This window comes from Narcine bancroftii, chromosome 1 (assembly GCF_036971445.1).
Source record: "Narcine bancroftii isolate sNarBan1 chromosome 1, sNarBan1.hap1, whole genome shotgun sequence".
NCBI lineage: Eukaryota > Metazoa > Chordata > Chondrichthyes > Torpediniformes > Narcinidae > Narcine > Narcine bancroftii.
In genome coordinates this window covers 5,919,755-6,050,738 of record NC_091469.1, presented here as the reverse complement: position 1 = coordinate 6,050,738, position 130,984 = coordinate 5,919,755, and the positions used below count along the sequence as shown (strand labels likewise).

The 130,984-nt window shown below is 43.6% G+C and overlaps 2 protein-coding genes across 2 annotated transcripts; one reads left to right on the top strand and one right to left on the bottom strand.

Moving 5' to 3' along the window:
* The first annotated feature begins 29,224 nt into the window (after window positions 1–29,224).
* Window positions 29,225–98,396, top strand: LOC138752029 (protein phosphatase Slingshot homolog 3-like). Its single transcript, XM_069915185.1, has 17 exons — window positions 29,225–29,525; window positions 30,610–30,795; window positions 32,361–32,390; window positions 53,087–53,160; window positions 59,778–59,812; window positions 60,306–60,468; window positions 61,494–61,615; window positions 62,256–62,327; window positions 77,571–77,636; window positions 77,924–78,112; window positions 78,639–78,732; window positions 79,199–79,327; window positions 79,721–79,767; window positions 80,964–81,110; window positions 90,964–91,164; window positions 91,819–92,716; window positions 98,078–98,396. The coding sequence occupies exons 1-17, from the start codon at window positions 29,225–29,227 to the stop codon at window positions 98,279–98,281; spliced, it is 2,958 nt and encodes a 985-aa protein (XP_069771286.1). The 3' UTR covers window positions 98,282–98,396.
* Window positions 98,397–109,159: 10,763 nt separating this feature from the next.
* On the bottom strand, window positions 109,160–130,601 carry LOC138754941 (TBC1 domain family member 10A-like). The gene is made up of 7 exons (XM_069919981.1): window positions 130,498–130,601; window positions 129,326–129,432; window positions 128,897–129,011; window positions 127,093–127,158; window positions 123,550–123,739; window positions 112,243–112,397; window positions 109,160–110,294 (listed from the first exon to the last, which is right to left on the bottom strand). Exons 1-7 carry the CDS (start codon window positions 130,567–130,569, stop codon window positions 109,893–109,895), a joined length of 1,107 nt encoding a protein of 368 aa, XP_069776082.1. The 5' UTR covers window positions 130,570–130,601; the 3' UTR covers window positions 109,160–109,892.
* Window positions 130,602–130,984: the final 383 nt, after the last annotated feature.

Sequence of the window (130,984 nt, the reverse complement as noted above, 5' to 3'; positions counted from 1 at the left end):
CCTCCCCCCCCCAGAACAGATTGGAGGGACGGTCTCCTCCCCCCCCCAGAACAGATTGGAGGGACGGTCTCCTCCCCCCCCCCAGAACAGATTGGAGGGACGGTCTCCTCTCCCCCCCAGAACAGATTGGAGGGACGGTCTCCTCTCCCCCCCAGAACAGATTGGAGGGACGGTCTCCTCCCCCCCCCAGAACAGATTGGAGGGACGGTCTCCTCCCCCCCCCAGAACAGATTGGACGGACGGTCTCCTCCCCCCCCAGAACAGATTGGAGGGACGGTCTCCTCCCCCCCCAGAACAGATTGGAGGGACGGTCTCCTCCCCCCCCCCAGAACAGATTGGAGGGACGGTCTCCTCCCCCCCCCAGAACAGATTGGAGGGACGGTCTCCTCCCCCCCCCAGAACAGATTGGACGGACGGTCTCCTCCCCCCCCAGAACAGATTGGAGGGACGGTCTCCTCCCCCCCCCAGAACAGATTGGAGGGACGGTCTCCTCCCCCCCCCAGAACAGATTGGAGGGACGGTCTCCTCCCCCCCCCCAGAACAGATTGGAGGGACGGTCTCCTCTCCCTCTCCCCCCACCCCCCACCCTTGTTGTGGCCGATCAAATTACAAATGCTCCACGATATTCTCGTCAGACCGATTTCTCCACCAGCTACGGCGAGCGGTGGCGATAAGATGTGTCCTTGGTTTCCGGCTCTCAAAGCAGCCGTCAGCGAGCGGGTGAACGAGCGCAGTGCCGCTTCGACCCCGTCAGAGACGTGACGTCGCGCCGCCTCCGCCATTTGCCCACCGCTTGCCTGCGCATGCGCCACTCCCGAACCAACGGCCACTCATTCAAAACATGGCCGTTCCCTTCGCGTGCACCCGCCCGGCGTTCGCGCGACTCTTCCCGCCGTGACGCAATGATCCAATCTTCGGGTGGACCAGGGGCGTCGTCAGGTGTGCAGGAGGAGTCGCGCAGTTCAAAAACGGGTGGTATTGAATCCCTGGGCTTCACCTGAGCTCTCGACGCCTGTCCAAGCACGTGCGTGCAGTCGGCCGAGGGGAGGGTTCAGTCTCGGGTGTTGTTGGACTCTGGCTTTAATTTATTTACTCTTAATTTAGTCTATGTGTGAGGTGAGTCCAGCGCGTTCGTTGAATGAAGTGATAGGACAAGGTATTCGGTTCGACAGTCAGTTTATTACACAGCACAAGAATAAAACTTAACAGAGCTCTGGGTCAGTCTGTTAGTTCATAGGTCACCTGCCAGTGAGCTACTCCCCGAGACTGACCCCTATTGTCCAGTTGGCTCAGTTTATATAGGTCAATCTTATCACACAGAACAAAAGTTGTTTTCCCTGCTAGATCTTTTTGCATAAGGGTTATCACAAGTCATCTCCTGTTTTGCAGATATCTGGGGTGTAGCCTTCCCATGTTAATCCTCCAGGCCAGACTATCCTGTTGTTTAGATCTGAAATTAATTCATCCCCAGATATTTCTAATCACCATTCGGTCCCTGTCTGGCCAATTTCTGCTGTTCTCTTTAACACCTCCTCGTGCCTTAATCTTCCTCCTAGACTGGTTTTCCATTCCCTTTGATTCTTGCGGGCCATTCTTTGTTCTGATCTGGCCTGTGTCTCCTGTGCTACTTCCCACCTCCTTCAGTTGAGCATTCCTCCTAAATCGTTTTATGCATATCCTCTCCCTGTATCTTGGGAGCGGCCAATTTCTGTTCAGCCAACTTTGCTCCATGCTGTGACAGCCACTTAGCCACCTTCCTCTTTCCCTGACTCATGCAGTACAAATAAACTTATTGATTAATCATTTATTTCATAATGTTTTAACCCCTAGATTCCAACAGTGTTGGGAGCTCCGGTTTTTTACTGGGTAGTGTGTTCCTGCACCTTTCACAGAGCAGCCGAGCCTACCTGTTAAATCGCCAACCCACCAATTTAAAGGGGATCTTGCCCCTGTGCGACACGTCACGCAGCCACAGGGAATTCTCTGTTCAAACTGGGTGAGTCATTTTTCCTTTCAAGGAGGTGGAGGAGGGCACCTGGGTAAGTTTTACTGGGTTCACTAACCACCTCCAAGGTAGGACTGGGACCTGGGTAGATTTTAATCAGGCTTGCCTGGTTTTGCCCTTTCAAATAGCCCTGTACCTGGGTCTTCAACCTAGTAAGTTGCCCAGTTAACTCCATTTTACAAGGCAATTTGAGAAGACAACAAACCAGCGGCTACGTAGCAGAGAAAATGATCATTTTGGGATGGTCCATTGCAACTTTTATGTAATCAATAATTGAATGTGGTCTTGGGTTGTTTTTTTCCATTTGAATTTTTTTTTAATTAGAATTAATAGTACATTTCATAAAAGTCCATTCTTGGGTGAGGTGGATTTGATTCTGTTTGTAAGCCGATTTATTAACTGTCTACACAGTGATAAAAGGCAAAGGATGAAAAACCCAACACCCAACCCCAACCAACCAATTTTCCCCTGCAGCCGCTGCAACCGTGTCGGCCTGTCCCGCATCGGACTTGTCAGCCACAAACGAGCCTGCAGCTGACGTGGACTTTTACCCCCTCCATAAATCTTCGTCCGCGAAGCCAAGCCAAAGAAAGAAAACACAGTGCTGGATTTAATACCCTTTTGAACATTAAGACCTAAGAGTTTCTCAGTTGTTTTGTTGGAAAAGTGTCCTTCCCTGTGGTCCATCACTAAACTGCATGATATTTCCTGAGAGATTATGATGCCTTTTTTACATTTTTATGATGAAAAATGCAAACCTATATTTTGTTTTTGAATTAATATTGTTGTTTCATTCTGTCAATGTGGCCAGGCCTTCGGGGGTATTACAGGCTGCAGCGAATTTTCCAAATAAATAAATAAATAGATAAATAAATAGAATGTACAAAGGGAATTCCATGCAAAGCCTGTTTCATTTTATTATTTCGACTTCACTTCGAGAAGCTGACAGAGCTGAGACAGAGTATGTGAATGTTTGGAATTCTCTAACCAGGGAAGTGGTTGAGGCTGCCTCATTAAACATATTTAAAATTCGGTTCGATAAATTTTTACATGATAGAGGAATTAGGGGATATGGGGAGAAGGCAGGTAGGTGGAGTTAGGTCATAAATTAGATCAGCCATGATCGTATTGAATGGCGGAGCAGGCTCGATGCGCCATTTTTGGCCTACTCCTGTTCCTACTTCCTATGTTTGTTCCTATGAGACGTGTGCCTTCATGTTGTCAGGTTATTTCCATCCCCTCCTTCTTCCCTTCCCAGCCACTACTTAGAATTTTGCATTGTAGGAGATTCTCCATCTGCAGTTAGTTGTATTCTTGCAATCTACTCTTCACCTGTTATTGGTGACTTCACTGGGAAATTCCTGTTTTTATTTTAAATTACATGGTTTTTTTTCTGTTTAAGATGGGATGGAAGGGAAGTCTCAAACGGCCGCTGTTCTTCTATCTGAGGAAGTACTCCCTGACGTCTCTCCTGAAAACTCGGTCTTTAAATGTTGGATTATGTCTGCTAATCTCTCCACTTGGACCAGGACTTTTAGATCTTCAGTATCACAAAACCTTTCATCGGAAGTTAGAAGAAATAGTTTTATTTTAAATAGTAGTGTTTCTAAACTGGACCAATTAATGCTGAAGCTAGAAAATTTGTATAGAACTGCTTTTGAGTTAGCAGCAGTGAAACTGCATTACTATTTATTTACCTTTTGATTTGGATGCAGCTTTTCTCCTTGTTTAATGCCTAATCATGGAGCCAACTTGTCAACAGAATAAACAGTATGCATTATCTCATGTAATTTGGATTCTCACTGAGCGTGACTGCGTACGTACGCGCGCTGGTTGCAGAATGTGACTCAGCTGTGGTTGTGGCACCTTTTTATGTGCTCTCACTCCCCCTAATGCTAAAACCTGACTACACCCCCGCTTTGGACTCTGTTTCCCGGTTTTCAGGAACTGCCAAAAAGGGCACATACTCTGTGTCCCTATTTTCCAAGACTGGTGTTAAACCCAACCACCAGCTAGTTCATACTGTAGGTTACCCATGGACCCAGTCCGGAATATGTATTATGAAAGGTTAAAAATGGCTGGAGTCCATGACATGAGCCCTCATTTTTAAACAGTGAATTCTAGTTCAAGGTTATTGCATAAGATGGAAAAGTCTACATTTACCCTGTCAACTCAAGATGTCTCTCTGAGCATAAAAGGCTAACCAGCTCAGGCTTTTCACATATTCTGTGTAGTTCAGGTTTCAGTCTAATGAACTATATTTGAATTACTTTTAACATGCATAAAGTCCATATGCTGCCTCATGAATGATCCACATAACTAAATCATACTTTTGTATTCAAGATTGTTCAAATTTATTGTCAGAATACAAAAGTAACATCACATGCAACCCTGAAATTCTTTTTTACCACTGCTTATTGGTAGTGTAAACTGTATTCAGAAAAAGATAAATGTACAAAGAGAAAAATGTAAACAAATAAATGCTAACAAACTGCAAATCAGAAAAAAATAAATGCATAAGAAATAGGAGCAGGAATAGGCCATCCAGCCCATTGAGCCTGTCCCACCAACTGCCATTGAATGTGATCATGGCTGATCTGATGAAGGACTCATCTCCACCTACCTGTCTTTTCCCCATGTCCCTTAATTCCCTTACTATATAAAAATCTATCCAACCTTGTCTTAAATATATTTACTGAGGTAGCTTCCACTGCTTCAATGAGCAGTCATTTCCACAGATACACCACGCTCTGGTAAAAGCAATTCCTCCTCATCTCCATCCTAAATCTAGCACCCTGAATTTTGAGGTTGTGTTCCTTCCTTCTAGTCTCCACTTACCTACCTCTATCTTATCTATCATAATTTAATATTTTCTATAAGATCCCCTTTCATTCTTCTAAATTCCAGCGAGTACAATCCTGGATGACTCAAACTCTCCTCAGGTTAACCCCTTCATCGCTGGAATCAACCTGGTGAACCTCCTCTGCACTGCCTCCAAAGCCAGTAATCCTTCCTCAAGTAAGGAGACCAGAACTGTACGCAGTTCTCGAGATGCGGCTTCAGTAGCACCTTGTCCAATTGCAGCATAACTTCCCTGATCTTAAATTCCATCCTTCTAGCAATGAAGGCCAACATTCCTTTTGCCTTCTTGATAGCCTGCTACGCCTGCAAACCAACCTTTTTTAAAAATTCTTGCAGAAGCACTCCCAAGTCCTTTTGCACAGCAGCATGTTGCAATCGCTCACCATTTAAATAGTATTCTAATCTTCCATTTTTCCTTCCAAAGTAGATAATCTTGCATTTTCCAACATTGTATTCTATCTGCCAGACCTTTGTCCATTCACTTAATCTATCTATATCTCTGCAGATTCTCTATATCCTCTGTACAATTTGCTTTTTCATTCAATTTGGTATTATCAGCAAACTTAGATACACTGCACTCTTCCCTCTTCCAGATCATTTATGTTTATCATAAACAGCTGCAAGCCCAGCACCAACTCCTGTGGCACACTAATTGCCATCCAGAAAAATACCCCTGCTCCCCAACTCTCTGTTTTCTATTAGTTAACCAATCCTTTATCCATGCTAATACATCACCCCCAACTGTGGACCCTTCCTACCCTGTACTCCTCACCCATGGCTCCTGTGGATTTCTTTTGCTTTGTATCGTCAACCTTGCCAAAGAGCGGTTCCAGCTGCATGAGGGATAATGGGTCACAAAGATGGTCATTGATCCCGCTGTGATGCGAGACTGCAGGTCACAATTTGGGGGGGGGGGGGGGCAATGGCTGCGAGCAGGAGACAGGGTCACAATACCTTGTTTGGTGTGGGGGGCAATGCCTGCGAATGCCCCCCACCTTTTCGATGACCCTGCAAGGACATTTTAAATTTTTCTCCCATAGCCCCTACATTAGTCTCCCTCAAGGTCGAAGGGAATATCTTGTCAGGCCCTGGGAATTTATCCACCCTTATTTGCTTTCTGGCAGCAACCACTTCCTCCTCTTTAATCTGTATAGCTTAGTGTGCAAATTGCAAAGGTTAGCATCAACCAATCTCTAATCTTGTTGGAAAGTACTGTAGTCAATAATCACTTTAACCATATCTGGTACAAGGGACTTTCTGTTGCCAAATGTGTGTTGAACTCTGTGAGATCAAGGATATCATTGTTATTGTATTGACTTCCAATTAATTATAATTGGCTTCAATTCACCATTCACATTGATTATGCTTTCCTTTGAGGTATTTTTGAGATATTTGCTACAGACAAGTTAAATCCTTATTATTATGGCAGTTAGCATAAATTGTGCCAAAATATGTCCAAATATTTGTGACACACAGAAATGTTGTGATAAGAATTGATTTTAAGTGTGTCAGAACACCTACTTTCTATTCCACTTCCAGTTTGCTATTTGTTTGAGGAAGTTGTTACAATTAACCCTATCACTGTTCGTTATTTTCAAAAATGTGGAAATTCAAGCACAAAGATGGAGAGGGTGGTAATTACAGTTCATATTTATCAGATTTCTTCTTTGAAATAATGAAACTGCTCTGGATTGTTTCCCAACATATGTTGAGATTACATACGGCCTAGCAACTGAAAATGGAGGATAAGGTTTCTTCTGGCATGAAAGTCCTATCATTTACTTCTCGTTATTATCCTGACTTGTTCATCATAATCAACATTGAGCATTACATTATCACACTTCAGTAAACTACAGAACTGAGCATCATTTGTCATACAGTGATCAAAATTACAGTGAGCCTCTGTGGTTGGCATGTATGTACCAAATTAAAGCAACAAGTCCTGTTGATTCATGTCATTAACCTTGAGCTTCAAGAAACAAATGACAGGGTTTTACTTAAATACACGCAAGCTTATTAATGAACAGGGGCTGTTACACAGGACAACATAAATGTACACTAGTTTCCTACTTCAAATTGTAGGAATTCTGCTGCTGAACCTGTCCCTGATTAATATGACTCAATAAATGAGGGTCGTGAAAATAAATGACAGAAATGGCTGTTGGGAAAGATTAACAATGATCATATGGTTTAATTCAGGTATTTTGCAATTCTATAATTTTTTTTGTATATTTTTCATTTTTCAAAAATATACTTAGTAACATTGTAAATATCCAATATATTAAACTTTTTCATACAAACACAAGCAAAACTCCCTCCTTTCCTCTTCTCCTCCCCCCCCCCAACATATATATACAGATCAGTTCACTGTCAGATCTTATATATATTTTAAATGTATAGAATACATTTGGGGAAACTATGCTTTTGTTTGCATAATAGTTACTTTTATAACCTTTTTGTTTCTTTTTTATTACTGTATCCGGGCTCCTATGTGGACCAGGCATGGCTACCAGACCTCGATAAAAGTGTCATATTTGTTCTTTAAGTTATATGTGATTTTTTTCCCCCCGCCCCACCCCACAGCTGTTCATTTCTGCAGTCCATCGTGAGAGGGGAATCAGACTTCCAAGTAATCCCAATACCTTTTTTTGCTACCAACAGTGCTATTTTTATAAATGAAATTTGATATTTGGTCAATTTGTTGTTTATTTCCATAAAATTACCAAGTAGATATAGCTCTGGGTCACCCACTCCTGTTATCCTGGTTAATTTTTCTGTGATTTCTTGCCAAAATGGCCTCACCTTCACGCACAACCACGTGGCATGTAGAAAAGTTCCCGTCTCGATCCCACATCTGAAACACATCTCTGAGATTTCTGCTTTTGATCTGTGTAACTTTTGTGGGGTAAGATATAATTGGTGTAAAAAAAATTATACTGAACCAGTCCATTTCTTGCATTTATAATTAATGCCATGCTGTCCTTGCACCAATCTGACCAGCTTCTTACTGAAATCACCACAGCCAACTCCAACTCCTATCTTTCCCTTGACCTCTACAACCCTAGTTTTGCACTTTTACTCTGGAGAGCATAGTACATTTTTGTTATAAATTTGGGTGTATTCCCCATCCAGACCATTTGTTCAGTTTCACTAATTTCAGGTGGGGTCAGTGTTGGTCTCCATCTTTCTCTTAAGCTGGTGAAAACAAAAGAAGGTCCCATGGCCACTCTCTATTTGTATTTCAATTGTTCTAAGGTCATGAGTTCCTTCCCTTTAACAGTCCTTGTATATCTTATACCTTTGTCATATCACAAATTTAATATTCTATTGCCTATGTTCATAAGCAATAACACATTTTTAAACAATTGATAACTCCTGTGCAGCTAGGTAATATTTTTTGAAATGTGGGAGTCTTAAGACCTCCCAGCCCATTGTCCCATGTCAGTTTTTCCAATGCAATTCTTGGTACCTTATTAATCCATGGGAACTGTATAATATGGTTGTTTAGTAACTTTAAAAAGTTTTTAGGTAATGGAATAAGCAACGATTGATAAAGGAATTGCAGTCTTGGCATCACTTTCATTTTGACACAGTTAACCCTTCCCACCAAAGTCATTGATAAGTCTCTCCATTTCTGTAGGTCTCTTTCTATCTTCCCAAGAAGAGGAACATAATTTAGTTTGCACAGATTTTGCAAGTTATTGACAGTTGCTATTCCAAGATATTTTATTCCATCCATCTTCCATTTAAATTTACTTCCTTTTTGGATCTTTCATATTCAAGATTTGTTGATGGCATAATATCACTTTTATCTATATTTATTTTGCAGCCTGGTTTTTCTATATTTTTCTAGTGTTCCTTGTAATTTTCCAAAGATTTAGCCGGGTTTTATAGATACAATTGCACATCATCATCGAATAGACTGCTTTTGTGTTCTTGCCCAACTTTGAAGACCTTTATATCTGGATCCCTTCTTATTATCTCTGCCAGTAGTTCAATCGCTAAAATGAAAAGCACTGGGAATAGGGTCATCCCTGTCTGATCAATCTACTCAAGGGGAATACCTCCGACATTTGTTTATTTCTTATTATTTTAGCTTGCAGTTTATGGAATAAAGTTTTTATCCAATTTATAAATGTTCTCCCTATACCAAATTTTTCCAGTGTTTTAAATAAAAAGGGCCATTCCAAACAGTTGAATGCTTTTTCCACATCTAAGGATTTTGTTCAGATTTTGCCATGTGTATTGTATTAAATAATCTTCCTTGACTATTTGAGGAATACCTTTAACAAATCCTGCTTGATCTGTATCAGTTTTGGCGAGCATTGTCCTAACCTATTAGCCAATACTTTTGCTAGTATCTTATAATCAGCATTTAACAGGAATATTGGTCTGTATGATTAAGTTTTTAGTGGATCCCTATTTTTTTGGTAACACTATAATAATCACAGTTGAGAATGATTCTGGGAGAGTCTGAGTTTCCACTGCTTGGTCCAGGCCATCTATTTAACAGGGACATTAATAATTCTTTGAATTGTTTATAAATTTCAGATGGAAATCCATCCACCCCTGGTGATTTATTAGCTTGTAGAGTGCCCAGGGCCTTTTCAATTTCTTCCCTTGTGAAGGGAGTATCTAATTCTATCCTTTCTCTCTTCTAGTTTTGGAAGTTCGACAGTCAACAAAAATTCTTCCATTTCATTCTCATCGAGTAATTCTGATTTGTATAATTTCATGTAATGTTGTCTAAAAATGTCATTAATTTCTTTTTGCTTATATTCTAGGATATCTGTCTTTGTTTTTATAGCATTTATCACTCTTGATGATTCTTCTGTTTTAATCTGCCAAGCTAAAACTTTTCATCTGTTCACCTAACTCATAGTATTATTGTTAAATTTTTAATATAGCATTTTCTGTCATATTATTTGTATTGTATCTTATCTTTTCATTCTCCAGTAATCTGTATTCTTCTTGTAGTCCTGTTCTTTGATTGTTTTTTCTAATTCTTTAATATCCTTCTCCAAACTTCTGCCATATATTCCCTCTTAAGACTCTTTGTATAGGATATAATTTGTCCCCTTAAATATGCTTTGAGTATGTCCCATATCAGAAAACTATTATTAGCAAACAGCAGATTTGTTTCACAAAATATTTCAACCTGTCTCTATAAATTTGCAGAAGTCTGTTCTTCTAAACAATGTAGTATTGAGACACCATCTACATACATTTTCTTGCTTTCCACTATTGCGATAGTTAATTTTAATGGAGAGTGTTATGATGGAAGTCTCGCTAGATATACTGTTTTTATCTCTCTACTTTTTAACTAGGTAGACATTAAAAATAAGTCAATCCTTGTATGAATCAGAATTTATTGTCATGGACAAATCACGAAATTTAGTGTTTTGCGGCGACATCACAATTGTACATTCATTTTATGCCATCTTACTACATCACTATAAGGTTAAAAAAAAAATAGTGTAAGACAGTGTCTTTTGGTTCATAAAATTATTGATTATTCAGGAATATGATGGCAGAGGGAAAGAAGCTATCATTGTGCTGTTGATTGCTTGCTTTTAGGCTCCTGTACCTTTTTCCCAATGGTAGAAAATTGAAAATGGCATGGCCTGGGTGGTGGGGTCTTTGAGGATAGAGGTTGCTTTCGATGGAGTGAAGTTTGATGCTTGTGATGTCGCAGGCCGAGTTAACAACCCTCTGGAATTTATTATTTTCCTGAGAGTTGGCGCCTCCATACCAAGCTGTGATGCAACTTGTCTGAATACTCTCCATGGTACACCTGTAGAAGTTTACAAGAGTCTCCAATGACATGCCAAATCTGCTCAGATGCCTAACAAAATATAGCCGCTGGTGAGCTGCCTTTGTGATTGCATCAACGTGATGTCACCACGACAGATCCTGACACCCAGAAATTTGAAGCTCTTGATCCTCTCAACTACTGAGCCCTTAATGAGGACTGGGTCATGTTCACCTGGCTTCCTCCTGAAGTCAAGTGAGTATGTGAGTCATGCACCCTTGAGTAAAAAGAGTAGTCTCTCTATGGGATTTAATTGCCTCCATGCTCTGATAAAATTTAGATCTTTCGTATATGAAATTGTGGTTATTGCTTCTTTCACGTTAATTATTGTTCTTGCCAATTGGGTCCAAGCAAAAATTAAAATCTTCTCCAACCAATATATTTTGTCTTCCCTCTGCTCTTTTTAAGAGTCTTTTCATAAAGACTTGATTGTCATAATTTGGAGCATAAATATTCATAAATGTCCAAGCTTCTCCATAGATTTTACAATGTGCCATTGCATACCTGCTGGGATGATCAAAGTATATTTTATTAACACTAGTGTATTTTAACTAATTAGGATCGCCACCCCTCTTGTCTTTGAACCAAAGGAAGATGATATTATTTGCCCCACCCATCCTCTTTTTAACTTGTGTTCCAATTTGTTAAGAGGTGTTTCCTGCAAAAAGATTATATTGTAGCCACTGAAAATGCAGTGGTGGTTGATGAACGCGAAATAACGATACACACAGAACTCGTTTACTCGAGTCAAGTGTGTATTCTTTTAAAACACTGAACCATGCGCGCCATTCATGACATTATGACATCCCGTGCTGGTTCACTAGACTTCTGGGAATTTCACTAAACTTTTTGGAGTTGTAGTCTATCTATAGTACCACTAGACACTCCCACCCCCCTCCCCCACCCCCAGAACTGGCACCATCACCTGGTAGTTTTATTGGGAGGTGACCCCTGGTTCGGACTGCTGGTCATTGAATAGGGGAAGTTTTGTCGACATGGGCAAATTTGAACCTGTCAATTGTGAATGACAGAGGCTGCCTGGCAATGTCAAAGATGCAGATTGATCTCATTGATTTTATAACCCTGTAAGGTCCCATTAATTCCCTGTGGCACAGTCACCCAACTCCTTCATGTATAAAAGTCTGGTGGTCCTTTCTCTGCAGGACATGCTGTAAATTCGCAGCAGGAGGGCTTTTAGAGTGTCATATTTGCACTCTCCAGGCTTTGGTGGATCATGCAGGATGTCACCGATTCGCTTGGCAGTGGCTTGGTCCAAGGCTCTGGTGAGGTGATAATAGCAAGTCGCATCCACCTCTCTCTTCCTGAGGTGAAATTGTGCCTCAGCCTGTCGAAACCACCGCTCTGGTTCTGCTGTCCAGAAGGGCAGTAGCGGAGGGTCACGTGATGGAGTAGTGGTCAGTAGGAAAATACCAGCCCTCCCCAGAAAAGAAAAAAAAGAAGAAAAAGCAAAGCCCCAGATACACAAATCACAACAAATGAAAAATAAAGGTGTAGAGAAAATGGTACCTAAGAAAGAAAAACCAAAAACAACGGGAAGGAAAGACGCTAGAAGAGAAAGTTGAAGGCCTTATTTGCACGAAAAAGCAGGGATTCACTGTGGAAAGAGGAACCCGCTCCCTGAGGTTAGTGGAGACCCCGCAGGGTCGCGACCCACCGACCGCAAGACTTCAAAAATGGCTTACTGAGCCGAACAGAGATGCGCAACTGCGCACGACAATGAGGACACCGACGAGAGGGTAACCAGCTGTGGAGTGAAACTCCACAGCACAAACAGTAAGAGATGCCCGACAGCAGGGCTCCCAGTTGGAAGATAAAGAAAGCAATGGGAAAAGGAGGGGTGAGAAAGAAAAAAGGAAGCAAGAGACACAACAGATAACCAGCCCAGAAGAAGAGGAACAACATCAAGAAATCCTGGAGAAAAAAACCCAACAAACTGAGACAAGCAGAAAGTCAAGAAAGTCAAAAGAAACACAGATACAAGGAAAAGAAATAGAAGACACAAACCCAAGAGCAGACACAGAAGAAGAAGAACACCAAGCTCTGCACAGAGGAATAGGAGGTAAAATGAATGGACAGTGCATAAAGTTTTTTTCAAGAACAAATAAAAGCATTAAAAGAATGGTTGACACTAGAATTTAGTGAAATGAAAAGTACAGAAGAAAAAGTGAGTAGAATAGAGCTGGTCATAACAGATATAAGGAAAGGATTAGAAAATGTGGAAGAACGTGTAATGGCAGTAGAAATGGAAGTGAACGACTTACAAAGAAAATTGGAAAAAAGTGACAAAAAAGTTAAAGAAACACAGGAGTTGTTATAATGGAAAACTATAGTAGGCGAAACAATATAAAGATAGTGGGCCTTAAGGAAGATTGCCTTCTTCATCTTCCTTATGATATGAAAGAATTTATAAAAGAATGGATCCCAAAAGTCGCGGGAATACCAGAAATGCCAAAAGTCCCGGGAATGCCATAAATGCAGGAAGAAATGGAAATAGAAAGGGCACACAAAATATTAACCCAGAAACCACAGTCACAACAAAAACCAAGATCTGTTTTAGTAAAATTTCTGAGATACATGACAAGAGATGATATGTTGGAGAAGACAATGAATAAAATTAGAGAAGACATGAAACCACTGGAATACAAAGGTCAAAAAAAATTCTACCCAGGCATAAGTTTTGAGCTCATAAATAAGAGGAAGGAGTTTAACGCAGCAAAATCGATCCTCAGGAAAAAAGGGTATAAATTTATGTTAAGATATCCAGTAGTGCTTCAAATAGTTATCCCAGGGTAGCAAAACAGACTGTTCTCGGATCCGGAGAAAGCACGAGAATTTGCAGAACGCCTGCAAGACAGAAAGAGAGAAGAAGAGATGTAACAAGAACAAAGAACGACGACAAACTACATATAAAAATGTAAAAATAATGTACAAGTAAGAACTGAAAGAGGGAAGAAAAGGGAAGTAAGGGAGAAGGGGGAAAAAAGAAAGAGGGGTTAAAAAATAATAAAAAGAAAAAGAGAAGAAAAGATGGGAAATTTGTAAAGTGAAGATAAAAATCTTTTCTGGAGGGGGTTGGGTGGGAGAGAATAACAGTCACTGTGAAATCAATTGACACTTGCGAACGAGTTCACAGTCCAAATGGAGAGGGGAGTTGTGGTTGCCCGTCAAGGGAAGAGGGGTGACTCAGAGAGTGGGGGGGACACTTGGGGTTAAGGGAATTTTAGATGTGGGAATGGTTGAAATATTTTGTTTTAGAAGTGTTGTCATTCAGTGCATTCAAAAAAAAAGAAAAATGAGAAATGGGGAAAAGGGGAAAGGTGGTGGTGAGGAAGCAGAAATGAGATGTAAACAGAGTATGAGAATCCAAAACGGAATCCATAACCAAATAAAAAGGAAGAGGCTATTAAATGTGCTGAAAAAAGAAAAAATAGATAAATCATTCATGCAGGAAACGCATCTAACTGAAGTAGAACACAATAAATTAAGGACAGACTGGTTAGGGCATGTAACGGCAGCATCATATAACTCAAAAGCCAGAGGTACAGCTATATTGATCAATAAAAATGTACCAATCAAAATAGAGGAGGAAATGATAGATCCAGCAGGGAGATATGTAATGATAAAATGTCAGATGTATTCAGAGCTCTGGAATTTGGTCAATATATATGCACCTAATTAAGAGGATCAAAAATTTATGCAAGATATTATTTTGAAGATTGTAGACACACAGGGGAATATATTTATAGGAGGGGACTTTAACCTTAATTTGGATTCAAAGATGGATAAAACTGGACAAAAGACTAGCAGAAAGAACAAAGTAGCCAAATTTATGGTTAAATCAACGAAGGAAATGCAACTTCTAGATATATGGAGGAGACAACACCCAAAGTAGAAGGAATACTCATATTATTCGAGTAGACATAAAACATACTCAAGGATTGATCTGTTCCTGTTGTCAGCCCACATCCAAAGGAGAGTTAGGAATATGGAATATAAAGCTAGATTGTTATCTGATTACACACCCCTGTTATTAGCAATAGAACTGGAGGACATCCCACCAAGAACATATAGATGGAGATTAAACTCCATGCTCTTAAAAGACAGGATTTTAGAGAATTTATTGATTGCCAAATTATAATGTATTTTGAAATAAATACAGAATCAGTGAAAGACAAATTTATATTGTGGGATGCAATGAAAGCCTTCATCAGAGTGCAGATAACAAGTTATGTAACTAAGATGAAAAAGGACTACAATCGGGAAATAGAACAGCTGGAAAGGGAAATATTAAGTACAGAAAAAAAATTAGCAACAATGGAAGATGCAACAAAAAGAAGAGAATTGGCGGACAAAAAAATAAAGTACTAAACATTACAAACGTATAAAGTGGAGAAATTACGAGCTAGGAGGAAAAAATACATAAAATACTAGCCTGGCAAAACAGAACAAGCTAAAAGAACTGTATTGGCATCAAGGAAAAAGGACAAACAAATTAGATATAACCCAACAGAGATCAATGAAAACTTTAAGGAATTCTACGAGCAATTATACCGAACTGAGAACGAAGGGAAAGAAGACAAAATAGATGAGTTTCTAGCTAAAATTGAACTACCGAAATTGCAAGAAGAGGAGCAAAACAAATTGATAAAACCATTTGAAATAGAGGAGATACAGGATATATTAAAAAAGCTACCGAACAATAAAACGCCTGAGGAGGATGGACTCCCAATAGAATTCTATAAAAGAAGGAGGTTTCCGGGGTGGAGTGGTTACAGACAGAGAGCGGAGCGTGAGGCCCCCCAAAGTGCAGGGAAATGGTTTGAAACTGGCACTGAAAATCCAGTCCCAGCAGAGCAGGGGCGCACAATTGGGTAAGGACTAATAGTTTGAAGTCTGTGAACTTGATGCCCTGGACTTTCAGCGTCGCAATGCAGTACCCCTTTACCCCAGTCAAGAGCGATCTCGTCGCCAATGAAATTCTCTGTGCAGTGGGGAGAATAGCCATTCCGCAATGGTGGGCCAGGTCTGGGCAGATAAAACTGTCAGTTGACCCCGAGTCCAATAAGCAATTGGTATAGTGTCCATGCACTTTAATCAGTCCTATTGCTTTTGTGAGGGGTTGGGTGAAGTCCTGGTCGAGGGTTATTGATGCAGAGACTTGTAATGTAGACAATGGAGTCCTGCGTGATGACATCACGCAATGTGTGCATGATGATGTAACGCAAACAGTTGGGCCTGATAAAACAGTGTCGGGGGGTTGGTGTTGCTGCCTGGAGCCAAAGCTAAGTGTTGGGAGTCGTTGCTTGCCGTCGGCGGTGGAGCGGTCGGCGGTGGGGCAGTTGTCAGTGGGGCAGTCCTGGGTCAGCAGTGGCGGGTCCCTGGGCGACAGCGGCAGGTCCCTGGGCAGCGGCGGCGGGCGTTGAGGTCGGGGGTGGGGCCTGGTCGGACATTGCTTTGTGAGGTATGGTGAACATCATTGGAGCGAGGGTGGGTTGAACCTTCCGCGCTCGGTGTCTGCCCCGTGACATCAGGTGCTGCCGCGTGGTGTAGTCCTCGCTCTCATTGGACGAGAGCTCTGAGGAAGAAGTGTTTGAAATGGAGAATGGCGATTTGGCTTCACACGAGGCACTGTATTTGATGGTGGCCATTTTGGAGTGCCAGACTACAGCAATGTGGCTGTTTGTAAGGCATTTCTGGCATCTGGCTTTTCTCGCCGGGCACTGGGACCTGTTGTTCTTGTTCTTCCCACAGAAATAACACTTTGGGGTTGCATCGGGCAGTGTAGCGGCAGTAGTAGGGTAGAGGGAGGGCATCCTACTCACATCAGAGTGTGGGGTCCAGCCCCGAGAGTACATGTCCATACTTAAGACTTCAGCCTCCATCGTCTCTGCGATCCGGGTCACGTCCTCTAGGTTTTCCACCCCATGCTCTAGCAGGCGCTGCCTCAACTCAATCGATCAAACCTCGGCCACATAGGCATCCCGAATGAATCTGTGGTCTCTGCAGCAGTTCTGTCTGTGCAGGTGCAGTCTCTGCCCATTGTCCTTAGTGCCTGAATATAAGCTTTACAGGACTCACCGGGCTGTTTCCTCCTGGTAACAACTTTGTACCGAGCATATATCTTGTTCATTGGTCACTCGTAGAGCTCTTTTAGCACCTTCATGGGTGCAGCGTACGTGGTCATGTCCTGGACACTCTGGTAGACTCTTGGGGACACCATAGTCATCAGTATTAGTAGTCGATGGTTGTCCACAATCATGGCATGATCAGAGAGCTGTAAATATGTTTCGAAGCATCTCACCCAGTGCGTAAAGTCATTGAGGCTGTAGCTGACTGTGGGTCGATGTTGAGGCATTCCAGCCATAGCATATGCTCCATCCCTTCTAAAGTTTTTAGTTAATAAAATTGTAGTGCGCGTCGAAAGAACCAAAGACTTGTTGATCCAAACCAAGGCTTCAATTAACTGAATCACAAGTAGGTCGACCAGTCCAGAATGACCTGGTCTGTCTAGGAGCAATCCTTTAAGTGGTGCCAGTAGGTGTAGCTACACTCTCAGCCAATTACAGTCATCCTACACTACCATCACCACTTTATGTACATATACACATTGGTGATAGAATCTGTAATATCACACGGGGAAAGATCCACTAACACCAGCATCGTATAGACCAATATCTCTACTTAACTCAGATTATAAGATAATAGCAAAACTATTAGCAAACAGATTGGCCAACTGTGAACCAAAAATAGTAAAACAAGATCAAACTGGATTTATTAAGGAAAGATGAACAACGGACAATGTTTATAAGTTAATTAACTTAATCCATGCAGTACAAGGAAATAAGATGCCAACAGTGGCTGTTGCTTTAGATGCCGAGAAAGCATTTGAAAGGGTAGAATGGAATTATTTATTCAAAGTATTTCGGAAGTTCAACCTACCAGAGAAATATATTAATTGGATTAAACCATTATATAATGGTCCAATGCCGAAGGTGACAGTAAATAGATACATATCAAACCAATTTAAATTAAGAAGATTAACTAGGCAGGAATGTCCACTATCTCCCTCACTGTTTGCTTTAGCATTAGAACCACTGGCAGAGCTGATAAGAACAGAAAATAAAATAAAAGGGATAAAAATAAAAGAGGGAATATAAAATCAGTCTATATGCAGATGATATCATAGTATACTTAACAGAACCAGAAATATCAATAAAAGAATTACATAAGAAATTAAAGGAAAATAGAGAAATATCGGGGTACAAGATCAATGCAAATAAAAGTGAAGCGATGCCAATGAATAATCCGGATTTCACAAAGTTTTAAAAAGAATCACCATTTAAATGGAAAACACAAGCAATCCGATACCTAGGTATTAGACTACATAATAATCTAGGTCATCTATACAAATTAAATTATCAGCCATTAATGAAGAAAATACAAGATGACTTAGAACATTGGAAAGATTTACCACTAACACTGATAGGAAGGGTAAATTGCATTAAAATGAATATGTTCCCAAGGATACAATACCTATTTTAATCATTACCAATTCCCTTAACAGAGAAATTCTTCAAGGAGCTAAAGAAAATAATAAGGAAATTCTTATGGAAAGGGGGGAAACCAAGGATGGCACTAGATAAATTAACAGAATGGTACAAACAAGGTGGTTGCAGCTACCAAATGTTAAGAATTACTATATAGCAGCACAATTAAGATATCTATCAGATTTTTATCAAACAAGGGAAAAACCAGATTGGACCAGGATAGAGCTAGAGAAAATAGGGGAGAAGGTACCAGAACATATACTTTATAAGTGGGATTAAAAACTGGTGCAATATAGAAGTTCACCAGTATTGCACCATCTGTTCAACATTTGGAAGATTCACGTAGAAAGGAAAAAAACAAATTACCAACTACCAAAATTACTATTGACGCAAAATCAACTAATCCCTTTCACAATAGATAACCTTTCCTTTAGAGAATGGGAGAGAAAAGGGATTAAAAGAATAGAAAATTGTTTTTTGGGAAATAATTAATTATCAGTTGAACAAATGAAGTACAAATATGGAATAACTCACAGTACAATGTTTGCATACCACCAACTGAAAACCTGCTTAAAGGACAAATTGAGAAGCAGACTGAGGTTACCAGAAAGAAGCAGCTTGGAATATGTGATTACAGACACAATGATAATTAAAAGATTTATAACAAACATGTACATCAAGCTGCAAGAGAAAGAAAATGATGAAATAAGCTGTAAACTAACACAAAAGTGGGAAGAAGATCTAAACATAAAGATAAAAATGAAATATGGGAAAAAACTATGCTCTGGAACTATGGTTACGCATGATACAATATAATTGGTTACACAGGCTATATATCTCGCCCCAAAAGTTAAATAAATGGGACCCAACAGTATCAGATAGATGTTTTCACTGTAAGAAGGAAATGGGAACAACAGTACATGCAATTTGGGCATGTGAGAAAGTGGAAAAGTTTTGGGAAGGTCTAAATCAGGTATTAAATAAAATCACAAAAAGCAACATACCAAGAAATCCAGAGATCTTCCTTCAAAGTAATATAAGAAGTAAAGAATTAGGCCTCAGACTGGATGAAGCGCAAAAAAGATTTATTATGATAGCCTTAGATGTAGCAAAAAAAAGTATAATGTCAACTTGGAAATCAGAAGAGAGCCTGGGAGTACAGCAATGGTATATAGAAATGAATAAATGTATTCATTTGGAAAAAATAACATATAATTTAAAAAATAAAGTCACATTATTTGAATAAATTTGGGAACCGTGCATGGAACACAACAGAGAGGGCCTACCGCGAACCTCCACCCCCTAAAATGATAGAATGAGAAGAAGACGAAATGAACTGGCCCAGTGTGTAAAAGTAGATGACACAATTTTCTTGTTTATTTTCATTGTGTGATGACATTGTTTAATGGGTTTATTGTATTGTATATGTTGAACATTTAATGGGTTTGGAGGGGGTGGGAAGGAAGGAGGGAAGGGAGGGGGGGAAAGGGGAGAAAATGACATTTTATTCAAGAAGGGAATGTTTGTGTGTATTTTGATTAATATGGTTCATAGTGTGAAAAATTTTAAAAATTTATATACAGAAGGGCAGTAGCTTAACAGCAACAGCTGCAACATCTATATGTCAGATCTCCAATCATAGCCACTGAAAATGCAGGAGTGGCTGATGAAAACAAAATAGCAACACGCACAGTTGCAGGTAAATCAGAACTCATTTGTTTGAGTCATGCATTGTATTTTTTTCAAACATTGAACCATACATTCCATGTCATGACTTTATGACATCCCGTGCCAGTTCGCAGGAGATCTGTTCCGAGGAATGGTTGTTCCACTGTGGCCAGTGTGAACTCCCACGAGAAGTGACTGCCCCCGAAATGTAGCTCGGCCCTAACCGCAGATGCAGATATAGATCGCTAAAGGACAACAAACCAGCGGGGGTAGAATCTGGGGCTGCATCAGACCAACAGCCCTAGTAGTCATGTGACAGAGTAGTGGCTGGTAAGGGAATACCAGCCCTCTCCAGAGAAGAATAAATAAAATGAAGAAAATACAAAGTTCAAGAAACACAAAACATAACAAATAAAAGATAAAGTTGTAAAGAAAAGAAAGAAAATGGCACCCAAGAAGGAAAAAGTAAAAAGAACGGGAATAAAAGAAGAAAAGATGTCGGAAGAGAAAGGAGAAGGCCTTACCTGCATGAAGAAACAGGGAGCTGTCGAGGAGAAGAGAGCCCGTTCTCCAAGGTTGATGATGACCCCATAGAGTCGCGACCCTCTGACCGCTAGCTACAAAAATGGCTCTCTAATCCAAACAAAAGTGCGCTGTGCACTTACTAAGGAGAAGGAGAACACCGACGAGATGGGGAGCTCAGCCGAGGAGCAGGCAAACACAATGCAACAGGCTGAGGTGTGCCCAACACCAGGGCTCTCAGCTGGAAGAAGAGGAAAGGGACAGGAAAGGGAGTGATAGGAAAGAAAGCAGCACCAGGAGGCCCAACAGATGAGTAGCCCAGAAAAAGAGGAAAAACAGCAAGAAGCCAAGCAAGAAGAAGCCCAGTAAAGTGAGGCAAGCAACTCATCAGGAAAGTCAGAAGAGACACAGATACAAGGAAGAGAAGAAGAAGACACAAACACAGGTACAGACACAGAAGAAGAGGAAGAAAAAGACCAAGATCTGCACAGAGAAATAGGTAAAACATATTGACAGAATATAGATAAAGTTTTTTTTTCAAGAACAAGTGAGAGCATTAAAAGAATGGTTGACATTAGAATTTAGTGAAATTAAAAGAAAAATGAAAAGTACAGAAGAAAAAGTGAATAGATTAGAGCTGGTCATGACAGAAATAGGGCAAAGATTAGAAAATGTGGAAGAACGAGAAACGGCTGTAGAAATGGAAGTGAATGTCTTAAGAAAATTGGAAGAAAGTGATTTTAAAAAGTTAAAGAGTCACAAGAGTTGTTAGCTCAGAAAATTGATATGATGGAAAATTATAGTAGGCGGAACAACATAAAGATAGTGGGCCTAAAGGAAGAAGAAGAAGAAGGCACAGATATGAAAAAATTTATAAAAGAATGGATCCCAAAGGTCCTGGGAATCACAGAAATACAGGAAGGAATGGAAATAGAAAGGGCACACAGAACACTAACTCCGAAACCACAGACACAGCAAAAACCAAGATCCGTTTTAGTAAAATTTTTGAGATATACGACAAGAGAAAATATACTGGAGCAGACAAGGAATAAAATTAGAGTAGACAAAAAAAACCATTGGAACACAAGGGTCAAAAAAATTTTTTTTACCCAGACATAAGTTTTGAACTCTTAAAGAAGTGGAAGGAGTTTAATACAGCAAAATTGATCCTATGGAAAAAAGGTTATAAATTTATGTTAAGACATCCAGCTGTGCTTAAAATATTTATCCCTGGGGATCAAAACAGACTGTTCTCAGATCCAGAGGAAGCACGTGAATTTGCAGAATGCCTGCAAGTCAGAGAGAGATGAAGAGATGTAACAAGAACAAAGAATGACGACAAACTACATATAAAGATATAAAAATAATGTATATGTAAGAACTAAGGAAAGAACAGGGAAGAAAGGAAGTAAGGAGAAAAAAGGGTGTTCTTTGTTATATGTGAAGAAAAAAGTATTTTCTGGAGGGGGTTGGGTGGGAGAGAATAACCATCTCTGCGAAATCAGTTGACACTTGCTACTAGGTTCTCAATGGAGAGGGGAGTTGTGGTTGCCCGGCAAGGGATAAGGGGCATCTCAGAGAGGGGGGACATTTAGGGTTAAGGGAATATTGGATGTGGGAGTTGTTGAAGTATTTTATGTTTTAAATGTGTTGTCATACATTGAGTTCAAAAAGGGAAAATTGAGAGATGAAAATGGGGAAAAGGGGGATGGTGGTGGTGAGGAAGCGGAAATGAGGTGAAAACAGAATATGAGATGGCCGTGTTGAACTATATGACTATAAATATTAATAGAATACATAACCAAATTAAACGAAAAAGGCTGTTAAATTGCGTGAAAAAAGAATAAAATAGACATGGCATTTGTGCAGGAAACACATCTAACTGAAGTGGGACATAATAAATTAAAGAGAGATTGGGTAGGGCACGTAGCGGCAGCATCATATAATTCAAAAGCTAGGGCTGTGGCTATATTAATTAATAAAAATGTACCAATCAAAATAGAGGAGGAAATAATAGATCCAGCAGGGAGGTATGTAATGATAAAGTGTCAGATATATTCAGAATTTTGGAATTTGATCAATATATTTGCACCTAATAAAGAAGATCAAAAGTTGATGCAAGATATTTTTTTGAAGATTGTAGATACGCAAGGGAATATATTGATAGGAGGGGATTTTATCCTTAATTTGGATCCAATGTTGGATAAAACTGGACAAAACACTAGCAAAAAGAATAAAGTGGCCATATTTATGGTTAAATCAATGCAGGAAATGAAACTTATGGATATATGGAGGAGGCAGCACCCAAGAGAGAAGGAATACTCATATTATTCGAGTAGGCATAAAACATACTCAAGGATTGATATGTTTTTGTTGTTGGCCCATGTTCAAGGGAGAGTTAGGAAAACGGAATATAAAGCTAGATTGCTATCTGATCATTCACCCCTGTTATTAGCAATAGATCTGGAGGTCATCCCACCAAGAACATATAGATGGAGGTTAAACTCCATGCTACTTAAAAGGCAAGAATTTAGAGAATTTATTGAACACCAAATTAAAATGTATTTTGAAATAAATACGGAATCAGTGAAAGACAAATTTATAATATGAGATTCAATGAAAGCTTTCATTAGAGGGCAGATAATAAGTTATGTAACTAAGATGTAAAAGGACTACAATTGGGAAATAGAACAGCTGGAAAAGGAAATAGTAAGTACAAGAAAAAGAACTAGCAACAAGGGAAAATATAAGAAAAAGAAGAGAATTGGTGGATAAAAATATAAAATATGAAACATTACAAACGTACAAGGTGGAGAAGAACATAATGAAAATAAAGCAAAATTGTTACGAACTAGGAGAAAAAACACACAAAATATTAGCCTGGCAACTTAAAGCAGAACAAGCTAAAAGAACTGTATTGGCATCCAGGAAAAAGGACAAACAAATTACATATAATCCAATGGAGATTAATGAAAACTTTAAGGAATTTTATGAACAATTATACCAAACTGAGAACAAGGGGAAAGATGATAAAATAAAAGAGTTTTTAGCTAAAATTGAACTGCTGGAATTGGAAGAAGAGGAGCAAAACAAACTGATAAAACCATTTGAAATAGAGGAAGTACAGGATATATTTAAAAAACTGCCGAACGCCTGGAGAGGTTGGATTCCCAATAGAATTCTATAAAACATTTAAAGAGTTATTAATTCCTCCTCTCCTGGAGTAATGAACCAGATAGAAGAAACACAAAACTTGCCAGATTCAGGTAAGACAGCAACAATTACAGTAATACCAAAGACGGGGAAGGATCCACTAACACCAGCATCATGTAGACCAATATCTCTACTTAATTCAGATTATAAGATAATAGAAAATTTATTAGCAAACAGATTGGCCAACTGTGTACCAAAAATAGTAAAACAAGATCAAACTGGATTTATTAAGAAAAGACAAACAGCGGATAATGTTTGTAAATTTATTAATCTAATTCATGCAGTTCAAGGAAATAAGAAGCCAACAGTGGCTGTAGCATTCGATGCAGAAAAAGCCTTTGACAGGGTAGAATGGAATTATTTATTCAAAGTATTACAGAGGTTCAATCTACCAGAAAAATATATTAATTGGATTAAAGCTTTATATAATGGACCATTGGCAAAGGTGACAGTAAATGGATATGTATCGAACCAATTTAAATTAAGTAGGTCAACTAGGCAGGGATGTCCACTATTTCCCTCACTGTTTGCTTTAGCAATAGAACCATTGGCAGAACATATAAGAAAAGAAAATAAAAGGGATAAAAATAAAGGAGAAGCAGTATAAAATCAGTTTATTTGCAGATGACATCATAGTATACTTAACAGAACCAGAAATATCAATGAAAGAACTACATAAGAAATTGAAGGAATATGGAGAAATATTGGGGTACAAGATCAACACAAATAAAAATGAAGTGATGCCAATGAGTAATGCGGATTACACAGAATTTAAAAAAGAATCACCATTTAAATGGCAAACACAAGCAATCCAGTACCTAGATATTAGATTAGATAATAATTTAAGCCACTTGTACAAATTAAATTATCAGCCACTAATAAAGAAATTGCAGGAAGACTTAGAACATTGGAAAGAATTACCGCTAACGTTGATAGGGAGGGTAAATTGCATTAAAATGAATGTCTTCCTAAGGATACAATACCTATTTTAATCATTACCAACTCCCTTTACAGAGAAATTCTTTAATGAACTAAAGAGAATAATAAGGAAATTTTTATGGAAAGCCGGGAAACTGAGAGGTACAACCAAGGTAGTTTGCAGTTACCAAACTTAAAAATTATTATAGAGCAGCACAATTAAGGTATTTATCAGATTTTTTCAGACAAGAGAAAAACCAGATTGGACTAAGAGAAAAACCAGATTGGACTAAGATAGAGCTAGATAAAATAAGGGAGAAGGTACCGGAACATATACTTTATAAGTGGGATGAAAAGCTGATACGATATAAAAGCTCACCAGAATTGCATCATTTACTCAATATATGGAAGAAGATTCTCTTAGAAAGGAAAAAAAACAAATTACCAACTACCAAAATTATTATTGACGCAAAATCAGCTAATCCCTTTTACAATAGATAACCTTTCCTTTAGAGCACACATGTCAAACTCAGGCCCGCGGGCCAAATTTGGCCCGTGATATAATTATATTTGGCCCGCAAGATCACATCAAATATGTATTAGAGCTGGCCCGCTGGCCGCCGCACCAGTACAGCGCATGCACAGCTAATACTACAAATCCCAGAATGCTTTGCAACTGCATTGGTGCCGGCTCATCAGCCCGCTAATTGCCCCCACCTCCTCTGTTTACTTTCATTAGCATCTGCGACCTGTCGCCCAACTCACATGTAATAAACCCCTTACGAAAAATGGCCAAACGAAAGACAGAAAACAGGACCTTTCTAGACAGGTGGGAGGCAAACTATATGTTCATCATTTTAAAAGACAAACCTGTTTGCCATTGAAGCAAGGTGTTATTTTTTTGACTTGTTGGCTTGTGAAAAAAAATACATTTAAAAGGAGCTTAAAGGCTATAGAGAAATATTATTTATTGAATATTTTATTTCCCATTAATACTTCTTCTGGAAAGATTTTAACCAAAACTATTACTAAACATTTATTTTAATAAGAAAAAGTTTAACATAACATATGTTGAAAGAAGAGAAAACATGCAGATGTTGTTGAAAATTTTCAATAAATATTTAGTTTGGCCCACGACTTAGTCCAAGTTTTTAATTTTGGCCCTCTGTGAATTTGAGTTTGACATCCCTGCTTTAGAGAATGGGAGAGAAAAGGAATTAAAAGAATAGAAAATTGTTTTTTTGGGAAATAATTTATTAACATTTGAACAATTGAAGTACAAATATGGAATAACTCATGGTACATATCATCAACTGCAATCTTATTTAAAGGATAAATTGGGAAACAGACTGAGATTACCAGAAGGAAGCAGCTTTGAATATGTGATTACAGACACAATGATAATTAAAAGATTTATAACAAACATGTACATCAAGCTGCAAGAGAAGGAAAATTATGATATAAACCCAAACAAAAGTGGGAAAAAGATTTAAACATAAAGATAAAAAATGAAACATGGGAAAAGTTATGCTCTGGAACTTTGAAGAATATAATAAACACAAGGTTACGCATGATACAGTATAATTGGTTACACAGGTTATATAGCATGCCCCAAAAGTTAAAAAGATAGGATCCAACATTATCAGCTAGATATTTTCGCTGTAAGAAAGAAATGGGAACAACAGTACATGCAATTTGGGCATGTGAGAAAGTGGGAAAGTTTTGGGAAGATCTAAATCAGGTATTAAATAAAATCACAAAAAACAACATATCAAAAAATCCAGAGATCTTTCTTCTAAGTAATATAAGAAGTAAAGAATTAGGCCTCAAACTGGATGAAGCACAAAAAAGATTTATTATGATAGCCTTAGCTGTAGCAAAAAAATGTATAATGTCAACTTGGAAATCAGAAGAGGGCCTGAGAATACAGCAATGGTACATAGAAATGAATAAATGTATTCCATTGGAAAAAATAACATATAATTTAAAAAATAAAGTCACATTATTTGAACAAATTTGGGAGCCGTACATGGAACATTACAGAGAGGGCTTGCCTCGGACCTCCACCCCCCCTAAAATGATGATAAGACAAAATGACTTGATCCAGTGTGTAAAAGTAGATGACACAATTTTCTTGTATATTTTCATTGTGTGATGACATTGTTTAATTGTTTTATTGTATTGTATATGTTGAATGTTTAATGGGTTTGGAGGGGGGTGGGAAGGGGGAGGGAAGGTAGGGGGGGAGAAAGGGGAGAAAATGCCACTGTGTATAGAGGGAAATGTTTGTATGTATTTTGATTGATATGGTTCACAGTGTGAAAATTTTTAAAAAGACCAACAGCCCTAAAATGGCATTGGTTAAGCTGCCCAGCTAACTCAGCAGAAACAGGCTGGGGAAGAAGGCCATTCATATGCATGGATGTTCCCGCCTGCTATTGTTATTCATATGGGTGACTCAGTCAATCAGCAAAAGCGGCGGGAACTTGAACAGTATAAAAGCAGCCTTTCCAGCCCTAATAAAGGAATGAGCTTAAGCTGCCACACTGTGTGTGTGCTTCTTTGTAGCAGTCGGCTACAACCTCATCAAATTCTTTTCTTTGTTTGACCAAGGCAGCGCTGAAGTCCTTGAAAAACATTACTTTTCATTGTCCACCACTATTTGCCATTTTTTAAAAATATTCATATGCTGCTCTCAAGATCACATCTCTCTCCTGGAAACTTAAAAGTCTTACCAGGACTGGTTGTGGTCGCTGTTCCCCAGTTCTTCTGGGTCCCAGGTGAACCCTTTCAGTTTGTAGCTTTGCATTTAACTTGTTTTGTCCCAACATTTGTGGGATCCATGTTTCAAAGAAACTCACCGTGTCTTTTCCCTCTATTCCTTCTCCCAATCCAATGATTCTTACATTGTTACGTCTGCTGAAATTTTCCATATGATCAATTCAGTTGTGTACCATGTTTTTGCTTTTTCTTCCAGTTTTGAACCTTTTATTTTGTCCAACTCAGCCTCCGAACGAGTCAATCATTCCATTAAGTCTTCCAAGACTTTTTTGATTTCCATTATCTTTTCCAATATGTCTTACATTGCTGAATCCACATTCATTGAGTGCATAAAATTTCCATTTTGTTCAGAATGTTGGTTATATCTTGGGCCAACCGCCCCCCCCCCCCCCCAGATCTGCAGGATTCAGCTGGTCCCAAGGCCTCTCCTGAGTCACTCCTCGTCAGATTTCCACTTGATGTTCCTGGCTGAGCTGTTGTTTCTTCAGTTTTTGCGATTGGTTGCCTTGGTCATTTGGCACTAGTTTTATCCATTTTTGACAAGAATTAGAGGGATGGAGAGCTATGGCACAGAGAAGAAGGCTGATGGGCTTGTTTTCTGTGCTGCAATGTTCAAAGATTTGTCAATGGCACAAACTGGTAAAAAACTTCACTTGCTTCACTTCCAATTCAGCAACCATTTGAATGAGAGAGCCCTGCACTGCTACATGCCTTAAAAATGTGCTGGAAGGTATCTCCAATCGTGACATTGCACCCAGGACCAGACTGGAAGGGCTCATGTAAACGCTGATCTTTAGCCAGTGGAAGAAATACCTACTTCATTTTTAAATACCTGACTGCTGCCTCCTGGTTTGCAAATTTTTGCTTATTTCTTAGTAATTTTTTTATATGCACCTTGTATCAAAGACATAGATTCTCAAGGTGGAGCATATGCTCCAACTCTGGGGAGTGGGAATATTTTCATGGGACGTGGGAATATTTTCATGGGACGTGGGAATATTTTCATGGGGCGTGGGAATATTTTCATGGGGCGTGGGAATATTTTCATGGGGCGTGAGGCTTAAAATATTTTAGTGGGGCATAGGAATTATTTGGGAAATAATTAAAAAGTTGGTTTGAAAAAATAAACTCATAGTGTTGGTGTGAAAGATGTGACTTGGCAACACCATCAGTACATCACAACTGTGGTAACTTCCAAGTAAAATCACTTTGTTTTTATTTTCATAACATATGTTTTTGCTCTTCTGATATTTCTGTTTCTCTTATTTTAACCACTGTTATCCTTGGTTAACATTATAATATTGTTTCTGACCGGTCTTATTATCATCCATTCCAAATGATCTCATTGGCAACGAGGATTCCAAATTATCTCAACAATCATGTCTTCATCCATACCCCTTTACTTTCTCAGTTCAGTAGTAAGTGAGACCTGTATCTGTATGTATCTTTGTGCACTAATGTATTGATGGGGGGGTCCGCCCAAGGTACCTGCCTGATGGGGACACCAAAATTGGGGAAAAAAATAGGAACTCCAGAAAGTAAAGCATGAGGCTAATGCAGTTTGATGCTCTCTCTGCGAGAAAGAATATGTCAGAACCACGCTGGTGTTTTTTTTTAAATTTTATTTAGGATCAGTATTCTTCCTTTTGAATCGATTATTACTTTTATTGTATTTTTCAATCCTAAGGCATAATAAAATATTGATTAATCTGTTTCAGGGAGCTCACGCCGTCATATATTCAAAATGAGTAGACCAAGGAAGCAAAAGGTTCATCAATATTCAGTGGAGTTCTTGAAGTTTGGGTTTTACCCGCTGTACACGATGAATGTGCACCTTTTTGTCTATAATGCCAACAGACTTTGACAAATGAATCAATGAAAGCAGGCTGTCTTGAAGCTCATAAAACACCTAATCATGTCAATTCGCAATTGGAATATTTTAAATCACTGAAAGAGAAGTTTGGAAATAGATCAAAAATCACTTCATTATTTGCTGCGCAAACTACAGCCCTGAATCTTACCCTTGAAGCTAGCTATGAAATTTCTCTGCTGATAGCAAAACATGGGAAAAATCATATGATTGGGGAGGAAATTATTAAACCTGCAATATCATTGTTTCACAAAACAGTTCTGCAAAAGGATGACAAAGATGTCCGAACAATGCCATTGAATAATAGTACTGTCTGCAACAGAATAGATAATATGGATCAAGATGTTGTGTTACAGGTTATATTATATTTTATATTATATAAATCTGTCTTTAAAAGAGATTGTGGGGGTTCAGTGCAGATCACTTCACAGAGTAGCAAAACATATTTAAAATGCAAGAGCTTTGCTGAAGCTAGACATTCAGGCACCAGTTATTTTTGCAAAGATAATGGAACTGCTTTGAAACTAATTTCAAAAACAGGTGCAAATACAAAAGTCCCTGGGCTCAAGTTCTGATAAAGATCTTTCAAGGATTGAGTTTGGAGCCTTGGGAGGGATTCTGGTTTTTACAAGCAGAGCGAGAAAGAGAAGTGGGTTCTGCAGTAGCTTTTGAGGCTGCAACATGGCAAGCTGGCAGGCTTGTTGAAAACCCCATTTTGAAGACTGGTTGCGAGTTCTGAGTTCAGCCTGTTGAAAAATCATTGTAGTCCTTACAAGAAGAAATGGCTGGCTAGAGTGTTTCTCCAGAGTGTTTCTCCTGAAATAAGGGAAACAAGAGAACTCTGTGGTGACCTGGAAGAAGAGGTCATTATTTGGAAAACCCATGATGGGACAAGTTTCTTCGGCAAGACACTGCATGACTGATCCAATGAGTAACAAATATCTCTCTCAAACCAACAAAAACCTTCCTGAATGGTAACCATTTAACTTTAAGCACCAGAGCCTGGTGAAAATTCATAAATGTTAAATTCTGTGCACAGTATAAGAATTGCCTGATACCAGTGAACTTGGAGAAGTGAGAAGTGAATGATTGGATTATTAAAGCAAAGAACTTTCCTGAACATATAAACACTACATACACGTGCACTTAGAATTAGAAGGGGATTAAATTAGGTTAAGTTAATAGTAATAAGTTAAAGTTTGATCCTGTTTTTATGTTTAAAAAAAAATTAAAAGCAACTTTTGTTTTGTCTTGATGAATTTCTATTGCTGCTGGGTTTTGGGGTCCTCTGGGCTTGTAACAAAGTGGGGGATCATCCATATTGGATTTAAATATTTGGAGTTTTGGGATCTTAAGCTTTTGGAGTTTTTGTGATTTATTATTTAATTAGTTTTTCCAAGCTGTGGAAAAACAGTAGCAATGGATGTTAGTATATTTTTGTCACAACCATCACCTGTGGAGCTGCAGAGAAAAAGAAAAGAGGAACTTATAGTCATTGCTAAGGAATTAAAGATGGCTGAAGTTAAGCACTGGATGAAGAAAATACAAATACAGAGGATTATAGTGAAATATATAGGTGAGGGAAAATTTGTTGAGAAAGAATTAGACAATTTTCCAGAAGATACATCTTGTGATAGTACAGATTCTATCACCAATGTGTATATGTACAGATTGTAGTGTAGGATGACTGTGATTGACTGGACCATATCACATGTAGGTCGACCAGTCCAGAATGACCTGGTCTGGCTAGGAGCAATCCTTTAAGACCTGCCAGTAGGTGTGGCTACACTCTCAGCCAATCACAGTCATCCTACACGACCATCTGTACATATACACATTGGTGATAGAATCTGTACTATCACTCATCTTTTGAATTGGAATTGGAGAAATGGAGGGTGGTAGAAGCGGGAGTTTGAATTGCAGAAACAAATACGAGGCAGAGGAAGCTGAAAAACAGGGAGGATGATGATCAACAGGATACATGAGACAGAGTAAGCTGAAAATCTGATGGAATATGAGTTAGAGATAGCTGAAAAATTGAGGGTGGATGATGAAAGACAAAATTTTTTTGACTGAACAAATTGAAAGAGACAGACAGTTTCAATTAGAGAAGTTAAAAATTGAGATAGAGGGAGAATTGAGGCTGTAACTCCTGGGAGAGGTTTTTGGCTAGTAGAGTGGTAAATCTAGTTCCTCCTTTTGATGAGGGAGATATAAATACATATTTTCAGCTTTTTGAAAAGGTTACTGAGAGCTCAAGCTGGCCAAAAGAAAAATGGCCTCTTATGCTCTAAAGTGCACTTGGAGAAGTGAGAAGTGAATGATTGGACTATTAAGGCAAAGAACTTTCCTGAACATATGCACACTACATGCACATGCTCTTAGAATTAGAAGGGGATTAAGTTAGGTAAATTAAGTTAATAGTAATAAATTAAAGTTTGATCCTCTTTTTATGTTTAAAGAAAATTAAAAGTAACTTTTGTTTAAGTAACCATTTGTCTTGGTGAATTTCTATTGCTGCTGGGATCCTCTGGGCTTGTAACAGTTGAAAAACTGCTTATTGAGAAGTTGAAATCACACACATTATCAATACAACTGAATGAATCTACCCTATGGGACAGTGAGGCTCTATTATTGGCATACTTGAGATATATTGATCAGAAAGAGTTTCAAGAACAGATATTGTTTTGTGAATCATTATAAACAACCACTACTACCATTGATGTCTACAGCAAGCTCAAAAATGATTTGGATGAAAATGAAATACCAAAAGGAAACATTGTATCTTGTGCTGCTGTTGGTGCACCTGGTATGATGGGTGAAAAAAACCAGGATGTTTAAAATTAATGAAAGATGAAAATCCAAACATGTTGGTTGTGCATTGTGTTATCCACTGAGAAAATTTAGTTGCCAAGAAAGTTTCCCCTGTTCTACACAAGATACTGCATTCTGTGATCGTGTATCATTGCCATCAAAGCTAATGCCAAATGTGAATGTCTGTTTAAGCAGTTTTTTTGTCAATAAAAATGTAGAACATGTAAGATTATTGGTTCACATTGAAGTAAGGGAAACTGCTTCAAAATGTTTATGGAACTGTTTGATCTCCTCAGTGAATTTTTGAAGGACAAACCTGAAATGAAGCTCTTGCTAATGACAGGTGGCAAAGCTTATGTAAGTAATGCACAATTTTAAACCACTCTCTCCCTCTCTTCCCTTTTGGCTTTGATTTTAGAATCAGAATTTATTGTTATGAATATGTTGTTTTATGGCAGCATTACAGGTGCAAAATTGCTATAAATTACATTAATAATAACCAAATTAGAGAAAGAGTAGTGTCTGGTTCATTGTCCATTCAGGAATCTGATAGCGGAGGGAAATTAGCTGTTTTTGTACCACTATATGTTTGTCTTCATGCTCCTGTACCTCTTTGCTGAAGATATTAGTGGGAAGATAGCATCGCATGGTTGGTGAAAGTCCTTGTGGATAGAAGCTGCATTCTTAAAGATCAACAAATCTCAGTATTTGCAACCATGGAACTTCTAAACTGATATTAAATTTCATCAAAATGCATGAGTCTGGCATGCATGTGACTCTAGACCAGGGGTCTCAAAATCAATTTACCCGGGGGCCGCTGGAAGTAGAGTCTGGGTGAGGCTGGGCCGCATCAGATTTTCCACAAGAAAAGCTCTTACAAAAACATTCCAATGTTATCAAATTTCTTTATTTTTATTTTTTAACACAAAATAAGATGAAAAAATAAATAAATTAACAATTCATAAGAAAAAAATAAAATCAATCAGTAATAAATAAATAAAATGAAAATAATAATAATACAGCAGATATTCTTTGGCTTGGCTTCGCGGACGAAGATTTATGGAGGGGGTAAAAAGTCCACGTCAGCTGCAGGCTCGTTTGTGGCTGACCAGTCCGATGCGGGACAGGCAGACACGATTGCAGCGGTTGCAAGGGAAAATTGGTTGGTTGGGGTTGGGTGTTGGGTTTTTCCTCCTTTGCCTTTTGTCAGTGAGGTGGGCTCTGCGGTCTTCTTCAAAGGAGGCTGCTGCCCGCCAAACTGTGAGGCGCCAAGATGCACGGTTTGAGGCGTTATCAGCCCACTGGCGGTGGTCAATGTGGCAGGCACCAAGAGATTTCTTTAGGCAGTCCTTGTACCTTTTCTTTGGTGCACCTCTGTCACGGTGGCCAGTGGAGAGCTCGCCATATAATACGATCTTGGGAAGGCGATGGTCCTCCATTCTGGAGACGTGACCCATCCAGCGCAGCTGGATCTTCAGCAGCGTGGACTCGATGCTGTCGACCTCTGCCATCTCGAGTACCTCGACGTTAGGGGCGTGAGCGCTCCAATGGATGTTGAGGATGGAGCGGAGACAACGCTGGTGGAAGCGTTCTAGGAGCCGTAGGTGGTGCCGGTAGAGGACCCATGATTCGGAGCCGAACAGGAGTGTGGGTATGACAACGTATAAGCGTATACATAGATACTTAGATAAGCGTATACAGAGCCGTTGTCATACCCACAGCAGATATAAAGACTGAAGAAAACACATATAGTTGCTGACTGGAGAAATGTAATTATTATTATTCAGATTCAAATGTCTGTATTAACAGTTCTTTAATCTTTAACTTTCTGAACATGAATGGAACATTGAACATAAACTGTTATGAACATGTTTTCTTCTGCCTACTTCTTACTGCTAGAGATCTGGCAGCGCTTCCTCTCGCATAGCCAAGCCACAACTTCCGGGTTCAGACTAGACGCCGAAGCGCGTGAAGCGGAGCGGCTGCAGAAATTGCGCATGTGCTGCGTGAATATAATGACAAATAGAAAATGCACACAAATATTCATATATTCACAATAAGCCCAGCTGATGTCCCGCCCCCGAGAGCAATATACCCCACTGTGATTGGTAGGTTCGTTCAGCTCCGCACACAACACTGAAAAGTGCCAATCATATCAAACTCGCGGGCCGCACTAACATTAAACTTTCATATTAAGGCGGGGCCACAAACTATCGTCCCGAGGGCCGCAGTTGGCCCGCGGGCCGCAAGCTTGAGACCCCTGCTCTAGACCCATGATAATATGGATTGTAATATTCCATTATACCTGTGTTCCTTCTCCAGTAACATTTGCTTACATTGTGACCTTTTTAAAAGTAAGGTTTGCCTGCTTCTCCACATAGTTGCAATTTCTCACAGTCTTCTGTATTATTTAAAGAGTAAATGTGAACAATTTTAAAGGATGCTGATATATAAATAAACTACCTCCTTGGAGGTTTTGTGGTTAAAACCACTCATGAAGACATTACACGGATGACTATGTTGAAATTGTCCAACAAGCCATGCAAGTGTGTCAAAATGGTTTGTTTGGTTTGTTGAAACATGACAGTACAATCACCCAAAGGACCGCAATGGTTCAGGAATGGAGCTCACCAGTACCTTCTCAAGGGCAATAGGGAAGAGTAATGAATGTTGGTGCAAGCCAAGACCTATACATCTATAAACTATATTTATTTTTTTTTAAACTGGAATGTTGAAGTAACTTGATAACAAAGGTGCTGTTATTTTGCTTGACAGGGTTGCAAGTTCTCGATGCCAGTTCTTGATTTCATGTGCAAAATAGCATATAATACCCTATCTCCAAAATTCTGTTCAACTGGCTCAGTATTTCTGAGGAGAAACTAATCCCATGATTGATTGACAATTCAGTCAATGTAGGAATAAAATATCCTTCTTAATAAACTAAATGTCTGGGAGCAATATTTTCTTGCATCCAAATGAATTAATTTGAACTGAAGTAGCATTCCCCTCTAGAAATGGTTAAATCATGACTGGCAGAATTCCTGTGATTACTCTTTCAGTCTCACAAGTATCTCTTTGTGATATCACATTAAAGACTTTCTTAAGCAAGCTTTAATATGTTGGATTTAATAGATCTACAGCAGTAACTACACTGACAAAATTGGCAACTGTCATTAATTGCTTGTGACTTAATGTATTACTTTATAGTCTCAACTATTTACAGCCTGATCAATCTTTGGGAATTGACATCATGACCGAAAGCAGAATTTTAGAATACTTTGAAGGGAACAGGTTCCATCTTTGTATTTGTAACTAAATTAGGCTGAACATATTTGTAACATTTATCAATCACCAATATTATGGTCACCAAGGCTCTGAAACTTTATTTCATTTGATCACAAGGAGAGCAGCACATCCCAGTCACCAAACCTGCTCTTCCAAATTCCACACAGATAGTTAAAACAAAAACACAATTCTGGAGCAACTAAGCAGGTAAACAGTGTCATTTAAATAGCAAAGATAAAGAAATATAACCAATGTTTCAGGTTTGAGCCCTTCATCAAAGTATGAACAAAAGGATGGTAGGCGCCTGATTGAAAAGGTGAGGTGGGGGCACCATGGCAGCAAAGGCAGGAGGTAATAGGTGGAGAAGGTGGGGGGGCGGCACAGCAGCAATTGGGGAGGAGGGATGGCTAAGTGAATAGAAAGGGAAAAGGGTGCAGAGCTGAAGGAAAGAAGACAGAGGGAAGGGAGAGGGAAATAAAAGCAGGTTAACAGAATTCAGAGATGTCGATATTAATGCCATCCAGCTGCAGAGTGCCCAGATGGAAAATCAGGTGTTGTTCCTCCAAATTATAGATAGACTTGGTCTGTACATGAAGCCATGGACAGACATGTGAGTATGGGATGTGAGTCAGAACTGAACTGGTTGGCCACTGGGAGTCCCTGTCACTGGTGCTTATAAAGGGAAGCAATCACCCAATCTGCACCCAGTCTCTCTGATGTAGAGAATGCCATAAAGGGAGCACCGGATATAGTAAATCAATTCTGCTGATACACAAGTGAAGTGTTGCTTCACATGAAAGGCCTGTTTGGGGCCTCAGACTGTAGTGAGGGAGGAAGTGTATGCAAGTATGGCAATTCCTGGGGCCACAGTGGAAGGTGCCCGGGGGGGTGGAAGTTGGTAGGGAGGAATGAGTGCACAAGAGAGTCACAGAGGGAGCGATCCTTATGGAAGGCAGAGAGGAGAGGGGCAAAATGTGTCTGGTAGTGAGATCCCGTTGTAAGTGTCGGAAAGTGCTGGATGCAGAGGCTGGTGGTGTTTGTTGCTTGTTGGGGCAGAGGGGGCCAGAGCAGATGAGTGGGAAATGGAGGAGATGTAGGTGAGGGCTGAACTGATGGTGGTGTAGGGGAAGTCACATTTGAGGAAGAAGATAGACATTTCCGATTATCTGGACTGAAAGACCCCATCTTAGGAACAGATGTGGCAGAGATGGAGAATTTGTGAGAAGGGAATAGAATCCTTGCAGGGACAGAGTGTGAGGAAGTATAATCGAGGTATTTGTGGGAATTGGTGGGTTTGTAATATATGTTGATGGAAACCTTGTCTCTCGAGATGGAGACGGAGATCCAGAAAGGGAGAGTATTGTTGGTGGTGAGTTTGAAATCAGGGTGGAAGATGGCAGCAAAGGGGAGGAGTCATATGATGGAGTAGTGGCTGGTAGGGGAATACCAGCCCTTTCCAGAAAAGAAGAAATAAAGTGAAGAAAATACAAAGTTCAAGAAATACAGAACATAACAAATAAAAGATAAAGTTGTAGAGAAAAGAAAGAAAATGGCACCTAAGAAGGAAAAAGTAAAAACAATGGGGAAAAAAGAAGAAAAGACGCCAGAAAAAAAAGGCCTTAGCTGCATGAAGAAACAGGGAGCCGTCGTGGAGAAGAGAACCCGTTCTCCGAGATTGGTGACAACCCCGCAGAGTCGTAACCCCCTGACCTCTGGACTACAAAAATGGTTCTCTAACCCAAACAAAAGTGCGCAACGCGCTTTACTAAGGAGAAAGAGAACACCGACGGGAGGGGGCTCAGCCGAGAAGTGGGCAAACACAACGCGACCAGCTGAGGGATGCCCAACACCAGGGCTCTCAGCTGGAAGAAGAGGAAAGCGACAGGAAAGGGAGTGAAAGGAAAGAAGAGCAGCAGCAGGAGGCCAAACAGATGAGTAGCCCAGAAGAAGAGGACCAACAGCAAGAAGAAGCCCAGCAAAGTGAGACAAGCAACCCATCAGGAAAGTCAGAAGAGACACAGATACAAGGAAGAGAAGAAGAAGAAACAAACACAGGTACAAACACAGAAGAGGAAGAAAAAGACCAAGATCTGCATAGAGAAATAGAAGGTAAAACAGATGGACAGAATATAGATAAAGTTTTTTTTCCAAGAACAAATGAGGGCATTAAAAGAATGGTTGACATTAGAATTTAGTGAAATTAAAATAAAAATGAAAAGTACAGAAGAAAAAGTGAGTAGAATAGAGCTGGTCATGACAGAAATAGGGAAAAGATTAGAAAATGTGGAAGAACGAGAAACGGCTGTAGAAATGGAAGTGAATGACCTAAGAAGAAAATTGGAAGAAAGTGACAAAAAAGTTAGAGTCACAAGAGTTGTTCGCTCAGAAAATTGATATGATGGAAAATTATAGTAGGCGAAACAACATAAAAATAGCAGGAAACTCATCTCACTGAAGTGGAACATAAAAAATTAAAGAAAGACTGGGTAGGGCACGTAGCAGCAGCATCATATAATTCAAAAGCTAGGGCTGTGGCTATATTAATTAATAAAAATGTACCAATCAAAATAGAGGAGGAAATAATAGATCCAGCAGGGAGGTATGTAATGATAAAGAGTCAAATATATTCAGAATTTTGGAATTTGCTCAATATATTTGCACCTAATGAAGAGGATCAAAAGTTTATTCAAGATATTTTTTTGAAGATTGTAGATACACAAGGGAATATATTGATAGGAGAGGATTTTATCCTTAATTTGGATCCAATGTTGGATAAAACTGGACAAAAGACCAGCAGAAAGAATAAAGTGGCCAAATTATTTGAGTAGGCATAAAACATACTCAAGGATTGATATGTTTTTGTTGTCGGCCCATATTCAAGGGAGAGTTAGGAAAACTGAATATAAAGCTAGATTGCTATCTGATCATTCACCCCTGTTATTAGCAATAGAACTGGAGGACATCCCACCAAGAACATATGATGTAGGTTAAATGCCATACTACTTAAAAGGCAAGAATTTAGAGAATTTATTGAACGCCAAATTAAAACGTACTTTGAAATAAATACGGAATCAGTGAAAGACAAATTTATATTATGGGATGCAATGAAAGCTTTCATTAGAGGGCAGATAATAAGTTATGTAACTAAGATGAAAAAGAACTACAATCGAGAAATAGAACAGTTGGAAAGGGAGATAGTAAGTACAGAAAAGGAACTAGCAACAAGGGATGATATAACAAAAAGAAGAGAATTGCCGGACAAAAAAATAAAATGCGAAACATTACAAACATATAAGGTGGAGAAGAACATAATGAAAATAAAGCAAAAGTATTCTGAACTAGGAGAAAAAACACAAAATATTAGCCTGGCAACTTAGAACAAGCTAAAATAACTCTATTGGCATCAAGGAAAAAGGACAAACAAATTACATATAATCCAATGGAGATTAATGAGAACTTTAAGGAATTTTATGAACAATTATACCAAACTGAGAACAAGGGAAAAGATGATAAAATTTAAGTTTTTAGCTCAAATTTAACTGCCAAAATAGCAAGAAGAGGAGCAAAACAAACTGATAAAACCATTTGAAATAGAGGAAGTGCAGGATATATTAAAAAGCTGCTGAACAATAAAATACCTGGAGAGGATGGATTCCCAATAGAATTCTATAAAACATTTTCTTTGGCTTGGCTTCGCGGACGAAGATTTATGGAGGGGGTAAAGAGTTATTAATTCCTCCTCGCCTGGAAGTAATGAACCAGATAAAAGAAACACAAAACTTGCCAGATTCATGTAAGACAGCAATAATTACAGTAATACCAAAGACGGGGAAGGATCCACTAACACCAACATCATAGAGAACAATAGCTCTACTTAATTCAGATTATAAGATAATCGCAAAATTATTAGCAAACAGATAGGCTAACTGTGTACCTAAAACAAGATCAATCTGGATTTATTAAGAAAAGACAAATAGAGGATAATGTCTGTAAATGTATTAATTTAATTCATGCAGTTCAAGGAAATAAGATGCCAACAGTGGCTGTTGCTTTAGACACAGAAAAAGCTTTTGACAGGGTAGAATGGAATTATTTATTCAAAGTATTAGAGGTTCAATCTACCAGAAAAATATAATAATTGGAATAAAGCAATGGACCATTAGCGAAGGTAACGGTAAATGGATATGTATCAAACCTATTTAAATTAAGTAGGTCAACTAGACAGGGATGGCCATTATCTCCCTCATTGTTCACTTTAGCAATAGAACCACTGGCAGAAGTTGAGCTAATTGATGGTGTATAAGGCAGCTCCGATGTAGTCATCAATAAAACGGTAGAAGAGTTGCGGGGTCTTGCTTGTGTTGGCATGCAGTATGGATTGATCCACAAAGCCCACAAACAGGCAGGTGTAACTAAGACCCATGTACTTCTTCTTCAGAGAAGTACAACATCTGTATTGGCTCTTGAGAATCTCTGGTGCATTATCACTCAATGTGGAGAAGGACTATTTGAGATGGCATTAAGAATCTCAAGACCATTCATTGGGAGAACACTGCATAAGCAGCAGAAGGTGAGGATGAGCTTACAAACTATCCATCTGCCTTTCCCACCAAGTGTCTCTTTTCTCAATGTGGAAGAGTCTTTGGTTCCCAGATTCAGCTCATTTACTCTGTCTGCCTACAAAAAAAAGCAGTGAAAACAAGTTATCCTGGATCTTGAGGGAATGACTAACAAAATAAAAATGCTTTTTTACAGGTGTAAATGTGCTCCATTGAACAATATTGTTGAGTTTTATTTTTTCTATCTCATTTAAATTATTTATATAATACAAATTTAAAAATACAATGAAAATCCATAATGAAGTGTCTATTCAATCATCGGATACATCAGAACAAGTATATAAATTGAAAAACACATCCATGAATCATAGGCTGGATAGTATATTATATTCAAACAAAAGAAGAAAAAAAAGAGTGAAAAAGAGAAAAAGATAAGAAAAATAAAAAATCAATACTGAAATGGAAAGTAAGCGATAATCTGCATAGAGAGAAACTTTATGTTCAATACCCCCTCCTCCATATCCCAAGACATCCATACTCTCTCTGAGTGCAATTGTTAATGGTTCAATGGCCAAATAAAAAAGTAATCAACTTAAAGGCCAACATGAGGATGCCATGTTCCAGAATGAAAGGCTGTGATTGTTGTGAATTAGTAAGAATTTTAGCAGTTGGACATGAGTACAGTAATTTAATCCATGTAATAAAATCAGCAAAATCATAAATAAATATGACCATTCTACTCATTCAAATGCTGTTCCTGCATCCAATGAGAGAACACATTCAAGATCCTTGTCAGAAGGCAAATAAATAATACTTAATAAACAATGTATGTTAAAATAGGAATATCTTTTTAATAAACCCTGTCTGGCCTTCAGAAATAATTAGTTGTAAAATAATTTCCATCCTATTGAGCAAAACTTTTGCTAAAATTTTAACATCAAAATTCAATAGAGAAATTGGTCTATAGAAGGAACATTCAGTTATATCTTTACCCTTCTTCGCTATTAAACATATACAAGTTTCGTTGAATGATTCTGGAAGTTTACCCTGTTTGAACAAATCAGCTAACACCAAAACTAATTAAGGTGACAACTTAGAGAATGATTTTAAAAATTCTACTAGAAACCCATCAGAAACTGTCATAATGAAATAGGAGCCATTATTTCCTTCTGTGAGATAGGTTAATCTAGACTAGTTGGACTATCTGAAGATATCATGGGAATATTTAACCGTTCTGAAAAATATTACTGTCATTTATACACCCAAAAGATTAAAGTTGAGAGTAAAATTTCCTAAATGTATCATTTATTTCAGAATGAACTGATGTCATGTTACCATTATCTTTACGAATCTTTGTAATATGTTGTTTAGCTCCAAATCCTGTAAATTGGTTAGCCAAGAACTTACCAGATTTATCTTCTTGATTTTAAATGTGTAATTAAGCTTCAATAATTGAGATGTGCATTCAAAGCCAAACAACTTCAGGTAAATTGTATCAAACATAAGAAATTAGATTCCCTTGTCTGGGAAAGGGATAGGAAACATTTCATTCAGATCTTGAAATTCTGACCTATAGGCAGAGGAGAGCATTAGAAAAAAACAGCAGTAATGCATACCACCCTCTAATTCCACTCTTCCTTTGCTTGGCTGATCTTCTAGCTCAAATCCACTTTCCTGCTCAACCCTTAATCAGCAAACAAATACCCATTGATTCCAGTCTTGAATATACAAGATATACAAGTATCCAAGGACAGATCCAAAAGGTTTACAACACTCTGAGGAATAAATTTCTCCTTGTCTCCATTAATATGACCAACCTTAATCCTGAGATTACATCCCCAGCTCTTAATTCTCCAACTTGAAGGAACAACCTCTTAACACTTCTCAGGACATTGCATATTTAAGTGTGATCTTTACCTCATTCTTCTAAATTCCAAGCCGTACTGACTGATGCTGCTAGTTTCTTTTCATAGGACATTTAACAAGATAATGTTTTTTTTTAAAAAGTCACCAAACAAAAAATACTCCACTGTGGTCTTATACAACTTTACCATTACATCCCAACTCCTTGAAGGCCAATATGCTAAAAGCTCTCTTTACAACCTTATCCACCTGTGAGACCACTTTCAGGGAATTATGTATCTGCTTTTCTAGATCCCTCTGTTCTACTGCACTCCTCAGTGCCCTACCATTTATTGTGAATGTCCTTTCTTGGTTTGTCCTTTCAAAATGCAACACCTCACACTTGTCTGCATTAAATTCCACCTCCCATTTTTCACTCCATTTTTACAGCTGATCCAGATTCCTCTGCAAGCTTTATAAACCTTCTTCATTGTCCACAACATGTCCAATCTTCGTGTGATCTGCAAGTTCAAGTTATTTTTATTTATATAGCACATTTTTTCAACTTGCATTAACCAAAGTGCTGTAAAAACCAAGGCAATCAATTGAAACGAGTACAACTATTTACAGAACGGATTCTTCTTTCTTTGGCTTGGCTTCGCGGACGAAGATTTATGGAGGGGTAAATGTCCACGTCAGCTGCAGGCTCATTTGTGGCTGACAAGTCTGATGCGGGACAGGCAGACACGGTTGCAGCGGTTGAAGGGGAAAATTGGTTGGTTGGGTGTTGGGTTTTTCCTCCTTTGTCTTTTGTCAGTGAGGTGGGCTCTACGGTCTTCTTCAGAGGAGGTTGCTGCCCGCCAAACTGTGAGGCGCCAAGATGCACGGTTTGAGGTGATATCAGCCCACTGGCGGTGGTCAATGTGGCAGGCATCAAGAGATTTCTTTAGGCAGTCCTTGTACCTCTTCTTTGGTGCACCTCTGTCACGGTGGCCAGTGGAGAGCTCGCCATATAACACGATTTTGGGAAGGCGATGGTCCTCCATTCTGGAGACATGACCTACCCAGCGCAGTTGGATCTTCAGCAGCGTGGATTCGATGCTGTCAGCCTCTGCCATCTCGAGTACTTCGATGTTAGGGATGAAGTCGCTCCAATTAATGTTGAGGATGGAGCGGAGACAACGCTGGTGGAAGCGTTCTAGGAGCCATAGGTGATGCCGGTAGAGGACCCATGATTCAGAGCCGAACAGGAGTGTGGGTATGACAACGGCTTTGTATACGCTAATCTTTGTGAGGTTTTTCAGTTGGTTGTTTTTCCAGACTCTTTTGTATAGTCTTCCAAAGGTGCTATTTGCCTTGGCGAGTCTGTTGTCTATCTCGTTGGCGATCCTTGCATCCGATGAAATGGTGCAGCCAAGATAGGTAAACTGGTTGACCGTTTTGAGGTTTGTGTGACCGATGGAGATGTGGGGGTGCTGGTAGTCATGGTGGGGAGCTGGCTGATGGAGGACCTCAGTTTTCTTCAGGCTGACTTCCAGGCCAAACATTTTGGCAGTTTCCGCAAAACAGGACGTCAAGCGCTGAAGAGCTGGCTCTGAATGGGCAACTAAAGCGGCATCATCTGCAAAGAGTAGTTCATGGACAAGTTGCTCTTGTGTCTTGGTGTGAGCTTGCAGGCACCTCAGATTGAAGAGACTGCCATCCGTGCAGTACCGGAACGGATTAAGGTGTTATAAATGGACCACAATTGCAATGAATAGTGCAATGCTGTCAGAGGTTAGAAATGTACAAAGGGTTTCAGACGTTAAATGCTAATGTCAGAAGATACATTTTTAACCTGAATTTAAAGCAGTTGAGGGAGGGGTCTAGTTTCTTTGGCTTGGCTTCGCGGACGAAGATTTATGGAGGGGGTAAAAAGTCCACGTCAGCTGCAGGCTCGTTTGTGGCTGACAAGTCCGATGCGGGACAGGCAGACACGATTGCAGCGGTTGCAGGGGAAAACTGGTTGGTTGGGGTTGGGTGTTGGGTTTTTCCTCCTTTGCCTTTTGTCAGTGAGGTAGGCTCTGCGGTCTTCTTCAAAGGAGGTTGCTGCCCGCCAAACTGTGAGGCGCCAAGATGCACGGTTTGAGGCGATATCAGCCCACTGGCGGTGGTCAATGTGGCAGGCACCAAGAGATTTCTTTAGGCAGTCCTTGTACCTTTTCTTTGGTGCACCTCTGTCACGGTGGCCAGTGGAGAGCTCGCCATATAACACGATCTTGGGAAGGCGATGGTCCTCCATTCTGGAGACGTGACCCATCCAGCGCAGCTGGATCTTCAGCAGCATGGACTCGATGCTGTCGACCTCTCCCATCTCGAGTACTTCGACGTTAGGGATGTAAGCGCTCCAATGGATGTTGAGGATGGAGCGGAGACAACGCTGGTGGAAGCGTTCTAGGAGCCGTAGGTGGTGCCGGTAGAGGACCCATGATTCGGAGCCGAACAGGAGTGTGGGTATGACAACGGCTCTGTATACGCTTATCTTTGTGAGGTTTTTCAGTTGGTTGTTTTTCCAGACTCTTTTGTGTAGTCTTCCAAAGGCGCTATTTGCCTTGGCGAGTCTGTTGTCTATCTCATTGTCGATCCTTGCATCTGATGAAATGGTGCAGCCGAGATAGGTAAACTGGTTGACCGTTTTGAGTTTTGTGTGCCCGATGGAGATGTGGGGGGGCTGGTAATCATGGTGGGGAGCTGGCTGATGGAGGACCTCAGTTTTCTTCAGGCTGACTTCCAGGCCAAACATTTTGGCAGTTTCCGCAAAGCAGGACGTCAAGCGCTGAAGAGCTGGCTCTGAATGGGCAACTAAAGCGGCATCGTCTGCAAAGAGTAGTTCACGGACAAGTTTCTCTTGTGTCTTGGTGTGAGCTTGCAGGCGCCTCAGATTGAAGAGACTGCCATCCGTGCGGTACCGGATGTAAACAGCGTCTTCATTGTTGGGGTCTTTCATGGCTTGGTTCAGCATCATGCTGAAGAAGATTGAAAAGAGGGTTGGTGCCAGAACACAGCCTTGCTTCACGCCATTGTTAATGGAGAAGGGTTCAGAGAGCTCATTGCTGTATCTGACCCGACCTTGTTGGTTTTCGTGCAGTTGGATAATCATGTTGAGGAACTTTGGGGGACATCCGATGCGCTCTAGTATTTGCCAAAGCCCTTTCCTGCTCACGGTGTCGAAGGCTTTGGTGAGGTCAACAAAGGTGATGTAGAGTCCTTTGTTTTGTTCTCTGCATTTTTCTTGGAGCTGTCTGAGGGCAAAGACCATGTCAGTAGTTCCTCTGTTTGCGCGAAAGCCGCACTGTGATTCTGGGAGAATATTCTCGGCGACACTAGGTATTATTCTATTTAGTAGAATCCTAGCGAAGATTTTGCCTGCAATGGAGAGCAACGTGATTCCCCTGTAGTTTGAGCAGTCTGATTTCTCGCCTTTGTTTTTGTACAGGGTGATGATGGTGGCATCACGAAGATCCTGAGGCAGTTTACCTTGGTCCCAACAAAGCTTGAAAAACTCATGCAGTTTGGCATGCAGAGTTTTGCCGCCAGCCTTCCAGACTTCTGGGGGGATTCCATCCATACCTGCTGCTTTGCCACTTTTCAGTTGTTCGATTGCCTTATATGTCTCATCCAGGGTGGGAACCTCATCTAACTCTAGCCTTAGGGGCTGTTGAGGGAGCTGGAGCAGGGCGGAATCTTGGACTGAGCGGTTGGCACTGAAAAGAGATTGGAAGTGTTCTGACCATCGGTTGAGGATGGAGATCTTGTCGCTGAGGAGGACTTTGCCGTCTGAGCTGCGCAGCGGGCTTTGGACTTGGGGTGAGGGGCCGTACACAGCCTTTAGAGCCTCGTAGAAACCCCTGAAGTTGCCAATGTCCGCGCTGAGCTGGGTTCGTTTGGCGAGGCTAGTCCACCACTCATTTTGGATCTCCCGGAGTTTGCGCTGAAGATGGCTGCATGCGCGACGGAAGGCTTGTTTCTTCTCTGGACAGGACGGCTTTGTAAGGTGAGCCTGGTGGGCAGCTCACTTCTTTGCCAGCAGCTCCTGGATTTCCTGGCTGTTTTCGTCAAATCAGTCCTTGTTTTTCCTGGAGGAGAAGCCCAGTACCTCTTCAGTGGATTGCAGTATGGTAGTCTTCAACTGATCCCAGAGGGTTTCAGGGGACAGGTCCGTGAGGCGGGTTGCATCGTCGAGCTTTGCTTTGAGGTTTGCCTGGAAGTTTCCTCTCGCTTCGTCTGACTGCAGGTTTCCAACATTGAACCTCTTTCTGGGGGCTTTATTGTTCCTGGGCTTTGGTTTGAAGTGAAGGTTGAGCTTGCAGCGAACCAGCCGGTGGTCAGTGTGGCATTCCGCGCTAGGCATGACCCTGGTGTGGAGCACATCTCGTTTGTCACTTTCTCGCACCAGGATGTAGTCCAGGAGGTGCCAGTGTTTGGATCGGGGATGCATCCAGGTGGTCTTAAGGCTGTCCCTCTGCTGAAAAAGGGTGTTTGTAATGACAAGCCGCTGTTCTGCGCAGAGCTCCAACAGGAGGCGCCCATTGTCGTTGCACTTGCCGACGCCATGCTTGCCCAGGATTCCTGGCCAGGTTTCTGAGTCTTTGCCGACACGAGCGTTGAAGTCGCCCAGGATGACAACCTTGTCGGCTGTAGGGGTGCGTTGGATGAGGTTGCGCAGGTCGGTGTAGAACTTGTCCTTTTCTGCTGGTTCCGCCTGGAGGGTTGGAGCATAGACACTGATGAGGGTGATGTGACGCTTGTTCTGAAGGGGGAGTCGCATGGACATGATTCGGTCCGAGAGGCTTGTCGGAAGGTTTTCGAGTTTGGAGGCAATGAAGCTCTTGACCATGAAGCCTACACCAGATAGGCGTCGTTCATCCGAAGGCTTGCCAGACCAGTAGAGTGTGTAGCCCGCGCCACGTTCTTGGAGGCTGCCTACATCTGCCAGGCGGACTTCACTGAGAGCGGCTATGTCGATGTCAAGTCTGAGGAGTTCATGTGCAATGAGGGCAGACCGACGTTCAGGTCGGTGGCTGTCAGCCTTGTCTAGCATGGTTCTGATGTTCCAGCATGCTAGCTTGAGTTTGTGAGCATCTTTTGAGGGGGAAGGCGTGGAGGGAGAGGACGTGGAGGGGAAGGACGTGGAGGGGGAGGACGTGGAGGGGGAGGACGTGGAGGGGGAGGACGTGGAGGGGGAGGACGTGGAGGGGGAGGACGTGGAGGGGGAGGACGTGGAGGGGGAGGACGTGGAGGGGGAGGACGTTTAATGGTCAGGGAAATGCTGTTCCACAGTTTGGGGGCCTCAACTGCGAAGATCCGGTCTCCCCTTTGTATGCACAGTGCACGGAACAGCCTGGCGTCCTGTAGTAGCTGACCTGAACTGCTTAGGAGCGGAGTAGAGCATAAGCAGATCGGAGATGTAGTAGGGGGAAAGGTCATTAAGGGCCTTGTATGTTAATAGCACCAGCTTGAAGTCTATTGTGAGCCGCACTGGCAGCCACTGGAGGGAGATCAGAATTGGGATGATATGGTTCCTCTTCTTGGCATCTGTCAGGACCCTAGCAACAGCATTCTGAACCAGTTGGAGTTGGGTTAGGGAGGACTGGCTAATCCCAGTGTGTAGAGAGCTAGCATAGTCCAGACATGAGAAGGCTGTGAATAACCCTTTCGAGGTCTTTGAGTGAGAAGTACAGTTTTAGTTTAACAATGGTGTGGAGCTGTAAAAAGCTGGCTTTCCCCACAGCATTGACATGTTTGTCAAATTTGAAGGCAGGGTTGAATAGCACCCTAAGAGATTTAACGTGGGGTTTAATAGGAGTGGATAGATTACCTAGGGAGTTGTGTCACTTTTTGGTGAAATTAGGGGGTCAAATAAGATGATCTCAGATTTTGTCTCATTTAGTTGGAGGAAGTTGGAGCCTATCCAGCATTTTATGTCTTCCAGACAGTTGATGAGGTTGGTGATTTTTGACTGGTCATCCAGTTTTAGGGGTTAGGGTTAGGGTGTCTTCGGCATAACAGTGGAAGGAGATGCCATGTTTCTGCATGATATGGTTGAGGGGGAGCATGTGCAACAAGAAAAGAATGGGGCCAAGGATGGATCCTTGCGGAAACCTGCAGAATAGGATGGCTGAAACCAATATACAATTGCCCACATTGAAGATGAAAGCCCTGGCAGAGAGGTAAGATTTGAACCAGTTCAGGGTCACTGCATTGAGGCCGACCTCCTTCTGGAGATGGTCTATCAGAATAGCACAATTAACGGTGCACTGAAGTCTAGGGGCATTAGAACAGCAGTGCTGCCCAAGAGTTAATACATCAGAAGTAGCGAGGGGGGGGAGCAGGGTGGAAATGTCAAAGGTGACAGCAGTGTGGTCCGATACACTTGTGTCAATTAATGTTGGGTTACTGATGAATAGGTCAACTCACAGGACTAGATCGAGTTGTGGGTGGGTCCAGTAGGCAGCAGATTTAAGTTGAAGGATTCCAGTAGATGCATAAACTCACCTACCAGAGGTTTAGATGGACAACAAACATGAATATTGAAGTCTCCAAGAATCAGAACTTGGCCAAAGTTTTGCATGGTGTTAGAGAGGAAGTCAGCAAATTGGGCAATGAAGTCTTTGTGTATTTTTGGTGGGCAGTATAGAAGGGGTTGACCAGGCCCATTTTGATTAGTTGGACCTCAAAGGTAGAGAATTCTCCAGATATAAAATAAACTAGGACAAGAGTGAGATTTTACCTTTAAGCAAAGGAGACTATACCCAATATTAATATGGCAGTCAGTTTAATTTGTCCAAATATGATATGAAGTATTTGGGGATTAAATTTAATAGTAATTTGAATTATCCATATAAGCTTAATTAGTTCCCCTTGCTGTGGAAAATTGAGGAGGACCTACATAGGTGGGTAAATCTGCCCATCACATTATTGGGCAGAGAACTTTTTTAAATTTGTAGCTATTTAAAATTCTTAATGGACATATTCTTTCATTCCTTTGGTCAGGTAAAGTTTCTAGAAATTCCATGGATAAATTGACCTAGGATTATAAATTGGGAGGGTTGCAATTACCGGATTCTTAAAAATTATTATTTTGCTGCAGAAATTTGTTTGTTGCTGACTGATTTGTAATGAGGCAATTCCTTCCTGGTCTATAATTGGCTTGCACATGGTGGGAGAGGAGATGGCAGAAGAATTTATTTTTAAATGGAATTTTAAATTAATTAAAAGGAAAACAAATAAACCCATTATTGAAACATTTCATTTATATTTGGAATAAAATTAAATAATTTGTGGGATTAAAAGAGGGATTATCCTCAAAGACGCCTCTATCTCAAAACAGTTTAATACCCATGACTTTTGGTAATAGAATCTTGGCAAACTTGAACCAATATCACAGTGAGTTTGGAGGTCTAGAAGATGTATTGTCCTGGGCCTCATGGCAGATGGCGCCGGAGCTATTTGGAGCTCCATGAACTATGACTGTGAGGTTGTCTGTTTCCCTTAACGCTGGTGGACTTTTAACATCTTGACCTGGAGAGGATGTTAACCTGACCTATCATGGCTGCACAACTAGCAGCTCACAGCGGCACCTCAGAATCGGGGAGCATTCTTCTCCGCTTGAACTTGCGGACATTTTTACATCTAGTTTGTAAACAGTCATTCCTTGTGCCATTGTCTAATCTCTGATTGATTAATTGTATGTAGTACTGTTTTGGTTAAGCAGCTCTTGTAAAATCACTGTGGTCTCAGGAATGTTGTATCATTTTAATTCTGTGGCACTAAAGGCTAACTGACTGACTAACTGAGATAGTATGACTACCTTAATTCATTCTAGATATAATTATAATGATTCAATATAATTTTCTGCACCAATTATATCTCACACCTCAAAAAATACATGAAAAATAAACCAGAATTTTCTGATAGATGTTTTAGGTGTGGTATAGATGTTGGTACCTTTTTACATTCCACCTGGTTATGCATGAAATTAAGACCCTTTTGAATAGAATAGGGGGAAGTGTTGACAAAAATTGTGGGGTGAACTTCCCTCAAGATCTGGAATTATTTATTCTGGGGAATTTTGCAGTTATAAAAGTTAACTTCTCCAGAAGTAAATGTATTAAAATTACATTGTCAGTAGCCAGGAAATGTATAGCGGTAACATGGAACTTCCCTACTTCACATTAATTGTTTGAACATGGAAGTGCAAAGTTGTATTCCCTTGAGAAGATTATTTATAGTCTTAGGAATAGTATGTTTGTCAAAATTTGGCAACCTTATTTAGATTACTTAAATGTCCAGATAGTATAATTTATTTTAATATTTGTCAATCAGTATACTCCCTATTAGAAATTTAATACTTTTTAAATGATGTGACTCTGAGATGGCGAACCTTGCTCCTCTTGCTTTTTCTCTTCTATTTTCTTTCTTTTTATCTCCCTCTATTCCCTGTTGTCCATTCCCTTTTTTTCGAATCTGGGGAGGGGGCACTAAGAGAAGAAGGACTCTACATTTTTTTCTGGACCTTGTGAATGTTTTTCTACGATTTTATATTCAATGTATTATTCTTATTACAATTCCTTTTACAATTTCTAAGATTAGTAGACATACCTTTAATCCAATTTTAAACATACATTATGGATTTGGTTTCAATTTCGCAAAATTTTTTATTTAAAAAGTTGTTACTTAATCTAGTACTATTTATCTCAACTATTTTTTTCCACATCGTCTGTAATGGATCAAGCCTTTTCTTTTTGGAAAAGCAATGGAATTGTCAATTTTTTGGATCAGTTTATAGATGGATGTTTAATGTCTTTTGATATAATATGTAACAAATATAATATACTCAAGTCATTTTTTTAGATATTTCCAAGTTTTTTTTAATATTACCAAACTTTCCTATATCATATCAATCTAATTGGTTGATATTATTTTTCATTTGAATCCTTCCCATAATTTATTAAAATTGCAATCAATCTCTAATGATAAAATTAGAGGAGATTGGGAATTAGAACTTCATCACTTCTTCCAGAGGAACTTTGGGAAAAAATTTTTGGAATGGTTAATACTTTTTCATTATGTGCCCGACACACATTGATTCAGTTTAAAATGGTACATCAGGTTCATATGCCGAACGATAAATATCCCGCATCTTTCCTAATGGTAATCCTATGTGTGATAGATGTAAATCACAAGTGACCACACTAATGCATATATTTTGGTCTTGCTCTGTATTGGACAAATATTTTCAAGACTATCAATTATACTGGGTATTAGATTACAGCTTAATCCATTGACTGCTATTTTCAGAATTATAGTTGGGGGGGTCAAGTTCTCACTTCTGCACATCGGGTTGTAGCATCCGGACCCAGAGCTTTACCAGAATTCATCAATAAAATTGCTTTCTTCATTTCTTCCTCCATGATGGGTGCATCTAATGCAGTGCATTCATTAAAGGGTAATTTTGGAATATTGAATTTCCTTAAAAATTTGTGCATTATAATGGAATCATCAGGAAATTCTGTTTGATATAAAGAGGTGTAAAAATTCTTGAAAAACTTTATTAATTTCACAACCATCAAGCTACCATCTCATGTACTAACTTTAATAATCTGATGTTTAGCCGAAGCAGTTTTCAATTGGTTAGCCAAAGGTTTTCCAGATTTATCAGCATGTATGTAAAACTGACTTAGTTTTAAGTAATTGACTTTCATTTGGGTATGTAAGTAATGATGCGCAATCAATAACCACAAGCGAACGATTATCGGCTTTAATAACCTGAAACGACAGGCACGTTTTCACATACTGCTGACCCAGTTTTGCTGGTATGAAGTGGGGAGACTAGGGCAACTCAGCCTTTATTGGGAAATTTTACAGGGAGGAGTTACAGGGTTGGAGGCAGGCCAGCCTGTGCAGCATGGTGATGTCATGCATGCAATGCCATGTTCTACCACATTCAGCCCTTCGTTTTAGATAAAGTCCAGTGGGGTGAAGTGCAACAAAGTCCATCGTTACAGTTCATGTAGTCTTCTACAGTTCACAGATCCAACCGGTCCAGAGGTTTTGGCTGCTGCTGTGATTGCCACAGCATCGGTTGCATAGTTGATGGCTCCTGAGGGACAATGACCTTTATAGCAGGCTGAATGTCTGGGGTATGAACTGTGTTAGTCCGAAAGGGTTTGGGGGGTGTGGGAGTGTTGGGGTTCAGTGAGTGGTTGTCAGTGTGGTAAAGGAGGAGGCTTTGGGATGGTGGGTCCAATACTCATTCACCGGCAAGATACAAGGGACCGGCTGATCAATGGTGGGGGCTCCCTAAATGCACCTCCATTGACAGGGCTCCTGCGTGAGCCAGGTCCCAGACAGATACCGTTTCTCTTCGTCCATACTGGTACTGCATCTGGGCATATTTGGAGTTCGCATTCAAGAGATGCACCTCCTCAACCAGTGGATCTGACTTGTGATTCCTAACATGCCTGCGGAGTAGTACCAGCCCTGGGGTCATCAGCCAGACTGGCAGCTTGGTTCCCGACACAAACCACCTGGGGAAGGAGAACAGTTTTTCATGTGGGGTGACATTCCTAGCTGTACACAGCAGGGATCTGGTGGTGTGCAGCACTTCCAGAAGGACAGTTTGCATTTAATGCCAAGAATTCACAGGACAATATTTTTGATTTTGCTGAATTGGTTGTTACAATACTTCACAATATTTTGCACTGAGGACCAGAGAATGCCATTTCATCGGGTTGTACTTGTACAATCAGATGACAATAAACTTGACTTGACAAATGAAAACAGTCTACTGCCTGCATGCAGCAAAACAGATAATATTTGGGGATGGGTAAATAAGTTACATCAATAACTGATTGAAAGTTTCCCTTTGGGGGAAAAGTAATATCTGGGACTTGAGTATTCTTAAATTTCCATCCATCAAGATAAAAAGAGAAATGATGGGAATGGTGGCCCCTTACTTTGGAAAAGGGAAAGCCAGTACTTTTATCTGATATAGTTTCAACAGCTGCCACTTGAACATTGACTTAATACTGTTTTATAATACAGAAATTTGTCACAAATTATTCTGATAGGCTTATTGTTCATGTTGCTAATTCAGTTAAACTGGCATAAACCATTGTAAATTATAAGAAGATTGAAATTTAGCTGTCAGGTATGTACTGTTGTGGTGTAATGGCTTCATTTAAAAAAAAAGAAACTTTACCTGTAAGGCTGTCCTTCAGGTTCTATTCACTTAATTAATATTTGCAGTTAAGTAAGAATGTATGGGCAAAGATTTTGAAAGTTCTCTTATTGTTACGAAACAACATTTTGTAAATATGTCTGCAGTTTACGAATGGCAGTTGTCTCCGACTGAGAATGAAGATAATGAAAATGGAAGGAATGATGAGTGCAAAATTGAGGTGAGATAGCATTCATCATCTTTCAATTCAAACAAATTTGTTTTATTAAAATGAAATATTTAAAAAAAAATGTCTATATACTGTACATAGTGTATTTTTTAAAATAATACATTTTGTGATCTGGGCTTTACCAGCAAGGCTAGTAATTTTTTTTGCTAATTGTCCTCAAAAAGGTGAAATTAAGCCATCACCTGAACTGCATCCTTTCTGTCAAAGGTGTTTCCATGATGCTTCTTAGCAGGATGTTTCAGAATTTAGTCCAGCTGATGAAATATTTCCAAGTCAAACTGGTGCATGATTTGGAAATGAACCATCAGATGTTCTTGTTTACCCACTGCTCTTGTCCTTAATGGTAGAGGTCATGGTTTTGGCATCTGGTGTCACAGTGGCCTATCTAAGTAACTTCAATGTATTTTATGGATGGTACACATTGATGAAGGAAATTAATATTTAGGGAGATTGCAGACCCTCACAAGGGCAACAGGGCTTCGGGTGGCTCATGGAGCTTCACAGGGCGATACATGATCTCATAATTATAGGTGTGCAGTTCAATTCTCCACCCAATGATCTTGTCATTTTTGATCTTTCCCCCACTGTTTATTATTAAACATAAATGTGATGGCTTTCTGGTCTATCAGCAGGGTGAATGGTCTGCCAGCCAGATAGTGCCTCCAGTGCCACACAGCTTTACTATGTCCTGGGCCACCTCCTCAATAGCAGAGTGTCTGAGTTCAGGGCCCTGGAAGGTCTGGAAAAAGTATGCCCCGGGCCTGCCTGCTTGGTTCAGCAGGGCAAAGTCAGAGCATCACTCCCCACCTGGAAAGCGTGCATCGCCGCCTTGGCAATCTACCTTTAATGCTCTTGAAGGCTTTTCTGGCCTCTGTCGACAGGGGAAACTTAGTGGTCTTCACTAGGGGGTGGGCCTTGTCTGCATAATTGGGGACCCATTGAGCATAGTACAAAAAGAACCCCGGGCACCTTTTCAAGGCCTTGAGATTTTGGGGCAGTGGGAGTTCCAGGAGGGGGCGCATATGGTCGGGATTGTGGGCAATGATGCCATGGTCCACCACATATCCCAGTATTGTCAGACATGTAGTATGGAACATGCACTTCATCTGGTTATATGTCAGGTTCAGGGCTTTGGTCATGGCAAGGAATTTCCACAGATTTGTGTCGTGTTCCTTCTGGTTATGGCCACAGATAGTGACATTGTCCAAATATGGAAATGTTGCTTTCAGTTTATGGTCATCCAGCATGTGGTCCATCTCCCTCTGGAACACAGGCATTCCATTCATGAAGCTAAATGAAAACCGAAGGAAATGGTAGAGACAGCCATCAGCTTCAAATACCAAGTGCGGGCTGTCCCCTGGGCGGGTCTGGGTTTGGTGATACGCTGACTTGAGGTCAATGATGGAGAAGACCCGGTACTGGGAGATCTCGTTCACCATGTCAACTATGTGGGGGAGGGGGTAGGCGTCCAATAAAGTGAACCGGTTGATGGTCTGGCTTTAATCAATGACCATCTGGTGCTTCTCCCCACACTTAACCACTACCACTTTTGACCTATAGCGACTTTTGCTGGGTTCTATAATGCCTTCAGCTAACAGTCGCTTTACTTCTGCTTTTAAAAATTCTTTGTCCCTGGGGCTGCATCACCTACTTTTTATGGCAACCGATTCGTAGTTATGGGTGAGATTCTCAAACAGGGTGGTGGCCAGACCGCAGGTTGTGTGTCCTGGGTGGCATACTGGTGTCTAATTGGAGCCTACGGCCATATTAGCCTGAAAACGCCCGATCTCGTCTGGTGTCTAATTGGCCGTGTTCAGAAAGATGGGCGGGCTATCCAGGAATTGGTTGTTTTCGACCATGAGGGGAGGATGGCACCCATCAAACTCCATCAGTATGCTCTTTAACTGTCCTTGGAATTCAAGCCCCAGAATGACTGGTGCATGGAGATGGGGCATGAGGTTTTGAGGTTTTCTACTTCATGCCCCTCATGGTTAGGGTCACTGTGCTACACCCGTGGATTTCAGTGGAGTGCAAGTTTGACACCAGCGACACTTTACACTTTGCAGGGGTCATTGTGAGGGAATAGCATTGTACAGTGCCCAGATGCATGAAAAATTCAGTGCTTCCCTGTGTTGAATAGGCAGCCTATGGTGCGACCATTTACCTCTATGTCCATCATAGATCGCACTAGCTGGTGTGGCCAGAGTTGGTTCATTCTCTGAATTGCTGCCGCTGTAATGTGGCAGCAGTAACTGCCAAGATGGCCGCCCCATAGATCGCACACAGGGGGGTTCCGGAAGAGATGCCAGAAGTGACATTGACCCATGTCATCTGACTCCTTTTCCCAAGGAAAAGTGAGATTTGGAGGCCAAGAAGACCTTATATTGTGCCAGGTTACCGGGAGGGAGTAGCGTTGTACAGTACCCGGGTGGATCAATCTCTCAGTGGTTCCTGTGTTGAATAAGCAGTTTGTGGTGTGGCCATTTACCTTGATAGTCATCATGGCCTTGGCCAGTTCAATGTGGGCTGTCTTGATCGAAGATGATGGAGGCCAGCATCCAATCGCTGTCTGAGTCGCTGCTGTATTGATTCGGGGGCACCTGTCAAGATGGCGCACCTCCATGTCGCGCATGCGTGACTGTGCTTCGCTGTCGGAAGTGGTGCCACCCTGGTTTAGCATCCCCAGGGACCTGTCAAGTCATTTCCCATGATTGGGAAGTGACGCCGAAGGTGGAGCTGGAAGTGGTGTGGTCAAAGACAGCGGGGGCTGGCGGCCACACGCAGTGCTGCTGGCAGAAGGTTGGACCTACATACCTTCACAAAGTGTCCCTTCTTCCCACAGGTGGAGCACATTGCGTTTCAGGTCAGGCAGCTCTTCCGGGGATGTTTCCCATGTCCATAGAATAAGCACTTCGGATGCTTGACGGAAATGGCGGTGACTTGGGACCCTGCGTTCCAAGATGGTGGCCGCATTGCCCGAGGAGAACATTTTGGCATTCTGTTGCACTGTCTTGAGCCATTTTGCCAATTCCATGACCCCAGTCTCACCCTCTCCCTAGTCTCTCCTCTCTATACACCCTCCCTCCTTTCTCTCCCTCCCCTCTCTACTTCTTTCCATCCCTTTCTCCTGTATCCCACCCTCCCTTCCCTTCTATATCTCTCCCGTCTCTCTCTATCCCTCCCTTCCCTCCCTACATCCCTCCTTCCCTCCACTCTCCCTCCTTCCCTCCCTACATCCCTCCACTCTCCCTCCTTCCCTCTCTACATCCCTCCTTCCCAACCCCTCTCCCTCCTTTAATCCCTCCCCTTTCTCCTTCCCTCCCTCCCTTCTTATATCCCTCATTCCCTACCCCTTCTTTCACCCACTCTCCTTCCTCCCCTTCCCTCTCCCTCCCTCCTCTTTCCATCCTTCCCATCCCCTCCCTCCATCCTTCCCTCTTCTCGCCTACCCCTCTTTTCGTCTACCCTTCTCCTCCCTCCTCCTCAATGTCCCTTCCCCCCCTCTACCTTCCTCCCTCCCTCCCCTAGATCTTTCCCTTGCCGCTGAGAACCTCCCCGGGATGGGGCGGGACGGGACGAAGGGAAGGGGCGGACTCCGCGGCCCGAACTTTCTTCGGGAGACATAGAAGTTTTGCGACGGCCGGATCGTGGAGAGATGTCGTTGATCTCGGTGCCGCGATCTCCAGGCGGAAGGCGACGGGTGAGGAAGCGTCGCGGGGAGAGGGAGCGCAGGAGCGGGGCGAGAGGGAGCGCTGGACAGGGAGTTTGGGTCGCGGAGACTGCCCGTCGCCCCGGAGAGACTCCCAGCGAGAAGGGAATGGTCCCGGGTAGGGAGAAACTGCTGAGTCCTCATTCCTCTCCCTTCTCTTCCCTCCTCTCGCTTCTCACTCCCCCGCCCCTTCTCTCTGTTCCTCCCTCTCTCCCCCCTTCTCTCCCCCCTCCGTCTCACCCTCCACCCTTCCTCCCTCTATCTGTCCCGGACCCTCTCTCACTCCCCCTCCATCTTTAAATTTCTCCCTACCTTCCCTCCTCCCTTCCTCCATCCCTCACCAGTGTCCCCCTCCCTCCCTCCACTGTGTCACCGTCCCTTGCTTCTGTCCCCCTTCCTTCCCCTCTTTCACCCTCCCCTTTATCTCTCCTTCCTCTCAATCCCCATTCTCCCTCCCTCCCAATTATTCTTCCCTCCCTCCCTCTCTTCTCTCTTGTGGGTGAGCCTGGAATAGATCCTTTGGGGAATTTTCTGCGAGAGATCCTATCACTATCACCCTCTGTGATCTCTCTGCACCTTCCTCTTCCCCCTCACTCCTAGCCAATTACCTCCTCCTCTTTCCCCAAGCTCGCTCTTAACCTCCCCTCTCTCCCCACTCCTCCCTGCCTTCTCACCCTCCCTCCATTCCCCTTCCTCCTTCCAGTTCCTCCCCTCTATCCCACCCTCCCCTCAATCCCCCATCTCTCTCTCTCTTCCTCTATCCCTCAATTGCCCTCTATCTCACCCTCCCTCCCCTCTATCCCTCAATCCCCCTCTATCTCTCCCTCTAAACCACCCTATCTCCCCCTCTTCCCAATCTCCATCCCTCCACTCTCTGTCTATCACTATCCCCCTCCCTTGCCTCTATCCTCACCCCTCTGACCCTCCCTCCCCTCTATCCCTACCTTCTCTCCCTTCCACCCTCTATCCCTCCCTATCCCCTACCTCCCTCCCCTCTATACCTTCCCTTTCTATCCATCCCTCCCCTCTAATCCTCCCATCTATCCTTTCCTCTTTTTTGATGGGGAAATGGGGATGAACCTAGTCCAATCCACACCTCCAGAGATGGGGTGAGGGGGTTACTGATCCATCTCTCCTTTCCCTGCCCTGCCTCATTTTATCCCTCCTCTCTGCTCTGTCATGTTCTACCTCTCCTCTAAGCCCTGTATGATTCTCTCTCCATTTCCTGCCCTGCCTCATTCTATCTCTCCTTTGCTGCCCTGTGTCATTCTACTTCTCCTCTATCTGCCTTGCCTTATTCTCCTACATTATTTATCCTCCTTTCTATCAATGATCCCTCCCTCTCTCCCACTCCTGTATTATCTGTAATTTATCCCCTGTTGGACCGTGAACCCCCCTCCCCAGACTTATCCCTCATAGAGACTCTGTCCCTTCCACATTCTCCCTCCACCCTACTGTTCACCATTGGCCACACACACACACTCAATCACATACTCATTCTCACAAAACACACACTCTTGCACATGCTCACACATAGTGACACACACATATCACCCACACTCACATATACACACACACATACATATGCACTGACACACACACACACACACACACATACATGCTCACACACACGCATATACACTCACACATCCACATATACTCACATGCTCGCGCATGCACACAAACACTTGCAAATCCCAGACGCACTCACATATCCCACACACACACATACAACCCCCACATGCACTCCTCACACACATACAACCCCCACATGCACTCCGCACACACATCCACTCATGTGTGCACATGCACACACACAATATTTTATCTCCCCTTCATGTCTGTTTCCGCCTGTCAGTTTCTCCATCCTGTCTGGAAGGTTTCACAACTCCCCATGTCCGGATACATACAGTTTTAGATATTTCACAACACTCTCACATCCCTCAATCTCATTAAAACATTTTGAATGTTGAAAGGCATGGACTAAATGTGGCTGAGTGGGGAAAATGGATCAGCACATGATTAAATGGTGGTGCAAACTCGATTGGCTGAACAGCCTAGAACTGCTCCGATGTCTAATGGTCCTATTATGGTCTCAACCCCTCCCTCCCCAACCCCCCCATCCATCCCTTGGTCTCCCTATCTCTCTCCATTCTCTTACTCCTGTTCCTCTCACCCTCTCTCTGATATCCCCAGGATGGGGACTCATCTCAACCAAAGCTTCAGAAACTGTGAAATCCCCATACACCTTCACTGCCCTCTCAACCACCCCCCCCACCCACTTCCCCCTCTCTTGACCTCCTCACTCTCCCCTCTCCCTCATTTAACCTCCATTCTGCCCTTCTCTCTCTTCCCTTTTCTCCTCACTTCCCCTCATCTAGCCCCCTCTCACCCTCCCTCTCCCACCCTCTTACTCCACACTCTCCCTCCCTGTCTCTATCCTACCTCTCTTCCCCCCCTCACCAAAAACCACAGAATTTCAACAAATCCTGATTCTGATTCTGGCTGCAAAATGGTTGTTTCCGTCAGTGGGAGACAAGAGGGTACAACTTCAGAATTGAAGGGCATCCACATAGAACAAAGATGTGGAGGAACTTCTTCAGTCAGAGGATGGAGACCAAGTTATTGGCTATATTTAAGACAAATTGATAGATTCTTGATTAGCCAGGACATCAAAGGTTATGGAGGGATGAGGCTGAGTGGGGGAAAATGGATCAGCACATGATTAAATAGTGGTGCAAACTCGATTGTCTGAATGGCCTAGAACTGCTCTGATTTCTAATGGTCCTATTATGGTCTCAACCCCTCCCTTTCCCCCCTCCACCTACCCCTTTGGTCTCCCCATCACTCTCATACCCCCCCCCCACCCCACTTCTCACCCTCTCTCTGATATCCCCAGGATGGGAATACTTCTCGACCAAAGCTTCAGAAACGGTGAGATTCCCAGGCCCTTTCTCTGCCCTCTCACTCCCCACTGCACCCCCCCCCCCAGACCCCCTCACTCTCCCCTCTCTCTATCTCCCTTCTCCCCTTTCTTCCCTTCATCTATCCCCTCATCTCTCCCTCTCCCACTCTCTTACTCCCCCTCTCTCTCCCACCTCTCACCTCTCCCTTCTCTCTCTCACCTCCTCTCCCTTTCTCTCCCTCTCCCCTCTATCTCCCTCTCTCTAACCCCTCTCTCTCCCCTCCTCACTCTCCCTCTGTCTCCCCCTCTCTATTCCATCTCTCTCCCTCCACTCTAACCCCCCTCTCTCTCCCCCACTCTTTCCCCTGCTCCCCCTCCTCCCCTCACTCTCTTCCCCCCACTCTCCCTCCCCCGCTCTCCCTCACCTCGCTCTCCCTTCCCCCCCTGCTCCCTTCCCCCACACCGCTCTCCTCCCCTTGCTCTCTTATCCCCTCTCTCTCCATGACCCTCTTTGTTTTGCAGAGACAGTTTTCTGATGGTCCATGGCTCTGCACTCCTCCTCCCAGAGTGTGAGGTCGAGAGTGAATGTCAGGATGACCCTCCGGTCTCCAGTGGAGGGGAGTCTCTGCAGAATCATCTGCAGTTGATGTGCCAACTTCTTAAGCCGGAAGATTCCATCCACCTGGTGAGTGGGACATTAAAACTCACAGTCTCCTTCCATATCAACCCATCACACAATCCTGGATGGGACACAGAGTGAAGCTCCCATCACACTCCCGGGATGGGACACAGAGTGAAGGTCCCTCTGAGCCATCCCATCACACATTCTTGGGTGGGACACAGTGAAACTCCATCCACACCATCCCATTGCACACTACAGGAGTGGGACACAAGATGAAGCATCCTCTCCCCCGTTCCTTCACACACTCCCGGGAAGGGATCCTGAGTGAAGCACTCTCTCCTCTGTCCCATCAAACATTCCTAGGGTGGGAAACAGAGTGAAGCACCCTCTTCCCCGTCCCTTCACATACTCCAGAGGTGGGACTCAGAGTGAAGCTCCCAATACGCCATCCCATCACACCATCCCAACACACACTCCCGAGGTGTGACACAGAGTGAAACTCCCTCCACATTGTCTCATCACACACTCCCAGGGTGGGACACAGAGTGAAGCTCCCACCACACTGTCCCACCTCACACTTCCAGGTGGGACACAGACTGAAGCATCCTCCCCCCATTCTGTCACACACTCTCAGGGTGGGATACTGAATGAGGCACCCTCTGCTCTGTCCCCATCTCACACACTCGGGGTTGGACACAGAGTGAAGCTCCCTCTCCACCCTCCTGTCAAACTCCTGGTGTCATAAATATGACCCCATCAGTGATGGGGTTTACATGTTCTATTAAATGTAACTCTGCATTTGTTAATGTCTCTGCTTTCTCCCTATCTCTCTGTCCATCTCTCTCCTCCCCCCTCTCTCTCTCCCTTCTCTCTCCTCCTATTTGGTCCCTCTCTCACCCCTCTCTATCTACTCCCCTCTCTCTCTTCCTCTCAATCTCTTGCTTTCCCCATTTTACTCTCCCCTTTCTCTCTTTCCCTTTCCCCCTCTTTCTCCCACTCACTCTCTTCCCCCACTATCTCCCCCCCCACTCTCTCCCCCACCCCGCTCTCTCTCTCCCCCCTCCCCCACCCCCGCTCTCTCCCCACAGGCCATTCAGCTTGAAAGTTCGAAACCAAACAGATCACGGTACATGCTCTTGGTATCAAATAATGCAAACATGTATTTTGTGGAATATCTCATACTGGGAGTGGATTGTACATTGCAAGGGAGGTAAGAGATAGAGGGGAAGAGGTGTATAGTGGGGGGAGGTGGGAAAGGGTGGAAGAAGGGGGAGGGGACAGAATGGGAGGGAGAGGGACGGAGGGAGAGGGGAGGGTGGGGATCGTAAGCAGGGAGAGAGGGCTGGGGAGAAGCAGATGGAGGGGGAGCGAGGGGGATGGAGTGAGGAGGGGAGAGAGCATGCAGGAGAGTAAGAGGGGAGAGAGTGTGCAGGAGAGTAAGGGAGGGAGAGAGGGCATGGAAGGGTAGAGAGCTAGGAGGGATAGGAGCAAGGGTGGTGAGAGTGGGGGAGAGAGAAATGGGAAGAGGGAGAGGGGAGTGAGAGAGTGAGGGTGATGAGAGAGGTGGGGTCATGAGAGGGGGTGGGAGGAACAGGGGGTGGAAGGTGAGTCGGGAGAGAGAGATAAAGTAGTTGGAGAAAGAGGTGGGAGAGTGAGAGGTGGGAGAAAGATAGAGAGAGGGGGAGATTAAAGGATGAAGGAGGTGATAGTCAGGTGTAGGAAGTTGGGGGGGATGGAGATGGGAATCAGCAGGCTTCCTGTCACTGAAGCCCCCGATCCCTGGGTGAGGGAGAGAAGATTCGGATGAGGGGGTGTCGCATTTCACCAAAACCTTCCCCCTGTGCCTACAGCAGGACAGCCTGTACCATCGGTCTGGTCTACCCTATCTGCAGTGATACTCAGATCTTTCTGGATGGTGATGGGTAAGTTGATTTCACAACGCCGTGTCATACATAGGTGTGAGTAAACTGACATTCCAGCCACCTGCAGGTTTGCCAGTTCAGCAAATACCCCGACTGCATTCAAATGACCCAATCACAAATGGGAAGAGAGAGAGACTTGGGGAGAGACTGAGGCAGAGGGAGTGATACTGGAGAAGAGAGAGAGATGAGGGAGAGAATCTGGAGCAAGACAGGCAAAGTGAGTCGGGGGGGAGAGAGAAATAGGAGGAGAGAGACACAGAGATGAGAGAGACAGGGGAGAAAGAGAGACTGAGGAGAGGAGAGTGAGGAGAGAAAGACGGGAGAGAGAGAGGGGGGTTGGGGGCTAGGATGAGAGAAAGACAAAGGAAGAGAGAGAGATGTAGGAGAATGAATGAGACTGGGGGAAGAGAGATGCTGTGAGAGAGAAAGATGGTGGGGAAGAGAGACAGACAGACTGGGGGAAGAGAGATAGACAGACTGAGGGAAGAGAGAGAGAGGGAGTAGGGAGAGAGAAAGGGAGAGACTGTGGAGTGGAGAGAGAGAGAGATGGGGAGAGACGGGAGAGTGAGAGGGACTGGGGAGAGAGAAAGGCTTGGGAGAAAGATGGGGGAAGAGAGTGAGACATGGGAAGAGAGAGACAGACAGAAAGGGTGAAGAGGAGAGAAAGAAGGGGAGACTGGGGAGTGGACAGACTGGAGTGGGGAGTGAGAGAGACTGGGTGAGAGAGAAAGAAGGATAAAGAGAGATGGAGGAAATATGGGGAGACAGAAGGAGAGAGAGAAACTGGGGAGAGGGAGAGTAGAGAAAGAGAGACGGGGTGAGAGATACTGGGGAGAAGGGAGAAAGAGAGTGGGGGATAGGGAGACTGGAGAGAGCATGGTTGGCGTAGCAGTTAGCACAATGCTGGGGGGAGAATTTGGAGGAGAGTCTGGAGAAAGAGAATCTGGAGAGCAAAACAGAAACTAGGGAGAGAGAATGAGCTAAGACAGCAGGGGAGAGAGAGCCTGGGGGGGTTTAGACAGGAAAGAGAGAGAGACTGGCGGGGGGGGGGGGGGGTGGGGGGTAGAAAGAGGAAGAGAGGCGGGGGGAGAGAAAGTCTGAGAAGAGGGAGAGGGAGAGACTCGTGGGGAGAGCAAGCAACTGGGGGAGAGAGAGAGACGGAGACTGGGGAGAGCGCAAGAGTCTGGGGGAGAGGGATAGACTGGGTTGAGAAATTGAGAGAGAGAGCAAGAGGCCACAGGAAATGTGAGAGTCGTGGAGTGAGAGACAGGGTGGAGCAACTGGGGTGAGAGAGACTGGTGAGGAGAACAAGAGGCAAGGGAGATGGAGAGATAGAAGCAGGAAGAGAGACAGAGATTGGGGAGAGAGTAACTGGGAGAGAGCGCGAGTCTGGGGGAGAGAGGAGAATCTTAGGTGAGAGAGAGATGGGAAAGAAATACTCGGGGAGAGATACTGGAGTGTAGAGAGAAAGACAAGGAGAGAGACAGGGAAGGAAATACTCGGGGGTGGGGGATAGAGAAACTGGAGGGGAATAGAGAGAGACCGGAAGGGGGAGAGAGAGAGAATGGGGGTAGCAAGAGTGATTGGGTGGAGAGAGAGACTGAGAGGGAGACAGGGTGAGAGAGAGACTGGAGGGAAATAGAGACTAGGGAAGAGTGTGAGAGATGGAGGGAGAGATACACTGGGAAGAGAGGGAGGCTGGAGGAGAGAGAGAGACTGAGGAGAGCGAGAGACTGGTAGGGAGAATGAGAGACTCAAGTAGAGGGAAAGATGGGTAGAGAGAAAGAGACAGGGAGAGAATGTGACTGGGGAGAGCGCTGGAATCTGGGGGAGAGAGAGACGGGGAGGGAGAGAGATAGACTGGGGGGGTGGAGAGAGAGACAGGAGAGGGACTGGGGGGAAGTAAGAGACACTAGGTGGAGAGAGAGGGAGACAAGGGAGAGAAAGAGAGATGGGGAGAAAGAGACATAAAGGAGTGACAAGGTGAAAGAGAGACTGGGATGAGAGAAAGAAGGAAGTCTGAGGGAGTCTGGGGAGAGAGGGAGACGGCAGTGAGAAAGAGAGAGGGAGAGAGTGAAACCGGGGAGTGTGAGAGCCTGGGAGTAGAGAGAATGAGAGTGAAGCTGGAGGGAGAGAGTGAGAGACTGGAGGAAGAGAAAGAAACCAGAAGGGGAAAGAGAGAGAGAGAGAGAGACACCAGGGGAAGGGGGTGGGGGGAACAGAGAGTGACTGGGGGCCACCATTGCTGGCTGCACCACCAAGGTAGGGAATCTCCCCTTTGCATCTTCTGAGCAGGAGAATTTTATTGGCATTGCTTTCGGACATGTCACAGAGACAGGTATAAATTATGTGACTCTGGTGGAGAGAGATGATTGATGTAGTATGAAAGGACAATTAGTGCTCCCAGTTACAGTCAGTGTAGGAACTAAAGCGAGGTTTCAGTCGAGCATAAAGATGGCTCGAGAGTTCCCGGATTGGATCGTCGGTGGTCTGTGTTCAGGGTGGGTGGGCCGGTTCAGCAGCCTGGAAGCTGTCAGAACCGGAGAAATGGACATTGAACTCTGGTCCCTGCTGATGTTATTCTGCCTCATCCCAAGCCACCGCCCTCCATATCCCAACCATGGATCTCTCCATTCTCCTCCTGAATATTGGCATTGAGCCTACATTTAATAAAGAATAGCGGAAAAACTCAGTGTGTCCTGCAACGACTTTAGGAGATATTTAACCAATGTTTCAGGCCAGAGCCCTTGGGCATAAAACATTACAGCACAGTTCAGGCCTTTTAGCCCATGATCTTGTGCTGACCCATATATACCTACCAAAAAGACTAACCCCTCCCTACCTCATAACCCTTTATTTTCTTTTCATCCATGTGCCTGCCTAAGAGTCTCTTAAATGCCCCTATTGTTCCAGACTCCACCACCATCCTGGCAATGCATTCCAGCCACTCACAACTCTCTTTGTAAAGCACTTACCCCTGATGTCTCCCCTAAACTTTCCTCCTTTTATCTTGTACAGATATCCTCTGGGGTTTGTTATTCCTGCCCTGGGAGAAGGTGCCGATTCCCTACCTTATCTCTGCCTCTTATAATCTTGTAGACTTCTACTAAGTTTCTTCTCATCCTTCTTCGCTCCAAAACGAAAAACCTTAGCTCTGTTAACCTTGCCTCATAAGACACATCTTCCACTCCAGGCAATGTCCTGATAAATCTTTGCACCCACTTCACAGCTTCTACGTCCTTCCTGTAATGAGACAACCAGAACTGAACAAGTGTGGTCTCACCAGAGATTTATAGAGCTGCAACATCACCTCAGTACTCCTGAACTCAATCCCTCGAATAATAAAGCCCAGTGTACCAAAGGCCTTCTTAACTGTCCAATCAATCTGCTAGGTGACATTGAGAGATCTGTTCTCCCACACTACCTTCATCAAGGAATGGGCAAAATGCAGGCAGATGCCTGCATAAAAAAGTGGGGGAGGAGGGAAGAAGGTACAGGTGAACAAGCCATAGGGCGACATAGATAGAAGGGCAGGAGAAAAAAGCTGAGAATTGATCATGGGGAGAGGGAAAGAGTGTGAGAGACTGGGAGTGGAGAGAATGAGAGTGAAACTGGAGGGAGAGAGTGAGAGACTGGAGGAAGAGAAAGAAACCAGAAGGGGAAAGAGAGAGAGAGAGAGACACCAGGGGAAGGGGGAGGGGGGGGAACGGAGAGTGACTGGGAGCCACCATTGCTGGCTGCACCACCAAGGTAGGGAATCTCCCCTTTGCATCTTCTGAGCAAGAGAATTTTATTGGCATTGCTTTCAGACATCTCGCATAGGATCCCAATGCTGGACGGGGTGGGGAAGGGATGATTGCGGCAGTGGGCAGGGGGGTGGTGGTTGTGTCACTCCATTCACCCTCAACTTATTCCCAACACAAAATTGTGCTCACCAAGGCTCACTCTTGCAAGAGGTTGGCCATGACTGCCATAGTTGCTATTTTCCGTAGACGCACTCCTGCTCTCCATCACAAGGGGTAGGGAAGGAGAGAGAAAAGGGGAGGGAAGCTGGAGGAAAGGAGACAGGGATATGGGAAGAGTGAGAGATGAAGAAAATTAGATGGGGTTAGGGGAAGATAGAGAAAAGGTGAGGGGTGGTGAAAGAATGGAGACAGGAACAGAGGGAACAAGAGCCAAAATGGAAACCCATGCCCAGCCAGAAAATGTTGGATTTCCATTTTCCGGGTGGTCTCAGTCTGGCAGTGGACAGGCATGTCAGCAAGGGAATGGGGTAGGGAATTGAAATGGGTGGCCACTGGGAGATACACACCACTGCGGCAAGATTCTTAATGAGGCGATCTTCCAGACTCTTTGTCTTAGTGGAGCACTGGATGCAGACGACCCTTGCAGATTCACAAGTGAAGGGTTGCTTTGCTTAGAAGACTGTTTGGAGTCCCAAATGGTGGTGAGGGAAGAGGTGTGGGCACAAGTGGACCATCTCCTGCAGTCATGGTTAGGTGCAAAGGAGATAACGGATCTTGGGGATGGGGGTGTTGGTGGGGGGGTGGGGGGGGACTTTTCTCTGTAGCAAAGAAGGCTGAGAGTTGACTTAATAGAAGTCTACAAGGGGATCTGGAGAGAAAATTGCAAATACCCAGAAGCAAAGGGACCTGGGAGTCCTCGTGCAGGATAGCCTGAAGGTAAACTTTCATGTTGAGATGGTAGTGAAGAACGCAAATCCAATGCTGGCATTCATTTCAAGAGGAATAGAATATAAGAGCAGGGGTGTAATGTTGAGGCTTTATAGGGCATTGATGAGACCTCACTTAGAGTATTGTGAACAGTTTTGTGTTCTTCATTTAAGAAAGGATGTGCTGAAGTTGGAGAGGGTTCAGAGGAAGTTCACTAGAATGATTCCAGGAATGAAAGGGTTCTCTTATAAGGGGTATTTGACAGCTCTTGACCTGTATTTGTTGGAATTTAGGAGAATGAGGGCGGGGGGGAATCACATTGAAACATTTTGAATTTGAAAGGCTCAATAGAGTAACTGTAAAAGGTTGTTTCCCATGGTGGGAGAGGCTGGGATAGGAGTTCCCAAACTTTTTATACCATCGACTCCCTTCATGGAATACTTGATCCTTCATCGACCCCCCAGGCATGGAATCCCAGCGCTGGATGGGGTGGGGAAGGGATGATTGCGGCAGTGGATGGAGGGAGCAATGGTGGTGACACTGGGCAGGGGGGGGGGGGTGGTTGTGTCACTGGACGGGGGGGGCACTACCAAAGGTACAAAGAACACATACATCTTTCTTCTACACTCATTCCATCCTCCCATTTGCCCTCAACTTATTCCCAACACAAAATGGTGGTCACCAAGGCTCACTCTTGCAAGAGATTTGCCATGACTGGCATAGTTGCTATTTTCCATAGACGCACTCCTGCTCTCCACCACAAAAGTTCAATCGACCCCTTGGATAGTCCCCCAAGGGTTGATATTAACCACTTTGGAGAACCCTTGGTCAAGAACAAGAGGGCATAACTTCAGGATTGATGGCCATCCACTTGGAACAGAGATGCATAAGAATTTCTTCAACAAGAAGATGGTAAATATGAGGAATTTGTTCCAACAGGCGGTTATGGATGCCAAGTCATTGGGTGTATTTAAGACAGAGATTGATAGGTTCTTGATTAGCCTGTGCATCGAAGGTTATGGGGAGACAACCGTATGGTGCTGAATGGGCAAATAGATCAGTTCATGATTGAATGGTGGGGCAGATTTGATGGGCTGATCATCCTATTTCTGCTCCTATGTCTTATGGTCTTGTCTCCTATGGTCATGAGGGGTAGGTATTAAGGGGGCTTTTCTCTTTGGAGTGAAGAATAATGAGAGGTGACTTAATAGAGGTCTACAAAGTTAAGAGAGGCATAGAAAAGTAAAAATTAATATCAGTTCAATTATACATGATGGTATAAACCCCCAACCTCCTTCCCCCTACAGTAAATCCCCAGTAAAGTAAAGAAATAGATAAAGGAAGAAAGCAAAGAAAGAAAAGCGATAAAGAAAGAAAAAGAGAAAATACCTGATTGCTAAGAAGACACCGCTCATCACACAGTTCTAAACATTTACATTTTTAATTCTTCCAAGGAGGTTAACGAAGTTCTTGAAGTTTAGGGAAAATAGCTATAGATTTATACCCGCAGTTCGTAAATACAGGCACCAAATTTTCAAAAATACATCATATTTATTTCTTAAATTGTAAGTAATCTTCTCAAAGGGAATGCAACTTTCCATTTCTCTGTTCCATCACTCCATACCCAGATGAAAGTCCGATTTCCAAATCACTGCTATTCATTTTCTTGCTAATGCAATCTTTACAAAATCTTTTTGATATATAGTTAATTTCAAGTTCTGTCTTATCCCTAAAATATTACTGAATAAAAACAACGTAGGGATTTGTGGAAATTTAATTCCTGTAACCTGTTCTAACTAAAAAAGTTCTCATATTGATCCAAAAAGATCTCACTTTAGGGCTGGACCAAGTAGAATGTAAAAAAGTACCTATCCCCTGGCCATACCTAAAACATTGATCTGATAAATCTGATTTCAATCTATTTAATTTCTGTGGCATTCAATATAATTGAGGTAGAGAATTATATTGAACTAATCTATACCTAACATTCATAGTATTTGTCATACTATCTCAACATAGCTCCAATCAATTTTGTTCATCAATATTAATATTTAAATCTTCCCATCTCTGTCTGGACCTGTGAATCCCCTGCTTAGGAGTTCCCTTTTGCAATAAAGTAAATTATTTTATATTTCTATTACGAATCAACATCTCCACTTCACTACATTTCAGTAGTAATATTAATGGACTGAATTTATCTCTTAAATATGCTCCTAACTGGTAATAACAGAAAAGTGTATAATTTTGTATGCCATACTTATTTTTTAATTGCTCGATTGACATTAAATTTCCTCCTTTGTAGCAATCTTTTAAATATCTAATTCCTTTACAAGACCAAATATTTAAAAATTGATTATCCATTGTAAATGGATTAAATCTGTTTTGAGTCAGAGGCATTTTAGAAAGCACAACCCCCCTCATTCCAATTTCAATGTATATCTTATTCCATGTATCAATCAAAATGTTTCAACTAAAGGGTTCCCCTCTCACCAGATATTAATTTCAGTTCCTATTTATGTATAAAATCTGATATTATCTCTTCTGTTTTATCAATTTCTACCTTAATCCATGCCAACTTCTCTACTTCTTCAAAAAATGAAGCAAGAAATCTCATTTGAGCAGCCTTATAATTATTTTTAAAATTTGTTAATGTATCTAAAGAAACCCTCTACATCTTACCCTTCCAAAGAATCCTTCTCCCTTATTTATTTAATTCTTTTTTTAAATTTTATTTTCATTTGTATCAGTACATGTACAGTATTTATCCATATCATAAGGATAATAAAAACTATGACGCAAAAAGAATATATTTCTTCCACATTTTCTTCCCCCATCCTCCCCAAAAAAGTAGGAAAAATGAAAAAGAAAAGCCTGTCAAACAAACATACAACTTTTAACTAATTAATTTAAATTTACATAATAATCTTAAACCAAGAACTAATTAGGGCAGGTTGAGTGAGGAAGTGGTGGACGCTGTAGGTAAAGTTGTAGCAATAAAATCCATGTAGGGTTTCCAAATCTTATCAAATTTTTCTGATTGGTTTTGTAAATTCTACGTTATTTTCTCTAATGGAATACATCTAGTACCGCACGGATGGCAGTCTCTTCAATCTGAGGCGCCTGCAAGCTCACACCAAGACACAAGAGCAACTTGTCCATGAACTACTCTTTGCAGATGATGCCGCTTTAGTTGCCCATTCAGAGCCAGCTCTTCAGCGCTTGACGTCCTGTTTTGCGGAAACTGCCAAAATGTTTGGCCTGGAAGTCAGCCTGAAGAAAACTGAGGTCCTCCATCAGCCAGCTCCCCACCATGACTACCAGCCCCACCCACATCTCCATCGGGCACACAAAACTCAAAATGGTCAACCAGTTTACCTATCTCGGCTGCACCATTTCATCGGATGGAAGGATCGACAACGAGATAGACAACAGACTCGCCAAGGCAAATAGCGCCTTTGGAAGACTGCACAAAAGAGTCTGGAAAAACAACCAACTGAAAAACCTCACAAAGATTAGCGTATACAAAGCCGTTGTCATACCCACACTCCTGTTCGGCTCCAAATCATGGGTCCTCTACCGGCATCACCTACGGCTCCTAGAACGCTTCCACCAGCGTTGTCTCCACTCCATCCTCAACATTCATTGGAGCGACTTCATCCCTAACATCGAAGTACTCGAGATGGCAGAGGCCGACAGCATCGAATCCATGCTGCTGAAGATCCAACTGCGCTGGGTAGGTCACGTCTCCAGAATGGAGGACCATCGCCTTCCCAAGATCGTGTTATATGGCGAGCTCTCCACTGGCCACCGTGACAGAGGTGCACCAAAGAAGAGGTACAAGGACTGCCTAAAGAAATCTCTTGGTGCCTGCCACATTGATCACCGCCACTGGGCTGATATCGCCTCAAACCGTGCATCTTGGCGCCTCACAGTTCGGCGGGCAGCAACCTCCTTTGAAGAAGACCGCAGAGCCCACTTCACTGACTAAAGACAAAGAAGGAAAAACCCAACACCCAACCCCAACCAACCAATTTTCCCTTGCAACTGCTGCAACCGTGTCTGCCTGTCCCGCATCGGACTTGTCAGCCTCAAACGAGCCTGCAGCTGACGTGGACATTGCCCCTTCATATAATCTTCGCGAAGCCAAGCCAAAGAAAGAAATACAATTTAATAATTCTGTTTGCCATCTATTCAACCTCACAATATCACCTGATTTCCACGTTACAGCTATACATTTTTTGCTATTGCTACACTTAAAAACTTCTTATGATAAATATCCAACCTCATTTGAAAATATATCTCCCAATAAAAAATATTCTGGGATCCTTCAAAATCTGCGTCTTCAAAACTCGTCCCAATAAAATACTTGTATCTTTCCAAAACGTATCTATCTTTTCACATTGCCAGAGTGCATGCAGAAAGGATCCTACTTCATTACATCTAGAACATTGATCAGAGCAATTTGAATTAATTCCATGTAATTTATATGGAGTATAATATAATTTATATAAAAAATTAAATTGTACCATTTGATATCTAACATTAATTGTATTGGTTACACTTTCATAATATAATTTTGACCATACTTCTTCCTGAATCTGAATATTTCAATCTTTTTCCAATCTCAATTTAGATTTAAATAAATCCTTTTTCTGAATACTCTTGCAATTTTATATATATATTAGTAATAAATCTTTCAATAAATATATCTGTTATTAAAAATTCAAATGGGCTCTGTTCTGGTAATTTAAAATTCCTCCCTAACTTTCTTTTAAAATATGATTTAAGCTGATAATAGGAAAAAATAGTATTATTTGGTATATTTATCTTTCATTTGGGCAAAAGTCAAATAAACAGATCCCAAAAAACAATCCCTTATCCTTTTTATTCCACAATTATACCAAACATCAAAATAGGGATTATCAACTGTAAAAGGAATTAAAGGATTTTGGTTTAATATAATTTTAGTCAACTGATAATTCTTCATTCTTCTTTCTACATGTACTCCATTTCATATCTTAAAATTGGTTTATCTAATTGTCCTTTTAATAATCCTTCATGCTTATTTTGCTCATTTCAATTTGCACCCATGCAATCTTTTCATCAGTCTGACAATAAGAAGACACAAATCTAAGTTGAGTTGCTTTATAGTAATTTTTAAAATTAGGCTGTCGAAGTCCCCCCCACCCAGATCAAATTTCCATGTTAGTTTTTCCAATGCCATCCAAGACATTTTATCTTGCCAAATAAATCTTCTAACACTTTTATTTAAATCTTGAAAAAACATTGTTGGTAAAGAAATTGATAATGATTGAAAAAGATTTTGTATTCTAGGAGAAAAATGTTTATCTTCACACAATTTATCCTTCCTATTAGAAAAATTGGCAAATCCTTCCATCTTATTAAATCTTCTTTAATTTTCTTCAATAAAGGTATGTAATTTAATTTAAATAAACTATTTAAATTCTTATAAACATTAATTCTTAAATATTTAATTGCCCCATTTTGCCATTTAAATTTCATCCTTTTCTTAATTTGAACATAATTTATTTCAGTCATTGGTATTACTTCACTTATGTCAATGTTTACCTTATAACCTGATACCAGCCCATACTCTGCCAATAGATCATTTACTTTTTTCAATGAACTTTCAGGATTGTAAGAAATAATATTACATCATCCACAAAAAGACTAATTTTATGCTCTCTATCATTTATCTTAAAGCTATCAATTTCATTATGTCCTCTAATCATTTCTGCTTAAGGTTCTATAGCCAATGCAAATAAAAAAGGAGGTAATGGACAGCCTTGTCTAGATGATCTTTCTAGCAAGAAATATTTTAATATTTGTCTATTTGTAATCACTCTAGCCTTTGGACAATTGTATAATTCAATTTATAAAATTTGTTGGAATCCCAAAAACCTACAATACTTTAAATAAATAATCCCATTCTAACCTATCAAATGCCTTTTCTGCATTTAAGGCTAAAGCCACTGATGGTATTTTTCTTCTTTGTGCCATATTTTCTGCAATTAAGGCTAAAGCCACTATTAACTTAAAAATCTAACATTGATCTATTTTTAATAAAGCTTGTTTGGTCCATTTTAATCAGTTTAGGTAAACATTTAGCTAATCTGTTAGCTATTAATTTTGACAAAATGTTATAATCTGTATTCAAAAATGAAATTGGCCATTATGAAGATGAAAGCAAAGGGTTCTTCCTTTTTTTGGAATAACTGTTATTAACGCAGTTTTAAATTACTCAGGTGAGTCCCAAAGATCTTCCATTTAATCTAACAGTCTCATAAATATCGGATTAATAACTCTTTAAATTCTTTATAAAATTCTGGAGAGAAACCATCCTCACCTGGAGCCTGATTGTTTGGTAGAGACACCATTATATCATATAATTTTGTAACTAAAAATGGATTTGTTAATTCTATCTTCTATATTTAATTGTGGTAAAGTAATTTTAAACAAATATTCATCTATTTTATCTCCATCTTTCAAAGATTCTGATTGATATAATTTTTTATAACATTTCATAAAATATCATTAATACCTTGTGTTTTATAAGTAAGATGACCCAAATCTTCTTTTACAGCTACTATTGTCCTTGATAATTGTTCATTCTTCAATTGCAATGCTAAAACTTTATGTGCTCTAACTCCCAACCCATAATATTTTTGTCAGGTTCGTCTTATATCCCTCTCTACTCTATATGTTTGTATTGTATTAAGTTTCACATTTTTTTAATCCAATATTTTCCTTTTCTCATCATTTACTTGATTCTGGAATTCTTTTTCCATCTTTATTATTTCATTTTCCAAATTATTAACTTCAAACATATATTCTTTTTAACCTTAGCCATAAAGCTTATTATTTGTCCTCTTAAATAAGCCTTCAAAGAATCCCAAACCTCAAACTTGTTAGCTACAGAATGTTCATTCAGGTCCATAAAAAGTTTTATCTTTTATTGTTGCCTTATAAATTTACAAAAATCCTTCTTTTTTAGCAATGCTGCATTAAACCTCCATCTATAACCTATATTTAGCTCCTCCCCAAGTAAAATTGACATAACTAAAGGTGAGTGATCAGATAATATCCTTGCTTGATATTCAATATTACAATCTCTTACCTGCAATTGAGCGGAGATTAAGAATATGTCTTGTGCTTGTAAGAATAAAATGAATAATCCCTAACACCAGGATGCATCTTCCTCCAACTATCAACAAGTTTCATTTCATTCATAAATTTTTTTACATCTTTTATTACCTTATTTTTAGCCATAATACCATCTGATCTATCCAACTTCAAATCAAAGGTAAATTTAAAATCTTCTCCCATAATTATTTTCCCCTTTGCATTAGTTAACTGCATAAAAACATCTTGTGTAAATTTTACATCGTCTATATTTGGTGCATAAATGTTCATCAAAGTCTAATATTCAGAATATATTTTGCAATTTATCATCACATACCTCCCCACTTTATCAATCATTACATCCAATAGTTCAACTGGTAAACTCTTATTTATTAATATTGCTACTCCTCTAGCTTTAGAATTAAATGAAGAAGACAATACCCTTCCTACCCAGTCTCTCTTTAATTTCATATGTTCTATTTCCATTAAATGAGTTTCTTGTATAAAAGCCACATCTACTTTAATTTTTTTCATATAAGCTCAATAATATTTTTCTCTTTATCTGATTATGAATTCCATTAATGTTGATACTAATAAATGACAATTTCCCCCCATTAGACATCAAGATTAAAACCTTTATCTATCCAGAACCTCCCTCCACCTCCCCATCCAATCCTATCCTCCCTCCATATATAAAATGTTGCAAATATAAATGGTCCAGGCTAACAACCAAAAAGAGAAAAGAGAAGAAAACAGGAAAAAAGAAAAAATAGATAAGATGGAACCCCAGAGATGCATGATGTTGAAGTGTCTCTATTCCCCTGATATATACGGGATGCAAAACATGTCGCATTGGTGCCATGACATAGTGGTCAATATCACATTCCCCACTAACTCACTCAAAACACCATACCATCCCTTACTATAATCTTATCAATAAACCTTTCAATCCATTAATCTTACCCAGTATAATAGTTCACGCTCAATATAGGTTAAACCTTCCTCCCTCTTTAAACTCTCTCAAAATGCAATATATTTTCAGTTACAGCAAAACCTTTCAATTATATAATTAATTCAGGTATCGACAACCATCTGCTGATCTTTAGCAGACAATGAATCGGCATATACCTTTGCTTCGTTAGGCTCAATAAAAAATCTATTCTTCCCTCCCAGGACGTATACATTCAAAACAGCAGGGTATCTCAAAACAAAGGCATAGAATTTTTTCCACAGTACATCTTTAACTGGATTAAACTCTTTTCTCTTTTTCAACAAATCAAAACTTATCTGGATAAAAGAAAATATTATTTCCATTATAAATCAAAGGTGATTGTCTTTTTTTTAGCTTGATTTGCTGCCAACTCCAATATTTTCTCTCTTACTTCGTATCGAAGGAATCTGACAAGTATTGGATGGGACCTTTGGTCAGGCTGAGGTTTAGGTCTCTGTGCCCTATGGGCTCATTCTATCTCTAAATCACCTTAAATTTCAGCCTGACCCAAAGATTCCGGTATCCATCGTTGCAAAAAATCTTTTCAAGTTTTGACCCTTGTCGCCTTCTTTAAGTCCAACAATCTTGATGTTATTCCATCTACTAAAATTTTCCAAAACATCCATTTTTTTAAAATTAACTGATTATACTTATCAGCTGCCTCAGCTTGTGCTTTCTTCATTTGATCTTTAATGTTTTGAATCTCGACTCATTCCCCATAATTTTTCCATCCACTATTTCAAATCTAGTGTCCACTTGTTGCATTAATCTTTCCATCTTATCACCATTCTTCCTTACTTCATCAGTTAACACTTCCATTGTTTGTCAAAAAAAGTCTAACATTTGCTTTAATTCACTGGAAGATAAAGAAGCTTCTGCACCTTTTTCTGCTTTTTTCTTGATTGTAGGTCGCTTTTGTTCTTTCCTTTGCTTTTCCAGGTCTGCTTCTTGATCACTGGAGCCGAGGGTGTCTGGAATCTTTTTTAAAATTTCCTCCTTTTTTTATGCTCTGCGCATGCACGAAGATTCGCACATGCTCGGAGTTACTTCTTTATCCGATGTCAACGGCCATTGTCGGGGGCGACCTTGTGCATCAGTGTCCAAGGTCTCCCTGGCTTCTGGCCACTCTCCTTTGGATGTTACCTTGTGGACAGCTCCAGGACCCTTTCTCAAGGTAGGCCTCTCATTCTTTTCTTGTTCAATTTCTTGTACTTGTACTTCTTTGGTGGTATTGTTAATATCTTCTATATATCTTCAGACGGTTCTTTGTTATATTTTCTGTGACTTTTATAGTCTTTTTTTTGTCACTTTTTTGAGGAGAGCAGGGATTATCAGTCTAACCTCACGTCATCATGTGGCACACCCCCATATTTATTTAATTCTTGAAAAATCTGTGATAAGGCTATAGGCAATGTTTGAAATAAATACTGTACTCTAGGAAATGTATTCATTTTAACACAATTAACTCTGCCAATAATGCTATTGGCAACTCCATCCACTTATTCAAATCTCCAATTTTCTTAAGTAAAGATAAGTATCTGATTATTGTATTTTGTAATTTTTTTATGATTACATGTGCACCTTTTTCCTGGTGTGAGAGTAGCAAACAAGGTGAAGGGAGGAAAGTTTAGGGAAGATGTTAAGGCTAGGTTTCTTACACAGAGAGTGGTGGTAGCTGGAATGCATTGGTGGGGTAGTGATGGAGGCTGGTACAAAAGGGGCATTTAAAGACTTTTGAACAGAATCAGAACTTATTGTCATGAACATGTCACAAAATTTGTTGTTTTGCAGCAGCGTCACAGGTACAAATATTGCTGTAAATTATATTTAAAAAAATAAATAAGTGCAAACTTAAGAGAAAATAAGGTGTTGTCTGTGGTTCCTTGTCCATTGCAGAGGGGAAGAGCTGTTATTATGCTACTGGGTAATCATCTTCAGGCCCCTGTACCTCCTTCCAGATAGTAGAGGAGTGAAGTACGTGGTGGGGTACTTGAGGATACAGACTGATATGTTAAGACAAAACCTCTTGTAGATGCCCTCAATGGAGCGGAGACTGATGCCCATGATGCCACTTTCTGCCGCCTGATCCTGTCCATTGCATTGGCACCTCCATACCAGACAATCATGCAACTAGTCAGAATGCTCTCCATAGTACACCTTTAGAAATTTGCAAGAGACATTACCAAATCTCCTCAAACTCCTCATGAAATATACCTGCTGGCACATGGATGCAAGAAAAATAGAGGGTTGTGGATGTGAGAAAGGAAAGGGTGAGAACTTTGAGTAGATTAATATGGTTCAGCACAATATCGTGGGCCAAAAGGTCCAGACTGTGCTGTTCTATGTTTCTCCCTCTCTCTCCCCCTCTCTCTACTGGGTCAGGGGACATACCTCACTCTCTCTCTCTCTCTCTCTCTCTCTCTCTCCTCTCACCAGAGGGTTCAGTGTCACCAGTTCTGGAAGGACTTGCATATTTAAACCAAAGAATATCCAAGCAATGTGGTGAGTTCCTGTCTCCCCCATCTCCCACTCTCTCTCTCTCTCTCTCTCTCCCTTTCTTACACCACCCCCCAACTCTCTCCCCTTCCCCCTCTCTTTTCCCCCCTCTCTCTCACACTCCCCCCCTCTCTCCCACTCTCTCTCCCCTCATTCTCCCCTGACTCCCTCCCCCTCACTCTCTCCCCCTCACTCTCTTCCACCCTCTTTCTCTTCCCCCCATCTCTCTCCCCTCTTTGTACCCTTCTCTCTCCCATCCACATCATTGACCCCAATCTCTCTCCCCTGCTCAGGACCATCCTGCAGAACCTCCACGAGTGTTGCCAGGAGGCAGTTCACAGACATTTGTACCCAGGTTCAGGTTCTCAGAGGTGCAGCATGGATGCCTACCAGATCAGCTCGAATCAGCACTGCATCAATGAGTGGAACTTGATGTCAGACCTCCTATCCAAGCGGACACACTCCCTGTCCCTCGATCATGAGTAGGTGTTTCTCCCTCTCCTTCAGACCCCTCCGCTTACAAGGTTTCTCCCCTGGGGCCCCGCTTACAGAGAGAGTCTCTCTCTTCCTCTCTCCCCGTTCTCTCCCAAACTCTCCTGCTCTCTCTCTCTCTCGCTTTCTTCACTCACTCTCAATTCTGTTTCTCTCTCCCTACCTTCGTTGCCTCTCACTCCCTCTCTCTCTCCATCCCACTATTTACAAAGGGAGTCTCTCACTCTCTCTCTTGCTTCCCCTCTCTCTCTCTCCTCTCTTTCCCTTCCCCTCTCTCTCCTTCCCTTGTTTTTTCTCTCTCCCACTTTCTCACTCTTTCCCTCCCCTCCCAATTCCCTCTCTCCCTCCTCATCCACCACCCCTCACTCTCCCCTTTGCCACTCCCTCTCCTCATCCACTCCTTCCCCACCCTCTTTCCCTCCTTATCCCCCTTTCCCAACTCCCCCCCCCCTCTATATAACCCCCACCCCACCCATTTACAGAGGGAGTTTAACTGCTGTTCTCAATTTTACACAGACCCACTGAGATGGATATGATTGAGCAAGAGATTAAATCTCAGCTCCGACTGGTGATGGCAGATATGGATTTTGACAATGTCACTTCCAAGGAGGTACGTCTTTTTGAGGGGTGAGGGGGGGAATGAGGGGAGGGAGGGGATAGTGAAGGAAGGGGGAGGGATGGGGATAGGGGGTGGGGGGAGGGTGGTAAGTTAAGGGGATTGGGGGAGCGAAGGGGAGGGACAGGGAAGGGGTGGGAGGGGAAGGGGAGGGAAGAGTAGGGAGTAGCGAGGGAGGGGTGGGGGTAGGGAGGATAGTAGGGGTAGGGAGGGGTAAGTTTGGGGAGTTGGGAGGGAGGGTGGAGAGGGGAAGGGATGGGGAGTGAGACGGATGGGGAGGGGGAGGTTTGGGGAGTAGGAAGGAAGGGGGTGGGGAGGGGAAGGGTGGGGGGTGGATTGAAAGTTATGGGGATGGATAAGGGGGTGGGGAGGGATGGGGAAGTGGGTGGGGAGGGAGGGTGAAGGGGTGAGGTCATCTGGTCCACAGACGGAGGGGGTTATATGTCCCGGGACATCCCAGATCCGAAGTTTGCTCGAGGTGAGGCTGGACCAAGATCTGTCAGAGTTTCGAGAGTTCGTCGACAACGAGATACTGCTGGTCGTGGCCCAGATGGACCAGCCGAGTCAAATTTTCGATTTCCTCTACCTGGTGAGGCCCATACCTATTTCCTACCCCCCCTCGATCCCCTACCACCCCTCGTCCCCCTACCCCCCTCACCCTTCTACCCCATCGTCCCCTATCCCCTCATCCCCCTACCTCCTCGCTCCCCTACACTCCACTCCCCCTACCCCCCGCTCCTCCTACCATCCCTCTCTCCCTAAGCCGCTCACTCTCCCTAACTCCCTCCCCATCTAACCCCTCACTCTCCCCTCCCCTCTCTTTTCCCCTCCCCCTCTCTTCACTGAGTCTCTCTACCCAGATCTCACCCCTCCCCCGTTGGACCTCCTTACCCTCTCCCGTGTAACACCATTCTGTCTGTGCCCTCTCTACCCCCATCCTCTCTTCCACAGTCATTTAACACGGGATATCTCTGTACTGTAGGGGTCAGAATGGAACGCAGCAAACTTCGAAGAATTGGTGGAGAACGGGTAATGTCCTTTTAATAGGTAGAGAAAGTGTCATTGAAGTTTAAGGGGAATGGGAGAAGGGTTTAACAGGCGAAAGATGGTGAGGTGTGGGAGGGGAAGGGAGGTAGATCTGGGGAGAGAGGTTTAACTAGAGTTTAAGGGGAGAGGGAAATACAGCTTTAACGGGCAAGTGGGATGTAACTGGGGCTTAAGAGGTTATAGGGAGTGTTAGCTGGGGTTTAAGGGGAGAGAGATGGTGGTACCTGGGGATCAAGGAGAGAGAGATGGAGGGCTAATAGATTTAAGGGGGAGAGAGGTTCAGTTTGGGAAATAGTTTAGGTCCAGCTCATTTTGTCCCCTCCTCTCTCCTCCTCCTTTACTCTTTTCACCTTACTCTCTCCCCCTCACTCTCTCCCTACTCTCTCCCCCTCACTCTCTCCCCCTCACTCTCTCACACTCTCCCCCTCACTCTCTCCCCCTCACTCTCTCCCCCTCACTCTCAACCCCCCCTCTCCCTCCCCTGACTCTCTCCCCCTGACTTCTCTCCCCCTGACTCTCTCCCCCTCACTCTCTCCCTGTCATTCTCTCCCCTTCGCTCTCTCCTCCTCACACTCTTCCCCTCACTCTCTCCCCCTCACTCCCTCCCCCTCACTCCCTCCCCCTCACTCCCTCCCCCTCACTCCCTCCTCTGAATCTCTCCCCCTCACTCTCTCCCCCCACTCTCTCCCCCCACTATCTCCCCCCACTCTCTCCCCCTCACTCTCCCCTTCATACTCTCCCCCTCACTCTCTCCCCCTCCCCTTTCTCTCCCCTCCCTCTCTCCCCTTCTCTCCCTTCCCCTCTCACTCTCTCCCCCTCATTCTCTCTCCCCCTCTCTATCACTTTCACTCCCCCTCTCTCTTTCCCCTCTTCCCCTCTCTCCTCCTCTCTCTCTCCCCCTTCTCTCTCCCCATTTCTCTCCTCCTCCACTCTCTCCCCTCTCTCGCTCTCTCTCGCTCTCCCCTTCTCTCTTCCCCCTCTCTCTCCCCCTCTTTCTCTTCCCCGTCTCTCTCTCTCCCTTTATCTCTCCCCCCTCACCCTCCCCTCTCACTTTCTCCCCCTTCTCCCTCGCTCTCTCCCTCTCTCTCGCTTTTCCCCTCTCCCCCTCTCTATCACTCTCACTCCCCCCTCTCTCTCCCTCCCTCTCTCTTCCCCCCCTTTTCCTCTTCTCCTTCTAGAATCGGATATATCCTCAACGTGACTCGTGAGATCGACAACTTCTTCCCAGGAAGGTTCTGTTACATGAATGTCCGAGTGTACGATAAAGAGACCACCAACCTCCTGCCTCACTGGGACCACACCTACCGATTCATCGCCAAAGCCAGGTTGGTTCTGGATCAGGAGTTAGATACAAGAGATGGTGGCTATACTCCCCTTCTGGAGTGTGGAGATGAAGGTGGGGGTCAGATTCTGGCTGGAAGGTAGAGTTTGTGTGGGAATGATGCACATATTGTCTTTTGAAGCACTTATGTGGGGCCAAGGCAAATATGGGGGGAGATATGGTGAAAGGAAGTATGTAAGGGAGCAAGGCAGAAATGGGAAAGATATGGTACAGGAAACATTACTGGAAATACAAGACTATAAGACATAGGAGCAGAAATAAGAAATAGCCCATCGAATCCGCACCGCCATTTAGTCATGAGCTGATCCATTTTCGCACTCAGCCTCACTGCCCGGCCTTCTCCCCATATTCTTTGATGCCCTGGCTAAAGAAGAACCTTTCAATCACTGTCTTAAATACAACCAATGACTTGGCCTCCACAACCAGATGTAGCAACAAATTCCACAGATTTACCATCCTCTGGCTGTAGAAATTCCTCTGCATCTCTGTTCTAAGTGGACGCCCTTCAATCCTGAAGTTGTGCCCGCTTGTCCTAGACCCTCACACCATGGGAAACAAACTTTCTACATCTACTCTTTCCATGCCTTTTAACATTTGAAATGTTTCACTGAGATCTCCCTCATTCTCCTAAATTCCAATAAATACAGACCAAGAGTGGTTAAATGCTCCTCATATGATGACTCTTTCATTCCCAGAATCATCCTAACGAACCTCCTCTGAACCCTCTCTAACATCAGTACATCTTTTCTTCAATACAAAAGTCGTGAGGTATGAGATCCATGGAATCTTGGCTGTGTGTATTCAGAATTGGCTTGCCTGTCGAAAGCAGACAGTAGTAGTGGATGGGAAGTATTCTGCTGGAGGTCATTGACTAGTGGAGTGTAGCCACTAGAATCACAATGATGACGACGAAATAACCACACAAGGCGTTTTAAGAGTGAATCAAACGGATTTACTCTTCATCACCTGTGCAACCTTTTAAAAGCTAGAATCACGTGCTCAATATGCACTGACGTCATCACACACACTGACATCTCATGGCTGGTTCAATGCCTTCTGGGAGTTGCAGTGCCACCATAGCACCGCTATAGAGTTCTACAGGGATCTGTTCTGGGACCCCCTCTGTCATGCATTTTTTTCTTTGAAAATAACCTCACTCGAGAGAAACTGTAAGCATCTTTATTCATGCCAAGATGGCACCAAACTGGACCTTCTCAAACAATGTAACTCTGTATACGATGTCACATGCATATCCCATAACACTCTGCCCCCTTTAAAAAATGTTTTGTGTTGACTGATAAATTAGTATAAAGTTCATTTTAACTGTTAACACTACATAGAATTTTAGCATGACTTCCACTAATCATAACTTTAAATCGCGTGGTACCTAACTTAAAATATCTTACCTGGAAACATACAAAGTCTTTAAGTCACCGCCCACAGTCTTTGCAATGTACTGAATAAAGTCTTTAAGTCACAGCACGTAGTCTTTGAGATATACATAGGGTGTCTTTCTCTCTTGGATCTTCTCGGAGATGAAGAGTATGACTTTTCACTTTTTTTGGAGGTTTATTGAGGATGTTTTATTGCCAAAGAGTCATCCTTCTCACCGCGATCCTCTATCATTCCTTCTTGTCTGTATCATGAATTGTGAATGGTTATCTCCATCTTGTGTTACTGAAGCTCTCCTTCCACCAGTGAGTCCCTGTCATCCAGGTTTTCAAACGTTTCCCATTCTCTATATGCCTTATCTTGTTCCTTTCACTGCCGTTTCTTTCCCTCATATTCCATCTCTTTAACCTTCCCTTTCATGTGTTTTCCCATTTCTTTGCTCATTTCATCTCATCTGCCTTAAGTGCCATGAAGTCATTAAATTCTTTGAGTTTCTTTGTTTCTAAAAACTCAGACCTTCTGCATTCCTTTTCTTCATTGTGAAGCAATGTGCTGACAAAATATATCTAGCTGTTCAACACTGGGGACAGCATCATAATCAAGGGAATAGCCTACTGTACACAATTTTTCACAAAGCTCTTCATCTTCCTCCTTAAGGCACTTTAATTTTGTCATCCTCTCTTTCTTCTCCTTCAAAAGGACCTCCAATGAGTCCACAAACCTTTTTCCATCTGCAGCATTGTGCAATCTTCTGGCAGACGTGCATCCAAACCGAGTTCCGGACACACTGCATGGAGCTCTTTCTGGCACACACAGCAATGCTCTTTTCCTCAGCTGCAGCCTTTAGTTTTCTTCTGAAATCATTATATTCAAAAAGCCCTTGATGTGCCTTTTAACAACTTCTGTTCTTTGCCGTCTTTGATCATCAGGAATTCCAATCTCTTCCCAGATACTCCTGCTGGTCCCAGTCCCAGCTTCTCAGCCCCTCTGTCGGCGTCCTGTCTTCAGCTGTTCGGCCCCTCTCTTGGCGTCTGACCCCCAGCTGTCCCAGCCTCAGCTGTTTGGCCCCTCGCTGGGCATCTGGCTTCCTTTCTCACTTTCTCTCTCTCACTTTACTGTTTCTCTCTCCCTTTCTCTTTCTGTTTTGCTCTCATTTTTTCTTTTTCTCTTTCTCTTTTTTGTTGTCTTCCTTTTTCATTATTTTCTTTAGTATTCCATACATGCAGTAACTACAATTATTATAAAAATACAGATATCAAAAAGGAACAAATTGATAACATACATGATCATTTTCACCGTACCCTAAAACCCCTCCATCCCACCCAACCTTCCCCCAAAAGAAAAAAATACAAATTGAAAAAGTTTAAAAAAATGTTTATAGGTATAAAAAGATTTTAAAAAAAGGTAAAAGAAAGTAAAAAAGAATCTTTGGATTGCAGAGAGAGAGAGAGATGTCGTGTGGTGCAATTCATCAGTTCTAAAATAAACTATAGAGGAGAATTCTGCTGAACTAGCATTATAAAAGGATATCACTACAAATTTAATTCAATTATTTGGGTATATGTTAGTAAAAACATAGAATATTTATTTCTTAAATTATAAGTAATTTTTTCCAAAGGAATACAACATTGAATTTCAGCATGCCAACTTGGCAAAGTTAAAGATGTATCCGATTTCCAGATAATTGCAATACATTTTCTTGCTACTGCTAAAGCTAATTTAACAAATTTCAATAGATAAATTGATAGTTTCAATTTAGGAGTTGTACATTCAATATTTCCCAATAAAAATAGATTGGAATTTAATGGAAAAACAACTCCTGTAACTTGTAAAAAGATACTTATAGACACCCAAAAAGGTTTCACATTTGAACAAGACCATGTTGAATATATAAAAGATCCTACATCCTCCCCACATCTAAAACATTGATCTGATAAATTTGATTTCAATCTATTAAACTTCTGTGGTGTAAGATATAATTGATGTAAAAAAATTATATTCAACTAATCTATACCTTACATTTATAGTATTAGTCATAAATTCTCTTCATAAATTTTCCCAAATTTGTTGATCTACAGGTATTATGATATTCAAATCTGCTTCCCACCTCTCCCTAGATCTATATAATCTTAATTTAGGAGTTCCTACTTCTAATAACGAATATATCAAAGAAATAAATTTTTTGACAATCCCACTCCTAATAAGAAGTTCTACCTCAATACAATTAGACAAAAACATTGCTGGCCCTAACTTATCTCTCAAACATCCCCTTAATTGAAAATAATAAAGGAGAGTATTGGTATATCATATTTGTTCCTCAATTGTTCAAACAACATTAATTGTCCTTTCTCAAAGCAGTTTTCCATGTTAACAATCCCCTTACGATACCATATATTTAAAATCTGAATATCTCTTGAAAAATCCAAAAGAGGATTGATCAATGGCATTTTAGGTGATATAGACCCACCACCAATATCTTGATTCATTTTATTCCTAACATTGAGTAAATGCTTCAGTAGTGGTGTGACTTTATCAGGAACCAATGATTTCAATTCCCACTTATATATAAATTCTTCTTGTTTCTTTTCTCCAATTTTGTTCAGCTCTATATTAACCCATGCTGGTTTTACATTTTCAAAAAAAGAGGCAAGGAATCTCATCTTCCGCTCGATAATAATTCTTTAAATTAGGAAGCTGTAGTCCTCCTATTTCATATTTCCATATTAACTTCTTTATAGAAACTCCAAAGAAATTTCCTTATTTGTTTATTTAATTCTTGAAAAAAAATGTTTGAGGTATTAATATTGGTAATGTCTGAAAAAGATATTGTATCCTTGGAAATACAATATCTTTATACAATTCACTCTTCTAACTAAAGTTATAGGTAAATTTATCCATTTTTTAAATTTTTCCTCAGTCTTTTTAAGTAAAAACAAATAATTCAATGTATATAAATTATTCAAATGATTTTCCATATGTATTCCTAAATATTTAATACCTTCCTGTGAAATATAAAGTGTTCACAATCACTACTCTGGAGACAAAGTCTTGGAGAACAGGTTCATCTTTATTTCGAGTCTGCAGAGTCGGGTGTCCCTGGTCTGGAGACACACCGGAGGTTCAGAATCATCACTCCTTTGTACAGTCCCGCACTCAACATCACCCCACCTTCATTTATCTTCTTCCAATCAGAATCCCAATACATTACAACATTCTCCTTCTCCCTTCCATCAATCCAGGTATCACTCAGACCCTCCCTCTTCATACATCGTATGTTATGTTAATTAGTTCATTCCCTCCTTAGGGGCGTCTAAGTTAATATTCATGTCTCTATTAAGCAAGCACAGTACTAGCTATAGACTACCTTAGATCACTGTACCAGCCTGAACCAGACCCTTGCATCCTTAGGGCTCGAGATAAGAAGGGGCCCACTAACTAGAACTGTCTACTCTCAAGCTCTAATCAACTTTGCATTCCATTACTTTTCACAGAATGGTGCGAGTTTAATCACTCAACCATTTTTCACATTCCTTTGGCCATTTAAACTGTATCTCTCTGACACTGAGTATAATCACCTACTGTCAAAGGAATAATTTAACTTTTATCCCAATTTATTTTATAACCCTAACTTTTCTAAATTTTTCTAATTGGGCATATAATCTTCGTAAAGATAACTCAGGTTCATTCAAATATATTAAAACATCATCTTCAAATAGGCTGATTTTATGTTCCACTTGACCTACCCTAAAGCCCTTAATTTGTAAATCAGAATGAGTCATCTGGGCAAGTGGTTCTCATGCTGGTGACAAGGACATCCTTGATCTTGTTAATTTAAATGGCATAGACACCTGTCCATTTTTTGTTGTCTTCCGCTCTAGTTTCTTCCTTTTTTTCTGCTGCCGAGCACATGCTTTTGTCTCGCTGCAGCTCAACATTGTTCCTGTCGTCGTTTCCTTCCACCAAATTTTCACCTCTGACGTCCTTTTTGCTGAAATTCTGTAAATCCCGTCATCCGGACTTGTGGAATTTTTTTTTTATCCCATCCACATTGCCATTTTGTTGTGTATTTTCCCTTTGAAAATACCTCACTTGAGAGAAACTGTAAGCATCTTCATTCATGCCAAGATGGCACCAAACTGAACCTCCTAATACAGGGGTCTCAAGCTTGCGGCCCGCGGGCCAACTGCGGCCCTCGGGATGATAGTTTGTGGCCCCACCTTAATATGAAAATTTAATGTTAGTGCGGCCCGCGAGTTTGATATGATTGGCACTTTTCAGTGTTGTGTGCGGAGCTGAACGAACCTACCAATCATGGGGGCGGAACATCGGCTGGGCTTATTGCGAATATAAGCATATTTGTGTGCATTTTCTATTTGTCATTATATGCACGCGGCACATACGCAATTTCCGCGGCCGCTCCCTTTTCACGCGCTTCGGCGGCCAGTCTGAACCCGGAAGTTGTTGCTCAGCGGGACAGAAAAAGAAGCGGAAAAGACGCATCAGCTAAACACTGAAACAGAGCCACGTTTCAAATTTTTGCGGACCCCTTCTCCTTTGATGTGCAAGATGCCCCTCCTGTGCTTCAAATGGAGCTCATTGACCTTCAGTGCAACTCTGAACTCAAAACCAAGTTCAGGGAGGTGAGTGGAAAAGCTGACAAGCTTGGGCAATTTTTGAGAGAATTGCCCCCCAGCTTCCCTGAGCTTTCCCGAATGTTCAAGCGGACCATGTGTCTTTTTGGGAGCACATACTTGTGCGAAAAGCTCTTCTCTACCTTGAACTTCAAGTACAGGTCCAGACTTACTGACGAGCATCTTCAAGCCCTACTGAGGGTCTCAACTTCCTCTTCCCTTAAGCCAAATGTGGCTTGGCTATGCGAGAGGAAGCGCTGCCAGATCTCTAGCAGTAAGAAGTAGGCAGAAGAAGACATGTTCATAACAGTTTATGTTCAATGTTCCATTCATGTTCAGAAAGTTAAAGGTTAAAGAACTGTTAATACAGACATTTGAATCTGAATAATAATAATTACATTTCTCCAGTCAGCAACTATATGTGGTTTCTTCAGTCTTCTATATCTGCTGTATTATTATTATTTTCATTATTATTATTTTCATTTTATTTATTTATTACTGATTGATTTTATTTTTTTTCTTATGAATTGTTAATTTATTTATTTTTTCATCTTATTTTGTGTTAAAAAATAAAAATAAAGACATTTGATAATATTGGAATGTTTTTGTAAGAACTTTTCTTGTGGAAAATCTGATGCGGCCCAGCCTCACCCAGACTCTACCTCCAGCGGCCCCCGGGTAAATTGAGTTTGAGACCCCTGTCCTAATACAATGTAACTCTGTGTATACGACATCTCGTGCGCATGTGGATTCCCATAGCACCATCTCTGTGATTTTTATAAACAACCTGGTTGAAGAAATAGAAGGATGGGTCATTAAGTTTGCGGATGACACAAAAATTGGAGGAGTTGGGTATAGTATTGGAGGGTTTTAACAGGATGCAGAGTCAGTTGGAATTGTGGCAAATCTAGTTCAATCTGGATAAGTGTGAGATAATGCATTCTGGAACATCAAACCTGAAGGCTGAGTACATAGGTAATGGTTGGATACTTAACGGTGTGGAAGAACAGAGGGACCTGTTCCAAATCCATACATATCTCAAAATGGTGGCACCGTCAGAGATGCTGGAACAGCAGCGCTGCTACTAGTGCGGAACGGCAGTGTCAGCACTCCCGTGGCGTTCAACTGCCCAGTCCGACTGTCGTCAGCTTCATACAGGCTTTAACTACCCTATGATTGCGGAGAATGGCCCAAGATGGCGGTCCCTATGCTCAGCAGCAGCCACAAGGGGTTGCAGATTCTAGGGAAGCAGAGGACTGGTGCAGACCACTAGAAAACAGGGAGAACACCCCACATTTCAGAAGGAGAAACAGAGGAGATAACCCACAGAATGTTGACCATGGTGGTGGACCAATGGGGGCTCTGCAGCTGAAAAACACATATGCAGCAGGCTTTGGAAACTCAAGGCGAGGGGGCTGCTGGAGACTGCGGTCAAGGAATTCACACCATGCTGAAAACTGGCTCAAAATTGGCTGAAGAGGTACCTGGTATTATAACCAGGGGGTGCCAAAGGCGCTGAAGGTTTCCTGGATCTCGAGCTTGGGTTGCCAATGGTTTGGACTGGACTCTGTGTGGCTGCGGAGGGGTGGCAGCACTGGAGGCGAAATCACGGACACTTAGGAACTCTGAGGGGACTCTCTTTTTGTTTCTCTTTCTTTAACTGTAAGACTGTAAGAGGTGCTTCAGGTAATTTCTGCCGATGGCGAATCTGTCTGCTTACAGCAGGCAAAGGCAACTTTTGTGTAATATTGCATTGTTTTTATTACATGACAATAAATGAATCTGGAACCTTGGTTGATAGGCTACTCAAGAAGGCCTATGGGATGCTGGGCTTCATTAATCAGGTGATTGAGTTTAGGAGTTGTGAGGTCATGTTGCAGCTCTATAGATTTCTGGTGAGACCACACTTGGAGTACTGTGTTCAGTTCTGGTCACCTCTTTACAGGAAGGATGTGGAAGCTGTGGAGAGGGTGCAGAGTAGATTTACCAGGATGTTGCCTGGATTGGAAAATATGTCTTTTGAGGCAAGGTTAACAAAGCTAGGACTTTTCTCTGGAGCATAGAAGTGAGAGGTGTCTTAACAGAGATCTACAAGATTATGAGAGGCAGACACCAGACGACATCTGTACAAGGTGAGGGAGACATCAGGGATTTTTTTTTAGAGTTATGGGTGCCTGAAATGTCTTGCCAGGGGTGGTGATGGTGGCTGGAACAATGGGGCATTTAAGAGATTCTCAGGCACATGGATGAAAGAAAAATAGAGGGTTATGAAGTCAGAAGGGTTTAGTTATTTTTTTGGTAGGTATATATGGGTCGACACAATGTTGTTAGCCAAGGGCCTGTTCTATGCTGTAATGTTCTATGTTCAATCTCTGCCTTATATGCACCCAATGACCTGGACTCTACAAATGCCTGTGGTAAAAAAATTCCACAGATTTACCACCCCTGGCTGGAGAAATTCCCAAGCATCTCTGTTCTAAGTGGACACCCTTCAATCCCAAACTTATGGCCTCTTGTCCTAGACTCTCCCACCATGGGAATCAACCTTCCTATATCTACCCTGTCAACACCTTTCAACATTCAAAATGTTTCACTTATGGTTTTTAGACTGCAGGCATGTAACAGCACACTCAAGGAATTTTGCCGCTCTACGGGCAGTCTAAAAAGGAATGTGCAGGAATTTTGAGTTCATTCCTGCACCGCGATTTATCCTGCAGGACCTCTACAACTTTTTGGTGGAAGCCTGCAGTGTAAATTGTACTGGAAAATTTGTTGTCAGTCATTCACTCTACTGCACGTCCGACCACTGGAACTGTTGTACTCAGGTACTTGCAGTCTAAAAAGGCGCCCATTGTGAACAACCACACAGGCAGTAATTATGTTAATTTTTTTCATGTTTTTCCCATCATTGGAGTCTAAAAACCATAAATGAGATCCCCCTCGTTCTCCTAAATTCCAATGAATACAGCCCAAACACTCCTCATATGATAATCTGGAATCATCCTAGTGAATCTCCTTTGAACCTTCGCATCATTTCTTAAACGAGGAGCCCAAAACTGCTCACAGTACTCCAAGTTGGACACCAGTGCCTTATAAAGCCTCAAAATCACATCAATTCTATTCCTCTAATGAATGTCAGCATTTAATTTGCCTTCTTCCCCACCGTCTCAACATGTAAGTTTACATGCAAGAGGACTCCCAGGTCCTTTTGCATCTGGGTATTTTCAATTTTCTCCCCATTTGAAAAATAGTCTGCCCATTTATTTTTTTCTACCATACACTTTCTGACATTATATTTCATTTGCCACTTCTCTGCCCATTCTGCTAATCTCTCCAAGTCCTTCTACGGCCTCCATGTTTCCTCTACACTCCTGCTCCTCCATCTACCTTCATATCATCTGCAAACTTGACCACAATCATTCCAAAATCCAAATCATTAATATACATCATAAAAAGAAGCGGCACCAACGCCAGCCCATGTGGAACACCACTAGTAAATGGTAGCCAATCCGAATATGATCCTGTATTCCAACTCTCTGCTTCCTATCAATCAGCCAATGCTCTACCCATGCTAATATGTTTCCTGTTACACCATCGGCTCTTGTTAAGTAGCCTCATGAGCAGCACCATGTCAAAGACCTGAAAATCCAAATACACAACATCGACTATGCAAATGATGTGTGAATGATGCAGATATGGGGGCAGAAATGGTTTAATAAAGGAGGGAGCCTTCTTCACGATGAGGCACTCCCTTAGTGGGGCTCTTCCCAGGATAGGAAACTCCCTCACTTTACCCTCCCTACCTCCCTCCAGGGCCGAAGGATCTCGCTGCCTGGTCCACTGCAAGATGGGGGTCAGTCGGTCAGCATCGACGGTGATGGCCTTCGTTATGAAGGACCGGGGCTGGAGCCTGAACCAGGCAATGGATTACGTGAGGGAGCGCAGGCCAGGAGTGAAGCCTAATGCAGGCTTTGTAAACCAACTCCAGACGTATGAGGGCATTGTGGGGGCGAGGTGAGAGGGAAAGAGAAGCGGAGGGGAGAGAGGGTGGAGGGGAGAGAGGAGTGCAGGCCTGGATTGAGGTCAATGCAGGCTTCATCTGCCAGCTCCACTCATTCCAGGGTTATTGTGGGGTAAAGGTGAGGGATAGGGAGGGGGTAGGAGGGGAGGTAGGGTGGAGGTGGAGAGAAGGGTGCGCAGGACCGGAATGAGGCTTAATGCAAGCTTTGTCAGCCAACTCCAGACGTTCAAGGATATGGTGGGGGCAAGGTGATGGCAGAAGGAGGGGATAGGAAGGGAGGGAAGGTGAGGAGGAAGGAGTTAAGGGGGGGGCAGGCCAGGAATGAGGCTTAATGCATATTTCATCAACCAGCTCTGGACGTATGAGGGCATCATGGGGCGAGGTGAAGGGAGAGGGGCAAGGGAGAAATAAAGGCTGGAGGGGAGGGGAGGGCCAGGGGGGAGGGAAGGGAGGACTGTGGCTCCACCAAAAGCTGGAGGTGGGAGAGGGGACATAGACCCAGAGTGAGGTCTATTGCAAGCTTCATGACCCAGTTCTGGACGTACAAGCACGTCAAGGAGGTGAGATTAGAGAAAGAGGGGGAGAAGAGAGGGGCAGGCCTGGGGTGAGCTTCTGTACCTACCTTACTCTCTCCCCCTCTCCCTCAGTCGACAGCGACACAGTGCCCTCTGGACTCCCCATTCCCAGGCAGATCTGAGAGGAACCGTGGAGATTCTGTCAGTCCCAGGACATCTGAATGATTCAACCTCCAGAGCAAGGCCCCAGGGCCCCTCAGCCTCCCTCCCTGGGCCCGAGTCCCCCTCAGCCTCCCTCCCTGGGCCCGACACCCCCTCAGCCTCCCTCCCTGGTCCAGACACCCCCTCAGCCTCCCTCCCTGGGCCTGAGATCCCCTCAGCCTCCCCCCCTGGGCCCGCGATCCCCTCAGCCTCCTCCCCTGGGCCAGAGACCCCCTCAGCCTCCTCCCCTGGGCCCGAGACCCCCTCAGCCTCCCTCCCTGGGCCTGAGACCTCCTCAGCCTCCCCCACTGGGCCCGAGACCCCCTCAGCCTCCCCCTCTGGGCCCGAGACCCCCTCAGCCTCCCTCCCTGGGCCTGAGACCTCCTCAGCCTCCCCCCCTAGACTCAAGACCGCCTCAGACTCCTCTTCTGGGCCTGAACCCACCTCAGCCTCCCTCCCTGGGGGAGAACCCACCTCAGCCTCCAACCCTGGGCCCGAGACATCCACCTTCTCAAGACCAGAGCCCCCCTCAGCCTTCCCCACTGGACCTGAAAACCCCACTGCCTCCCTCCCTAGACCTGAGCCTGCCTTAGCCTCCTCCCCTAGGCCTGAAATCACCTCAGCCTCTCACTTGGTCCCTGGGCCCAGGGCCCGAAGCCTCAGCCGGAAGAGGATTGACCTGGTGACGGTCATGAGTCAGGTGAAGGAGGGGGAAGAGGAAGGATCCAGGGACCAGGCCACAGGCTGGAGGAGGAAGAGGTCCCTCTCGCTCCAAAGCCCCATTGTCATCGCGGGAGCCACAAGCCTGGACCTCGGGACCAGCAGAGAGGTGAGCGAGGGCCCCAGACACCCCTGACGATGACCCTTGATCCCACCTTGCTGGATCCCACTGACCCATGGTGATGGCCGAAACCCTTGACCCCTGAAAAGGTAGTTGACCTCTGTGCAGTCAAGTTGACGTCTAAAGATCACCATAGACCATAGTGGCAAGGACAACCTTTGGTGACGACCCCATTGATCTCTTTGCTGACTCTTGATTTTCCCCCCCCCCACCCATTGAGTTTAAATGAACCCAAGAGGTTGCCTTTGAGATGCATCAAGTCTACTTGATTCTTGACCCTATGAAATCACCTTTGACCCTACGAGATCACCCTTGATCCCTGATGCATCATCAATTACTCAAAGACTAAGGTTGAGAAACCAATAGGCTTTTATTCGCTAAAGAACAAAGGCACATCCATATTATTCAGCTGTCCTGCACTGAGGAGGGGACTGTGGAAGAGTCACCTTTATTCAGGAGCCTGTGGGAGTGGTCACAGGTACAGCCGGCCAATGGGTGTGCCTGACCAGATAAATACATACAACAATTGTTTACCACATTCACCTTTCATTTTTAAAAAGAGTCCAGCGGGGGGAAATGGTGCTTACAAAGTCACAAATTGAGTCTCTTGGGTGGTCTGGTCATTCAGTGGGACCGTCATAGTACTAGTTGTGGCTGAGGTGCAGTGACGGGGTCTTGGACGGTCTCGGGCGCCTGTATGTGCTCATCAATGCTGTGCTGGTGAGTAAACAATGATGAGTCTGATGTATCCTCTGTTGGGGAAGAGGCAGGGTACCAGGGTTCAGATGCATCTTGTGTGGTCAGAGGTGAGGGGGTTGTGGGGTCTCCACAGCCCCTGGAGGAACCAGATCCCTAACAGAGACAGTGTCTTCGTGTCCGTCAGGCTATGCCATGTAGGCATATTAGGGGTTGGCATGGAGGAGATGGGCCCTTTTGACCAGGGTATCAGACTTATGGCTCCTCGCATGCTTCTGGATTAGGACCAGCCCTGAAGATGGTCCCTATCGCAGAATTCTTGGGAAAAGAAAATATACGTTCATGCAGTGTGGCAAGGGACCTGATGGAGTGGAGCAGAGTGCCTCCGTGAGGATCTCTTGCCAGCAGGAGATTGGAAGGCCCCTCGATCACAAGGCCAGGAGGATGGCCTTCCAGACTGGTGTTCTCCCTTTCCACTTGCCCATTCCCTCAGGGGTTATAGCTAGTGGTCTTGCTCGTGTCAATGCCCCTGGCCAATGGGTACTGGGGCAGCTCGTCACTCATAAAAGAAGACCGCTGGTTACTAGATTTAGCTGGGGAAGCTGAATAGAGTGAAGAGACAGCACAGGGCCTTGATGACGTGGCAGCAGTCATGTCAGAGCAGGGGGTGGCAAACGGGAAATGGGAGTATTCGCCAATGACATTGAGGAAATACACATTGTGGTCTGTGGAGGCCAAGGAGGCAAGTGGCTGTTATTGACTGTGCCCTGTCTGGCTGCACCCAGCGCAGACCTGGCAGCTCTTAATCATGGATCTGAGTATGGCAGGATGTGGGCTTTAATGAATCTGTTAACTCCAGGGTGGCAGAGATCATTATGGAGGGTTTGTAAGCACTCAATATTCATACTGGCACAGGGTCCTGCAGGACAGGGCATCTGTTAGCTCATTAAGTTTTCCAAACTGGTACAATATATCATAATTGTGGGTGGACAGTTCAATTCTCCACCTCAGTATCTTGTCGTTTTTAATTTTGGCCACTGCTGGTTGTTAAACATGAATGCAACAGCACGTTAGTCAGTTAGCAGGGTAAATTGTTTACCAGCCAGGTAATGGCGCCAGTGCCGCACTGCCTCAACAATGGCTTGGGCCTCTTTCTTAACTGCAGAGTGTAGAATTTTGGGGCCCTATTGAGTACGGGTAAAGAAAGCATCTGGTCTGCTTGCATGGTTAAGGGTGGCCGCCTGGGCGAAGTCTGACACATCACTTTCCACCTGGAATGGGACGGATTCATCCACAGAGTGCATTGTGGCCTTGGCAATGTCTGTTTTGATGCGATTGAAGGCTGCACAAGCCTCCGCCATCAGAAGGGAGGACATGGATTTAACAAAAGGACGGGCATGTCTACATCATTAGGGACCTATTGGGCATAATAAGACACCTTTTCAGTGTGATGGAGGCCAGTGTTGAGTCGCTGCTTGTCGCTGTTACAGAGCATGGCGGAGTCCAAGATGGCAGCCCCCAGTGCCCACACATGGCGCTGTTTTATCCCAAAGATAGCGGCCCCCATGGCTCACACATGGTGCTGCTGGGTCCCCAAGGTGGCAGCCCCCAGTGCCCACACATGGCGCTGTTTTATCCCAAAGATAGCGGCCCCCATGGCTCACACATGGTGCTGCTGGGTCCCCAAGGTGGCAGCCCCCACAGTTTGTAGATGGCTCTGCTGGCTCCCGGCGATGGCAGCATCCAGGATGGTGGCCCCCACGATACGACACGGCACTGCTAGGAAGGGGTTTTGACTTGCACACCTTCCTGCAGCTGAAGCAGGTCAAATCCTTCACTGGGCAGTGTTTCCTCTGGTGTTTGCCCAGGCCACAGAAGTATTACTTCTGGTGTTTCCAGAGTACCACGGCTGTGGTCAGGTCACCAACAGAACTGGGCGAAAGTGGTGGGAGGCATTTGCAGAGCACTGCTGTCATGGTTGTCTCATTGGCAAAGCAAATGGGTGTCAGCACATCCCAAGATGGCGGCACCCAGGGTAATCATGAGGCAGCCATGTTAACTGCCAGCTCAACTGCTCTCCGCTGACTGAGCTCCCGTTTTTCCATAAGTCTCTGGCGGAGGTAGTTCAGCCTGATCCTGACGACATAGGCATCTCTGATCAGATCCTCAGTGTACTCGGCAGCAGTTACAGCCTTACATCCAAAGGTCCTGCCAAGGGATCGGAGGGCCCGAAGGTACTCGGCTTTTGACAAACCGGGTCATTGTTTGCGAATTACAAGAAGGTGCCTGGAGTAGATAACATTGATCTTCTGCAGGTACCAGCCTTTAAGAATGTCCATGCTCCATGGCATCCCTGATCATGGAGTACAGCAGGGTGCCAACTTGGGAGTGCAGTATCAGAAGTTTATCGGTCTCGAACCGAATGATGGTAGAAGATGCCTGCAGGAATGCTTCAAAGCAGCGTAGCCAGAATTCAAAGCTGGTGGATGCCTCAGGTCAATTCCCAGCTTTTCTCACTTCAGGATCTGCTCCATTGCAAAAAATTTTAATGAATAAAAGTGATGCACCATCAATTACTCAAAGACTGTTGTTGAGAAACCAATAGGCTTTTATTCACTAAAGAACAAAGGCACATCCAGACTGCTCAACTGTCCTGCACTGAGTAGGGAGCTGTGGAAGAGTCACCTTTATACAGGAGCCTGTGGGAGGGGGCCTTTGGATGTGCCCGACCAGACAAATGCATGCAACAGTGGTTTACTACAACCTCTGTTGGGTCCTAATGGATCTATGATGATCCTTGACCACTATGAATGACCCCATGACCTGTTAGGGTCCAGTTGACATATGAGGATGAACCTTGACCCCTGTTGGGTCAAGTTGGCGTGACCCTTGAATCCTATTTGATCTGTTGACCTCTGATGGTAACCCTTGACCCTGACACCCTGACTACATTCATTTGTCCCCGAGAAAAAGCCAACCACTGACAGGACAAGGCTGTGCATACGGAAGCAAGGGATAGGCTGGGTCAGAGGTCACCAGAAGGTTGGGGCGGGAGAGGTCAGACCAGGTGCGGGATGGGGAGACTGGGTAGGGAGGGAATGAGAGGGAGACAGAGAGACACTCCCCCTCCTGCTTCTGAATGTTGTTGAGAGGTGGAAGCTCAATGGCAGATTCTGATTCATATTTCTCCCTACTCTCTCCCCTTCAATCCCCCTCCTCTCTTCTCCCTCTCCCCTCTCTCACCTCCATCTGCACCTCCACCTTCTCTTCCCCCCTCTCCCCACCTTCTTTCCCAACCTCTCTTACTCTCTCTCCCCTCCCTCTCTCATCCCCATCTCTCCCTTGTCTCTCTCCTGTTTCTCTCTATCTTTCCTCTGTCTCTCCTCTCCCCATCTCTCTATCTCCCCGTCTCTCTCCCCATTTCCCTCTCTCTCCCCCATCTCTCTCTCCCCATCTCTCTCTCTCCCCGTCACTCTCTCTCTCTCCCCGTCTCTCTCTCTCCCCGTCTCTCTCCCCCTCTCTCATCTCCCCCTCTCCTCTCCCCATCTCTTTCTCCCTCCCCGTCTCTCTCTACCTCCTCGTCTCTCTCTCCCTCCCCGTCTCTATCTCTCTCCCCATCTCTATCTCTCTCCCCGTCTCTATTTCTCTCCCCATCTCTATCTCTCTCTCTATCTCTCTCCCCATCTCTCTCCCCCTCTATCTCTCTCCCCATCTCCCTCTTCCCCTCTCTATCTCTTTCCCCCTCTCTATCTCTCTCCCCCTCTCTATCTCTCTCCCCCTCTCTATCTCTCTCTCCCTGTCTCTCTCTCTCTCTCTCCCCCTCACTCTCTCTCTCCCCTCACTCTCTCCCATCCCTTCTCTCCCTCCCCATCTCTCTCTCTCCTCTGTCTCTCTCTCTGTCCTTCTCTCTCCTCTGTCTCCCTCTCCCCGACTCTCTCTCCCCGTCTCTCTCTCTCTCTTCCCGTCTCTCTCTTCTCTCCCCTCACTCTCTCTCTCCTCTCCCTCCCCATCTCTCTCTCTATCTCTCTCCCCCTCTCTCTCATCTCTATCTCTCCCCCTCTCTATCTTTCTCCCCATCTCTCTCTTCCCCTCTCTCTCCCCCTCTCTATCTCTCTCTCCCCGTCTCTCTCTTCCCTGTCTCTCTCTCCCTCCTCGTCTCTCTCTATCTCTCTCCCATATCTATCTTTCTCCCCGTCTCTCTCTCTCTTCCCCATCTCTCTCTCCCCGTCTCTCTCTCCCTCCTCGTGTCTCTCCCCCTCTATCTCTCTCCCCCTCTCTCTCTCCCCTCTCTATCTCTCTCCCCTCTCTATCTCTCTCCCCCTCTCTATCTCTCTCCCCTATCTATCTTTCTCCCCATCTCCAACTCTCTCGCCCTCTCTATCTCTCTCTCCCCGTCTCTCTCTCTCTCTCTTCCCTGTCTCTCTCTCCCTCCTCGTCCCTCTCCCCTCTCTATCTTTCTCCCCCTCTCTATCTCTTTCCCCTATCTTTCTCCCCGTCTCTCTCTTCCCCTCTCTAACTCTCTCCCTCTCTATCTCTCTCTCCGTCTCTCTCTTCCCCTGTCTCTCCCTGTTTCTCCCCGTCTCCCTCTCTCCCCCATCTCCACTTCCCCCCATTCTCTCTCCGCTCCCTCTCCTCCTCCTCTGTCTCCCTCAGGACCAACGGAGGTCGAGACGTTCACTCCAACACTCCAATGCCCTAGATATTGAAGAGGGAGAAGAAACATTTCATGAGGGAGAGGGTGCGTCAAGGGAGAGGCCATTCCTGACACACCGTCCTTCTGTGATAGCCCTGCAAGAGGCAAAACTGGTGTCAAAGTGCAGAGATGAGAGAGCGGGTGAAGCCCATCCTCAGATGTGAGGGGCTCCTCCCTCCCTCCTTGCTCTTCCACATTTCCTCCTCTCCTCATCCCTCAAACCCTTTCTCCTTCCCATCCTATGTGTATCAAGTTTGCTGAATAAAATATTGAACCAAATATCATTTTAATTCAGTCTCTCAGAGTCATTAGCCACTTTCAGGTGGCCACAATACCTGACCATAAAGCAGCCTATTGTACATCCATGCTGTCAGATGACCACCTGAAAGTGGAGAACCTGGCCAGGAGGTTTACCTACCTGACCCTTCTATAGGTATAATATCCTGCTCCGAGAATCCCCCGTTGCACCTGAAAGGAGCTCTGGACAAAGCTCCTAGCAGCTTTCAGGTGCCTAGCAGCGGGCAGGCTGTTGACAGTCAGCTGACGCCACCCTCCCCGCTGCGGATACCTACCCTCCCCGCTGCCTGACAGTCCCCAGCATGAGGCTGGGGCAGCCGGTGGGGGCTACGGGTTTCAACTGTCTATTATGTTCGGCGCTGATGTGGGGGCTGAGATGCCTGAACTGCACTATTTTAAAACCAAATTTTCAAACAATCCAGCGCTGCTGGCTGATGAAGAGGTCAGCGTCAGATTGCTGAAACGTGACGGAAATCTGTGGCCTTGTTTTTCATGCTGAAGCGAATCTGTGGAGGTTGACATTTCCCTTCCATTGTCCCATCCCAACCCCGTAGAAGAGGTAATTAACTTCAAGGGTTTAGAATAGGCTGCTCAGAACTCAAACCTGTCTTCAAATGAGATAGCAGGAGTGCAAAGCTTGCAGCCTCCAACACCGACTCCTGCTGTAAACCTGACTCTCTCTCCAAAGAATCACATGTTTTTTCCTTCTCTCTGCAAAGCAACATGACACCTCTTAGAATAGCAACCTTCCACCAGCAATTTAAACTTCCGGCACCAATCTTAACAACACAAGATTTTCAATTCTTGAGCTGAGATACTGTGTAAACAAGGTAATCGATTAACACCTACTTGTAAAACCATTACAAATACTCTTCCATTAGGCCCTTTCAAACTGCCGTGTAAAATAGGGTTTGCCCATTTAGTGCCCCACTCACGGTCCAACCCAGTCAGCGTGATCCGAATCCAACTTACCTCAGAGGTAGTCAGGGAACCCAGTTAAACTTACCTAGATCACGTCCACTGGTGGCTTGAAAACAAAAATGGTTGACCCGGTTGTCAGCGCCTGTGAGCGTGCATCACTGGGCTGCATGTTGGCACCAAGTTCAAATATAGAGGAACTCAGCTGCGCAGGTCATTGAAAGGGGATATTTGAACGTGGTTAAAACATCTTTCTCAGTAATTGTAAAGTTCAAATATTTTACTTCATTTCATCCCTGGTAATAGCTTCAGCGACAGTGTTGGCTGCCCATTTAGAGAGAGGGACTTTATTCCAGCCTTTAAACCTGCAGTCTATTTCCACCTGAGTGCAGATCATTTGGCTTGCCTTGTGCAAGAAAAAAGTAAATTCTAGCAGATTTCCAGCAGTGTCTTTGGTGATATTCAATCATAACATCTCAATCAGAAATTCTGCTAATTTGAGTAATGGTTGGAAGCTGAGGTCAGGGAGGTGCTCTCCATAAGGGGAGATCCCGATGTAAGTAAACTTTTATCTCGTACCATGGAAAATGGTTGTATCTGCAACCTCATTGTGCTGAGGATGAGGGAGGCAGGTTACGAGAAGACAAAAATGCAAGTAATAAACTGAAAAACCAGTGCAAGAGATTTACGCAGGTCATCGACCACAACAGTTGTAGTGGAAAAGGGCACTTGGAGTGGCCCTATAGTCAGCAGGCATTTAATATCTGGGGCGTCAGCCCGTCTGCAACCCCAATTTCCCTTATAGCAAACCTGGATAGCTCACCTACTGCTGATAGCCCACATGTCAGCGAGGCATGCACCCAGCTGGAAGGTCCCATTGAGGCATCCACTCCCAGCGCGACTGTGGCTCCCTACAAGCCAAATCCTCAGCCAGATGGGGGTGAGTTGGAGAACACCATGAAGGAGGATGCCAGCGGCCAGTCACATGACAGTGTGACGAGCCTGGAGCTGCTAACATCGCAGGCAGAAATGCCAATGAACAACCCGTGCTGAGGCAGAACATGTGAATGGTAAGCCTGAACAGAGCATGCAGGAGGAGCATTCCATGCTGGTGTCCTTCAAGTATTACATTCGTTTTTGTTTGTCAACTTGCTAATTGCACCTGACCCATGTGTTCTGTAAATTCTGTGTGGCAGATGAGACTGCAGGAGTACAGGTGAACAACGGTTATGATGAGGCGGAGCCTGGACAGCTTTGAGGGGTTCTTGACCACCCTGCAGGATGTTATGCAGGAGCAGACCTCAATCATGTGTGAAATGCTGCACTTTAATGAAATGCTCTGGTGCCCCTTCACATGCCCTCCCCCACCCTTCCCTTCCAATTCACCCAGTAGTCTCCCATCTCCCCCCTTGTCCCTATGCAGTCTAAGCTGCAATTCACCCATGACCTGCAAGCCACCCCACAGCAGGTCATTCCCATTGGTGTGGTTGCCAACCAGTCCCAAGGGGAGATTGTCTACATCCTTCCCACTCCCCTCATCCTCTCAGCAGTGCCATTGAGGTCAGTAAATGAGATTTTTGCATTTCAATTTCCTGAGCATCATACTTGACGCGTAGTTAGCATGTAATATGTTTACATGGGGACACAGACATGCAGCAGTGTGGGCAAAACAAATGTGTTCTTAGGCCATGTCCCATTGCTGCAACTACCTGAGTGTATTGATGATTATAAGCTATTGTTCCGGGGGATTGAGATAATGCATGAGTCAGTTGACAGAGTAAACGCTGTGTTTTGTATTATGTTTGACTTTTATTGTGTGTTGTTTTTTACCAATATTCTGCATGGAGCATGACTGCCAGGAAATGGTTCACATGTTGGTCTTGTTAAAGGACTGATGTGCGTTGGTGTCAGATGTAACATTTTTATTAGATTTATAACATTTTCGAGGTGCTAGTACAGAATTTAAGGGATTAAATCAGCATATGTTACATCAGATGTTAAATACACGTGGCAGTTATGCACGGTGAATGACCACAGCCAGGCCACTTTACGATTGTACATCTGCACTGTTAGTTTTAAAACTTTGTACTATGTGCCTGCACAACTCTTTATTGAGCTAGATAGAATTTTGCTGCATGATAACTTTGCACTACACATCTTGCTGTTTAATCCAATAAAGCTGAACTTTGACATCATCTCACAGACTGCAATGTCCAATGTTTACATAGTTGACACAATGGCATCGCGTGCTGTCAAACCTTGCAAAGGTTCCTCTAACTCTCTGGCTGAGGGAACTCCTGCTCCGGAGTGATATTCCATTCGGGCAGGTAATTATCCTTGTTAATCTCACAAAAGTTATGCAGGACGCAGCAGGCAATGACAACATCCTTCAAGAACGACGTACTGATGTCCATCCGCTTGCTCAAATACCTCCATCTCGCCTTGAACCGACCAAAGGCATTCTCAACCACTATCCATGCCAAGCTCAGACGATGGTTGTATCTCCTTTTCTGGGGGTTGAGAGCACAATGCTGTGTGAACATCTTCATAAGCCAATTCCTGAGGGGGTAAACAGGATCCCTGACCAGATGTGCTGGAATCTCCATTGTCAAATTGTATGGATACCTGTAAGCAGTCCAAAACAGATGTGTGAGTATCACATTTAGCTCACCCATTGTTTAATGCATGCACACATTTAACATCCATTCTGCTGTCTGTGCACGTGTGTGTTGGTGGACCAATTCATTTCTTTGAGCCCTGCACACAATCTGCCCTTTGTGGTGCAGATATGTATCTCCCGTGGGAACAGATATCCACCTGCATCCTCTGCCTTCCTGTAAAGGAGTGAGTTGGCGAACACCCGAGCATCGTGAGTGTGGCCGGGCCATCTCACAAACATGTCTGTGAATCTGAAAGCAAATAGCACAATGCAATGAGTGACAACATGTGGGCACCGACTGCCGCAGGCAGATAAATTAGAGAGTGCATAACTTCCTTGCCATCCTTTGTGGTCCACAACAGCTTGAAGAGTTAAAGAGTGACACCCCTTATGTTTGTGATACAATGATATATAATCTTTTGGGGCCATGAAAGCCCCAGCACACATTGGATATTCTTTCTCGGCAAACCCATTTATAGTCTCCTGCAGGCATGTCCCATTCAGTAGCTAAATGCAACGCTTCATAAGGGTCCATCTCAGGGCACGAATCACCTCTGTCACGAGTGGATAAACCAACACCAAAAGGAACATTGATAGTGCGATATTCATATGGGGTGACATATCACCAAAGAGCAATGGTAAGTTGGACACGAGGTTCCAGAGGTCTTCCAAAGTTTGTAACTTGTTGCCTCAAATCTGGCTCAAGGAGGTAGCATAGGATGTTGAAGGTGCTCTTTGACATTTGGAAATGAGTCTGTCACTCCACATCATCAAATTTGAACTTGATGTTCCCCCATAGTACTGACCCCAGTACTCCATCTATTTTCCTCCTCACTCTGGTTTGCAACAAGAGGCGAAGGAAGCTTGCGCAAACCAGCAGCCAGCATTTCCGTCTGCCTATGGCAGTCAGCCTATCCTCCGCGTCTTCATGTAGCCATCTACTGAAATGTGTATTGCTTTCGTCAAATGACTGCAGCATTCGCCTGACAGCGGAGGTCACAATAGTTGCCTGCTGTACTGCAGCACAGAGGATTTGCTTAGCCAGCATCTGAAGATCATTCCCTTCCCGTTTGCCATTTGGACTGATTCATCGCTTCCAGTACTACTTCCGGTGAGTGCATTGCGCATCATTCAATGCATCATCTTGGGGGCGGGATCCTCCTAAATCGCCGGATTGTCAATTCAATGGGTTGATCCCCTTGCAGTTTAAAAGGTGCTTCCAGCACCTATGCCCCAGTAATCGCACCTGAGTCCCAGGAGGGCTACCCAGGTGCTGCAGCTTAAAAGTGCCTAATGTCTCTGCAAAGTCACTATAGACTTGTAGGCTCCAGCTTAGGCATAGCTCTTGTATTTTAAATTTGTGTCATGTTAATGTCTGATTGTGAAGTGTATCTAAAGTAAAACCCCACAATCTATACCTTTTAAAGACATATTTTAATCATAATTTTATTAACCCAATATGTAACAGGTGTATTGTGGACTGCGAGGAAGGTTTTCAAAGCCTGCAAAGGGATCTGGACCAGCTGGAAAAATAGGCTGAAAATTGGCAGATGGAATTTAATGCAGTCAAGTGTGAGGTGTTGCATTTTGGAAGGACAAACCAAGAAAGGACATACATGGTGAATGGCAGGGCATGGAGGGGTGAGGTAGAACAGAGGGATCTGGGAATACAGATACGTAATTCCCTGAAAGTGGGGTCACTGGTAGACAGGGTTGTAAAGAGAGCTTTTATCATATTGGCCTTAATAAATCAAAGTATTGAATGTTGGAGCTGGGATGTTATGGTAAAGTTATAAAAGACATTGGTGAGGGTAAATTGGAGTACTGTGTGCAGTATTGGTCACCTAACTACAGGAAAGATATCAATAAGATAAAAAGAGTGAAGAGAGGATTTACTAGGAAGTTACCTGGACTTCAGGAACTGAGTTACAGAAAAAGGTTAAACAGGTTAGGACTTTTTTCCCTAGAGCATAGAAAAATGAGGGAGATTTGACAGAGGTATTTAAAATGATGAACGATGTAGATAGACTTTTCCAACTGAAGGTGACAATACAAACCAGAGGACATAGGTTAAGGGTGAAAGAGGAAAGGTTTAGGGGGAACTTCTCAGAGAATAGAGGGGGTGTGGAACAACCTGCCAGTTGAAGTGGTGAATGTGGGCTCAATTTTAAAATTTAAGAAAAATTTGGACAGTTACAAGGAATGAAGGGCTATGGACTGGGCGCAGGTCAGTGGGATGGGCCAGAATAATGGATTGGCACAGAGAAAAAGGGCCACTGTCTGTTTTTTGTGCTGTAATGTCCTATTGCTCTGGCCCTTGTGCACTCCCTCCGTCCTTGCTTACCACGGGGATTTTTGACCTCTTCCATCCAAAGGGCCTGGATGAGGGGATGCTGCCCTAGGAGGAATGGAGGATGAGGGGCTGGACTCCCTCCAGTGAACAAGAGGCAGCAAGGGAGCATCAGATAGAGCTCAACATGGCCACCACCAACGTCGGCGACCTTGTGGTCCTCACCCACACTGAGCAATGTCTACGTAAAGATCGGGGAGGCTTCCTCTGTCCTCCCCCTCCCTAACACTCTCCCTCTCCCACACACCCTCCATCCCCCTTCCATTCCCATCACACCCTCACTCCCCACCATCCCTCCCTCTCACACACTCTCAGACTCCCTCCGCCCTCTACTTCCTTGCTTCCATCCTTTCACACCTCCCTTTCTCATTCTCTCCCTCTCATACCCTCACTTGCTCCCTCTATCCTGTACTTTGACCCACCCTCAATCTTTCTCCATCCCTCCCTCCCCTTCCTTCTCTCACTTTGCCTCTCACACTCCCTTCATCTCACACACAGCCCTCTCTCTCTCTCACACACACACACACACACACACACACACACACACACACACACACACACACACACACACACACACACATTCTCTCTCTTTCTCTCTCCCTATGCCTCCAGTTTGGTCCAACTCCAGATGATGTCTTGGAACATCCCCTAGATGAGATGTAGAACCGTGGTAAACATGGCATTGGTAAAGGGGGAGAAAGAGATAGGAGAGAGGGATGGAGAGAGAGAGGACAAAAGGAGAGAGGGTGGAGGGACTGGAGGAGAGGGAAAGAAGAGAGAGTAGAGGGGAAGGAGTGGGGGAAAGAAAGAAAGTAGATAGAGAGAGGATGAAAGAAAAGGGGGAATGGAGATCAGTGCCCAGGCTCATGGACTGGAGAGAGGGAAAATCTGCAGAGAATGAAATCGATTGTGGGTGCCATGGTGGATTTTGTCTAGTTGTTCAATCAAGATTTGCATCTAATCCCCACCCCACAGGCTTGTGTCAGTCCCCAAAATTATCCCACTGCCACACTCTCTCCCCACAGCCCTAAAGCAGACCCCAAACTGTAATCCCACTGCCCAGCTCTCTCACAACAGCCTTGTATCAGTCCCCAAAGTAATCCCACTGCCCCTCTCTTTCTTCACAGCTTTGTATCAGTCCTTAATCTCACAGCCCTGCACTCCCCCACACGTACCCTCACTAATCTCACTGCCTCACCCTCTACCCACCCTCTACTGCCAGTTCTCAAACATCTCAATGCCCTGCTCTCTTCCCACAGCCACGTCAGTCTCCAAACTAATCCCAATGCCCCGAGCCCTGTTTCAGTCCCCACACTGATGTCACTGTCCCGCTTCACACTATACACCTGTATCAGTTCCCAAACTGATCCCACTGGCCCACTTTATCCCTTCAGCCCTACATTAGTCCCCAAAGTAATCCCACTACTCTGCTGTCTATCCACAGCCCTCTATCAGATTCCAAACTGATCCCCTTGTCCTGAATTTTCCCCACAGCCTTGTGTGAATACCCAAACTAATCCCACAGCCTTGTATTAGTCCGCAAACTGATCCCACTATCCCTACTGCCTTCCATCAGAATACAAACATCCCATTGCCCCACTCTCTCAACAGTCCTGTTATCAGTCCCCAAAGTGAACTCACTGCCCTGCCCTGTTCCCTTCACACTGCCGTGTCAGTCCCCAAAATAATTCCACTGATTCGCTCTCTCACCGCAGTCCTGTGTCAGTCTCCAAACTAATCCCTTTGCCCTGCTCTCTCCTCACAGCCCGATATCAGTCCCCTAATTCCACTGTCCTGCTCTCTCCTTGTATGTCTCTACATGATCCCACAGCCCTGCTTTCTCCCCAAACGAATCCCATTGCCTCATTCTCTCTCTGCAGACCTGCATCAGACCCCAAACTAATTCCACTGCCCTGCTTTCTCCCCATATCCCTGTATCAGATTGCAAATTGATCCTTCCTCTCTGCTCTCTCCCCGCAGTCCTGGATCAGTCCCCAAATGAATTCCATTGCCCGGCTCTCTCCCCACAGCCCATCATTCATCTCCACAGACCCCAGTGCCCCACTGTCCCCCCAACATGTCTGTATCAATCCCCAAACTAATCCTATTGTATTGCTGTCTCCCCACAGCTCTATATCTGTCCCCAAACTAATCACAATGCCCCACTAAGAGCACAGAGAGCAATGAGCTCTCTGAACCCTTCTCCTTTAACAATGGCGTGAAGCAAGGCTGTGTTCTCACACCAACCCTCTTTTCAATCTTCTTCAGCATGATGCTGAACCAAGCCATGAAAGACCCCAACAATGAAGACGCTGTTTACATCCGGTACCGCACGGATGGCAGTCTCTTCAATCTGAGGCGCCTGCAAGCTCACACCAAGACACAAGAGAAACTTGTCCGTGAACTACTCTTTGCAGACGATGCCGCTTTAGTTGCCCATTCAGAGCCAGCTCTTCAGCGCTTGACGTCCTGCTTTGCGGAAACTGCCAAAATGTTTGGCCTGGAAGTCAGCCTGAAGAAAACTGAGGTCCTCCATCAGCCAGCTCCCCACCATGACTACCAGCCCCCCAACATCTCCATCGGGCACACAAAACTCAAAACGGTCAACCAGTTTACCTATCTCGGCTGCACCATTTCATCAGATGCAAGGATCGACAATGAGATAGACAACAGACTCGCCAAGGCAAATAGCGCCTTTGGAAGACTACACAAAAGAGTCTGGAAAAACAACCAACTGAAAAACCTCACAAAGATAAGCGTATACAGAGCCATTGTCATACCCACACTCCTGTTCGGCTCCGAATCATGGGTCCTCTACCGGCATCACCTACGGCTCCTAGAACGCTTCCACCAGCGTTGTCTCCGCTCCATCCTCAACATCCATTGGAGCGCTTTCATCCCTAACGTCGAAGTACTCGAGATGGCAGAGGTCGACAGCATCGAGTCCACGCTGCTGAAGATCCAGCTGCGCTGGGTGGGTCACGTCTCCAGAATGGAGGACCATCGCCTTCCCAAGATCATGTTATATGGCGAGCTCTCCACTGGCCACCGTGACAGAGGTGCACCAAAGAAAAGGTACAAGGACTGCCTAAAGAAATCTCTTGGTGCCTGCCACATTGACCACCGCCAGTGGGCTGATATCGCCTCAAACCGTGCATCTTGGCGCCTCACAGTTTGGCGGGCAGCAACCTCCTTTGAAGAAGACCACAGAGCCCACCTCACTGACAAAAGGCAAAGGAGGAAAAACCCAACACCCAACCCCAACCAACCAATTTTCCCCTGCAGCCGCTGCAACCGTGTCTGCCTGTCCCGCATCGGACTTGTCAGCCACAAACGAGCCTGCAGCTGACGTGAACTTTTACCCCCTCCATAAATCTTCGTCCGCGAAGCCAAGCCAAAGAAGACTAACTCCCCACAGCCCTGTATCAGTCTCCACACTGAATGTCACTGCCCCAATCCATGCCATACGCCTGTATTAGTCTCCAAACTGAACCCACTGGCCCACTCTATCCCCACAGCCTTACATCAGTCTCCAATCTGTAATCCCACTACTCTGTTTTCTCATGACAGTCCTGTGTCAGTCCACAAAATAATCCCACGGACCCTATCTCTCCCCCCCCCCAACCCTGTGACAGAATCCACATTGAATCCACTGCCCCTGCTCTCTCCCCATAGCCCCGTGTCAGTCTCCTAACTCATTTCACTGCCCAGACCTCTCCCCACAGCCTTGTATCAGAACCCAAACATCCTAATACTCGGCTCTCTCCTCACAGCCCTTTATCAGTCCCCATACTTATCCCACTGACCTGTATCAGTCTACAAACTGATCTCACTGCCCCGCCCTCTTCCCACAGCTCTGAATTAGTCCCCAAACAGATCCCACTGCCTTGCTCTCTCTCCCCCAGGGACATTGTGTGCTGTGTCAGTCCCCAAACTAATCCCACAGTCATGCTCTCATCCCGCTGCCTTGTATCAGTCTTCACACATCCCACTGCCCTGTATGTATCCAAACTAATCCCACTACTCCACTCTCTCCCCTCAGCCATATCAGTCCCCTAACTAATCCCACTTCCCCACTCTCTTTTATAGTGTCAAAATTCCCAGACTGTGTGCTGAAGGTTTTCCATCTTTTTGGGAAGGTGGATTTTCCTTGCGATGCCTCAGGCAACATCTGTGGCTTCATTCATCCTCTGCACCAGGTCAGGCATGCAACTGTAACTCCAGTCAGAGATTTGAAGTCATTCAGGAGGGGCCATAACTCCATATGGAGGGCCAAAAATGCTCAGGAGGGACCAAAACCCTAGATGGAGGTCCCAGATACTCGGGGGGCTGGTGCACTATATGGAGGGGCCCTGACACTCAGGAGGAACTGTACCTCAGATGCATAGAAGGGCAGTGCATCCAGATGGAGAGTCGCAGATGCTCCGGAAGGACTATATCTCCATGCAGAGGGTCCCAGATGCTAAGGAGTGACTTTGCACTCTGTCTACCCCCAGGATCATGACTAGTAGCCCTTGAGCCCGGGATATTCACTCTCTGTAACCCTCTGAGGTTGGGGGGAGAGAACACCCTACTATGAGGGGCAGAAGACAGTCTTACCCATCTTAATCAATGAGGCAGCCTACTACAAGAAAGGCACAGCCCTCTGACCCAGCGACATGGTAAAGGTGCCAGTGGGGGGGCTGGTGTGAGACACCTGTGTCTCTCAAACACCCTTTTGGCTCCTACACCCCTCCCTCTCTCTGAGAAGAGATGATCACAGATGAATTTTGATCTGTTTGAGGAATTTGAACAAGAATAAACAACAGATGAGACGTGTGTTTCTTGATCATTTATACATGTGTACGTACGCGCGCACACACTGATTGGTGCGGAGTCAAGAGATGGAGGAACCTTGGGAGGGGAGGGTGGGACACGGTGTATGGTGAGGATTGTTGAAAGATGGAAGGACCCCAGTATATAAGGGAGGGACACATATTGTGAACAGCAGGGGCTGAACTCATATGAAGCTCCAGAGGAGGATCGAGATGTGTGATGGGGGAATCCCTCAATGATATACCAAGGAACATAATAGATGTTAAAAAGATGGTGCCAGGAGAACAACAGAAAATAGAGAGGGGCTGGGTGTGTGGAGGGCAAGGAGTGTTGTTGAACGGAGAGACCACATAGTACGAGAGTGGGACGCGCATTGAAAACTTTAGGTAGTGTTGAGGAACACTGATATTTTATAACTTGAGGATTTATTGATAAGAGATCTTACTTAACTTGCATAGAACATCATCCCAGTGATTTGGAGGTGCTTTGGAAGCAAGGGGGGGAACTAGAAATGGGGGAGTGAGGAACAGAGGTCAGCAGTCAATGTTGTCCTCAGGGGTAGGTGTGAGTGAGACAGGTTGTTCTTCCGGGAACACAAGGGTTACAAATATGGTTTATATATGAACAAGTTTGGGGATTGCCCTGTTAATCCTGTCATGGGGGGGAGAGAGAGAAAAGAGGACAGAAAAATGGGGGAGGGGGGATAGGAGTTTCTAGAGGGAGGGGCCTGCCCCCCTCAAAAGTAGGTGTCGGAGGAGAGGGGGACTGAGTTCCTTTTGCCCCGTCTTGTACCCCCTCGCCCCTCCCCCTCCCCACCCCGAGGGGGAATGGCAGGGGGACGAGAGGGGCGCCGGACGTAGAAGGTTCTGGAGCGGGCAGCGGGCTTGCCCCTGGGATCTTGCTGTGTGTCAGGGGGAGGCGGGGAAACCAGGAGGGAAGGGAGCCCAGGGGCAAGGGTGGGGGAGCCCAGGAGGGGTGGGTAAGGAGAGGGTGTTGAGAGGGGGGGTGTTCGAGAGGAGGCATACAGGTCCCGAGCCCCTCTGAGACGCAGGGCAAATGGGGTGCATACCCCACCCTTCTTCAGATAGTGAGAAGTCTCCCTCTCGATGTCCCCTTCCGAAATCTGGAGCTCGGAGATCTGGGGAGAGAGACAAAGAGAGGATGGGAGAGAGAGGGATAAAGATAGGGAGGGAGAGATAAGAGGGGGAGGAAAAAGGGGAGAGATGGTGGAGAGATGAGGGAAGATAGGAGAGAAGGGAGAAAGATGGGGTGAGAGGGGGAAGAGGTGGAGAGGAGGGGCAAGAGTGGGGGAGAGAAAGGGGAGGGGAGGGGCGAGAGAAGTGGGAGAGGGGGTGTGAGGGAGGGGAGAAAGGGGGAGGAGGAGAGAGGAGGGAGATATAAAATCCATTTTCATTAAAATGCATTCAGATGGGGGAGTTGGGGCTTGAGGGGCTTACAGAGACAGGGAGGATTGTAGGACTGGGGGGTGGTTACATAGGGAGGGGAGGTTATCGAGTCAGGGAGGGGTGCGGGGGGTTACAATGACAGATTACTGAAGCGAACCGGAGGAGGTTACAGAGACGGAAAGGGATGTAGGGGTTCGAGGGGTATACAGATACAAGGAGGGGTGTCGAGGGTCTGAGGGGGTTACAGACACAGGGAGGAGGGTGGGAGATAAGGTGTTGCAGAGACAGGGAGAGGTGTTGGTGACTGAAGAGGAGTTATGGAAACAATGTGGGGTGTAGGGGATTGGAGGAGGATTACAGAGACAGGAAGTGTGATGGGAACTGGAAGGGGTTACCGAGACGGGGACCAGAAGGGCTGCAGAGACAGGAAGAGGTGAGTTGAGCCAGAGGAAACTACATTGACAGGGAGGAATTTGAGGACTGGGAAGTTACAAAGACAAAGGTGGATGCTGGGAACCAAAGGGGGTTACAGATGGAGAGGTGTAGGGGACCGGAGAGGGTTTACAGAGACTTGGAAGAATGTGGGGGCGAGAAAGAGTGGAGAGAGAGCAGGGAGAGAGATGGGGAGAGAGAGGGAGAGTAGTAGATGAGAGGGCAGGGGGAGAGAAATGGAGAGAGATGGAGGGGAGGGGCAAGAGAGAGAGAAGGGAAAGAGGTGAGTGGAGGTGTGAGGGAAAAGAGAAGAGAGGTGTAGGGAGGGGATTGAATGGGGCAAGAGGGAGAGAGAGGGGAGAGAAGGTGGAAGGCATAAAATCGATTTTCATTAAAATGCATTCAGAGAGGGATGTCAGGGGCTAGAGGGGATCAGAGTTAGAGAGGGTAGTAGAAGACTGGAAGGGGTTACATAGACAGAGACAGGTGTTAGGGACTGGAGGGGAATATAGAGACAGGGAGGAGACAATGAGGGGTATGGGGTGCCAGAGGGTGTTAGAGAGACAGAGAGGGGTGTCAGGGACTGAAGAGGATTACAGAGACAGTGAGGGTTGTAGGAAAGGGAAGAAGGTTACAGAGAAGGGAAGGGTGTAGGTGACCTATTGGTTTAAAGATACAGAGAGTGGTTTGGGGGACAAGACGGGGTTACAGAGAAAGGGAATGATATGAAGCACCAGAGGGGTTGCAGAGACAGGGAGGGATGTCAGAGACCAGAGGGGGGTTACAGTGGCAGGGACAGATGCAGAGGAATAGAGGGATGGGTGATTAGAGAGACATTGAGGGGTGTAGGGGACCAACAGAGAACAAGAGGAGTGTAGGGGACCAGAGGGGGGCTACAAAGACTGGGTTGGATGTAGGGGACCGGAAGGGGCTACGGAGACTGGGGGTATACCGGAGGGGGTACATCCAGAAAAGGGTGTACAGCACCAAAGGGGGGTATAGAGACAGGGAGGGGTATAGGGGACCGGAGCAGGTATAGAGATGGGGAAGGTATAGAGACGGGGAGGGGTATAGGGGACCGGAGCAGGTATAGAGACGGGGAGGTGTAAAGGGGACTGGAGCAGGTATAGAGACAGGGAGGGTTGTTGAAAATCTGAGGGGGTTACTGAGACAGAAAATGATGTAAGGGATCACAGAGGCAGGGATGGATTTAGGGAATGTGCTCTGTTCCTCCCTCTGCCCCACTACCTCATGGATAATGAGAGTGTCCTGCAGCCACCTCTGTGGAATGTTCCGGAGTTTCTCCAAGGTCTCCACCAGTCCCTGGCAATCCTTCAGTTTGTCCCTTGATCCCAAGGTCATCTTGAGGAGGACCAGGGCAACTCGAAATATGATCTTCACTCCTGGATGGGAGAGAAGAAACAGAGATGGGGGGGAAACAGAAGCAATGAGAGAGAATGAAATAAAGCACAGGGGTGGAGGGGGAGGAAAAATAACCTGCACTCCATCTCCCACTTCTCTCTTTCTCTCTCCCCCCAGGCTTTCTCCCCACCCATCTTTCTTTACCCCCAGTCTCTCTCTCCTCTGTCTCCCTCTCCCCCATACTTTCTACCTCCAGTGTCTCTTTCCCCAACCTTCTGTCCCCTCAATCTCACTCTCCCCACCCCCCCATCTCTCTCTCTCCCCTATTCTGTCTCCCCTAGTTTCTCTGTCCCCGTCTTTCTTCCCCATCTCTTCCCCCACTCCCTATTCCCAGTGTCTCTCTCCTAATCTCCCCATTTTCCTCTCTCCCAGTCTCCCTCTCCCCAGTCCCAGTCTCTCCCCAGTCCCTTTACCCTGATCTCTCCAGTCCTTTACACTCTCCTTGACTTTCTCTTCCTCAATTTCTCTTTACACCAGTCTCTTCCCTGTCTATCTCTTTCTCTCTGCCAAATATCTGTCTTTGCCCTCTCTCTCTCTCAAAAACAGTCTTTCACCCCTTCTCTCTCCTCCATCTCTCTTGGTCCCCTCATTCCCTATACCCCTAGTGTCTCTTTCCCATCTCTCTATACCCCCAGTTTCTCTCTCTCCCCCACACACTCTCTTTCCCCCTGTATATCTCTTTCCCCATGTCTCTCTCTACACAATCTTTCTCCCACCCAGTCTCCCTCTGTCCCCCCAGTCTCTCTCTCCATCCATCTCTCTCCCTCCCCAGTCTCCCTCCAAGCCTAGTCTTTCTCCCTCCCATTTCCCCAGTTTCTCTTCCCAATATCCCTCTCCACCCAGTCTCTCTCCTCCAGTCTCTCTTTCCCAGTCTCTCTCTCTCTCCCTCCCAGACCTGTCAGTACCTCGGCCATCACAGAATTATGATTGGGAATTAAATATTCAAGGGTATCAGGTAATATGAAAAGATAGTCAGGAAGGTAAAGGAAGTGGGGCGGCGCTCTTAATTAAAGATGAGATCAGGGCAATTGTGAGAGACAATATAAGATCTAAGGAATAGAATGTTGAGTCCATCTGAGTAGAGATTAAGAATAGTAAAGGGGGAAGAAAAAAAATTACTGGTGGGAGTTGTCTATCGCCCACCAAAGAACAATAGCACAATGGCACAGGCCATTAACCGAGAGCTAGGGAATGGCGTTGTTGTGGGGACTTTAACTTCCGCGTAGATTGGGAAAATCAAGTTGGTCGAGGTAGACTGGAGGATAACTTCATAGAATGCATCGACAATAGCTGTCTTGAGCAGCGTGTTAAGGACCCAACAAGGGAGAATGCTACTTTAGAACTGGTATTGTGCAATGAGATAGGTAAAAGTAGCGATCTTGTAGTTAGGGACCCTCTTGGAAAAAGAGCGATCACTGTGTGATAGAATTTCTCATACAGACGGAGGGTGTAATAGTTAGATCTAAAACTAGTGTATTATCCTACAAAAGAATGATTGAAGAATTGGTCAGCGTGGACTGGGAGCACAGGCTAGTTGGCAGAACAGTTGAGGAACAGTGGAAGACTTTCAAAGAGATTTTTCACAGTGCTCAACAAAAATATATTCCCATTAAAAATGAGGGCAGTAAGAGAGAAGCAAGTGTCAGCCTTGATTAACTAAGGAAATAAAGGAAAGCATAACATTTAAAAACTAGAGTACAAAATAGCCAAGAGTAGTGGGAAACTGAAGGATTGGGAAAACTTTAAAAGGCAACAAAGGAGAACTAAAGGGGAAATAAGGAAAGGGAAGAAGGATTATGAAGGGAAATTAGCTCAAAATATAAAAACAGATAGCAAAAAGTTTTATAAATATACAAAATGGGAGAGAGTGACTAGGTCCCTTAGAAAATGAGAAAGGAGGAATGACAGGCATTGAACAGATATTTTGGATCAGTCTTCATGGTGGAAGACACGTCCAACAAGAGTGGTGATAGGGATGCGAAGGGAGGTGAGGGCCTCGATAAAATAATTGATAGTGAGATAGTGATGAGCAAACTAATGGGACTGAAAGTGGACAAATCCCCTTGTCCTGATGGGATGCATCCCAGGGTACTGAAAGAAATGGCGGGAGTTATAGTTGATGCATTGGTAGTCATTTACCAAGATTCCCTGGATTCTGGGAAGGTCCTGGCAGATTGAAAGACAGCAAATGTCACGCCACTTTTTAAATAGAGATGTAGGCAGAAGACGGGTAACTATCAGCCAGTTAGCTTAACGTCTGTAGTCGGGAAAATACTTGAAGCTGTCATTAAGGATGAAATAGCGAGACATTTAGAATGAAGGGGTTCCATCAGACAGATGCAATGTGGATTCAGAAAGAACAGGTCCTGTTTGACAAACTTGCTGGAGTTCTTTGAGAATATAATGGGTACGATAGATAGAGGGGAATAGGTTGATGTTTTATTTTTGGAATTCCAGAAGGTTTTTGATAAGATGCTGCACAAGAGACTTATCAATAAGATACAGATGAATGGAGTCGGGGGAAGTATATTGGCATGGACTGAGGATTGGTTAACTGACCGAAGGCAGAGAGTTGGGATAAATGGGTGTTTTTTCTGATTGGCAGACAGTGGTAAATGGGCTCCTGCAGGGGTCGGAGCAGGGCCCGCAGCTGTTCACCATTTACATTGATGGTTTGGAAGAGGGGATGGAGTGTAGTGTAGCCAAGTTTGTGGATGATACTAAATTGAGTGGAAAAGCAAATTGTACAGAGTATATGGAGAGGCCGCAGAAGGATATCGTTAAGTTAGGTGAGTGGGCAAAGGTCTGGCAGATGGAGTACAATGTTAGTAAATGTGACATCATCCACTTTGGTAGGAAAAATAGAAGAACAGATTATTTAAATGGTGATAAACTGCAGCAGGCTGTAGTGTAGAAGGGCTTGGGAGTGGTTGTGCATGAATCGCAAAACGTTGGGTTGCAGGTACAACAGGTAACTAAGAAGGTAAATGGAATGTTGGCCTTCATCGCTAGAGGAATTAAATTCGAGGAGTCACGTGATGGAGTAGTGGCCGGACGGTGAACTCCAGCCCTCTCCAGAAAAGTCGGGAAAAACAAGAGAAAATACAAAGGCACAGAAATACAAGTTAAAGAAAAGTGAGTATAAAGGTGGAAAGAAGATGGAGACAAAAGAAGAAAAATCAAAATCAACGGTAAGAAGAGAGGAAGAGAAGACAACAGAGGAAAAAGGTGAAGGCCTTACCTGTCCGAAGAGGCCCGCTGCGGAGAGAGGAGCCCACTACCTCAGGTCGGTAGAAAAAGAACTACAACAATGGCTCACAGAGCCGAGTAAAAGTGCGCAACCGCGCATGCGCGATGCGCATGAAAAAAAACACACCGACGGGAGGGGGGACCAGCTGGGGAGTCGATCTCCACAGCCGGCAACGACAGCTGCAGAACACCTGCAGCAAGAAGAGACCACAGAAGACAATGGAAACAAGAAAGAAGAGAAGGAAAGGGCAACAAAGAAACAACAGATGGCCAACCCAGAGGAAGAAGAAGAGGAAGAGGAAGAGTACAGTGAAATAGAAGAAGAAGAGAAAGGCAAGATAAAGGTGGTACTTTCTCTTATTAAAGGATACATGGAGTCATTTAAAGAATGGCAAACACAGGAATTCAATGATTTAAGAAGAAGAATAAACAACACAGAAGAGAAAGTGAATAAAATAGATATGACCTTAACAGAAATGGGGAAAAAAATGGACAAGATGGAAGAACGGGCAGTAGCAGCAGAAATGGAGGTAGAAGACTTAAAAAAGAAATTGGAGGAATCTAATAAAAAAACTAAAGAGACACAAGAACTACTAGCTCAAAAAATAGATATAATGGAAAATTATAACAGAAGAAATAACATAAAGATAGTGGGCCTTAAGGAAGATGAAGAAGGCAAGGATATGAGGGAGTTTATAAAAGAGTGGATCCCTAAGACCCTAGGATGTCCAGAACTACAGCAAGAAATGGAAATAGAAAGGGCACATAGAGCATTGGCCTCTAAACCACAACCACAACAAAAACCAAGATCTATTGTAGTAAAATTCCTAAGATATACTACAAGAGAAAAGGTACTGGAGAAGACAATGGAAAAAGTAAGAGAGGGCAACAAACCACTGGAGTATAAAGGGCAAAAAATCTTCATTTATCCAGATATAAGTTTTGAACTCCTAAAGAAGAGAAAAGAGTTCAATACAGCAAAGGCGATTTTATGGAAGAAAGGGTATAAATTTACACTGAAGCATCCTGCGGTATTGAAAATATTTATTCCAGGACAACAAAACAGACTGTTCTCGGATCCAGAAGAAGCACGAAAATTTGCAGAACAATTACAAAAATAGACTGAGGGATGAAGACGGGTAATGAGAGTAAAAATGATCACGATTGATATGTATGTGGGTAAAGACAAAAATAGACTGAGGGATTAAGACGGGTAATGAGGGTAAAAATGACCACGATTGATATGTATGCGGGTAAAGAAGTATAAGAGTGAATAGACACAATGGGCATACGTGAAAGTATCTGTAATTAGAGGAAAACATAGATAGTATAGACAAGAATTAATAAGGGAAGGTAATGGAATAGAGAGAATAAGGAGGGAATTAAAAGAGTGACCTTTGTGACATATGAAAAGTGAAATCTTTTCTGGGGGGGGCTGGGTGGGGGAAAAGAGCGGTCACTGCAAAATCAGTTGATGCTTACGAGTGGATTCGCAAATCCAAATGGAGAGGGGAGATGTGGTTGTCCGACAAGGGATAAAGGACAACTCAGGAGGGGAAGGGGAGATTGGGGATAAAGAAGATAGAAATAGGAGAATAAGGAAAATGTTGGAAGTTGTAGGAATGTTGTCTGGTAAAGAGTTGAAAATAAGAAAACAGAAATGGAAAAGGAGGAAAGGTAATGATGGAAAAACGGAAAGAGAAGATAAACAAAATATAAAATGGCTACGCTGAACTATATGACTTTAAATATTAATGGAATACATAACCAAATTAAAAGGAAGAAACTACTAAATTTACTGAAAAAGGAAAAAATTGATATAGCATTTGTCCAAGAAACACACTTAACTGAATTGGAGCACAAGAAATTAAAGAGAGATTGGGTAGGACATGTAACAGCAGCATCGTATAATTCAAAAGCAAGAGGAGTGGCTATATTAATTAGCAAAAATGTGCCATTTAAAATAGAAGAGGAAATAATAGATCCAGCAGGGAGATATGTTATGATAAAATGTCAGATATATTCGGAGCTTTGGAATCTACTTAATATATATTCACCTAACGAAGAAGATCAAAAGTTTATGCAAGATATCTTTTTGAAGGTAGCTAATACGCAAGGGAACATACTAATAGGAGGGGATTTCAATCTGAATTTGGATCCAAATATGGATAAAACGGGGAAAAAAATTAACAGGAAGAACAAAGTAACCAAATTTATAATTAAATCAATGCAAGAAATGAAACTTGTGGACATATGGAGGAAACAAAACCCAAAAGAAAAGGAATACTCATACTACTCGACTAGACATAAAACATACTCAAGAATAGACCTATTTTTGATATCAGCTAGTATGCAGGATAGAGTAAGAAAAACAGAATATAAAGCGAGAATGCTATCGGACCATTCACCCTTAATACTGACAGTAAAGCTAGAGGACATCCCTCCAAGAATGTATAGATGGAGATTAAACCCCATGCTACTTAAAAGACAGGATTTTAGAGAATTCATTGAAAAACAATTAAAAATGTACTTTGAAGTAAATACGGAATCAGTGGAAGATAAGTTTATACTATGGGACGCAATGAAAGCATTCATTAGAGGACAAATAATAAGTTATGCAACCAAGATGAAGAAGGACTATAATCAGGAAACAGAGCAGTTGGAAAGGGAAATAGTAAACATAGAAAAAAAATTAGCAATAAAGGAAGATACAACCAAAAGAAGAGAATTGGCGGATAAAAAAACAAAATATGAAACATTACAAACATATAAGGTGGAGAAGAATATAATGAAGACAAAACAGAAATATTATGAACTAGGTGAAAAAACACACAAAATTTTAGCATGGCAGCTTAAGACAGAGCAAACTAAGAAAATGGTATTGGCAACAAGGTAAAAAGACAAACAAATTACATATAATCCAAAAGAAATTAAGGAAAACTTCAGAGAATTCTATGAACAATTATACCGAACTGAAAGCGAAGGGAAAGAAGGGAAAATAGATGAATTTTTGACTAAAATTGAACTACCAAAACTACAAATAGAGGAACAAAATAAATTAACAGAACCATTTGGAACAGTAGAAATACAAGAGATAATAAAAAAATTACCAAATAATAAGACACCAGGAGAGGATGGACTCCCAATAGAATTCTACAAAACATTTAAAGATCTATTAATACCGCCCCTCCTGGATGTAATCAACCAGATTGATGAGACACAAAACTTACCAGATTCATGTAAAACAGCAATAATTACAGTGATACTAAAACAAGGGAAAGATCCACTCTCACCAGCGTCATATAGACCAATATCTCTGCTAAACACAGATTATAAGATAATAGCTAAACTATTAGCAAACAGATTAGCAGAACAGGTACCGAAAATGGTAAATTTAGACCAAACTGGATTTATCAAAAAAAGACGCACAACAGACAATATTTGTAAATTTATTAACTTAATTCATGCAGTAGAAGGAAATAAAGCACCTGCAGTAGCAGTTGCTTTAGACGCAGAGAAGGCCTTCGACAGAGTAGAATGGAATTTCTTGTTCAAAGTATTGCAAAAATTCAGTTTACCGGAGAAGTATATTAATTGGATTAAAGCATTATATAAGGGACCGTTAGCGAAAGTGACAGTAAATGGACATGTATCAAAGCAATTTAACTTAAGCAGGTCAACGCGGCAGGGATGCCCACTATCACCATTATTGTTTGCGCTAGCTATAGAACCACTAGCAGAATCGATAAGAATAGATAATAATATAAAAGGAATAAAAATAAAAGACAGGGAATATAAAATCAGTCTATTTGCGGATGATGTGATAGTGTACTTAACAGAACCAGAACTATCAATAAAAGAACTATATAAGAAATTGAAGGAATATGGAGAAGTGTCGGGATACAAGATAAACGTAAATAAAAGTGAAGCAATGCCTATGAATAACGCGGATTTCTCAAAATTTAAGAAGGAATCCCCATTCAGATGGCAAATGCAGGCAATAAGATACCTAGGTGTACAAATAAACAAAAATCTAGGCCAATTATATAAACTCAATTACAATCCACTAATGAAAAAATTACAGGACGATTTAGAGCATTGGAAAGAGCTACCACTAACACTGATAGGAAGGATAAACTGTATTAAAATGAACATTTTTCCAAGGATACTATACTTATTTCAGGCATTGCCAATACAACTGACAGAAAAATTCTTCAAAGAGTTAAAGAAAATAATAAGGAAATTTTTATGGAGAGGGGGGAAACCGAGGATAGCACTAGATAAATTAACAGAATGGTATAAACAAGGAGGCTTACAATTGCCAAACTTCAAAAATTATTATAGAGCCGCACAATTAAGGTACCTATCAGATTTTTATCAAACAAGGGAAAAACCAGACTGGACGAGATTAGAATTAGATAAAATAGGGGAAAAGATACCTGAACACATATTATATAAATGGGACGAAAAATTGGTACAACATAGAACTTCTCCAGTATTACACCATCTCCTCAATATATGGAAGAAGATTCATGTAGAAAGAAATAAAACAAATTATCAATTACCAAAACTAATATTGACGCAAAATAAGCTACTCCCTTTTACAATAGACAACCTTTCCTTTAGAAAATGGGAAAAAAAAGGGATTAAAAGAATAGAAAATTGTTTTTCAGGAAGTAGATTCTTATCCTTTGAACAAATGAGAGATAAGTACAATATAACTGGAGATACAGCGCTGGCATATTACCAACTGAGATCCTACTTGAAAGATAAATTAGGAAGCAATTTGAGTTTACCAGAGGGAAGTAACCTTGAATATGTGATTACAGATACAATGTTAATCAAAAGATTTATAACAAATATGTATATTAAACTGCAAGAAAAGGAGAATAAGGAAACAAATGGTAAAACTAAACAAAAATGGGAACAAGATTTAAATATAAAGATAAAAAAAGGAAACATGGGAGAAATTATGTTCTGGAACGATGAGAAATACAATAAATACGAGGCTGCGTATGATACAATATAATTGGTTACACAGACTATACATTACACCGCAAAAGTTAAATAAATGGGACCCATCAGTATCTGATAGATGTTTTCGATGTAAAAAAGAAAGGGGAACAACAATTCATGCAATCTGGACATGTGAGAGAGTAGAAAAATTTTGGGATGATCTCAATCAGATATTAAATAAAATAACAGAAAACAATATACCAAAGAATCCAGAGATCTTTCTCCTAAGTAACATAAAAAATAAAGAATTTGGAATTGACTTGGAAGATGCACAAAAAAGATTTGTTAAGATAGCCCTAGCCGAAGCAAAAAAATGTATTATGTCAACCTGGAAATTGGAAGATAATTTGAAAATACAACAATGGTTTATAGAAATGAATAAATGTATTCCATTAGAAAAAATAACATATAGTTTAAGAAATAATATTGAAATATTCGAACAAGTATGGGAGCCTTACATTAAATACAATAGCGAAAACCTACCGGGGACAAACATTACCTAAGTTGATGGAAGGAGAAGGAAAGAAAAGAATGGACTCTGTAGAATTTCTGGTGTATTTTTGTTGAATGACAACATTGTCTGACTGAATTAATGCAACCTAGATTGTATACCTAAAATGGATGAGAGGGGGGGGTGGGGGTGGCTTGGGAGGAGGGAGGGGGGGGAGAAAAAGTCACTGTAAATGTGTGAAAAAGAAAAAGTGTATATCATGGCTATTGTGATTTATGGTGTGAAAAATAAAAAATTTAAAAAAAAAGAGGAATTAAATTCAAGAGCAGAGAGGTCATGCTGCAACTGTGCAAGATACTGGTGAGGCTGCACCTAGAGTACTGTGTTCAGTTCTGGTCTCAATAGTTGAGGAAGGATATACTGGTCTTGGAGGCAGTCCAGAGGAGGTTCACCAGGTTGATCCCGGAGATAAGGGGGTTGACCTACAAGGAGAGACTAAATCACCTGGGATTATACTCACTCGAATTCAGAAGAATAAGAGGAGATCTTATACAAACATATAAATTTATGAAAGGGATAGATAAGATAGAGGCAGGAAATTTGTTTTCACTGGTAGATGAGACCAGAACTAGGGAACACAGCCTCAAAATTCAGGGGAGTAGATTTAAGACAGAGATGAGAAAAATAAACTTTTTCCCAGAGGGAAGTGAATCTCTGGAATTCTCTGCCCAAGGAAGCAGTTGAGTGTACTTCATTAAACATATTTAATATTCAGTTAGATAGATTTTTTTATATAAAAAAGGAATTAAGGGAAATGGGTAAAAGGCAGGTAGGTGGAGTTGAGTCAATGATCAAATCAGCCACGACCTTATTGAATGGTGGAGCAGACTCAATAGGCTGGATAGCCGACTCCTGCTCTATTTCTTATGTTATTATGTCATTCAGTGCCCCAGTCTCTCTTTCTCTCTCCATTCTCTCTACTCTCAGTGTCTCTCCCCTGTCTCTTTATACCTCTTCTCTCTCTCCCTCATTCTTTCCCAGTCTCTCCTATCTCACTCCTCCAGTCTCTCTCCCCCACAACATTTTTCTAATTCCTCTATCTCCCCCCCCCAGTCTTTCTCCCCGTCTCACTCCCCTATTCCCACATCTCTCCTCCAATTTCTCTCTGCCACCAGTCTCTTTCTCCCCGTGATCTTTTTCTCTCCCTCCCCCATCTTTCTAACAGGTCTCTATCTCCTCCCAATCTCTCTCCCCCATGTCTCTGTCTTTCCCCTGTCTCTCCTTCTGCCCATTTCTCTCTTCCCCAGTATATCTCTGCCAATTCTATCACTCTCCTTCCAGTCTCCCTCTCACCCCTCCCCCCACCCCCCACCCCATTCTCTCTTCCCCAGTCTTCCTCTCTTCAGGTCTCTCTCTATTACCCATTCTCTTTCTCCCCCAGTCTCTGACTCTACCTGGTCTTTCTCTCTGACCCATCCATCTCCCTCCCCAGTTTCACTCTGTGCCAAGACTCTCTCTTTTTCCCCCACTCTCTCTCTAGTTTCTCCTCCCATTATCCCTCTCTGTTCAGTCTCTTTCCTTCAGTCTCTCCCCCACTGTCTCTCTCTCTCATCAGTTAGCCCCCAGTCTCCCTTTCACTCCCCAGTCTCTCTCTGTTTCTGTCGATTCCCATCTCTTAACCTATTCTCTTTACCCCAGTGTCTCTCTCCTCCAATCTCTTTTCCCCAGTATCTCTCTCCCTGCCACTATCCACCCTGTTTCCCTCACTACCCCATCTCTCTCTCTTCTCTTTTTTCCTCTCTCCCTCAGTTCCCCCTCTCTCTCTCCTCCCAGTCTCTCTCCCCCAATTTCTCTGCTCAGTCTCTTTCCCCACAATCTTTCTCTCCCAGTCTCTATCCCCTATTCTGTCTACCCCCAGTATCTCTCCCTGTCTCTCTATATCCCTTCTCTCTCCCCCACTCTTTCCCCATCCCTCTCCCATCTCTCCTTCCCCATCGCTCACCCCTCCAATCTCTCTCCCCATTTCTCTCTCTCCCCATCTCTCACCCCTCCAATCTCTCTCCCCAGCCTCTCTCCTCCCCAGCCTCTCTCCCCTAATTTCTCTCCCCAGCCTCTCTCTCATGATCTCTCTCCTCCCAATCTCCCTCCCCATCTTCTCTCCCTCCCTCCTGTCTTTCTCTGCACAGTTTCTCTCCATCCAGTATCTCCCCCAGCTTTTCTTGTTCTACCCCCAGTCTCTCTCCCCAATCTCTCTTCCCATCTCCCTCACTTCATGACTCTCTCTCTCTCTCCCTCCAATCTCTCTCCCCCACAGTCTCTCTCTCTCTCTCTCTCTCTCTCTCTCTCTCTCTCTCTCTCTCCCACTCTCTCTCTATCACCTCCATCCCCCCACACCCCACCCTTTATCTCCCCCTCACCTTCACACAGGAACATGTCCCACACCCGAAGCATGGTCACCCAGGGGAGGGTGCGGGTGAACAAGCACAGGAACCACTCTGTCATGTAGAGAAGGGGGTCAACTTCATTCTTCTTCAAATGCTTGTAGGCGACAGGGCTGACCTTCCTCAGCAGCCTGAACAGCACCTGGCCGTCCACCTTCACCGCTTCCTACGTGCAGCAGATCCCAATCAGGGAGAGTATCACTGGCAGCAGCGATCACAGCTCAGGGGAGACGACAGTTCTGCGGGGTGTGGGGGAGGGGAGGCAGAGATCCAGCATTGCAACCCGAGCAGTGATGTCATACAGTGGGGGAGCAGGACACATAAGGGGGAATAGCAATAATAACAAAATTATATGGGGAGCAGGTTGGGAAAGGGGGAACTATGATCCTTACTGGGGATGATGAGTGGAGCAGGCAGGGAGAGGGGGAAAAGTGATCATAATGGAGTCAAATGGGAAGTAGGATGGGAGAGGGGGAATAGTGAACATAACAGAATCACATGGGGAGAATGTCAGGAAAGAAGAAACAGTGATCATAACCTTGGGGATCAGGTGGAGAGGGAAAAGGGGAACTGTGATCCTAACTGGTGATTAGAAGCAGAGGAGCGTGGGAAAGGGGGAAAATTGATCAGAATAAAATCAAATGGGAAACAGGTCAAGAGGGGGGCGTGGCAAGATGGCGTAGAGTCTAGACGTGTAATCTCGACCTCTCTGGCCAGACTTTTAAGAACCCATTTTTAACTCTTTGTTTTCAGGTTTAAATTTTTTAAAACTTAGTTTAAAATATCAAGGAATTGTTATGGCTATTAATGGTAAAAAGATTAAACCTCAAGTACAGAAGAAACTACATTTTCGGACTGTTGAAGATTTAGAACCTAAACAGTCTGCTACAACTTCAGGTTTGCTTTCTTTCAAGCCTAAGCCACAGAGATTGCCTTTGGGAGCTGAAAAAATGACTACTACTCATTAGGAGAAGGACATCGCTGGAATTAGCCGTTCTCAGGAGGAAGGTGCATGTGCCCCCGATGTGGATCCTGATTCTGGCAGCCTGCAGATTTTAACGGAGGGGGCACACAGGAAGACGACTCCATTGCTTGAAATGCCCCAGGATATACTCCAATCTGAATATTTTGGTCTTTTTTGTGAGCTTTTGCAACAACAACGGGTTGTGGGGGGAGAATAGCGTCAACCCCCTGAGGAAGTCGGGGTGCCGTCGCTGGGAGTCCAGATTCGCAGTAAAACTGTTAAACTGCCTATTGTTGAGATGCAGCAGGAGCTGCCGTTACCTGGTTCTGCCACTACGCAAGAGAAAGCAGGGCTGAGCTTTTCTGAATTACAATGTAAACAGCTAAGCCTTATCATTCAGCCTATGCTGAATGAAATGTCTCAGAGGCTCAGTTTGGAACTGGATACAGTTAAAATACGTGTGGAAGCATCTTGTGAGGATTTTAAACAATTTCAGGCTGCTTTTTTGAAATGTCAACAACAAGTGGTTTCTAATACAGAAAAAATGTTAGAGGTGGAAAAATCCATTAAAGAATTGCGAGAACGTGAGAGGGAGTTAGAGAGGAAAGTAGATTATTTGGAGAATCAAAGTAGAAGGAATAATGTGAAGATTGTTGGTTTGCCAGAAGGTATGGAAAATCAAGATCCTCTTTGTTTTTTTACCGAATGGATTCCACAAATACTGGGGCAGGAATTTTTCTCTGGAGGTCTGGTATTGGAAAGAGCTCATTGAGCCTTAAGAAGAAGACCTCTGCCTGGTCAACCACCGAGACCCGTGATAATTCAATGTTTGAATTATTTGGACAGAGAAACAATACTTCATTTAGCAGTGCAAAACGCGAGACAACGACAAGCTCCGTTAATGATTCAGAATAGTAGAATATTTTTCTATCCTGATTTGAGTCAAGAGGTTATTCAGCGTCGGAGTCGATTTAATCCAGTTAAAGAAGTTTTGTGGCGTAAAGGTTATAAGTCTACTTTTCGCTATCCAGCAGTGTTGAAAGTGTTTTGTGGAGACTTTCAATCTCGGTTTTTTGAGAATGAGTGTGAAGCAATGAGTTTTGCTGATTCGTTGCCAGATGTAAGAGGACAAAGACGTAGCCCACCATTGTCTCCTAAAGAGGTTGTTCTGGAAATGGAAGAAATGGGAGAAATGGGAATGGAAAGAGTCCGTTTCCTTGAAATGGGGTCGCTGAGTCTGGAATTTCTTGGATGAATAGAAGAACTTTTTTATTTTTATTTTCTTTTTATGTCATTAACAACGGGTTGTGGGGCTGTTTGGCTGGGGAGGGAGAAATTTGCTCTATGTTCTACTAGTCATCAGCCACTTTTGTTTAAGGATTACTACCTTTTTGTAGTTTTTTTTGGGGGGGGTTCTTTTTATCTTTTTTTTATTTTCATTTTATTTAGACTTTAATTTGAGGTTTCTCTTTCTCCTATTGGAGGGCCTATTTACGTTAATCTGAGTCTTTATATATTGATATTATTAGTTTTTAGTAATATTAGTGGATATGTCAAAGTTGAAGTTTACTACTTTTAATGTTTGGGGTTTAAACAGTCCGATTAAATGTAAGCATATTTTTATCAAGTTCGATCTTTGGTAAAACGTGTTCGGTAGAGATATGATCTTACCTGAAATGATTACATTTGAGACTTTTGGCATAATGAGATGATATATTGTTTAATAATTGAAAAAATTGCATATATTTCATGGATAATTATAGTTTTTTTTATTAATAGGTGGTTGTTATATTCAGAATGTTTGCATTTTGATTTGTATTGACTAGATTTTAATATGTATGGTTTGCTTTTCTTTATTTTTTTCTTTTTTCTTTGTGGCTCTCCTTGGGAGAGTTGGCTGAAAGGGGGGGGGGTTCTTTCCTTTTTTTTCTTACTTTTTTTTAATATATATAAAATATAACGTTCATGCTTTGTTTATTGTTATATATGTTACTTATTGTCTGTGTTTTGAACGGATAAATTAAGTTTAAAAAAAAAGAAACAGGTCAGGAGAGGGGGAAAAAGTGATGATTTCAGAATCACATGGGGAGTCAGCCAGGAAAAGGGGAACAGTGATCATAACAGAAGTGCCAGGGGAGTAGGTCATAAAAGGGGTAAAAAGTGATCATAACCTTAGGGGTCAGGTGGGGAGCAGATAGGGAATGGAGGGATCACACTGAGAAGCAGGTCGGATAAGGTGAATAGGGATAATAACAGAAACTCCTGGGGTGTAGGTCGGGAAAGAGGGAATAAATAGGGATCACTATGAGCAGGTCCGAAGAGGATGAACTGTGATCAGAACTGTTGATCACATAGGGAGCAGTTCAGAAAATGGTAATCAGTGATCATAATTTTAAGTATCAAATCGGGAACAGGACAGGAAAGGCGGAATAGTGATGATAACAGAAATACCCGAGAAGCAGGTTCGGAGAAGGTGAATAGTGATAATTACAAGGGGAGAATGAGGAAAGGGGGAAAAGCTATCACAACACAGTGGAGCAAGTTTCCATACTCACCAATCCTTGGCTATAATAGCCTGGGATGTAATGTTCACAAATCTGAACGAGGCACCAGAAGGCATCCTGTGAGCAGAAGGGACAGGAGGGATAAAGGGAGAGAAGGGGGAAGAGTGATCACAATGGGAGGCTGTATCATTTTAAGTGGTGAGGGATGGAGAGTACATGTAGCCCCCAGATCCATCCAATACAATACACACCAGCCTCAAACCCTTTCCCCCTCAATTGACCTGCAATCCACCCAAGGTCCACTGACCCCATCGCTCAACACCACTTTGTTCAGGTCACTTTTGTCCCCCTCTCTCTGAGATAGTTGCTTACCTGTGCTCTGCCTCCTCTCCAACCCTCTTCTTTCCCCCCTTTCACTCTTACCCCATCTCCTCCCTTTCTCCATGCTTCTTTCTTCCTGATCTCCCTCCCACTGTTTTCCTCTTCCCTTCATACTGTCTCTGCCCCCTCTCTTCCTCTTCAACTCCCCCTCCCTCCCCAGTCATTCCAAAGGAGAATATGGCCATAGTTTACCATATATTGCTCTATATGTATATATATGTACACACACATACATAGATAGATAATAGATAAACTTTAGCTGCTTTCAGGTGGCCAGAATTGCCGAATGTAAAGCTGCCTAAAATACCAGAATGTGGCTGTCGGGAGGCCACCTGAAGGCGGAAAACCAATCCCCAAGGAGCACTTACTCAACCCACCTTGGGGAGGTATATTCTCCACCTCTAAATGCTCCCCCTAGGCACCTGAAAGCAGCAAGGCTAGCAGCTTTCAGGTACCTAGCAGGGGGCAGGCTGATGACAGTCAGCCACTCACTGCCTGACAGCCCCCCCCCCCCCAGTGTGGGACTACAGAACTGGGGTGGCCGGCGCAGGACTACAGTCCTGACATTCCGCACCAGCTGCCCCAGCCCTGACATCCCTCGGCGGCCACTCCAGCCCCGTAGTCCCACACCGGGGGGGCTGTCAGGCAGTGGGGAGGGGGCTGTCAGGCAGCGGGGAGGGGGGGCTGTCATACAGCCTCCCCTGCCCCAACTCAGGAGCCACCGTTTGCTCTGTGGCACCTCTCCCCACTGCGGACCTTTCAGGTGGCAAAACACCGCCTTCACCGCTACTACCTGAATGCCCTTTTGCAGACACCCGAGGCCGCTCCGGAGCCGCATTCTCCCAACAAATCTACCTGAAAGTGGCTATAGATATAGAAATATATGGTGACCCATGACCTGTCCTCCTTTGGAATGTCCAACCTACTTCCCCACCTCTTCTACCTCTCTCTCCCTGCTCCCCCCTTATCCTTTATCCCCCTCCCTCTCTTCATGCTCTCTCCCTACTCTCTCTCCCTTCATTATTTCTCCATATCCCTCATCACTCTCGCCCCCTCACTTTCTCCCCTCTAACGCCCGCCCCCTTCTCTCCCACATGTATATGTGTGCATGTGCATTTGCGTGTGCTTGTATCTGTGAGGGAAGGGGGTGAGAAGGAAGGGGTGAGAGAGAAGGGGGAGAGAGAAGGGGAGAGAGAAGGGGGAGAGAGAGGGGGAGAGAGAGGGGAAGAGAGACGGGGAGAGCGAGGGGGAGAGAGAAGGGGAGAGAGAGGGGAAGAGAAACGGGGAGAGCGAGGGGGAGAGAGAAGGGGAGAGAGAGAAGATGGGAGAGGAGGGGTGAGAGAAGGGGGAGAGAGGGGAGAGAGGGAAGGGGAGAGATAAGGGGGAGGGAAGGGGAGGGAGAGAAGGGGGGAGTTGGGGAAGGAGAGATGGAGGGAGGGGGAGGAAGGAGAAGAGACAGGTAATGGTCACTCACCTCAGCAGGCATCTGCATGAGCAGGACTGCAGCAAGGGGTCCCTGGGCTTGGCAGTACCCATCCTGGGGGTTGTAGATGCTGTAGGCCTTCAGCACACGGAACAGATTTTGCTGCCTGAGGTGGGTAGAGGAGTCAGCGTTTCCCCAACACACAGGAGTATCCCATCTCTCCCCTCAAGCTCCCTCCCATCTCTCTGCCCCTTCTCTCCCCCTCTCTTTTCATCTCTCTCCTCCCTCTCGTTTACCCCACTCCTCCCTCTGTCCACTACTCCATCATTTCTCTCCCCTTCCCCTCTCTCCTTTTGTCCTCCCTCTATCCCTCTCTCTTTCTATCACTCTTTCTTTCCTCTTTACCTCCACTCTCTCTCCTGCCTCTATCCATTTCCTCTCTCTCCCCTTTTCTGTCCCTCCTCTCCCCTCCTCTCTTACCCAGTTCCTTCCCGAGACACAAACATCTCATGGAAGGGAAACTGACGATGGAGGTCCTTCTCAATGGCATCCAAATAGTGACGATCACCAGGGGCATCATCCAAAATCTGTCAAGTTACAGAGAAAAACTTCATTCCATGATGTGACGACGGAGAAGGAACTTCACTCTTTTTTCCACCCCAGGAGTGTGAGATAGGATGGTGGAGAGGGAGCTTCACTCTGTGCCCCACCCTGGGAGTGTGTGATGGGACACTGTGGAGGAAGCTTCACTCTGTATCCCACCCATTTTTTTTTTAAATTTATAAACACTAATACATCAAGTTAATCAAACAAGTTCAAAACAAGAAACGCAAGACAACTGTACATCTATATTAGAATGTTGCCATCCCTATCGAGGGTGGAGGGTACACCCTGTAGCACCCAGTGCTCCTGAAACCCCTCCATGGTTCCTGTGGACTCCACATGTTCCCATTCTAAGGACACCTGGGCACGAACGTACCCCTGGAAGATGGCCAATTTGTCATTGTGGGATGACCCCTCAGCCGCTCGCTCCAGGACCCATGGATGGAGAGTTTTTCCAGGCACAAGAGTAAGGCGACCAGGACATCCCCCCTCCCTTCCCGCCCCATTCCTCATTGGGTGGCCAAAGATAAAGAGGGTAGGTCTGAAATATAACCAGAATGCGAGGAGCAGGTCTCTTCAGAAAGGCAAAGAGGGGCTGCAACCTCACACACTCCAAATACATGTGGTACACAGTCTCCTTCACCCCACAGCAGTGGCATGCAGCTGGGACAACCGTGTACCAACTTAGAAACGTCATAGGGCACTGCTCAATGCAGTACCCTCCACCCCAGGTCTCGGGTGTACAAGGGCCGGATCTTTGTATCGAGGGACTGCCACTGGGGACCCCCCTGACTGGCAGATGGTAACACCAAGCGTCAGAGCATGTCCAGGTGGTGAATCACAGAGCAAGTGGAAGGCGTGGAGCAGTAACCCCAGGGCCTGGGTCCAATGAGCAATTCTGGCTGAGCAGAGGTGAACCCAGTCGGAATCACTTCCCCCATCCTGGCCGCCCTTTCCCCCGATGAGGCAGGGCTAGGGCGGGACGTCATGAGTGACATATAACGTGTCTTGGTTGTGTATGTGATGGGATGTTGAAGAAGTAAACTCACTTTAAATATATTGTTGTTCTGTTGCATTCTTACTTTGGCCCCACAGAGCAGAGGCCAAATTCGTGAGCGCATCGATCCAGGAATCCCCTTTCGACATCGCAAGCGGATCTGGGATTCAACATCAAAGTTACACGGATAAAACATAAAATATTTCAACATGGCGTGGTCTGACCCACAGATGCAGGTTGGAGAATGGAGCACAGTGCTCCCTCTGTGGGATACTTAGATAAACAAACTGTACGCAGTGCTCCTGGTGTGTGATATGGGGACTGGGCAACTATGCACCTAGTGCGGGACACAGAGACAGGGAACTCTGCATGGTTCTCACTGTGAGAATATGGAGACCTGGGATCTATGTTCAGTCCTCCCAGTGTAGAATACAGAGACTGGGAATTGTCCATGGTGCTCCTGGTGTGGGATTCAGAGACCAGGGAACAGTGTACAATGCTGTCAATGTGGAATCAAAGACGGGAACTGTCCACAGTGC

Bases quoted from the DNA above. Each gene is read 5' to 3' on its own strand.
- LOC138754941 (XM_069919981.1), bottom strand. From the start codon at position 130,569: ATGCGCTCACGAATTTGGCCTCTGCTCTGTGGGGCCAAAGTAAGAATG. The intron at 129,433-130,497 runs GTGAGTTTACTT...GTAACTTGACAG, and splicing joins AGAACAACAATATATTTAAA to ATTTTGGATGATGCCCCTGG. The intron at 127,159-128,896 runs GTGAGTGACCAT...TTCTGCTCACAG, and splicing joins TCATGCAGATGCCTGCTGAG to GATGCCTTCTGGTGCCTCGT.
- LOC138752029 (XM_069915185.1), top strand. From the start codon at position 29,225: ATGAAAGCAGGCTGTCTTGAAGCTCATAAAACACCTAATCATGTCAAT. The intron at 53,161-59,777 runs GTGAGATAGCAT...TGATATCCCCAG, and splicing joins ATGATGAGTGCAAAATTGAG to GATGGGAATACTTCTCGACC. The intron at 79,768-80,963 runs GTAATGTCCTTT...TTCTCCTTCTAG, and splicing joins GAAGAATTGGTGGAGAACGG to AATCGGATATATCCTCAACG.